The 144,179-nt window shown below is 45.0% G+C and overlaps 4 protein-coding genes across 5 annotated transcripts; 3 read left to right on the plus strand and 1 right to left on the minus strand.

Moving 5' to 3' along the window:
- Positions 1–47,738: 47,738 nt before the first annotated feature.
- On the plus strand, positions 47,739–74,007 carry Top1 (DNA topoisomerase 1). The gene is made up of 12 exons (XM_084605305.1): positions 47,739–47,792; positions 50,870–50,991; positions 52,686–52,810; positions 55,100–55,344; positions 56,914–57,101; positions 59,944–60,226; positions 61,729–61,983; positions 63,420–63,534; positions 65,506–65,633; positions 66,500–66,594; positions 66,671–66,820; positions 73,905–74,007. The coding sequence occupies exons 1-12, from the start codon at positions 47,739–47,741 to the stop codon at positions 74,005–74,007; spliced, it is 1,863 nt and encodes a 620-aa protein (XP_084461431.1).
- An 8,095-nt stretch (positions 74,008–82,102) lies between these two features.
- Positions 82,103–83,374, minus strand: LOC146189609 (uncharacterized). The gene has a single exon (XM_084605306.1). The coding sequence runs from the start codon at positions 83,372–83,374 to the stop codon at positions 82,103–82,105; it is 1,272 nt and encodes a 423-aa protein (XP_084461432.1).
- A 9,618-nt stretch (positions 83,375–92,992) lies between these two features.
- LOC146189610 (BTB/POZ domain-containing protein KCTD9-like) lies at positions 92,993–111,245 on the plus strand. Of its 2 annotated transcripts, XM_084604370.1 has the most exons (11): positions 92,993–93,121; positions 93,281–93,402; positions 93,468–93,511; positions 93,628–93,715; positions 95,138–95,331; positions 97,758–97,825; positions 99,704–99,801; positions 101,935–102,085; positions 105,542–105,647; positions 107,542–107,675; positions 110,719–111,245. In XM_084604370.1, the coding sequence occupies exons 1-11, from the start codon at positions 93,029–93,031 to the stop codon at positions 110,791–110,793; spliced, it is 1,173 nt and encodes a 390-aa protein (XP_084460496.1). In that variant the 5' UTR covers positions 92,993–93,028; the 3' UTR covers positions 110,794–111,245. The 2 variants fall into 2 exon arrangements, with proteins under 2 accessions (XP_084460496.1, XP_084460495.1); XM_084604369.1 differs by lacking the exon at positions 110,719–111,245 and having other exon boundaries at positions 107,542–110,389.
- Positions 111,246–114,177: 2,932 nt separating this feature from the next.
- Positions 114,178–132,502, plus strand: LOC146189611 (RING finger protein 151-like). Its single transcript, XM_084604371.1, has 4 exons — positions 114,178–114,596; positions 117,380–117,630; positions 119,370–119,628; positions 131,146–132,502. Exons 1-4 carry the CDS (start codon positions 114,563–114,565, stop codon positions 131,553–131,555), a joined length of 954 nt encoding a protein of 317 aa, XP_084460497.1. The 5' UTR covers positions 114,178–114,562; the 3' UTR covers positions 131,556–132,502.
- Positions 132,503–144,179: the final 11,677 nt, after the last annotated feature.

Raw genomic sequence — 144,179 nt, forward strand, 5'->3', positions numbered from 1 at the left:
AGCAAGAGCTTACTACAGAAGAGATGTGTCTGCTTATTCCGGAATCTGTTAAGGGTGAGGGATCAAAACATGCAAGCAGAGTTCTAATCACGCTGTCAAGTCAGTGATCGACCTAATATGCAATAGCAGGTCAATCCTGATATAACACCTCCTCAAAGTCATCTCAGCTTGGTCATTTTCATAGCAGTAAATTTGTGATGAGCATGTACATCGTCATTCGCAGAAACAAGTCACGGAAATTCCAAATGGCACGAAGAAAGCAAGATAAAGTAAACAATTAGGGTAACTCTGATGCCCGCCAGCAAAGATACTTATTTTATCAGCACAAAGAATACAACTTATCTGCCTTCTGGTCAGCCATATGATAGTCACGAGGGGGGCGAGCCCTTAAACTTCCAATGAAAGTTCAAGAATTTTGGAAGTGAATGTGCGGTTTATTAAGCTTACGACAGCTCCCTTTAATAATGTTTTCTTGTATGCAAACACGTATACATTATAGTTTAATACATTTCCAAGGATTACATTTATGTCCAGGGCCGTTTCGTGTTCTGAGCCGTCGTACCACCTCGTGCATCATAGATATCGACTGTTCGGCCGATGGTGTCGATTTGCAGCGGCTGAACCCTGCGTATTATTTCCAAGAAGAGGCCTCTCCTTGCACCCCCGGTTAGTCTCTCAACATGTATCTCGGCAATTTTTCGTGTTCACTGGAACCTCGACACTCTTGTCACTCGTCGACCTGCTCCTCGCTTGGAGGGAGGCAGGCGTGCCGTGTAGCAGCGCCCTTTCTGGATAATGAAATGGGGCGAAAGAAGAAGAGAAGAGCCACGGAACGGGAATAACCAGTCTCCGAGTTTGCACTTGGTGTTCGAAAGTAAACACATTTGATTCAGTCCACATTCGACTGGCGCGGGTCCTGCCTATCAACAGCATTCCACACTGTTCCATGACAACGAAAACCGACTGGGCAGGAAATACGTATCGCAAGCCAGCGATCACATCGTAAACGACAAGCACATTGGATAAAGCGTGCCAATTTGTTACATACTCTGTGTACCGAACGATCTGAGTCGATGTTGTCATTTGACGGATGTGAGCCATATATGTTTTAGATGCTTATGACATGGTAACGGAAGAAATGGTGTACTGTCGGCAACAAACGTTTACGGCATGCGAATTAAAATTTCTGTCTCCAAGACTTACCGTGCACTGTAAAGCCTGCAAAGTTATGAAACACGCGTACTTCATTCTTAAGAATATCCACCGCAGACTTCACCACGCCGCCATTTAACTTTAACCTCTGCGAAGATAATCTTGTTGCTCGCGTCATTTACTCCTGTTCTCATGTCATGCTCGCAATCACGTCACCACAGAAAGTATAGGCTCTACAGACTTTACGTCTACTGTGAGAGCCTTGTGTACAGCGTGACTGCTGTGAAACCACAGGAGTGCTGTAAAACAATATTTTAAGAATTGTTTTACAAATTTCGATCGTGTCATTACGCTTTGTACGCCCTTTCAGAATATTATGGTAATTGTGTGAATTTGAACTGCGATGCAAATGTGTTTTTTTTTCTTCGCTTCTGAACATGCTCCAGAATAATTTTAAAGGCAACCTTGGGAAGACAGCTGCACTTTTAAGAAACTATGGTAAAACTATGGTATGCCATTATCCTTATTTGTATCTCTCCCAGTTAGTGCGGTCAACTCATTTCCCGACCTCAGGGACTGTATGTACTTATGCAATTTATCTAGCAATAATTTCACCCACAAACAACTCCCAGAAACACGCAAGACAAGCGGGATGCCCAAGCGGCTCCAGCAGTCAATGTTTTGGATCTCTTCTGCTGCGAGTTTGAAAAGCCTTCAATATCTTTGATGAAGTCTTTCAGTAAATGAGTGTAAAAATTCTTAACACTCGGGACAAGTTTTCTGGCAAGAAACTGTTCACTAAGCATTCATTTTGAACGTGCAGTTTTCATTTTTGGGTGAATCATTTAACTGTTTATATCACGTCTCATCGCCCAGAACAGAGCAAGATTCTTCATTACTGAAACAAATGCACAGATCCAAAATCTTGTTTTGAACTATCTGGACATAATACCGGGGTTTTTTTTAGAACATCTGAGATGTTTGGAAAATCGTAGAAAAAGCTATCGTAAACTAGCCTAGAACGAAGTTTCACGATCATGAGCCATCGGTCGCAGGTATACAGTCGCTGCTGCCTCTTCGTTCTTGGCTTCCGTGCTTTGTAAGCTTCTCGCCCCAGTCAAAAAATCTACAGAACCATGTCAAAAATACGACAAAATATTCTGTAGTTCCGTCGTACACGTCTGATTTTTCTGTAGTTCTAATGTACTTTCCTTTAGTTCTGTAGTTTTTCTGTAGTATATTTCTGGTCTGTAGTTCTGTAGCACTTTTCTGTTGTAACTACAGAAATTTTTATGTTACTACAGAACGTTCTGTTGTCACAACAGTTTTCCCGTCAAAAACCGCACAGAAATATTGTCGTAACAACAGAAAATTTCCTGTAGTTTTTTCCGACTGGGCGGCAATGGTCAGGACTGCCTAATGGTTGTTCGATAGTCTCGGCAGCCTCTGGCGGGGTTTTTGTTTTTAGCTGGAGTGGCTTCCTGTAGCCACGCAGCCGGCACTACCCTCGCAGACCTCACCACACCCGCTCAAATGGCGTATGTGTATGGAGTAATCTCTTTTTAAATGAAAGAACAGAGCTGATACAACTCATGAAGAAGACAATATTCACTGCACGGAGCGAGAGTGTATTGCAGTTGCAACTTGATGAAGACGAGGATGTTTAGTACATAGCCCGAGAGTATGTTGCTGTTTTACACGAGGCATATGTTCAGCTTGCTGCGGCCATAGCATAGTGCTCTCCTGCCTGAGCCCGATGGTCAAGACTATGCTGTTTGATGCAAAGCCCAAGAGTTCAAGGTCATGTGTTCTAAACCAGGTGACCTTGAGATTTTGGCATAGTTCAATAGTATAACGTAATTGGCTTTAGATTTATATCTGAACAGGAGCAATAAGGGGGAATACGGCCGACGCTAGGAAAGGCATAACACCCCAGTTGGTTCGCTAATCAAGCAAATATGCTAATTACAATTTTAAATTTATTTTCTGGAATATGTTGTATTTTCTAAATTGGAGCTTGTCCTCCAAATATTAGAGCCAATAAAAACATTTTCTTAAAGCGAATATTGTTGCGCGCGTTAAAATGCCCGGATTTGTCAGCCTGATAGGCGGTTAGACGTCGTAACAGTCCTCCTAAAAAAAATATTCATAAAATTTATTAATGTATTTGTGGAATTGGCAAACAAGTTGAAGCGTTTTTTCTTTTACCTGGTGTCCGCCGCAGCCCTAAATATAGCCCCGGGAATAAAATGGTGAAAATTTCTTTCCTCGTGAAAATTTTGACATTTAAAAAAAAAAAAACGGTTTAATGAACGCGCTAAAGAAAGAGCGCACCGAGCAGGCCGTACGGCGCCCCTTCTTTGCACTGGCCACGCTGAAGGGTACGTTCCTGTGCGTGCCACCGCCGCAGTCAAGTAAACAGCCCCAAACCAGCAAGACTAGCCGTCAGGGGATAAGAGCGGCGCTGTCGTCGTGCGACCAAATTCCAGCTTGCGACAGAAATAACGGCGTCAGCTGCGCAATAAAGACAAGTTCTATGAGCAATTTCGTTAAACTTGGATACAAGGAGATGGTCCATTCGAGTAGAAGGTTTTTTTTTTTTTTTTTTTTTTGTGTCCGCTCTATCTCGCATGCTCTAGGTGACGGTTTTATGACCTGTAATATTTACTCCGGACAAGCGAGCATATAACGGGAAACTGCGCATTAAAAGGAGTCTTCCAAGAGCGCGCGATACAACTGGCCCGAGTGCTTGCGAAACGGGCGTGTTTTGACTACTTGGCGGCAGTCTCGGGTTGCATTGCGCAAGCGGTTCTTTGGGCGAGACGTTCCCTTGACTTGTGGCCCCTCGGTTTGGAGCCAGTGAAAATGAGCTGTAATCAATCCTTGCGAGATAAATACCCACCGTCAGACCGATGCCAGCAGTGAGAGTAACACCACAAAGTGTAGACACGATAATTCCTCGAACGTCCCTTATACAGCCAAGGTCTTAGCTCTAAAGTACAAATCTCGACACCGGTGTTAAATATAAGCAGAGAAACAGAAAATAGCAGAGAGCAGTGGGTAATAATTCAACGCTTATTATTTAACACTTCCATGTATGATGCGTTTGCAAACAAGGGAAATGGCTAGGATAGAAAGATTATGAACGCAGTAAGAAGAAACTTCCTGCAAGTGAAAGAAGACTGAGCCTTCCCGACTATTTAAATAATCTTTCACAATAAACGAAATGGGAACGCGTGGCAGGTCTGACCGCTTCACTCCTTGGTAAATGTCACTATTATAGGACGGATTTCCTCCAGTGTGTGTTTTTTTTTTTTACCTTGTTGGCGAACTTAGCATACTCTTTTGCCTTAAAAAGAAACTCGCACACGATCAATGAGATTGATATACCACCTAATACAGAAATGAGGAAGTGGCACGCAATGTCGCACCAATGCCGCCGAGCAGGTGCTGCATCGTTCTATCGAAGCGGCCGCCAAATGCTGCTTTCCCTTCCTCTCTCTTTTTCATGCTCGCGGTTCATCAACTAGAGCACTTGTCTCACTGTCTTAAGATGAACGCCATCCTGTGAGCGATCTGTCTTCTGGGCGTAGCCAGGTAATGCCTACAGAGCCTTCACTTCAGAATCACCTTCCAACTTTGCTGCAAGAGAAACTGCTACTCGTTATCAGTGCTCCCAACCGCGCTACCAGGCCCCTCCAGTTCTCAAAACCATTCTTGGGGAATACACCGCACCGAAGTTCTATTAAACCAACAAGGACTGTCAAGGCAAGCGCTCCTACCTAATGATAAGCCACCCAGTTGTGTCTACACGTCCAGAGTACGGTATATTTTAAAACGATAATTAAGTCGGCAGAAACAAAACGAACTCACGAATGTACCAAACAAGATTCTTGGATACTGTTTTTTTTTTTCAGAATTAAAAGTTTTTGCAGCTTCACCGCCACGAAGAAGTCAAAGACCACTGCTGCAAGCGTGCCGCCCTTGGTTGCTTGGTAGAGAGAAGCAAGGTCCAACAGAGGTGGTCCGGGAGTTTTTGGTTGAAGAACCACGCTGACAACTATGTGCTGTCTACAACGTGGAGGACTAGGCTGCCCTTCCGTGTGAGCTTCACTTTCCCAATCACCAGGAGGTCCATGTGCATTGTTCCGCTTGGAAGATCCTTAAAACAACCAGCCTACCTCTACTACTTTACTGTTGCATGTTACGGACCCGCTCATACAATACTACACAAAAGACAAGGCTCGATTAACACCGACTATTACCGATTACCACAATCTACGACTTAGCCACATGGGCTGGTCTTGCTTTTTAGATCTTAAAAGGCAGGTTTCTCTGAGAGCACAGGACCTTATCGATATGGGTCCTGCAAAATTAATCACCACGAGGTCACATATCTTCCCCGGCCGAATATTATAGAAGGCAACTCAAAACGATTCGTCTAGAGTGCTTTATATAAGCGATGGCCTAAACATTTTAATACGCCAACTCTAAAGACCTGCAGTCACTATGCAATTCTTCAGCGAGATAAAGACAACATGCCGGAGCTCCCCGATTGACACTTGCATAAATCTTCTGCCCAACTGAGTCGTACTCTTAAATTTCACAAAGACCGCCATTAGCAACAGGCTACAAATTAGCCTAACATGCCGGAACCTACATATGGTGGGGTGGCAACTGCTGAATAAATTGAGCGCCTTTTATCCGATATCTCTAAGCTCCGACAGCACCGGGAAATATTTGCTAGCCAGAGATACACACGGTACTCTCACAAAGTTGGAGTACCGTTCTGCAGAACAAAAACCTACTTTCATTCCTTTTTACCCCACACATCCGACAAGTGGAATCACCTTCCCGCATCACTGGCACTAACCAATGACCACCGTTTATTTCAAGAATGCCTCAGCTAAAAATGTATAACCAGCAACATTTTGTAAACCTATGCTCATATTGTTATGTTTTGCTTTTTATTACACTCTATAACCACTCCCCTCTGTAATGCCGTAAGGCCCTGAGGGTATTTTAAATAAATAAATAAATACGGAGGAGAATCTCAGACCGCAACCACAATTTTTGTTTTATTTCAGCAGGATTCATTTGACGCTCTTTCTCACGATCGAGTGTATAGCTACCACGGCAGTGAAAAACGTGTCAAGTTGGGCACAAAAGCATTCAATATAATGACGTCACAAGTCAGTAACGTGACGCACGGTGACGCCGCCTCGACACGCGGCATCGGTCAGATGCTGCGACGGTGGTCGGCGTGCACATTCGATGGCGCCATCGCGCTTGAGCGAAACGTTCAAGCCGATTAGGATCTAACTAGATTCCTTTTTCTATACCTTTTGCGAACTACACATGCGCTTGCATCGGCCAATGGCCAACTGCGATAAATTTAGCTTACGCATCGCTGTTCAATACAATGGATGTGCGATATATGCCAGTTCAAGCCCAAAATTCAGGCCAATTATGTCGTCAACCAGCGCGTAAAAATAGAATGTGGACATCTGCTCGGGAGAAAAGGGTGGGGTAATAGGAGGTAACTGTGTATGGCGCACATATCTAGGTAAGATGAAGGAGCAGCGCAGACGGAGCTTCATGAAGACAGCAATGTTCAATGAACAGCACAAAACGTGATTCCGCTCTCTCAACGGTAGAGTCAAAGCCTATATAATAACTCTAGTAGGGTACTTGGAGCAGCGTCATCTGGCGACAAATAGCAGAAATGTTGTCAAAACGACTAAAAGCGCGTTTAAAGCCAGCCATTCTTGTCGCTTCTGTGGCGCAATGATGGACAGAAATTGTGAACATGTTGTTCCAACAAAAGACCACGTCTGTAGGATAACTGTCCATATAAGGGAATTGTATGCACAGGCTGTCTCTGAACCGGAGTGGCACTCACTCTTGGTGTTTTGCTCTACACTGCCTCTTGTTTAGAGTTTTGTTGACTTGGTGTATCCCATTGCGCATCGTGTTGATTTGATGCTCTTTTATTAATAATTTGTACATAGTCCATATACATAACATTGTTTCAGTATAATAAATACCACGCTGAAAAAAAAAACACTGCGTATTTCAGCACTGAAACAACTGTTCGAATCCTCTGAGTGCATTTTTTTTCTGAACTTTTGAATTCCCGACATTCAAATAAATTACTAACATATTTCCTGCGGTGTGTTCCCCTTTAGGTTGCATTATATGATGCTTTTTTTTTTAATCTTAATAGTTGATAAACCAGCAGTGAACCGAGCCAGGAGGTGAACGTATGGCAATTGTTATACTATGCAATTTCCTTCCTTCAGTGAGTGTATATTGTCTTAAGGTTACGTTTAGAAACACCTCTAAGCAACAATCGCCGTTTAAATCACTGCGCAATCAGTGAGGAGAAAATGGTTGCGGGACCCTACCGAGAAAACTCAATTACGCCTGCATATAAGTGATTTGCAGTTAAAATTTGATGAAGACGACGTCGTTTACTGCACAGCGCGAGAGTTTGTCGCAGTTTTACACGAGGCATGATCAGGTGGGCAACAGCATAGTGCCCTCACGCCTGGACACAATGATGAAGACGGTGATGTTTGCTGCGCAGCGCTGGTTGAAACAACATGCGGCGCACTAACGGCGCATGAGTACATGGCGCCATCTGTGGAACGCATGAGGTAATAGGTGCAAGAATAACACGAAATTCGCAAATAAAAAGTCAATTCTCTAAAATCAGTACCCCTCGTGAGAATTGTTATTTGACTCCTCTGAGAGATGACGGTAATATGTAGCATGGTAGTCGGCAAGCATATTGAAGGGGCCCCTTTTAACTGTTGGAACAAAATGTCGAGGCCTATTCTTCTTTTTTCGCCTATCTGCCTCTTTTAAAGTGATGTCATATTACTTCTACAAGTACATATATAACATGCTTGATATTCAGTTAGAATCCCAGAACTGGAGTGGGAGTTGTGAGAGTAATTTCTATTATTAATAGTCGCATAAATCAATGCCAGCTAAGAGCAATGCGTTGGAAGTAGAACTTATACAACAGAGAAAACGGAAGGTATAAAATCGACGCACAATAATCGGACTTTAATAGCTAGCCTTGTTTCCTCTCATAAAAAGTGAAAAACGCTTACCCCGCCAGGAAATTTGTATGTTGTTAAATGTGTCAAAGTCAAATGTACGTAATCACTGGTTATGAGATAACTCTCCGTGAAGACTAGAAAGTTGAGATAAACGACTGTTTTGTTGTTTTCGTCGTACCTAAACTTACCGATAGAGTATTTTAAGAGCGTGTTGTAGCATCTGTGCCCCATGCTTTAACTGCGCAATTGTCCTACTGCATCTTACTGCGCTACTGCGTCCGGGTCGGGAATGTTTCGCACTAGATCCAGTAGAAAAGTTCTAAAAGGCATCTGAAAAGAGCGAGGAGACATGGGAAACCTCCTGAGGCATGCCGATTTACCAATACCATTTAGCTGTTAAAACTATACCATCCCACGCAGCAAAGTTCTTCGTATATAGACCAGCGCTTTCGAATATAAGCACTTATCGATAAAGGAAGGCAGAGAAACCGTAGGCTCAGCAAGCTTAGCGAAACCCGCCCGATCAGTTTTACGAAACAGCTGCTTACTAAACAAGTCGTTTCATATGGACACCATTTCGGAAAATTGCCCCACCCTCTCCGACCTTTTATGCGCCTCTCACACAATTCTGTACTGAGCTTACAGCTGCGCTGGCTCCTAGAGTTCTCAACGTCTCAACGTCTGAGAAGTTTGCGGCTCAACACTTCTTTTTGTCCCCCTTGTCGCAAACCTCGAAGTTGTTTGCAACGTCACGAATGTGAACTTGTCAGACATTCCCTTTGCAGCTGGAGCCCCGAACGAGAGTTGCTTTTGGGCATAATACACGATCACCGCGTATGCCAGGTTAGGCTGTGCCTATTGTCTCTCATGGGGAAGAGGCACGTTCTGCGATTGCAGCAACATATCTCCGAGAACTGCGTTATCTTCATAATACACCTCTTAGAATATGGTCTATGAACTGCTTAGACAGTTTTCGGAACAAATTAGTATGCTAATAATATGCAATATTATAGTATGCAAATTAGCCCTGCTTTCGGAAAGTGTGTGTCTGTGTCCTATCACTGGGCATATTTTGAGTCTTCGACCTGTTTCTGTTGTTCAATCAGACATCTATTCCTCGACTATTAATTATGAAGCTACTTATATATATATATATATATATATATATATATATATATATATATATATATATATATATATATATATATATATATATAGGGGAAATGAGGGTGCTCGATATAATACATGAAGGAAAGAAGCAGTTGGAAGAGCACCGGACGCGATATTCGGAGGTCGTGGGTTCGGTTCCCACCATCCGCACGTTGTTTTTTCTTCTACTTTGCGTTTAATTATCTTTCCCTTAAAGAGATTCGTTACTAATTTCTGTGATTATCTAAGCAAACATTAAAAAAAAAAAGAAAAGACATAAAAGAACCATCCCCAACGCTTTCCTTGGCCTCGCCGACTGTTGGCTTCTTTCCTTCATGTATTATATCGAGCACCCTCATTTCCCCTTAATTGATCTGCTTGTAGCTTGCGGGGGTCTCGGTTCTGGCAGTCTTGAAGCCATAGGTAGCGTAAGAGGGTTCAAGCACAGCGTTCGCCCTCGCTCTTGATCACGTTCTACGCGACGCTGGCGGTAACAAAGGCGTTCTACGTCCGCCGCTATGGCTGAGGGTGGCGCTGGTGAACACTCTCAAGGTTCGTATACAGACAACACAAATACCCAAGCAAGTAGCAGGGGGGACAGCGGCCGATGTAGCTCAGTTGGAAGAGCACCGGACGCGATATTCGGAGGTCGTGGGTTCGGTTCCCACCATCGGCACGTTGTTTTTTCTTCTACTTTGCGTTTAATTATCTTTCCCTTAAAGAGATTCGTTACTAATTTCTGTGATTATCTAAGCAAACATTAAAAAAAAAAGAAAAGACATAAAAGAACCATCCCCAACGCTTTCCTTGGCCTCGCCGACTGTTGGCTTCTTTCCTTCATATATATATATATATATATATACTTCTCTTTTATAAGAGAAGCATAGTGTTTTTCCTCTCTTCTATTTTCTTTCAAGCATATTCAATCTATCCCTATATATATATATATATATATATATATATATATATATATATATATATATATATATATATATATATATATATATATATATATATATATATATATATATATATCCTCGCTGATTGGCTTATTTGATTGTCAAGCATGTTTCGACTATACTATACTTATGGCTTCATAATTCCAAGGAACATTTTACTGTCCTTCATCTCATTCGATTGACCAATCTAACGACTAATAAATCAGTGTGTGACTCAGTCAATAAATGAATTTTCGATTGCTCGGGAGATTGTACTTTGTCATCGATAAAGACAGCGCTCTTGTAGTGCGAACAACAATTAACGCTGGCAGAAGTTCATTTAGATAAACCACAGTTAAGCGGAGATGTTAAAGTGTGTGACCCCTTTTCGTTGATAATTATTAGAGTTCTAGTATATTTGAATGTTTCAAGTTCAGTTCAACAAAAGTGTTTCAGAACATCAGCGTCTTCGTATGAAAAAGGTCCTAAATATGTCATTTCGAAAACAATAAAAACAGCAAAGACATTTAGGGTTTTCATCACCGGTTTTCATGTTTTATCGCTGTTCTGCGGAATCTGACTGTTCGTTTGTTGTTGTTTCTTTTTTCATATTCAAGTGGCTTGCAATGTGTTATAAGACCTGTATTTCTATCATGCGGACAAAGCCTCAGGTTCTGAGAACAGCTAGCCCTTCTCTTTTGCCAAAATGGCGGGAACATGAAGGAGATTACATTTTTGTGTGTGTAATAAGTACAGCTTGTGGCATGTCTGGTACTCTTTCCCAGGAAATGCTCCCTATCGCGTACACTACGAGAAAATAAAAGCGGGAATATAAGCCGCTCTTGCGCAAGACATGTAATCCACAACATGAAGGGAAAGGCATTAGGGACAGCCCTGCAGCTTCCTGTGCAACTTCCTCGCGGAGCCGGAGAGCCTTGAGCGAATATCTCTTTCAAGCATAAAGCCGCACGTGAATGACGAGGAAGGCAAAAGCTACATCGGAAAAAGACAGAATAAAATAGGGCTGATCTGCATCGGAAGGAACGCCGGTGCACACAAGAAGGGGCGATGACAGAGCGAACAGACAACCTTCCCTCTGTTGTCCTCAAGTCCGCTCACTTTGTAAGGCAGTCCTACGAAGCCTTTAATGAACACGAAATTAGGCTTCTGCGGTCCGCTGAATCGATCGGTGGGAAGAAATAAACAAAGGATATAAATATAGTCAGCCCGATGAGCAAAGCACAAAACTTTACAGGGGTAGTGCTCCATCCCCACTCTCACCTCACTCGAAGAAAGTACAGAATTACTGGCGGATCAACCCCAAAGTGCGCCCGCGTGCTTGTCGCTAACAACAGCTTGCGTCGACAAACAGACGCTGACTCCCGTTCCTTCCCACTCCGTGCATCCCAACACTCGGTACGGGGACGTGGTCAATAAGCGAAGCTTTCTGGTCGAGTAGTGTCCTGTGCGGGTGGCTGGCGACAAAAGAAAAAGGAAGAAGGGATCGCTACGCGGTTGTCATGGGCGAAAATGAGGGTGAAGGTTATTTCTTATTCCCGTCGCGTCAAGTTTCCACGGACGTTCTCCTAAGGTTGGCGGAGAGAAGAGTGCCCCACAGCAACATGGGCTTGCGAGCTCATCAGAAGGCAAATGATTAACTACAGACGACTGTGTTTCTTGAGACATACGGCACTAGCAAACATGGGAATCGCCGGTCAGGGCTGAGGCAGAGAGCCGTTTACCTTCTTCTCCTTTTTCTCTTCTACCCTGAAGGAAACCACTTTGCTGTAACCTGTATATGACATCGACGCCCGGCGGGGCTCATGAAGGCGACTCCGAAACCCGATTACGACGGCGAAGAGGCTCCAGGTTAGGCAGGGAAAACATACGTGTACAATTAATAATTAAGGCTTATGAAGCCTACTCGTCTTGTTAGAGAAAAACATCTTGGGAGAACAAGGCTTAGCGCACTGTCGCCAATCGCGTCATCGTCGGCTTATAGACGATGCTCGGCTTCCGCCGAGTGGTATTCGATTCGTACTGCGGGTACTCTTGTGAATCGACCGCTGGGAATACATGACTTGCTGCGCTATTAGAGTGGGCACGAAGGGTCTCACGCTTGACATGCAGTTTGGAAGTATGTTGCGTATTCATTGCGCACCGCTAATAACGATGACAAACCTTTAAGGTGCCTAAGTGCAACCGTTTAACGACCAAACTGCGTCTCCTACGTGAAGGGCACGATGGTGGCGCACGATAGCCTGAGGGATGTCTAAATTTATGCGGAGCCGCTCACTGCGGCGCATCCTTTTGTCTTTCTTATTTCACTTCCTTCATTATCTCTCCGCTCACTAACGTCCATCTGAAAGTGAGATTGCTACTACACCTTTACTTTCTTTCAAACCAATTTTTATACCACCCCACAGGCGCCGAGAACGGTCACGGCGAACAATCTTTTCATGTAATTAAGCAAGGGTTTTTGTTTTGTAAAGGATCCCGCTGTCCTCAATAAAATAATTCGGAGACAATTGAAAGCATTATTGCGCTTTTTCGTTTTTACAACCCATGCGCTACTACGGACGTAATAACCTTGGGAACGTTCAATGTAAACACAAAGATGGACCACTTTCGGACAGCAGTGATGCAGCTGCAAATAATGTAACTCGAGAAAATCAACACATATATTTTTTTTTCTTTTGAAAGAGAAACAACAGTTGGCAGAAAGCCATGCGTTTAGTTACACGCCTGAAAGTTCAGGGCTTTTTAAGTTTAGCATAGTGTGAATATTCTTGTAATTGCCGCAAGATCAGTTGCTATAAAATAGTGGAAACGAAACCAGTCAGTGATTAAATGTCTGCAAAAAAAAAAAAAAAGCGCCACCAGCCGTATAGCGCAGTTGTTACGTGACATAACTAATGTGAATGAGAAGGGATGGCTAATAAAGTAGGGGTTATTTGGCAGGAAGAAAGAGCCTAACCATCTATCAGAGGCACTGGGTCAACTCGTGTTGGCTTGGCGTACTAGTTTAGCCAGGCTATATATTAAAGCCAGGTACCCATTACGAGACCAAGCTGGGGACAGATGCAGCCAAGCGGGCGCATTAAATATCGTGGCGTAGTCGATGACGCTAGCACGCGCACTCACAAATATTCATTTGCGCGGAGTTTCGCTTAAATAAGGGTTTTAGGTAAGGGCTATTAACGTCGTCTTGGAAGCAAACCGTCGTTGCTTAGCGCTGACGTTTAACATTCCGTGACTCTGTACAACGGCTGGCTGTGTACCATGCAGTGGTGTAGAAGCTAGACCTTCCTTGCGTCAATACACAATCCAACCCCCAGAGATCAACCCTCGTAGCTCTGCGTGTGCTAGTATCCAGCATCTTGACTAGCGCGTTAACGGTGTCTTGATTTTTCTACGCCAAGAGCAATAGCTAATTGTTCCAGACCGCTTGAATGTGGAAACTCAAGTGGTTTATTTTAAAACAGAAGCTTGGGCATGTTGGTAATCCATTGTGTCGAACAGCGCTCGTCTTGTTGTCTTCGTTCGTCCCTGTCGTTTTTTTCGCGCTGTTCTACACAATGGTTTATTTTCCCACTCTCAAGTGGTTTATATTTTTTCTCGCCCCGCCGGGGTAGCGCAGTGGTTACGGCGCTCGACTACTGTTCCCAAGGGCGCGGGATCAAATCCCGGCCCTGGCGGTCGCTTTTCGATGGAGGAGAAAGGCAAGGCACCTGTGTGCTGTGCGATGTCAGTGCACGTTAAAGAACCCCAGGTGGTCGAAATTTCCGGAGTCCTCCACTACGGCGTCTCTCATAGCCTGAGCCGCTTTGGGACGTTAAACCCCACAAACCAAACCAAACCATTTTCTCCCTCCTTTCTCTCGTTCCTTCAACCTTTCTTTCTCTTTCCTTGTTTTTTTTTTTTATTTAAAACGCCCTTACTGTGTTCGACGTATTTTTTTCCCGATGTTTCATTGATCCCTGTTATTATTTCTTTCATATTTTTTTTATATTCTTCCCGTTTCGTTCAAAAATAAAATGAACGACATTTATTGGTTGCATAGACAATGGCAAGTCATGGGTAAGTGCAAAAAGAAAGTAAGATTCAAATTCTCGTCGTGCATGAGACAATAGAATCTGTTCACTGTGCGCCTGCTCCTTGCAGTTTAAGAACACTGCACGTTTTATCCAGGACGGGCTATGCGGCCTCGGCTCGACATTCTTAGAGTCGAGGTGACGTGGCGAGCAATACACACAAACACGCTCTGTCTCCACATAATGCGTACGGATGGGGCAGCCAAGTGAAGAGCGTACCCTGCTCCCTGCCGGCCAGCACTGTCATGAAAACCTATCGTTAATTTTCATGAACTCGCCGTCGGATCCCAAGAGTTCTACTCATCTCTGTCGTGCGCCCACGCGCGACCGACATCTCGGCGGGATAGGACAATTCGAGGGAGGTTACAGCAGCAATTGCGCAAGCTTCCACTGCGGACGCAATAGCATGATTAGACAGTCGTTCAAGCTTTTATGATCAATATTTTATTCTGCTAAGGTAGTTAAGCTCGCCTATAGTTTCCTGAAACTATCGTAGCCTTATATTGACTGTGATATCAAAGTGAATCTTGTAAACAAGAGTATTTCCCGAGCAGTAAGGAAGTTGAAAAGAAGTGCTTGCCATTTCCTGTCTCGTATACGTTGCTAATCAGTAGATGGGCCGTGTGTTTAACATCAAACTAAACTAACTGCTGCAAGAAGCGAACAAGAGAACGTCCAACGTCAGTAGGTGGCAGCTTTAATTGTGAACAGGATGCTAGAACTTGAAGAGATGTAAATCCCAACCTCTGGTGCGACGTGATAGCATCGCAGACTGCCGTCGTCGTTACAGATGAACCACCCTGCCATTTTACGCATCCTTATATCGCAATCTTTAACGACGCAGTTCACCATGTTTGTTTGTAAGGAGAAATACCTCACTTTATTCCCAGTCGATTGGGTAAACACTCAGTCTCCGGCGACGATCACATTGAATATTAACTAGGTGACAACAGGAGTGTTCTTGAATTGCAATACCATCCTCTTAGAATTAATGTCTGTTCGCGCTGTTCTCGAGAAATTTTTTTAATTAATTTGTTTCCTTGCTGCCTGATTACAACCTGTTGCTTTCGATTGTCCTTTTTCTATGTGGGGACGAAACGTGCCGAAGCAGTTTTACCAGATCGTCTTACATATGCAATAAAATATGACGCGATGACGTCTTTCTAAATAACAAAGATCAATTTGGCAGGACTTCAATTGTCACTGGAAATTACTGTGATTGGGACGCTCGGGCACTGAACCCGAGGAAGCGGAATTTATACCGGCCATGGCTGCCGTGTTTCGCTTTGGGCAGAACGCAAGTTATTCCACGTCGCTGAAAGAACTACAGGTGGATGGATGGATGGATGGATGGATGGATGGATGGATGGATGGATGGATGGATGGATGGATGGATGGATGGATGGATGGATGGATGGATGGATGGATGGATGGATGGATGGATGGATGGATGGATGGATGGATGGATGGATGGATGGATGGATGGATGGATGGATGGATGGATGGATGGATGGATGGATGGATGGATGGATGGATGGATGGATGGATGGATGGATGGATGGATGGATGGATGGATGGATGGATGGATGGATGGATGGATGGATGGATGGATGGATGGATGGATGGATGGATGGATGGATGGATGGATGGATGGATGGATGGATGGATGGATGGATGGATGGATGGATGGATGGATGGATGGATGGATGGATGGATGGATGGATGGATGGATGGATGGATGGATGGATGGATGGATGGATGGATGGATGGATGGATGGATGGATGGATGGATGGATGGATGGATGGATGGATGGATGGATGGATGGATGGATGGATGGATGGATGGATGGATGGATGGATGGATGGATGGATGGATGGATGGATGGATGGATGGATGGATGGATGGATGGATGGATGGATGGATGGATGGATGGATGGATGGATGGATGGATGGATGGATGGATGGATGGATGGATGGATGGATGGATGGATGGATGGATGGATGGATGGATGGATGGATGGATGGATGGATGGATGGATGGATGGATGGATGGATGGATGGATGGATGGATGGATGGATGGATGGATGGATGGATGGATGGATGGATGGATGGATGGATGGATGGATGGATGGATGGATGGATGGATGGATGGATGGATGGATGGATGGATGGATGGATGGATGGATGGATGGATGGATGGATGGATGGATGGATGGATGGATGGATGGATGGATGGATGGATGGATGGATGGATGGATGGATGGATGGATGGATGGATGGATGGATGGATGGATGGATGGATGGATGGATGGATGGATGGATGGATGGATGGATGGATGGATGGATGGATGGATGGATGGATGGATGGATGGATGGATGGATGGATGGATGGATGGATGGATGGATGGATGGATGGATGGATGGATGGATGGATGGATGGATGGATGGATGGATGGATGGATGGATGGATGGATGGATGGATGGATGGATGGATGGATGGATGGATGGATGGATGGATGGATGGATGGATGGATGGATGGATGGATGGATGGATGGATGGATGGATGGATGGATGGATGGATGGATGGATGGATGGATGGATGGATGGATGGATGGATGGATGGATGGATGGATGGATGGATGGATGGATGGATGGATGGATGGATGGATGGATGGATGGATGGATGGAATATAGGAGCGTCCCCTTTGAAACAGGGTGGTAGCAGTAGCTATCATGCTCATTTTTCTCCCTATATCTTAATTATTGATTTAGATTGGTTAACTAAACCATCATTCTATTTATTCAATTTTTGTTTCTCCATTACTAACATTATGTCACCTCTCTGCTTTTAAGCCACCAATCTTCCAGTCGTTTTTTGCTAGTTTCCACCGCCGGTTTATTCACCCGGCCACTGGTATCTCTAAACCTCAGAGCTTCAGGAACAGTGATTGCGCCTGCATCAACTTCCGGATGGATACCATTACATTCGAGTATAATATGGTCAATTAGTCAAGGGTTCGACGAAAGTTCGTCTGGTCAGGCATGGTAGTTGAGTAAAAAGAGTTTCAGTCACTGACCAAGTCAATATGAAAAAAGAAGACGTTTCGGAACCCCTACGGGTTCCTTGATCACAATCTTAACTAAACCATCATTCTATTTATTCAATTTTTGTTTCTCCATTACTAACATTATGTCACCTCTCTGCTTTTAAGCCACCAATCTTCCAGTCGTTTTTTTGCTAGTTTCCACCGCCGGTTTATTCACCCGGTTCCTTGTGATCAAGGAACCCGTAGGGGTTCCGAAACGTCTTCTTTTTTCATATTGACTTGGTCAGTGACTGAAACTCTTTTTACTCAATATGGTCAATTGTTTCACTGGAGTTACCACTTACAGCACATGCGTCATCTACATTGTTAAATTTCTTTTTGTAGCTGCGTGTTCTAAGACACCCTGATCTAGCTTCAAAAAGTAGGGCACTGCCTCTTGAGTTATCAAAGAAAGCTTCCTTCCCGATCTGCCTCTTCCACTTTCGATATTATTCCACACTATGTTTCTTTTCCATCGAATTTATCCAATTTTTACCTTCTTTGTTTTTCACCTGTTGCTTAATGCAAAAATATGCAGCGCTCCCCTGCGGCATCTAGCATAGCCGATATCAGTTTGAGATGTTGAATGCATTAAACTGAAAAATTGAAGTGAAAAAATTAAAAGAAAAACCATTGTCAACAATACCGGCAACTATACAGCAAGTGGTTAGCCACTCTTCGCAGCGTTTCTTTGCGGATAATTGGTTTAAAAGGGCGACATGAGCCAAACCAGGGCACATGAGAATGCTGAACGGCAAGCCGTTTCCTATGCCATTATTTTTGTATGGCTTCTATTTATCGTGTGTCATCTTTTTAAGGCTAGAAGCCGATCCTCCTGAAAGGAAACGGATGGCGTTCCTCACCTCGCACCGCTTGCATCGTGGACCCTAGGTCACCGTCTGGACCAAATGTTTTGAATGGCGGACTCGTAGAGACCGCCATTCTAGCTGATACTGTAAAGACCGTCCTGTTGCCTTTGGAGGAGACAAAGATTGAGATGTTTTAAGTAGGGGAGGAAATTTGATGCATAAGAAGAAAGCTGCTTCATTGCAGATATACACTTCAGTAAACGTTTACGACATCGACGTTTGCGACAACTGTAACTTCACATATTCGAACATTATAAATCTCACTTATTTGTTAATCCACCACTTATGCAATACCCCGAAAGGGGTCTTTAAGGGAATAAAATGAAATGAAATGAAATTAGCGTGAAATTTGCGCTCATACGCTGACCACCACCGACCAACCGTCTTGTCCGGTTTTGTTCGTGCCACCGCTATGATTGGCTAAGATTTTTTGTGACGTCACAACCACGAGGCCTCGCGCCGGTAATTCAAACTGAGTCCGGTATACCGGCTCTAACGCGTGAGTCTCCCCGACGGGTCTTTCAGTCAAGTTCACCAGCCCACAAACAGGGTGAAGTAGCCCATGACTGACCAATCAGAGACTGTCACCTTTTGTAGTCGAACTAGTTCCGTCCGAACCCAGGCACTCTGGTTCAAAAGCGAGAACATTGTTCGCTACTTAAGTAAGCAATCATAATAAGCAAATCATTAGAAGTATCTAGTCTCAAAGCGAAAATTCCATGTTTTGTGCAGAAGATGCAAGAAATGTCTGAGAAATGTTTGGACCAAGTTTAATAGGAATGGTGCGTTCCGTAATCACTTTAAAAAACGGAAAGTCGGAGCATGATAGATAGTAAGGAAACGGGTGTACAGTCTTGCTGGAGAAATTAAGTGGATATTACCAGTGGGAAGCGCGTGACCTACGATATCGATCAGTGCTGCGCAGTCCATAATTTCACAAGCAGAGGGAGCACTTTGTTTCATTACCGCCAATAGTGATAAATTACAGACCATGATTACTAACGTAGTCTGGAGAAGAACAAAATGAAGAAGTGAAGAAGACCAGTAAGCCTGAGCCTACTGGTCAACATTTCGACCAGGTTTCTCATCAGAAAAGAGACGTTATTTTGTAGATCACCTTCACGACCCCTGTTCATTTGGATGTATGTAGTGAAGAAGCCTAATATTGTACCGTCTCCCTACTTGGCATATGAGCTTCATTTGATAACTTTTTAGGGTTTGTAGCGGCGCACGCATGAAGAGGCGCAAGCTTGATTGAAGCTGGACATCCACTTTCTCTGTCACTCGCGTACTAAGAACCCGCCGTTCTAAACCAGTCTTACATAAAATCATTTTTATTCGTCAGAATAAAATGTTCAGTGTGTTTCGTTATTTATCTTATTCGAGGTGAATACAATGTCCAGAATAAATGCTTATGAAACGAGGAATGAATAAACAAATGAATTAAATGGTTAACTGCGTGCTCCATTCTCGCTCTTCTCTTTCTTCCAAGAGTGTTGTTTCCACACCGAGGTGTCCTCATAAAAAGCCCCGTTGCCACCAAAGAACAGCCGGTGTCTGGCCCTTTGACCGGGGGACAGAGCAGGTTGCCTAAACACGCCCGCGTTGCGGCACAACCCGTTTGCGTAATTTGCGGCCGGTACTTGGCGAGGTACTGCAGCCGAATAGCAACCTCCAGACGAGGAGGTTAGCGGGGGGAGGGGGGGGGGACATAGAGGTGCCTCTGACACAAGCCTGCTTGGAACGAGCGTCAGCTGTAGCTACGGCGATGCAAGATACATAAAAGCTTTCACGCTCTGGTCAAGGGTTGCAAAAGCAGAGAGAGCTGTAATGAAGGTGAGAAAACAGCTGTGCGCTTCAGGGAAATGGGAGAAACGCTCTTCTGGGAAGAAAAGCGAGATGGGAGACGGCGACACCGCCAGCCTCCGCTCGTTTTACATCGCTGTGGAGTCTGAAGGAATACTCATACATGCGTATGTCTTACGGTAACGAAACAGGCCTGTTCTTACCGACATCTTATATTGTCAGCCATGACCAGAACCAGGGTGTAACAGATATGTCAAAAGTATCTATTGTCTTATGAGTCTTTATTGGTGCGTTGCTGTAGCACTGCTCCGACGAACCGTAACGCAGCTCAGTGGAAAATGAAAATGGTTTTGATTAAAATTAAAATGTGTATGTTTGCAAGGGATGGAAGGGGCACTTCCAGATTTGTGTTTAAACTATAGCAATATCGCTAATGGTCATGTAAACATGCTTGTCGCCCTGATGAAATTGTGTGTTATCTAAAGGGGTTATCTCTTTCAATTTCAACACTGTACTTCTAGATTAATTGTCTAAAATAGCATGTAGGTGGTGCTCAGAGAAATGCAGTGCAAAAATGAGAGGCCTATCTCAATACATCCAGGGTTAGACTCGCACTATATCCATCATCAGCCCAGTCGGTGAATTGTAATGCGAAAAAACTGAAGAAGTAATGCATATTCACTATAATGGAGTGGACAAATGTCTATTTCAAAATGTTGTTTTTTGTGCTGGGTCGGTTTAAGACCAATGGCTGTCTGGGTATGGTTGTCATAACGAACTGGCTCGAGAAATAGTGTTCTATGGAGAGACGCTTTTCAGCCCTTTTTAGTGTGCGTGCGTGCGTGTGTGTGTGTGTGTGTGTGTGTGTGTGTGTGTGTGTGTGTGTGTGTGTGTGTGTGTGTGTGTGTGTGTGTGTGTGTGTGTGTGTGTGTGTGTGTGTGTGTGTGTGTGTGTGTGTGTGTGTGTGTGTGTGTGTGTGTGTGTGTGTGTGTGTGTGTGTGTGTGTGTGTGTGTGTGTGTGTGTGTGTGTGTGTGTGTGTGTGTGTGTGTGTGTGTGTGTGTGTGTGTGTGTGTGTGTGTGTGTGTGTGTGTGTGTGTGTGTGTGTGTGTGTGTGTGTGTGTGTGTGTGTGTGTGTGTGTGTGTGTGTGAGAGAGAGAGAGAAAGGCAGCTTCACATCCAAAGACAGAGGCTAACGCCCAAATAAAATGCTGAGAAATGAGCCAGTGGAGCAAATCGAAATTTTGTGAAGGTAATTATTTTCTCTCATGCATATACAGGATGTGAATAAAGATTATGCTTGCATAAGCGAAAGTATTTGATCGCTAAATGTGACATCTTGGTAAAAAACGAATAAAAAAGCGAACTAGCAGCGATAACGTCAGCAACTTCGTACAGACGCGCGATGGGGCTCTCATCCGCATCCGCCCGCATCCAGGCTCTTTCGTTACGTGTTTCGTTCGAGAATTCAAATTTCATTTTTGCACCTGTCTTCCTACGCGCTTGACGGACGTTTCCATTAGCGTTATTCTCTATTGCATTTTCACTGCTCCAGACTGAAAGGAATATTTCGTAACGCGGAATTTATGGTACAAGTCAAGCAGATGCGTAAGATTGTTCCAATACTCAATATACAGCAGGATATTGGATCGAGTGCCGTGTTTGTCCGGATCCCATTTTCTCCATGAAAATTACGCACACTTTCTATTTTTCGCACTGCGTAGGCACAAGGTTCGTGTTATGAGCTGCCTCTCTCATCAGGTCATACGTTCAACAAGAGATCTTTTATTGCGGGGTATTGGAAATAACATAGCCTCCTCTGAAGCCAGGAATGCGAAGGAACCTGCTTTTAGCGCAGCCTTTAAGGCACGGCCTGCTTGAGTTTGGATGCAAGACAGCAACCAGCTTCAGAAAACGCGTACATCGTTTGTCCCGTTGAGTCGCGAGTACCTTCACTGCAAGTTGCATTTTGTTATCTGAGCAAAAACGCCTAGTCTTCATCGTGCTAGATACGTTACTCTGAAACAAGCGATATACCCTAAGCAAGCTTTTTAAAACAAATAGGTTATTGACCCTGTAAGTATTTGCAAATAACTTATAAAAATAAACATTTTTAATCAAGGAATATTTAGGGCTCTTTAAATCAGCGAAAGCATTAGAATTCAGTTTTAGCTCATGAAGCTACGTCTCTTGGAAAGCGCCAGTAACAGTGGATTGAGCTTCATACCAGTAGTAGGCCATTAGTTCACTCAGCCTTTACGCCTGGTTGATGATTATATAGACAACACGGCGTCTATTGCAGACAACATGATGTCGAGAGGGTAACTTGCAGTAGGAATGGGCTCGGGGGTATTTTGGATCAACCGGGAATAGTAAAGCACGATAACATCGCACAGTCCAGGGGCGCCTTCCGCATTTTGGTTCGAACCCGAGCACATCCGGTTCTATCACCGAGCTTTCCAACCAATGCGCTCGTATGCTCGTCAAAGCATGTTTCACTCCACAGTTACTCTCTATGCGGAAAAGCATATTTGTGTGAACGGCTTCAGTGTGTTCGAGTTTATGGCATCGTCGTATGCTCGTCAAAGCATGTTTCACTGCACAGTTACTCTCTATGCGGAAAAGCATAATTGTGTGAACGGCTTCAGTGTGTTCAAGTTTATGGCATCGTCGTATGCTCGTCAAAGCATGTTTCACTGCACAGTTACGCTCTATGCGGAAAAGCATATTTGTGTGAACGGCTTCAGTGTGTTCAAGTTTATGGCATCGTCCCATGCTCGTCAAAGCATGTTTCACTGCATAGTTACTCTTTATGCGGAAAAGCATATTTAAGTGACCGGCTTCACTGTGTTCAAGTTTATGGCATCGTCGCATGCTCGTCAAAGCATGTTTCACTGCATAGTTACTCTTTATGCGGAAAAGCATATTTAAGTGAACGGCTTCAGTGTGTTCAAGTTTATGGCATGTACAGCGACAACGCCTTACCTATTACAGCATTTAATTTCACATAATGACCCTGTACTATGTCTCATATTTGCACCTCAGATAATTGCTATGAGGCTGCCCGGGTCGGTACTGATCATATTTCGCATGCCGCGCTATGCCATTGCAGCTCGCTGTTTACTTTGTGGGAGCCACATTGGTTAATGCAACGCGCCGCTGTCACAAAAGCAGTCCATCTCGCACTCTTCATGATATCCGAGAACTTTTATTACATTTCACTGCTCATAACAGTGAACAAATTTAGCGTAGCCAATATTAAAAATTTTATTTTCAATTGCTCAGAGCCAAAATAAACTGAAAAATAAACATTTTCATTCCTCAGAAGTTTTTACACAGCAAATTCCGTTCGCTATTTTCTAAGAGTGGATTTCAATTACCAGACTGTACAACAAATTCTGAGTCTTATCTCTAACTCACTCCTAAACTTTATTATGGAAAAATATTTATAATTCAATGCGCCAAACTTTGTCGCTGCCACGCCGTGACGATAGCATTGTCGCCTTGCGCATCTGTTTAACTTAGGCGTAATGCTGTTTTCTTGTTAAGGGAAACGGAATGCACGTGTCACTGTTCTTACGATCAGGTCACGTGCGATCACGTGCGACAAACCAATGGACACATTGAGCTACTGCGAACATCGAGCTGGAAGCTCTCCGTTAACTGCACCAGCGGGAGTACTGTGACGGCCTAGAGGCGCAAGACCACAATGGTGTGGCGTAAGAGGGTACAACATTCACGGGAGGCAGATGTAAAGTGGCACCTAAAGAAATATCCCCCTCCCGCCCAAAATCAAACGTGGTCAAGAGACGACGTCACGTGTACGGTACTGACCAAGAGTGCAGGCAGTAATACACACCACAGCCATCCTCTCTTAATTTCGAGATACAGTGGTAATTAGCCTTCCTGTTCGGAACGCACATAACATATAGGCAGGCTCCGAAATAGAACAGGAGGAAGAAGATGGATACAGAGTCACTGAACAAGGGCTGAGGAGGAGGTTGAGTTCCCAAGCTCAGCCGATATTTCAACCAGGGGTTCTATTCATCTGACACAGGCGAAGATAAGTTCTTTGTGGAAACCTTGGCTCGACTTGCGAACAAAGGCTTCCCCTCAACCATCGTTCAGTGCTCTTTCATATAGGCAAGCTGACATGTATCAGATGCAGTAAAGATATTACATAATGAAAATGGCATTTTCTTTAGTTCAGACTATCTTGCATTGTAAGTATCTTTAGAGCAAGTGCATCCTTCCATCCCCTCTATGCATCATGCGTGTTTTCGAAGGAACAAAACAGACATTTGTTAGCGCTCACTTTCTGTAGCCACGGTCGCTGTCACGTGCGCTGGTAACGGTCGGCTTCATCTATATATTCGGCCAGTTTTCTGTGAATAAAAAGTTTATTTAATTTGCTCTTAGTCGAAACATGATCCACTCGTGCAAAACGTACACTCACAAACACCAAGCAAAGCAAACTCTCAAATAAACGCACGCACGCACGCCCACTGAAGCACGCGCACACCAACACGTGACTAAAAACACGAGTGTCTAGGATGCGGTCGACGGCTTATACGAATAGCCGATACGTGGCTTAGAGTACCAGCATCCAACGAATCCACGGGGTGCTTATGAAAGCGAGTTACGCAAATGGGTAGTTGGGGGCAGGGGCGGAAATCAGCCAGAAAAAAAGGATTATGAGCCAGTATCATAGTTGGAACGAGAATGAGCGAGAAATTCAAGGCGCCTGTCGAGCAAGCAATGCGACCATCAGTCAATAGCGGACGATTATCAAATGCAGAAAAAAAAACGTACATTAGAGAACTTCGCGGGGAACCACAGCAACACGAGACATTCGTTAGTGAGCATTGCAGCAGACTTTGCACTGCCTTATTTATCTTTCCCATCCTTGGAGTTACGCTTTGCAGGCTAAAGTTGGATATTTCGACTGTAAGGCTGATATCTCGATACCTCGCGATAGCATGGAAGAAAGAAATTTGATTGGATAATGCAAAAGCACAGGCAGTGCCGACAGTGATACTGTCGCATACAATATTACGTTTTTGTTTTTTTTTTTTATATTGACTGAGCGTGTTTCGCGCTCCCAGAAGTTCGCATGTAGAAGTGCAGATATGTTTATATGAAGAACGCAATGGATGTTTCAACCCCATTAACGTGCAACAAGACCTGAGCCTCGCTTACACACAGTGCGTGTAGATTTCTGCTACGATAAATGAGATCGCACTTAGAATGAATCTGTGTGTTTTGTTTCCTCGCGTTCGCTCGTATACTTAACCAAACGAGGCCCAGTCTGATAACTGTCCTCGTAAGGATCGAAGATCCCTCAATGACGCTCACCTATTTCGCATTAGTGCAGCCACTTTGTCTACTTCTTCCATGTTAGCTCTGCATCAGTGGCAAGTCTATTTCACACCATTAAGGAATGGCATATGGACGCCCTGTTTACTTTGAAATGCAGGCGGAGGGTGAAGGGAGACGGTCAGGAGGGGGTCGTCCTTATCTAAATCTGCATTTCACTACACTTATTTCTCAACAGTAGCGGCGTCCTTTATAACGGCCCAGGTTTGAAGCCTCGTTCACCGGAAATACTGGCGTCGATGTTGTGTGCTACAAATCGCTTCCTCTAGCAGGTACTAATTGGTGGGTGAAATGGCGGCACAGTGATTGGTCGGCGGCTTCTGTGACGTCAGAGACCACTAGGCATGACTGAGTTGAGAGGGTGAGACGGGGTCGAACACAGGAACTTTGGATGCCGGGTCAAACACGCTACCCTCCGACCACGCAAGTACGCTCGTACGGTTTGGTTAAAGTGGGGCGTAATAACTATGTCGAGTGGTATTTCTCATATGACTGTACACTAATGAGTATGCGCAAGATAACAGTGGCACAGATCAAGAGAGAAGCGATTAAGCGAACTGCGAAGTTCGTGTACGTGAACGAGCAAGCTTAAGTTCCCGCATTTTTTTTTCCTCTTCAACTAAACTTTCTCCCAATTAGCACCAAAAAAAAAAAAAAACTGCTGCGCCTGACTCAGGGTGCGCGACATGACGGCTCAGCACGTAAAAAGCACTAGACGACAACAATCAGGTAAAGTACCATCCTCGAACCTCTAAACCAGTTTTCACTGGCAGAAAAAAAATACATGAACGAACTTGTTGCCATAGAAACCTTATGCTATTGAGGGGTTCTTCTTTTCTTATTTTGTTTTTCGGCATTTGGGCTGCCGGTCACCATTCAACGAAAACACGTCATACACAAGTGGTAAGCGTTATTTTTCTATATTTTAACACGTTAACGGAAACCTGTGCAGTGATCAACCCAAGAGGCGGTTGGAAATGGGCGAGTTAACGATCGGGTGAGCAAAGAACAAATAGACGAGCCAGAGAACGCCAGGCTTGGGTTACAGTTTTGTCAACAAGGCGCCGCTTGCTGGCAGTGAAACAGGCGGTAATAACACGTGAAAACAGGCCGCTTAGCGACGAGTACTCTCGTGGCGCTTAGGGAATATAAGGAGCTGTATTTTCCTACGACGAGGACCACTGTGTCCACTCGTAATAACGATGTCAGCCATGCTTTTAAATAAAGGCAAGGTAGCCCAGCCCCAGTGGAACTTACCGAAGGCTGCTGAAAGTAGCGTGGGCTAGTCTGCAGCATTTTAGGGTGAACGTCTTATATACGTACGTCATTAGGAATGGAACACAGCGGCAACGCAAGCAGCAGTGACAGGAATTGCATTTTCGAAATCGATCGGTGATGGCATGACTTGTCACTCTGGCATTTTCAACCTTAGCTTCAATTTCCCTGAAAGTAGCCTCCTCATCCCTAGAATTTCAGTCTAGCGAAACAGGCCAACTTCCCGTTGCGCTGTGTTCCTTCAAGAACGAAGAGTCTGGAATGATGCGCCTCGCCAGTAACACTCGCAGACCACTCCTTATCAAAGCGCTGAGCCGTGAAGTGATTCCATGCTCTAAGGCAAAGTCAAAGTTTATTTCCCATCTAACACTACAGATGGAGGAATTGTAGAAGAAAGCTGCCCTTGGGCAGCTTGACGAGTCTACAATCCTAATTGTTGGCACGGAGGCAACACAAGAGTTTATACAATTTTAAAAACAAGCACATCAAGGAAACACCAGAGAATACACGATACAGCAATATGTATACACAATAAAACTTAAGCCATGTTAATCAAAATCAATTTTGTAGTTCAGGACGTGAAAAACAAAACAACTCGAAGTTAATGTGGATATACCTATATAGAAGAGATAGAAGAATGTATTGAAGGCATTCCCTACCAATATTTAGTCGAGGTGTTGGCACTGTTCATTCTTCGCCACGTCTTGTTGGATAAACTGATTCTTTTTTCCTTAGTTTTGCTAAATTCTTAAGATTTGATACATTATTCCTGATTTCTATTTTAGATGTAACACTGAAGCGATATTTATAAAGATTATGTGCTTTAATAACTCTGGAATGACCAAAGAAAGCTGCACTTGGATGTCGGAACGGCAAATTATATGTAACTATATGTAATTATATGTATATAAACCCGGTAAAGTAAGTCATTAACTTCAAAACAAACGGCCCAGCCGTGGTGACGCAGTGGTTAGGACGATTGTCTGTTGATTCTAAGGATGCCAGTGTGACCCGACCACGGAGGCCCCTTTGTAATATAAGATACAAATGCCCTTTAAAGAGCCCCACATTGGCGGAATTCCCGGAGTCCTCTACTAAATCCCCCTTCATCTTCTGGCTCACTTTGACTCGTTAAATCTCATAAACCAAGCAAAATCACTCACTCCAAAAAGTCTAGTTCTCCGCGCTCATGGACAATTATATGAGGTGCTTATACACATCGGGATCACTTTATTTTAGACTCGAAGACATGGATCATGTGTGTTGGATGGAAATTATTCACCAAACTTCATTACGGGACAAATGAGCACAAGCAATTGTGGTCCTCCATACACACCATGATGTGAATACTTCTAGAAACTACGTTCGCGAGCGTGCGGGTGCGGTACGCAGGTGAGTAACTGAAGGAATGCGCAGAGAAATATGGTCGGATGGCACGGAGTAACGTGAAACTCTCAAATGAACGCAGTAGAGCCAGCGATTTAGAAATATTGCTGCGACTGGCTTGAGACCCACAACATAATGAATAGAGCAGCTTCCCTAGACCAGACACGAGAGCACTAATACTATCGCCGCGGATAATCATGCCACGTGTATAACTGCAACACACTCCCGCACAGTGCAGTGAACAATCGCCGTATTCATTAAGTTTCATCTGCCCCACTCCTTCATTTAGCCATAAGTAGATACACCATACGCATACGCCCTCTGGCCGAGTGCGTGCGAGGTCCACCGGCATTGTGTCGGGTAAGTCCACCAGATGGCATGACATAATTTGCAATGATTTCGCATTTCACCACTAAAGAAGACTTAAATTCTCAAAAGTAATTTTTTTCTCGTCTGCTTTCTTGTTTTGTCTTCTTTCAGGTTGTAGCTGTTCATGTTGGCCAAAGAATACATTTACAGAGAACCTATCTTAACGTAGCTTCAGCGCAGATTTTCTGCGAATATATGACCCGGATGTATCATGGGATTTCACGCGACTAGCTCCGAGCACGTAACCGTGCGCCTGGTGCTATCGTTGTGGGAACTCATAGTGCAAAGCAGTGTACAGAATATGCTGATTAGCCACTGACAAGCAGCTGCGCGCCACGGTTTCCTTTAAGGAGTGGGGCGCTTTTTTTTTTTTTCAACGCAGCAGTGTGCGTTCTATGGCTTACACACCTTATATTAGCAGCAATAGTTTCGCACCCACGCTTGCAATGTTTACGCCACTTGGATGGGAAATTGCATCCTCGTCTTTATTGCCAATGGCCGAGTACAACGCACAGTTTTTGTTGAAAATTTATGGCTCAAAATGTTTACTTCCGGCTCATAAGGTGGGGCTCATGTGGGTTTCGGAAGTCCTAAGTTTGGGAGGGATGAAGACGAGTGTTGCTCCGGCCTTGAAGAGATGCTGCATGTTGACCGTCCAACAAGACTCAGAAACAAACTTCTGGCGCTCTTTACTCTCGACCGCGCAGGTTAGCTTGGACATCCGCGACAGACTGCACAAAGCCAATACCCGGACTCCCGTTGCCGCTTATGGGCCAGTACTAAAACCGCATCATCATCATCATCGTCATGAGCCTGACTATACCCACTGCAGGGCGAAGGCCTCTCTCATATTTCTCCACTTAACCCGGTCCTGTGCTAGCTGCATCCACTTGACCCCCGCGAATTTCTTAACCTCATCCGCCCACCTAACTTTCTGCCGCCCCCTGTTACGCTTTCCTTCTCTTGGAATCCAGTTTGTTACCCTAAGCGACCATCGGTTATCCTCTCTTCGCACTACATGTCCTACCCATGTCCATTTCTTGTTCTTAATTTCCACTAGAATGTCGGTAACTTGAGTTATTTCTCTGACCCACTCTGCACGCTTCCTATTTCTTAATGTTACCCCTACCATTTTTCGTTCCATAGCCCTCTGGGTTGTCCTCAACTTAAGTAGAACTCTCTTGGTTAGCCTCCACGTTTCAGTCCCATAGGTGAGCACAGGTAAGATGCACCTGTTGTATACTTTCCTCTTGAGCGATACCGGTAAGCTGCTAGTCATAATCTGCGAGTGCTTGCCAAATGCGCTCCATCCCAATCTTATTCTTCTTGTTATTTCCTTTTCATGGTCCGGATCTGCGGTTACTACCTGTCCTAAGTAGACATAATCGCCTACTACTTCCAGTAGTTCGCTACCTAATGTAAACTCCTGTTCCTTCCCGTGGCTGTTGAACATTACCTTAGTCTTCTGCATATTGATCTTCAAGCCTACCTTTCTACTTTTCCTATCTAGGTCATCAATCATTATTTGCCTCGGCAATCACTCCCAGACTGCGTTTGAAAGAGGCGATCTGTTTCCGTATCTGCGTTTGGAATACAGTTGCGCCGAGAAGAGCAGAAAACGTTGCTCTGGAAGTGCTCCAGCTCTGCGATTGGAATTCGCCATTTCAGATACATCCCAAATCCACTCGGCCCGCTGTCTGGTTCACATTGTTAATTTTTGTGTAAAGTATAGCTCTAATTTTAGACATGTTTATTTGTGCAGATAAACTGAGGGTTTGTAATATATTTCCTTTGTGATTGCATAAAAAAATATTATATTCATGCATGATTATTGATGACGATAATTATGACAAGCACTGCTTTATTCTTTTTTTTGTAGCTTGTTTATTTTACGTCAATTCAAGCAGAGGATCAGTTGCACTGCTTGGAAAATGGGTGATGTGGCCTCGTCAACCAGTGTCAGCCTTTTGATGCATAAGCTGGGAAAATGTTTCTTACTTATACTTGCCTAAAGTAAACCTTAAAGTATTCACGAACTAAAAAGAAGTAGTTTTACATGGGGGGTACGAACAACATATTTCAGCATTACTTGTAATTTTAATTGTTCCCGCTACTCTAACTGAGCGAAATGAGGGCGCTTCATGTAGGAGGCTGCAGAATGTGTTTCAGTACGTCCCGCAAACTCTTTTTCGCAGCCCCACGTGCTCTACGCGTTTACGCTAAGCTACAACGGTTGTGCGTCGGTGTGAAGACGCGGCGCGTTCCATCAAAACGTGCCTTGCGGCAAACAAAATACAAAATTAAAATTACTTCGATGTGGGTATACCACCCAAAATGGCTTCGAGGGGAGCTCAAAATGATGAGAAATGGCGGCAGCTGAGAGTTTCCGGCGCACTTCGTTTTTGAGGAAGAGAAATGAGTTTAACGAAGACGCTATGAGCAGTGATGAGGAGGTTGCTGAGCTCTTGAGGGAAGAAAATACACCCTGCAGGAGTTCATGGAAGAAGATTGCGGTCGCATCGGTTGCAATTTTTTTTCGAGGAAACGTTCTGCATCTGTTGCGGCTCAAAATGTGCTGTTTTCTGTTTCGTTAGCGTCTGGCGGTTCTCCGTATTTTCGCTGCTATATCTTGAGGCGGCTTTGAAGAACCAGCCGTGCGGATGGCGTCTATGACGAAGTATGACTTCATTTCACGCCTGGTAGCGGGAGTTAACTGGATTCGTCAGCTGATAAATGAATGAGTTTCAATACTTTCGAGTTAGGTCATGTTAAATAGAGACCCATTTATCGGAGAAACGTTAAACTGACTGTTGTAGTGGTAGTGTTTTGAATATTTTTGGCGTCTCACGAACTTTGATGCCTTCCACAAGGACGCTACCTGTCCGCACCTTGCTAACTCAAAAAAAAAAATCTTTCTTTCCCTAATATTTGTTTAAGAGAACTCCAGGTGACTTCCTATTGGGTGAGTATGCCTCCGTAAAACGTCTCTTCGATGAGTGTTTATTTTTGGGTGTATGTTAGGTTCGAGAAGCAGGGTGACGGCTTGAAAGAAATGCACGCAGATTGCCATCGCGCCATGACTTGTTGTAAAGGTCCAAAAGAGCCCGCGGAACCTCCTGGCCAAGGTTGGTAAGCGCGGCGTACGTCACACCGTCGGGCCCCGGCGATGACGACCGTCTGCAGCAAGCTAGCGCGGCGTCAAGTTCTTCTAAAAAAAATGACAGATCTATACGGGAATCCCTCGATGGTGGAACATCACAGCAATACTCCGGTGCTGGTGAGTTTGGGAGGCCAGTCATCTTTGCACAGAATTGTTCAGCTACATCAACCTCACTGCGTCGCTGGTGCAGCGCGAGGGACATGAACGGGTAGCGCTGTTGAGGGGATGTTCGAAGGCCACGAATCACATTCCAAACTTGACTGGAAGACCAGCCGATTCATTCACTGCTGAAACCCGGGAAATCACCCCTCGAGCTTTCATCATATCTTCCTTTGCCAGCTGTGTAGCTGTGTATGTACGCATGCATGCATGCATGCATGCATACATACATGCATACATACATACATACATACATACATACATACATACATACATACATACATACATACATACATACATACATACATACATACATACATACATACATACATACATACATACATACATACATACATACATACATACATACATACATACATACATACATACATACATACATACATACATACATACATACATACATACATACATACATACATACATACATACATACATACATACATGCATGCATGCATGCATGCATGCATGCATGCATGCATGCATGCATGCATGCATACATACATACATACATACATACATACATACATACATACATACATACATACATACATACATACATACATACATACATACATACATACATACATACATACATACATACATACATACATACATACATACATACATACATACATACATACATACATACATACATACATACATACATACATACATACATACATACATACATACGTAGTTTTATTAGCATTCATCATTGCATCGTACGATCATGTTTCTGTAGAAGCGCGGTAGCGCTTGTGGGCGGGCCACGGAAATCGACATGAGCTAGCTCCTCGCCAAAAATAAACAATAATAAACTAAAGACCCACAAGGATAATATAATAAAAGAAAACATGAACCAGAAAACAAACTAAAAGTATATTTCATCGAAGTATGGCGCCACAAATATTCTCACAAAGCCTCTCTCGTAATCTTTCATTGCCTAAACTGGCGAGTGTCAGTGACAGTTTGATTCATTATTCACCTGAGGAGGCCAACAAGTTCATTTTTTTCCGCGCATCACTCAAGAGCTGTCCTGGGCGTGAAAGCGACACAGATTGCGGCATGGCTGATGTGCCGTACTTGCACTTCGTTCGGGTCTTCGTGTGCCTCGTCTCCCTCATAAAAAATGATCGCAAACCAGCGAACAAACCATCGCTTTTGCTCTGTGCCAACAAAAATGGCTGAGGGACAGACCGCACCAGGGATGCCTGCATTTCCCTCGGCTGATACTTCAGCTTGTCTTTGACATCAACATCGGCACAGTCGTCACTGACTGCTGAAGTGTAAAGGAACTGCGCTATTTGATATCCTTCACAGAAAGCACTGCGAAGACTGTTTCGAAATTTTGTAGTAGTTTTTATTCACTGCAGTATATCAGTTCAGTTCAGTCGTTCAGTCGTGTCCGACTCTTCGTGACCCTATAAACCATGTCACGCCACGCTTTCCGGTCTCTCACTGTTTTCCTAACATCACATAACTTCATCTGCAGCGCCTCGAGGATGCCATCTAACCATCGCGTTCGCTGCCTACCCCTTCTCCGGCGACCCCTCAACCTTTCCCAACATCAAATCTCTCTCCAGCGACTCCTCTGTTGTCATCAGATGACCAAAGAAGCTGAGGTTCAACTTTAGAATTTGACCCTCCAATGAGCAGTCAGGGTTAATGGTCGACAATATATCGACTGATTTGATCTTCTGACAGTCCAAGGGAACTCTCAAGAGTCTCCGCCAGCACCACAATTCAAACGCGTCAATTGTTCGGCGGTCAGCCTTCTTCACAGTTCAACTCTCACATCCAGACATCACAACTGGAAAGACCATAGCACGAGTTATACGGATCTTGGTTGGCAGTCTAATGCCTCTGCTCTACTGCAGCGAGCAAAACATTGACATCCTCGTGCGAAAAGATGATCATGGTTATTAGAGGTTAATAAAATGACAATAAACTTCATAAAAAGTTGGTGCAAAAGTAAAAGAAAGTTAACGCCCATTTTTTTTTAGGTCACATTGTAGCTTTTTAGCTGTATTCTCTGTCCTTTGTATGGACAAGGCAAGGAGCAAGGTGTTTCTTTTAAGGCAGATAAATAGAACAAATATATACGATCCGTTCTCTGCCAGCATCTCTCGTCTGTACACACAGTAGGATATTTTATTTTATAAATTTCGTATAAAAGGAAATTGCAGTGCTATGAAGTCCAGCGATAGGCATCCACCATCAGTCTGAATCGTCGGAGTGCTAGCTCCATGCCGTCTTGAAGTTACTTGCAACTCACTAACAACAACACTCATACTTAACGGTGATGAATACTATTAATCCTCGGAAGCTGCTCGCAGCCGCCTTCGAAATACGAGAAGAGATGTTCATAACAACAACACTTATAATTAACGGTGATGAATACTATTATACCTCGGAAGCTGCTCGCTACCACCGTCGAATTACGAGAAGAAACGTCCATACCAACAACACTCATAATTAGCGGTGATGAATACTATTAATCCTCGGAAGCTGCTCGCAGCCGCCGTCGAAATACGAGGAGAGACTTTCATAACAACAACACACATAATTAACGCCGATTAATACTATTAATCCTCGGAAGCTGCTCGCAGCAACCGTCGAAATACGAGGAGAAACTTCCATATTTACTAAAGCCCGACTTCTCAGTCAATGCTTTGTCCTTTTCTTCAGCAAACCGCTCGGGCTTGCGCGGGGATTCTTTGACGAAAAACATCCTCTTCTGCTGAGTCCCTGCTTATGAGTGGAAAAAGTCCCCCATGGGAGCAAAGCTAACCAAGAAGCAGCGCCACGGAAGAACGTAATCTCGAGGGTTCTGTGCGGGCCTGTTAGGCGGAATTAACTAGCTGCATTAGCTGCAGCCGAGCGTAATGAGAAAGGCTGAAAGAAACTATGCTTCTACGAGGAGGAGTCCACTGCGACCTTTATAACAACTCTTGTGCAGTCCGTTTAAGCTTATCTGTGTAGCATTGAGAAAGGGAAAAGAAGTTTATGAAGACTCTGGACAGGAAGCAGAGAGTACACTTCCAGGGAAATAGAGACGGTAAAGTAAGGAATAATCGTGAACTCAGAGTTCTGCTAAAGGGCGATACGTTTCCGATGTCCTTACTCAAAGACGAAGAAAATCAGCTTATTTCTGGATCAATAATCCATAAGATCTCTAAGACGAAACTTTGAAACTTTTTTTTCTTAATGTGACCGGCTTAACGTCATTAAGAGGGAATATATGAAGCAGATTAGAACAACGAGTCCAAATGAGAGTAAGCTTTTGTTTCTTTAGCTCAGCTTCTAATATGTGAACATTTTTTTTAATATTCCATGGACTGAAACATCTGTTAACGCTCGCTATGAAGTTAGGAGACTCTCCGGATATAGTTTTGAACTACGCCTCCTCATACTAAACAGAAAATGAAGGATTTCAAATATTTTAATGAAGGGGCGAGAATCTGCACAAACGAGAGAATTGAATGGTTGATTGCGGAAAGGAGGAGGAAGCGTATGAGATTCGCCGCTATTCTGTAGATAACTTTTATAAAAGAGTACTCCGCTCCAATGTAGCCGAATCGCTGACATTGAACAGTGTTTTTCCTGCCAAAACGTTCAGACGTTCCTAAATACAATACTACTTTGATAAAAAATTAAAACAACAAGAATAATTCATCTAGCTGGGCCCGTATTTCGACATGATACGCAAAGCTGATTCAAGCAACTGAAAGCAATACACTGCTCAAGGTAGAATTGAAGCACGTTATTTTATTTCTATTTCCCGTCCATATGTTTTGATCTTCCTGGCACTCATTTATTGTATTTTAGTTCAGAGTAGTGCAAGAAAGGAAGACATCCAGCGCCTAAGCGTTGCCAGGGTTGAGACGTATGCCAAGCCGAGAAGCCGCCAAGATGGCTGCTGTTGTTTCTCATCGCCAGATGTTCTGCTGCTGTGCTGGTGCATGAGTGCCTTTGACTGTCACGCACGAATGGAAGCATTGACGCTATAACTTATTACGACAACTCCTGTAATATTTGGATATTAACAGCGTGGAGATCAAAGTGTGCTGCTGGGCGAGTTGGTGACCGAGAATATTTCAAGAAAATAGCACAGGAGACCACAGAACAGGTGTGACAGACATTCCGCCTTTTCTTTTCTGTGAGCTAACTATTATTGTTATTGGCTCTAATTAATTACCTGGTTATACCACACAAACCATTTTGTCACTTGCACATCTTTCCTTGACGCTCTATCCTATGGTATTGTTCTTTTTCCGCTATACCAAATAAGTCCTCTTTTACAACGCCGACAAAGTCATGCCCCCGCTAAACCCGCCTGGGCTGCGAAGCTCATTACGAAGAGCAACGGTGATGCAGCAAAACGCAGGAACGGGCGCCAAACAGCTGCGCTCTAAAATTCCGCGAGCACTGTGTAATGTGCACTGCAGAAATGCGAAAGCCAGAGCGTTGCTACTGTACACGGTGCCTCACGTTTGCTCTCATTAGAGATTTAGCTTACCGTGATCCACCACCGCGCGTTCCACTGCGCATGCCCAGATCTCCTTGACGCCGATAGATAGCGCCACATACTTGATGTCGGCACATAGACCTGCCGCGTGGGGACCAATCAGCTTGTGCGCCCCGCCCACGCGCGGTAGAGAGTCACGGTGGCGGATCGCGGATCACGGTAAGCTAAATCTCTCTATAATCATTATCACCGTTGTTGTCATTGTCATTATTACTAAATGCAGCGTCATTGTCATCGTTACTATCATCCTCATGGTAGACAAGGAAAATTATGATGTGCGTTTACGATCCCGGGCGAGTCACAGTTAATTAAAGCACTCAGCTGATGATCCAAGGGATGGAGGTTCGACTGCCGTGAGACAGGATTTATTTATAAATACCTTGAGTGGAAGTTTGGTTTGCTTTCCTGCTTGCACACTTTGATGCGACGCATTTCAATACCTAAACAGGGTGTGCTTCAGTACTTTTCTCGCCCACTTGCTCCCAGGTTCATGCTACACGGTTATGACCCGACTGGCAAAGCGCATTTACCGCTTTTGTGGTAGTTGACGGAACTGGGCAAGGAGAATTTTTCTGGGTGCTGGACCGTACTGGCCGTCTTGCCTGAGAGGAGAGAGGAAAATAGCATCCGCCTACAGCCCGTAACGTGAAAAGTTGTTCGTGATCTCTTCGAAAAAAACTCGCCCGGCTAAACACACCTTCGTTGCCTCTTGAGACGAACTATAGTGGCGGTGTTTCGAAGCCTGAGTTGAGCCAGGGAAATCAGTGCCTTCAGTGTTTGCGAGGAAATATATATTTCTGAAATACTTCGCTTTTTAAACGATCATGATGTGGCGGAGAAAGCGAAGAAACCTCTATAGAGTACATTTTTTTTTTCGTGACCTGAGCGTAATTTAAGCAGGTTATCGTGTGTCTACCAAGCACGTCGTGTATTGCGCTCCTCACGACAGAACCGCCACTCTGCAAAGGCGAGCGGAGTACAGCAGTCTTATTTATCGTTGCACTCTGCACCCTCAGAAGATCTTTGATGCCATGGAAGCAGATAATATCATCCTTCTTTTTCAAAGGAGATGGTCTTAAGAAATTCTGCTATAGTCGAATACCGCTTTAAGTCTGCAGTACCCGACACGCAATATTCCTCCGCGACATAAAGTAGTCCATTTTTTCTAGCTTCACGGGTTGCTTAAATAAAAATCCAACTATCAGAGGTTATTAAAAGCACAAGAATTTTAACACCCTTCGTTTGTTTGGTATTGTCAAATATAAGATACGAATTCTGTTTATTGTGAGGAGGAAGGTAGTGAAGGGTGGTAGTTCGTGGTCCTACGGGACTGGGACGATAGGTCAGCGCTGTTCGCGGCGGGGGCTAGCCAGCCACCAAATTTTATCTGTTGTAGGCCGTCATTGCACCCGCCACTGCTTCGGTTGTGGACGACGGCTGTTGTTGCGGCGCGCGTCTTTCTCTCGCTCTTCTTTTTCCTTTCTTCTCTATTTTCTCTTCTGTCTGCACGAGGCAGCGGTGGTGGCTCAGCTACAGAGCCAGTGGCAGGCCCGTGCATTTTCTTTTCCTTCTTCCTACAGCTACAACAACAACAACAGAGCAATGTACACTCCGCATACCACACCCATATTTAGCAACTGCTGCTTTATTTTAGTGCGTAGCACTTCTTGCCTCAATAACGGATTTCGCTGATGGTGGTCCGACACCTGCTCTCTCTCTCTCCCCCTTTCTCTCCCTCTATCTATCTCTCTCTTTCTCTCACTCTGTGAGCTGGAGGCGCGAAGGAGGCGATGGCGACGCCGCGAGCCTAGGTCGTGTGGCGCCGCGTCAATGTCTTACACACTGAGAAGGCGTAGTGGCCTCACAGCTGCCGCCACTGAGAGAGTGGCGCGTATCACCGTTGCGGTCGTCACCTATGTTATGCTGTACAAACGCGTATTACTCCAGACTAAGTAGCCGCGTGTGGCTAGCACACCCTCGAATTTGGACTCTCTTCCCTGGTGTCAGTAGCTCTTCGGCCTTCATGTACGCGCGGTGCTCCCTCGAACTCGACTCCGAGCCGCTCACCAGGCTGTTCGGTGATAAGAACCACAGCAGATGGTGTGAAGAAAGCATAGGGCGCGATTGCACCGCGCAATTTGATTGGCATCGTGTGGATGAACTGTATATCCCACTACTACACAGATCACAAAACTGTGTTCATTAATTCATATGCATGAAAATGTAAGAAATTAAAATAAACAATGATGAACCATGTACAGAGATTCGAATCATTTACATGAGAACCTTTATTACCAAAGCAACCCGAAGCATAATAAAGTGTAAAAATGCTTAGGAAAGTAAATTAAGGGTAAGCAATGCTACGCACCTACTTCGAATTTGATTAACTATGCAAATCGGCTGTAATGTTTTTAACTGCTGTCCTGCTATAGTCTTGGATAAGATGCGGCATATCAACGACTATCTCTGTGACATTAGGGGGGGGGGGGGGTGACAGACTCTTATCTAACGCAGTGAATTTATTTATCACTGTACAAGATAATTAAACACGTTCCTCGATAGTATTTCAACCTTCTCTCCCCCCCCCCCCCCTTTGATATCGATATCTTACTGACTACGCTGTTCAGCTGTCGATCCCGAGGGCCCAAGAGGGTTTAGGCGGTGGAGGGGGCGGGGGTAGCGGTCAAAATTTAGCCAGGGCCCTTCCCGGCCTCTTGGCATGGTGGTGTTAAACCTCCATACGCCTATAGCATCATTCAGCTGTGTGCGGACAGCCAAAACAAATTTGTCACTGAGACAGGTGAATGCGCCGAGAGCTCCACCCTCACGCGGTAGCACAACTACATAAACAATTACACGCTTGTATCCGTGTCCTTTATGAGCGAGATATTAAGACCAGCTCTCTCCTGAATGCCTGTACCGCCTACTGGACAAGTCTGCCGAGCACAGTGTGACGACAAGAATACGACACCACAGCGGGACAAAAAACAAGTGCGTTAGTCAAGTCAGGGTATACTGCACTGGCGACAGCTTGCGCTGACAGCAGAGCAAGGGAGAATGCGGTCATCAGCGTGAGGCGAACTGCTACTGGGTCTGGTCGATTCATACTGCGCGCAGCCGCTGGGCGACGCTCACACAGAGGCGTTTCGTACATTATTCCGTTGTCTCCCGCTTTCCCACCCGACCGTAGGGAAGCACACATGCTCCCAAGGACCCAATCAGCCGCGAAAGCAGCAGCTGAGCAGTGTGTTCCAAAAGCAGAACAGCACAAACCGGGCTTTGTGGCATCGACACAAGGGATACTGGCTGAAGGAATGGGGACCCGTTTTACCCCTATGGGCGCACTGTTGTCCGTCTTCTGCCATCTGCCATCGGTGCTGTCTGCTAACAAAGCAACATTCTCATTTATCGCTTCTATCTTCTTTCTTCTTCGTTTAGCACGATAACGTTAAAGTCCCTGTTTTCCAGATAATCAGGCGTTGGTGTTGTCGACATTGTCGGTGCCAGCGTTGGCGTTGTCAGTGAAAAATCACGAACGTGCCCCAGGAAGCTGGTGGTTTAAAAGTGCCATGGCCGGCCACTGATTGGTTGGCGGGCTGTATGATGTCACGAGAACAGATCATATGGCTGAGACGGCTCGAGCTGCCAACCCAGGTAGCTCCTCTGAAATAGGAGGGTGATATGGGGTTCGTACCCAGGCCCTTGTCTCACAAGTCAGACTGGTCGTATAGACTTTTTCTAGGTCACGCAGGAAAGTTCATACGGCTTAGTTAAAGCGGGCTCTTTATATATGATACGCAGCCTTACATAATATGTGACAGCGTACGAGTGTAAGCAAAGAAGCGTGTGTGAGATGAGGCACAAATAAGAAATTAAGGACAGTAGGGAAGTGCATGTACACGGACGAGGATCCGCATAGGGAAGCGTAGACGGGACCCATTCCGGAATCCAGTCGTTCTCTTATAAACGGAGCTTATTTGTCCTCCGGATGTTTTGTTGGGTCGTTCTCAGTCAGTTTTAGTAATTATCAATTTTACGAAATCTCATATTGAAGAAGGGAGGGGGGTATGCGCCTGCGCCAGTACCAGCTTTCCCCTGCAGGGTTTACAATAGCGCTAATGCATTAAACCATACGTTTGATCGGATGCGCCAACTTCGTTTGAGCACCACTTCAAGGACCTTTCCGCTGCTCCCCCTAGTGTAGTTTAGCAGGCCTTCGCAGTCTCGTTTTCAAAATCAGGTGTCTCGTTTGTAGGATATGCTCAGAACGAGAATAGCTGAATGTCGATGTTAAATTGTTGCAGACACATTTTTTTCTCGTTCTACTCTCAGACTCATTCGTATGACGATGTGCTGAAACCATCATCTGACAACAGAAGAAGAGAAAAACAATTGCAGACAGCCCCGACGGCATAAAATTTGTTCCTCGATGTCCTGATTATAATTCGCAGCGCCGAGAACCGGCTGCCGTACAAGGGCCACGGAAAGCTGGGCAAGAAATACCACTTGCGTTCGTCATTCTGGTACGTACATTCAATGCGAGAAGCACGTAGCTGCTAGGTGCATGTATGCTGTTCTTTTAGCAGTGTGGCAAATGCCTTCTTTAGAACCCAAACTCTTTCTTCGCACATGCTTTAATTCTTCTTGTTTTTCAACATTAAGGACTAAGCAATAGTCCTGTGTCGGGCTGGATGGTTTATGCCCAAAAAAGACCGGTGAAACAGCAGTAGGAATGTGTACTAGTCGCCAGCGCTGACATACAATTGATATTTATAGATTCCTCTTGAACGGGAGCGTGCAGAAAAAGCAAAGTAAAATAATTCAAAAGAGCAATAATAATAAAGTGGGGAAACGAGAGCTAGTTGGCAACGGTATGGCAATGGTAATATATAAAGGGCGGCTGTCTCTCTTAAAATGGAACCATAAGTTCTTGTGTATGGCGAATGGTTCTGTGCATTGAAAAGTTAGCTTTGTTGTTGTTTTTTTTTGTTTTTTGTTTTTTGCAGGCTACTTATATGTGTGACCTGCAACATATTTTCTCTTTATGTACTGCCTAATGCAGCAACTGATTAACAAAGCGATTAATGTACAGAGAGCTCACAACCTAGAAAAAAATTTTCATTGAAACTTCACCACTGCGGAATATGAAAGGAATACGGACAGTGTACCAGGACTCGCGGCAACTAGATAAGAAATGTTCTTCTTGGTTGCGGAGAAATTCAACAAAAATAGCGCACACGCTGACACGTGTACCACCGTATACTTGTGTTGTAGGCCTCCACGCACCCTACCTCCGCAACTTGGCGATAGTGCTAGCGTTGCTGAAAATCAGCTCGGATGCAGCTAAAAATTGGTCGTTTCAAAATCGTTCAAGCCATAACCACTCCGCTGTTCTCTTTAATAAGTGTGGAAGTTGAGAAATTTTCAATAACACAAGCCCAATGAACAAATAAAGAGGATGGTTCCCGAGGCCCACAAGTAGAAGATAATTGAATGCACTCTCAGTTATCTACCAACAGACTACGTTTCTTGACCAATTTCTAAAGGACAAAAAAAAATACTGCTGCACCGATATTTCGACACTGCGTTTTAATTATACTTAGATTTTTTCTTATATACTACCTTTCGGCCTTAGGCAGTAAGTGATAGTTGCAAGTAATTATGGTGCCACTTGTTGTCCTTTACTGCGTGTAGTGTTCAAGGGCTAGTTTCCGGGTTCTTTTCCTCTAATAACATGATGTGATTTCGAAAATATAAAGTATTCAACTCCTGGCAACCGACCCTGCTGCCTCTCACTCCACTCTTTATTCTTAGAGTGTATTCAGTGCGTTAAAATTTAAGAAAATGCCTGCAGGTGCACTGCACAGTCCTAATTTCTTTCCGAGTCAGCATCGGATTTTGACATGTGAAAGCCCCGCGGCCGGACTTTTGCGTTCGTTGATCAGCACTGTGGCTCTGGATACTCCTTCTTTCCCTTTGTTAATTTCGGCAAGAATAATTAGAAATCTGAAACTTTACCTCTGGGGTTTCAACAGCGTTCCTGCGTTAGGGCGGGTATCACTTTCGCAAGTTCATTAGAGAAGTGCAGGAAATAATTTGTTGGCATTCGATTTAATAGAAATGTTTCAAAAACTAAACTGCAATGGATCGAATAAAGATAAAAACACGAGAGAGCAACATACAGTTTCATCAACAAAAGTGGTAACTAATATGAGCTTGCTCACCCATGAGGGATTTAGAGGTGCAACAACTGATTTTTGCTACTATATTTTTGCTATCAGAGAAAAAGTGAAGGCGCACAGCCGGACACTCCTATCGCGATAAATTAGGTAGCGATGATAAGAGCAAAAATTCCTCTTATCTATGTTCCGAGAGGAAATTCAATCCTTTTAGAGGATGTCTGATGTTATTTTGACCTGGGATAGATATTAATAAGTTTTGATAAATTGGTTTAGTTGGTTTGGTTTGTGAGGTTTGTGAGGTTTAACGTCCCAAAGCGACTCAGGCTATGAGAGACGCCGTAGTGGAGGACTCCGGAAATTTCGACCACCTGGGGTTCTTTAACGTGCACTGACATCGCACAGCACACGGGCGCCATGTTTTTCGCCTTTATCGAAAAGCGGCCGCCGAGGCCGGGATTTGATCCCGCATCCTTGGGAACAGTAGTCGAGCGCCGTAACCACTGCGCGCGCCAACCCGGCGGGGCAAGCTTTGATAAAATTTCACTATGCATGGTTATTTGACCGCGGAGTGGCATTCGCATATACCGCACATCAAATTCTATATTCGTACATATAGTAATCAGTGCTCTATTCACATTCGAAACTTGATATATAATCACCCATATCTCATGCCCGCTAATAGATCAAGCAGCCTTCCACTTAGGCATAAGTTGAAAACGTCACATCGTTCACGTACAATTTTTGTTCCTGTTCGAATCAAAGCCTCCTGAATCCATGCCTTTCCTTCTGGCAGCATATGGGCAACTCGATGGAGCAATGGTGCATTCCTGTGTTAGGTGCAAACATGCTGAACGCGTTCCTATCTGCTTTAATTCGTTCGAATATCGACATCGTTAGCATGACATTTCGCAGTGTTCTGGGTACTACACAGACTTTTGTCGGTTGTTTGGATTCAGCTCTAAACAGCTACTGCATTTCGCAATGCTGTTGGGTCAAGAACATCTCCTTCGCAGGTCATGGTCATCGCTGTAGCACAGACTCGGCTTTCTTCGACTGAACCCATTCTGAGCCGATACACTGGCTGACGACGGGTGCGTACTGCGGTCACTTGCTTTTGAGGCGCTATCTTAATCAGGAGAACGGCTGCGAGGGGCAGAAATTCCAAATAATGAACTTTCGTTGCTCGCACGTTCGATTCTCACGTCTTGCTTTGTTTTTATTTCCTGTTTAATGTTTACAATGCTCCGCTGATCTTCATCCGCTACTTTATGTAATTATCTCAATAAGTGTTGAGGGTATAAATACATAAATTAATGTTTAGAGCACATAACGCCGATCATATTTTGCTGCCTTCTTTTTGCTGTGGTGGGCATGGCTATATATTTATAAATTTACGCACAGAGTCACCAAGGAAAATTATCTGCAGTTTTGTTTTATTTTACGCCCTCAGATCACAGAGAGCACCAGAGCAGATAATTCGAAAAACAAAATTGGCCAAGAAGCGAAAAGCACTGGGGAATCATCATGACGACGACATAAAGGTAGGATTCTCTAACCTTGGAAGCTATTCATGTACACATTTATGTATTTATGTATAGGACACTTCTATCCAGCTCACTAGTTCTGGTTTTCGGTTTGGTTTGGTTTGGTTTGGTTTGTGCGGTTTAACGTCCCAAAGCAACTTCAGGCGATGAGAGACGCCGTAGTGGAGGACTCCGGATATTTCGACCACCTGGGGTTCTTTAACGTGCACAGACATCGCACAGCACACGGGCGCCTTGCTTTTCGCCTCCATCGAAAAGTGGCCGGCGAGGCCGGGATTCGATCCCGCGTCCTTGGGAACAGTAGTCGAGCGCCGTAACCACTGCGCCACCCCGGCGGGGTCGTCCTGGTTTTCAGAGACGGGGACGTTTTGACTGCGCTACACAATTTGAAGCTATTCAAAAGCGACTCGCAAAAAGAAATGAATTTCGCATGTTGTGTTTAACCACGTCATCTGTTGCTTGTGCGATGTCAAGCGCAGTAAAACAAGCAATGAGGGAAGGTCAGACACAAAGAAGCGCCAATCTATCCACACTCACGGTCGCATATATTCAGCTGTGGTGGCACGTTTAAAAAAATAACCTCTTCCTAAGAGTAAATACATCATAAAAACAAGACAATGTGTCTAAATGAGAAGTATCATGACTAACGTTGACCTCAGCATTTTAACTCAAGTATGCACCGCCAGTCGGCTTGTGAACATTTTATTCAGCGCACTATTTACACTTTTTTGGCATCTAGGTGCCCAGTCGTATATGATGCAAGCCCGTCTTCGTACTTATTTTGATTATCTCGGCAAGAAAAGCCTCCGCAATGAGATACATGGTCCTGATAATTATCATTATCATCATCAGCCGGACCATACTCACTGCAGGGTGACAGCCTCTCCCATATTGTTCCAACTAACCCGGTCCTGTGTTAGCTGCATCTACTTCACCCCTGAAAACTTCTTAACCTCCCCCGCCCTCTCTACCCCCAAACTTTTTGCCACACCCTGCTACGCTTTCCTTCCCTTGAAATCCACTTTTTTACTTTTAGTGAACATCGGTTATCCTCTCTTCACCCTACACGCCCTTTTCATGACCACGTCTTCTTGATTTCCACTAGAATGTCGTTAACTCGACTTATTCCTCTGACCCACTCTGCACATTTTCTATCTCTTAAAGTCATGCCTGCCATCTGCCGTTCCACAGCTCTCTGCGTTGTCCTCAATATAAGTAGAACTCTCTTGGTTAGCCTCCACGTCTCAGCCCCATAGGTGATAACAGTTAGGATGCAACTGTTGTATACTTTCCTCTTGAGCTATACCGATACGCTACTACTCATAATCGGCGAGTGCTTGCCAAATGCGCTCCATCCCATTATTATTCTCTTAGTTATTTCCCTTTCATGGTCCGGATCTGCGGTTACAACCAGTGTTGCCAATTTAGCTACTTTGTAGCTAGATTTAGCTACTTTTGGACTCAGCTAGCTACCAAGAAAGTTAGTTTAGCTACGAGTAGCTATTTTAGCTCCTTTGTTCAAAATCTAGCTACAAATCTGGCTATTTTGGTGAAATCTAGCCTAAATTTTGCTACATTTTGGAAAATTACTATTCTGGCGCGAAAAACTTTTCCACAAACGCTACACATGATGAAACTGACGTCAGGCACATAGCGCCATCTGGTAGTTTTTAAACAAGACGCAAACCAGACCACGGCCGGTCTCGAGGGAGAGAGCGCGCGCTCTTTCTTACGGCCTTCTCAATCGCCGCGTGAACAATGGGAACTTTTCTCCTTGAGTTACGCTCTCCGCCGCCGCAAGGGGCGCGACCTGCTCACTGTTCGCTCCGCATCTGCTTCAGTGGCGGCGGGTGGCTTTTGCCTTGTTTCGCGCTGTCGCCCGCGGTTTTCGTGGTGAGTGCAGCCCCTAAATGAAAGATTACAGAAGGTAGATGCTGTAGCGGCATCCTGTTAGCGTGCTACACACGTGAATGGAGTCTTTATATTAAAAAACACTGTCGCTCAGCAAACGTTCGACAAGTATATGACATGTATTGCGGCATGGTATCTACTTTTGTTCATTTTAATCTATTTTTTTTTTCCAAGCCTGTACAAGAAGATGAATAAAAAAAAAGAAAGAGCAGTGATCACATCGAAGCTTCTTCAAGGCAAACATAACAGCAACAATGGCAAAACCGCCTTTCAGCGCTAGATGAGAAACCATCGAGGTAACACCGAAGATGAAAATAATTTTATAAAAATGTAATGTAAGTTGCACAATGCTTACATGACATAAAGTATTAGTATAAAGTCAGAGTAAACACTTTTAACTTTTCTTATCAATTTTGCTATAATTTATAGACCAGCAAATGTTTTATGTTGTATTATAAACATTATTTTAATTTTGCAAATAAACGTTGGTTTAATGAAACGTTTGCATGATATCATGATTATTTCATGAAAAAAACAGGAAATCTATTTCAAGCACTAATTCCTAGCAATATTTTCTTTCTTTTTCTAGTATGTTTTTGAACTAATAGTTCCTTGTAATTATCTGTGCAGTAATGCCTGCCTTAGAGAGCAATCGCTGTCCTATTATTTTGGTAGAATGCTTTGCTTATTACACATTCGCCACTGTTACTCAAGGGACACTCCTCAATAATGGATATAAAAGCTTTTCTCTGTGCTATTTATTCAGAGGTGACTATAGGAGTTGTATGTCGCGCTGTATTGCGTAGTTGTGTACCATCACCAATGGTAGGCAGGGTTGTTTTATCATTTTCAAGAACGCTAGAATAATGCTGCATATATATTAGATATATGTTGTTAAAATGTTTATAGAAAGGTTATGCTAACGTTTATTTATAGCTTTATTAGGCGTTAACAAAAAAAAAACGTTAGGAACACCGAAATAACATTTGAACAAAACTGAAATTGAACACTACCGTAATATTTTGAGCGATAGCTCGGCCGAAATGGAGGAGAACAAAAAAAAATTAATTACAGTCGTGCCTCATTAATATGGACAGTTTTGTTCCCGAGCAAATTTGTCCTTAAAACGAGTTGTCCGTAATAACGAATCGCGAACAAAAAATTTTCAAATATGCCATGATAGAATCTGCTTCTGCGCATAGTGGTGATCATTGAAGTTGGAATTAGACAATATATTTGCCGCTCCAATCTCATTATCCTCGTTGTAATTATGCCTGAAATAACATAGTTCCGCTTCACTCGCCTGGATATTTATACGCTTGATGGCATATCTTATGTCTAGATAACTTACTCTTACCACGGCTGTTCACATCACACGACTCGACGACCCGGTCGACTACCTAATTATATTTTCTGCGAAGCCAAATTAAACTAAAGAGAAATAGTGTCTTCAGAGGCATTTATGCAATGCTGTAAATGATAAGAGCTGTGGTCTAGGCAATTTAACCTGTGCTGTGAAATATTAAACCACCAAATGAAAGGGCCCATTATGCACTTTTTCACTGCATACTACTGGCATCCTGCATGCAAAATGCAGGAAATAAAACGTCTGGTTAAGAAAGTAGAGATTTTGTTCTCGGCACTGTCCATAACGCGGCCAACATGTATGATCTTCGAGGGGCTCTTTGCAATTCCACGCTGTCCACTGTCCGGACAGTGAGTTTCCATATTAACGAGCGCAAATACATTGGAAAAGTTTGGTCTCCAGAAAAATACGGTCCCTAATTCGAGTCGTCCAGAGTTTGTAGCCCTCCTGGACAAGGTTGTGTCTTTTTTTGAAAAAGCTGTCGTGCACCTACCACACACAAATGTCCTTGAAGTCCTTCAAATCTTAATCCAGCCAGCACTTGAGAACTCACCTTTGCTGAGTTGCCCGGAAGGCATTGACAATAGCCATGCTATAAGGCCCGCTTCTTTAATATATATTCAAGAAGCAGGCCTTATAGCATGGCTATTTCTCACATATGTGAGAAATTTCTCAGAATCCTTCTTGTCAATTATGCTAAGAAAGTGACAGACAGGAACGAAAGGCCAGCTCCTTATGTGCACAAACCGCCCAGAAAGATTTTTAGACTTTTGTAGCCGCATGTACCGTTTTGATGAATGAGTGCAATGTGTTAACTTTGAAGGACATTTTTTTTTTATTGCTTGCCGCTCTTTTCAATTATGCATATCTGTTTATGCCCATTTCCTTGATTAAATGTTTTTTATCACTGTATTAAACTGACTACGACTGTCTACGTGTGCGTCAGTCGCGAGACTACGTATACATCTGCTGTCTTTCAACCTACTGATTTGTTTTAAACGAAGCTAGAACAGCCCACTTCACTAGACAACTGAAATTTTAACGGTATGCGTAAATCTTTGTTCCTTACTCTGAATCTGAGACGTGCTATGAATTTTCGTCAGTGCCTCTTTTGCTCTAAACGAAAACGGAAGCGCTTGACAGAATATCCACCGAACAGTTTGCCATGCACTAGCGTCAGCTAGGTCGCGCTATACCTGCTTACAGCTTTCAAAGGCACACTGCATAAAATGGTACATATAGTTTTGTCAAAAATTTAGGGGCAAAAAGTGTTGATGTAAGTGCACCCGAAACTTCATTCGACCGCGCTCGGCCGCACTGACGAAGGCGCGCGCGCGCGTGAGCGGATTGTTGACTGTATTTTATTCCTCGTACACGACAAACGTTCGATGCTGATTACGGCCTTTGTATAAACTATAAGGGGCGAAATTTCAGGACCTGCCGGTTGCAAGTGAGGCGGCCGAAGCTAAAAGTGAGCGCGCGTTTCCCTTGCGCGTGAACGGCTGTAGCGGAGGAGCAGCAGTGGGGCGGTGGCGACCCCACCGAGGCGCGGCGGGCGGTGGAAACAGACCCCATTGGAGAGGCCGTAAGAGAAGAGAAAAACGCGCTCTCCCTCGAGACCGGCCGTGACCAGACAAACTTGCGAGTACTTGCGAGAAAGAAGGAAACGCTTGAAAAGAGAGAGGAGGATGCCGTATGCCTCGCCGCCTCTGCCTCCATGGAGCTTCCTCCATGTCTGCCTCAGCGGGAAAAAGAAAAAAATAGCTCACAAAGTAAAGAGAGGCGAGGCCATGGGCGAGGCGATGCGGCCATGCGACTGATGCGGTGCCGCAGCTTCTGACGGGTGTTGCATACAAGGAGGATATAAAAAAAATTTTATATTTTTATATAACCTCCTTGGTTGCCTATCGCGCAGCGCGGGGGCTCCGATGAGCATCGAAGTCGGGCTCGCGGTACACTATTGTGCATGCGTGTACGCATTCTTATTACTTAATAAGCCTGGAATCGACTGTCTGATTCGACTTTCTTTGCGGATCATGCGTGGTCAGTGCCGAGTGGATGAAAGAGGCCAAGAGGCCCACCGGTCTGAGTTACGCCGAGTCGCGGACTGAAGATATCGCCTGGACAGTCATTGAACCTTTCATAACTCTCCGTTCATAGGCCTCTGTGTACGCACAAAAAAGTAGACAAAAGTACATTCTTTACATGTTTACAGAGCAGTGATGCATTCGCAGCTCGTCTTTTCTTAGCGCGCAAGCCTTACGCTTTGCGAAAACTACGTCTGCCTAAATTATCGGAATCGAAACGTGACCATATTTATCATTCGTAATTCTTTAGTTAGCACTTGTCAAAACGTTGACTTGTCATGCGTAGTCGCCTGCACGAAACCATGTCTTGATAGCTGTGTTTAATTTTTATAATAATAAAGCTGCCAATAAATGCGTTATATATCCAGATTATAAAGTAAAAATTCTTGGGAAAAATTTAGCTACTTTTAGCTCCTTGGTAGATTTTTTTAGCTACATTTAGCTACTTTCACGCTGCCATCTAGCTACTTTTGCTCACCGACATTTGGCAACACTGGTTACAACCTGTCCTAAGTAGACATATTCGCCTACTACTTCCAGTACTTCGCTACCTAATGTAAACTGCTGTTCCTTCCTTAGGCGATTGAACATTACCTTAGTCTTCTGCATATTAATTTTTAGCCTATATTTCTGCTTTTCCTGTCTAGATCATCAATCAATTAGAAAGCTACTTAGAAAGAGAATTTCATCAGCGAATCGCAGATTACCGAGGTGTACTTCACAACCCTTATCCCAAACTACTCCCATTCAAAATCTCTTAATGCTTCCTCTAAGCTGGCTGTAAATATTGCTGGGGAGATCATGTCCCCTCGCATAAAATAAAAATTTATAAAATTTTATTACTTTATTTGTACAGAACTATATACGGGTGCTATGCAGCTGCTATAGATATTCTTCTCAAATTTTATTTACAACTTGCTAAAAGGTGAAGTTTAGGGATACCATTATATGGGCATCAAATTTGTTTATAAAACTCCGGTGTTACTTTGTCCGCTTGATCACACTACCCAGTCGAAAACTACAGAACTGTGTCAAAAATACGACAAAATATCCTGTAGTTCTGTTGTAACCATCAGATTTTTCTGTAGCTCTGTAGTACTTTTCTGTAGTTGTGTAGTTTTTCTGTAATATATTTCTGTTGTCTGTAGTTCTGTAGCACTTTTCTGTTGTAACTACAGAAATTTCTGATGTTACTACAACAAGTTCTGTACTCACCACAGGTTTCCCGTCAAAAACCGCACAGAAATTCTGTCGTAACGTTAGAACATTTTCTGTAGTTTTTTCCGACTGGGATATTGTGTGACGAACATAATAATTAGCATTTTCTACCCGTCACGCAGACAGCAGCTCCTCAAACCAAAAAGCCAAAATCTGACCTGCAAGTCAGGCCGCCGTCTTACGATGCAGACAGGTCCAGACGGCGACGGAAAATTAATAAAGAAGACGAAGCTCTTTGGAGATGGTACGTGCTAACAGAAGCTGCCTTCGCAGTCGGAGAATGGAGCTGGGTTTCAGAAGAAGCAAAACCATTTAGCGATGGAGACGTCATTAACTGCTGTAAAAGCTGCAGCTGCTTAAGAATATTAAGCCATGGGAGGTGCGTAATCTCCCTGGCTAAGAAGGCCATCTCCGAGCAGCTAAGGCTCATTTCAGAAAGTTGATGCACGTCAGACGGAATAGACAAGCTCAGTGATGGACGAGTTTATTCTGTTTATTGAAAGCTGCTATTAAATAGATATTAAATTGATAAAAAAAAACAAAAGCAAACAGACTCAAACAATGATGCTGCCGCAGCAACAAGTATTTGTCTAGCTATGTCTAATTTCCTTTTAGTCATGCTATGATACATACACACAGGAAGTCCCAGCTAAATGTAACCAAGCTTACCCTAGCCCAGTGGCACCAACTACTGGCTATTGGGAGTCGTGCGGCCTCGTCTGGTGTATTACTGTATGCCTGTTAAGGGCGTCGATCCTAAACAACATTATCTGAGGGAAAATGTAGAGCATGCAGCAGCATTTCGAACTACATGAGGGCCTTTAAATGTATAACCATTTAAGTGTATTTCAAGCTCTCGACGAACTTTATTGTAGCGTTTTAAAAAAACAGCTTCAAATTCGCAGAGCATATTTTGGCACACTGTTCTTCTAATTACTCGCCTGCTATCAACGGACGCCCGCATCCGGGGCTACTCTGCGAAACGAGAAAAACATTTCGGCGAACTTCGCTTGTATATGTTTATTTTTGCTGAGCTGCCGCCCTGTACCTATAGCGGCACCCACGCTCATTAATCATGTTTAAATAATGTATCACCATTGAAATGACATTTAATGCTTTCACAGTATTTCTAGTGTGTAAAATCAGCGGTTCGCCACAGCGGAACGACATCATGCGCACACCGTTAAATGTGAAAACTGCTTCGAAAAATTTTCGTTAAATATATTTTTATGCGCACTAACCATGTTTTGTACCCTCAGACCCGGCAATGACGCCACCACACATTGCTTGCGTCACAGATTGTGGTCGATCTTTACGTAGCTATTAGTAAACAATCATAAGTCGTGCTGAACTGCTTGTACAGCGGGACTATAACTTGAAGGAAGTGACTTAGCAAGCAAGGGCTGAAATAAGGCAAAGGTTTCAGAAATAATTTCCGTTCACTCCTGCTCTCGCTGAGTTCCTTGACCAAGCCAGCACTGAGTAAGCACAGTTGATTTTCTTTCCCCATTGAGTGGCAGCGGGCACGGTCTAAATTTTGAAATGTTAGTGCGACAAGTTCTGCTTTTACGAACCATTGATTTGCTATTATTACATTCAGCACTTTCGGTACCCTCTACATTGCGTCACTACCCAGATTTTCGGTCAGTTTTGTTAAGCGAATGATTCACCCTTTTTCGAAAGGACAGAAAAACGCGTATTGCGAAGGCAGCGCCGCCCTTGCGGACTAAATAGTAAGATCACAGTAGTCGTTGCCATTGCAGACGACACCAAGGAAGAGCTTTTCATTACTCAAACCAGCGAAGCTTTCCTCATGAGCTTTTGAGCAAAGCAAACGCGTGAGCGCAGCATCCGTTCAGTCGAACGCCGATTAACTTTTTATTTCATTGCTCAGAAAGGCATTGGATTTACCGGGCTGCCAACTTGCTTGTGCTTCAGGTGGGAAGAGAAGGAGCGCAGTGGCACCGACAAGCACAGAAAGTGGCACACGCTGGAGCACAGGGGACCAGTGTTCCCACCACCTTACGAACGTCTGCCGCGCAGCGTCCACTTCTACTATGACGGTGAGTGCAACTCGCGTCCAAACAGCACCGGACCCAGTCAATTCACCAATGATGATGTAATTCAAGTTTAGGGAGCGACATTCTTTGAAAATCAATGAAAAAAATTTGCCGTGGCTTAGCTCAGCTAGGCCAGGATATACGTAGCGAAAGCATGTGTGCCTGGCGCTGGGCTGCCTACTCCTATCCAATCTAATCTAATCCCATCCAATCCAATGTAATCCAATCAAATCCAGTCTAATCTAATCCAATCCAAACCAGTCCAGGCTAATCAATGCCAGTTCAATCAAGTACAGTTCATTCTAGCGAAATACAATCCAAACAATCCTGTCCAATTCAATCCAAACCTTTCCCATCCAATCCAGTCTAATTTAATCTAGTCAAATCCAATCCTGTCCAATGCTGAGTACACGCTCGTCCGAAATGCGCCGCTGACTAGCCTATCATCATTACTACTTTCATCCTCACGCTAGAGAAGGCGAATAAGGATGTGCTACTCAATATGTCTAGCTATTTTGTTGCATTAAAGATGAAACATCTTCTTCTGGTTGCTTCTTGATTGCTAGATGGCGCGGCGAGCGCGCGGCGTCCGCAAGCTGCGGCGGTTGCTAGGCAACGGCTCTGTGCCTCCCGTCACGCGAAACTTCTTGTTCGTGACCAATGTAGCTTTCGCTACAAAATATTGATGCTTACGACCGCCTACGTGTATGAAAAAGTAATTTAGAACTCATGGTATTAAGCCGCGACGAACGCTCATCACGCTTCTTGTAGCTTCCTCACTCTAGCTTCCTCCTCTGGCACGCACCACCACATGAGGTGTCGTGCAACATTCTCTGTACTCCTTCTGCTTCTTTATTGCGACATCTTGGCTCCATCTCTTCTTCTCAAGTTGCCCGTTGCGTTAGGTCACGTGGTGTGTTGAGATAATCAAGGGATAGGCGCGGATGTTGTCGGTTCGAATCCCTATCGCAAACTACCCTCCAATTTGAATACCAGATGCATGTGATAAGAGAAACGAAATGGTATGATACCGCCTTGTGCGCTGCTGAAAGGACTGTCGCGTCCCAATTTTTGTACGAAAGAGAGGAAAGCAGGTACCACATGTAGGTTCATTACGGATGCTGTACGCCGATGCCAAATTTAAACTACATATAGACAGATTTTCCGCCTAATTGTTTTTGCTTTTATACTACATGTCAAGCACTGCAATACCTCTACGTATTCTCTATTTCTAATTAGGGGCAGGTGCTGCTGTAAAAAATAAAAGATAAAATCGCATGAGGTGAATAAGGAAGATAATAAACTAAGTGAACCAGCTTAGCCAGCTGGCAACTCGAAACCAGCTCTAATCACTACTAACCAGCGGAAACTGACCACAAAGCGCTTAGATTGGGCCACAAGACAAGCAAATACAAGGACACAAGTGAACATGGTGGATCGCATTACCGTGTTCGTTTAACTTTCATAATTCCTAGTCAAGTGCTCAGTTTTTCGGCGCTTTCTATGTTCTCACTACATGCAGTAACCAGCGCCCCTACCCAAGTTTCGTTACGTATAATCTAGCAGCCAAATTCAAAGGCAATTCCTCATTAAGCACCATGTCATCCGACTTAACCGTGACGAAAAAGAACAACCAACCTTTCGTCCCTGCCTGTCATTTACCATTAAAATGCACAGCCACCAACCCCACCAAACAGCCTCGCAGCGCAAACTACTGCAGTGTATTGGAAAGTTTTCGCTCTGAATATTTTACGACTGCTGGTAAGGCCGCCTTTCACTATTATGGGTCGTTGATGTATTTGTCGTTGTAAGCACCCGGTGCAACATGTCGCGGTGACAGCTCGCATTGAAGTTACTTCCCACATGGTGTCATGACAACCTATCAAGCTGACTGACATGTTTGCCGATCACTGATAGATCGAAACAGAATGGTGCCCCTCGTGAGGCATTCTCCGGAGCGTCCCCTGTTGCTATAACCTGAGTGTAGTGGCATGGACGCAGTGGACATCTTGCATTTGTACCAAAATATTCAACAGTCAATAAGTTTATTTCCAGGTTCAACTGGAGGGTTTCCAGGCTAAAACCTGCCTAAGCAGCTCGACAGTGTTCAGGAAACACATAAGGTTGAAAGACCACGGGGGCAAGACTGGGTAGTGCACTCTTGGGACCATAAGGTCCAAGAGTGCACTCCCCTGTTTTGCCACTGAAATTCTCTTTAATACCAATGTGAAAATCAATTATTCTTATTTCAATAAATGGAATATTTTTTTTATTTTTTTTTTCAATTCACAGGTGTGCCTATCAGGCTCAGCGCCCTGGCCGAGGAAGTGGCCGGTTTCTACGCCCGCATGCTGGACCGCGACTACTCGTCGAAGCGAGCATTCAACGAGAACTTCTTCCACGACTGGCGAAGATGCATGACAATGAGGGAAGCGAAGCGGATCAGAGGCTTGGCGGAGTGCGACTTTGGGGAGATCAACGCCTACTACAAACGGAAGGCAGAAGAACGCAGGGCCATGAGCAGAGAACAAAAACAGGTATATCGACGCGATAACCTCAGTCACCGCGTCCTCGCCATGCATGATGTAGGTTTGGAATGTGCAGGGCACAAATGTTACGCGACCAGATCAAAAACGTAGTAGATCCCCACTCTGGCAGGTCAAACTAACGCAACAAACGGCAAACTAATATAACTTCGAGCTAACCACCTGCTGTCGTAAGTGTTGGATACAACCAACAAGCAAACAATTGGCTGAAAATGTAAATGCAGTGTTAAGCAGCATATCAAGTTAATAAGTTACTGAAGTAATATCTTAGTACAACACTAAAACAACCGAACATATTAGCCGAGAAATGTTAGCTGACGCTAGTAATTAACCGCAAGCATGCTGTACTGTACTGATTTTGTGTTATGTTTTTCTTTATTGCTTTTTGTGGTGTGGGGTAAGGCTCCACACGTTCTGTAGTTCTTGATTGGATTAACTTGGCACAGAAGCAGCTATTGCTACCTTGTGCCAAATGCGAAGTCGAACAGAAAATAACAAAATGCACACAGCAGCACGCTCAAGCAGAAAACAATACAAATTAAAGAGGAGTGGGAAAAATTTCAGATCATCGCGGTAACCCGCGAGCTTCCTTATGACTAGTTTCGTTATCACTGATTTTCTATCATTAATTTCCTTACCACTATTTCCTTATCGCTGATTTCCCGATCAGTAATTTCCTTACCAAATTTCTTTACCGTCTATTTTATATTTAACTTCATTATCACCATAAATTTCTTTCTCGCTAATCGTCTCATCAGTAGGCATGATTTAAGTTTCATTTGCGGGCACATTTTGACCTAAGTTTTTGGCTGGTTGTGGCGACATAACATAGCGTAGTAAGGCTCTCGCCTTGAAAAACGTTATCCGGGGTTTAACAATGGTTAGACACAAGATAACGAGGATAGCGCTATATTTAGCACAGTTTAACTTTGCTTGTCTAAACTTGTTTTCTACTGATTCACTCGCAGCAGAGGCTTCGCCGACGCGTTTGGCACGCGTTTTGTCGTGGTGCGTTCACGTCTTGCCGCTCGCTCTTCTGACGACTCTCGATCTCGCTTCCTTGACACAGACAAGAAGCGAGCTCGAGAGTCCTCAGAAGAGCGAGCGGCCAGACGGGAACGGCACCGTGACAGAAAGCGTGCGAATAGCATTGACGAAGCTGCAACAAGCTGCTTCTAACCTAATCTTTTCCAATCCAACCTAACCTAACCTAATTCTGAAGTGCACACAAATGGCTCTTGAGCTCATATCTTTCCTAGTCGGAAAAAACTACAGAACCGTGTCAAAAATAAAACAAAATCTTGTGTAGTTTTGTCGTAAACGTCAAATTTTTCTGTAGTTCTGTATTGCTTTTCTGTAGTTCTGTAGATTTTCTGTAGTATATTTCTGTTGTCTGTAGTTTTGTACCACTTTTCTGTTGTCACTATAAAAACTTCTGATGTTACTATAGAGCGTTCTGTTGTCACAACAGGTTTCCCGTCAAAAACCGCACAGAAATTCTGTCGTAACAACAGAAAATTTTCTGTAGCTTTTTTCCGGCAGAGTTGTCTCTGTGCGCAGCAAATCAAGCGCCAGCAAGAAAAAGTGGCGAAGAAGTACGGATTCTGCGTCGTCGACGGGCACAGGCAGAAGATCGCCAATTACAAGATCGAGCCGCCCGGCCTGTTCTGTGGCCGCGGCCAGCACCCCAAGATGGGCATGCTCAAGCGCCGCGTCATGCCCGAAGACGTGACAATCAACATCGGCAAGTGAGCCCCTTATGATTGACACTGAAGGAAGAGTTCTCGCTCTACGATGTTCACAGTACTTGTACAACTGCAGGCGTGGAACAAAATAATCAAACCGCTTTGCCGAACGTACGTGACGCGCACTTCTAACCATGAGGATAGCACAATGGGCATGTTTTTTATATGTTTAATGCGGGAAAGCAGAGGCGCAGTAGCTTTCGCGCCCTCGCTTAACTGCGCTTAACTGCTTCGCTTAAAAGGGAATAAGAAAGGAGTGGGAGCAGATAGAGACTAAGAGTTGCTCCAGTATGTCACTCCAGATTGGTTTTGGCCACCTTAGGCTTCAGTATGCGTGCTGACAACGCATCGCACGCGGCTGTATTTTTCATAAGCTGCATCCTGGCAATCCCTCCACTTCGTGCTCAGAAACAGCGACATAAGCACTGAGCCACAGCGCCACCGTTGTCTCAGGTGGCTAAGGCCTACCATCGCTACAGAGTGCGCACTCCGCGACGTACGGACTTCAGTAATACCCACATGCTCTGTAACACAACGTTTTGAATGCAAACAATGCCTTCTCGTCAGAATCTTTCGAAAGCGGTGGTCACTCGCATTACGATAAAAAGTAGCCGCATCTCTGTGGATGCAGGAAAACCAACCCGTGTGCTGAATAGATTCAGTGCCCTTGAAATAACGACGGATGGTCGACATTTAAACGAAGCCCTTCTTAACGGGAGCCCTCATAACACTCCGTGCAACATCAGGAAGCAAACTTCTACATGCCAGAGAACACGCAGCTAAGGGACGCTTGCGCTGCATACCAGGTGGAGAAGCCCTGCAAAAATTTTCTAGAGTAACTTCGATACATAAGTATTATACAGTTTCCAAAAATAGGAGCAAATTTATGAGATCGTTCAAGTTTCACGTTGTATACGTTCAATACGAGCTGCCAATACGTGCCGAATGCTGTGAGTAATAATAACAGAAAAAATCGGTAACATGCCAATGAGAAAGCATTACTTTCTTGCGGGGTCGAGATTCCTTCGTTAATGACATTTCTGCGAGATGCTTCATCTGCGTGGTTTGTAGTACACAAAAACCGGCACATGTTCGCCAAGCACCAACCGTAGCTCTCTTCGCACGCCGTTTCATTCTTCCATCTGCGTGGCTCGCCCACGTCTGAGCATTTGTGAGGACGGCCGCATGCAGCCAGTGCACACGCAGGACGCTTCGTCTTCCACCTGAACGGAAGACGCGCCAAAATCAGTGCACTATACCCGCTTTGGTCCCGTCCTCATTTCTTTCGCGGCAGCCTCTTATCAATGCACCACGCTTTGCCTTCAAGGGTCATCTCCACGGCTTATCCCAGAGATGATCCCATCTGATCCTCCTGCAGCGTGCTTGCCCTTGAAGTAACACGTACACCCCGCTCAGCAGCATGTCTCATGTTAGCTAGCTGCGGCCGACGACGGCGAATGAGTCACCCTTATTAGCCATCTCGAGAAATTACAATGGTCGTCGACGAAATTTCACCTAATGGGTGTAACGATAGCGCGCCCAGATGGTAATCCAAAAGGCAGCGGGTCAATTCCGTTTGACCACATTTCCTTTCAGTGAAAATGTTTTTTCTTCAGATGCATTTGGCAGTGCTGCTAGGCTCAGTTCCCCACCACGCAGTGGAGGAAGCGTAAACCAGGCAAAAACACATGCTAGTGCACCTGCAAATTAGGCCATGCCACATGCTCTTGTGATGTCACATAGCTGACGATCAATCAACGTTAGGCCATATCAGTTTATCAAGTGCCACCTGCCAAAGAGCTACCAACTCGTCTACGAAATTATCTGATTGGACGTGACTTTGGTGACGCAAAAAGGTGATGACAATTAGTCGAGCTCTTATTGGCTGATGGGATATATTGCGTCACTTGACCGCGCGACCTTCCTCACCCAATAAAGTTTTGCAGCAGGCGCCGGATACAACTGGGTTTTGCTCGAAATGTACTCTTCAATTCTAATGCCATCGTATTACAAAAAGATAAGTTGTAGTTTAGCTCTGGTTAACCCTAATTGAATTGTGAAAGCAACGCCGGAAGCTTCTTTTGCCTGCTACATTATTCCCCTATCACTCCCTATGAGTGTAAGGTACTACATTGTTGGGGCCACTTAAGCTCATCCGTTGAGGGTATGACGCGAGAGCGTACGCTACCAGCCCACATATAAAGTCACGCTTCAACCTAGCCGTATGGACGTGCCTGCATGTCGCAGGGGTAACAAGAATGCCAACAGTTCTGACAGGCTGATTCTAATATCAACCCTCCCATATGAAAGGACGACCCGAGTTGTCAGCTCCTGCCCGTGGCATAGGGGTAACGTGAATCCAAATGTCATGGCAGGCTGATCGAGGAGGTTGAGGTGTAGGGGGGCTGCCATGGGCCACGGACCACGCGACGAGCGCTTAGACCTGGAGTAGTATTGCTTTCGCAATAACAATTATGGGGCACACTTAAGTTTCGTCTTTAAGGATATGACACGATATCGTAGGCTACGAGACGACATATAAAGTCCGGCCCATTTTAACCAAGCCATATAAACGCGCCTGCGTAACCTAGGGGTAACGTGATTGCAGTGGTCGATCCTTGAAAGCTGATTCTGATAACACCTTCCCATATGAAACGAGAGACCCCAGTTGACAGCTCCTGCCAGGAGCAATGCCGCGCACCCTATGTCCAGTCAACGCTTGGTCATGTCAGCTGCCAGCCAGCGCCATGTTCGTGATTTTTCGTTCACAACTCCGGCGCCGACGCCTGATTTTTATTTTGGTGAACGAGCCATTTAACGATAAAACGTTAAATCTCTCACGCAGAGAGGCACGCTTGCCCAGACCTCCACGGGGTCACCGGTGGAAGGAGGTGCGGCACGATGACAGCGTCTCTTGGCTGGCCTCTTGGAACGTCTTGGGACAGACCAAGTACATCTTGCTAAACCCCAGCACCAAACTGAGGGGCCAAAGAGACATGCACAAATACGATCTCGCCCGCCAACTCAAGCACCGCGTGCAAGACATTCGACGGAGCTACACCAACGGCTGGAAGTCCCGGGACATGCGTATCCGGCAGCTCTCCGTGGCCCTTTACTTTATCGACCGGGTACTGGCGTGCGCTTTCTTCAAACCATTGCTAGTGGCACGCCCGCGCACATAAGCTGCACTTGCGACACCGTAGTGGTCGTCATATTTGAGACCAGAAAGGCAAAGGTGCATGGTGGTGATGAACTCTTTTATTACACCCAAAAACAGGGGACCAGTCAAAGGACCGGTTGCGCTGGCTTAGAGGAAGTAGAGTCGCGCAAGTTTTTAGTGCTGCAGCACTACTACCCGAATTCTCCCAAAAATCCGATATCTGAAGCAGATTTTAGGTTTCCACAGAAAATGTGACCTTGAGCTTTTGCTTTCCAGACAACCAGTTATCAATTCAGAAACACATCCACCTCCGGTTTGCCTGCTCCACAGACCACGAAATTGTGTTTGCTAAACTGTGTTACATAGCATGATTCGTATCCAACGTCATCGCTAATAAAAGCATTACTTGAGAAGATCGTATCTGTGAAGCACATGCAATGTGTGATCTGGAAGCATGGTCGCCTGATTGCCACAGCAAAATAATGTTTAATAATTGAGATGCAGCAAACACAACCCCGTCAAATCGTCCTGCTACTGCACTATATTCCGTGATTAACTGAGTTAAACAGTCTAAATTTTTTTAATCCACTTCACTTAAGTCCACCTGCTCCTGCCTGCCGGCTGGAAAGCTATGCTCCGCGCTAAATCATGGCGCCCGCGGCGTAACGTGCAGCCATGCATAAGCGATATCTACAGGGTCAAGACGTGCCTTCAGGAGACGAAAAGTCTGTCTGCTTAAGACGTATTGACACTGACAACTTATAGGTGAAACAGGGAGACAAGGTGCATGTATGTACAGTTCCAGACTACCCATTGTGGAACATCGCTGAAAGCGCCAGCCAGCCAACGTATCTCTTGATTCCGCGATAGTAAAGCGAACTTCAAAAAAAAAAGTGTTATTGCCGCGTAAAGTATCGCTTCGTTAGGGTTCAAACAAAGCCATGGCTGAGTAGTGCGTGGAAAAGGATTAGCATTGTGGCGTTCTGGCACTCATGAAACAGGATCGACCCAGAGAATAAAGGCAGAGCAGAAGAACCAGACTCCACGAAGACAAACTTATAACGCAGGTCCTTGTGTTGAGTATGGCTCCTTGCAATCGCCGTTATGCCAACGCCACCCTTCTTCATAGACTGCTCCTGTCAGAGAGGGAGCGTATTTTTAGTCTAATGACCATAATTTTCAAGAGGAACAAGTCCCTTTAGTGTAGGAAACTATGGTTTTTTCTTTTCATCCTCTCCAAAGCTTTTCAGAAAGCTTGTTTTCCTCTTTCTCCGGACATATGTTGCTCCTTTCCCTTAGCCCCTCCTCTGTTCCTCCTCCTCCAGAGAATGAAAAGCCTATGTAATCGCATCCAAAGATGCGTTCAGTTGCCCAGACGAAACTTTGGTCAGAGGGGCGGACTTCCTTGCCCTCCCTGCTTCGAAACTTGTCAGTAAGTGTTCGTCCTCTTCTTTCTTTTGCTTCTCTTAGCTTGCGCTGAGAGCGGGAAACGAGAAGGAGGAAGGCCAGGCCGCCGACACTGTGGGCTGCTGTTCGCTTCGGGTGGAACACATCACGCTTCACGACGAGACGCAGGACGACGAGTTCGTCGTGCAGTTCGACTTCCTCGGAAAGGACGCCGTTCGATACGTCAACGCCGTCACGGTAGACAAGCGGGTGTTCAAAAATATTGAGTTGTTTATGCAGGACAAAGAACCAGAGGACCAGCTCTTCGACTTGCTCACCGTAAGCGAATCGACGCATTCGCCAGTTCTATGATAGACGCTGCCAAAATTCAAAGAGAAATGAGGAGCTCGTTATTATTCATGAATGAAAAAATGCCAACAAGGCTCGATTACAGACACTATTAATACCCAAACAAGTGGAAGGTTGGACAGCCGTCGGTGCAGCTATGTTAGTAGGAGTACCGAACGCAATATTCGGAGAACCTGGGTTCGGTTCCTAACAGCAGCAAGTTGTTTTATTGCGAAAGCAATACTGTTCGCAGTTTGAGCCGTCAGCGTGGCCCGGCGGTGACCACCATAGACCTTTGACCTTTAGACGATCCCCGTAGACGACCCCAAGCTGGCAGGAGCTGCTGACTTGGGTCTCTCGTTTTACATGGGACGGTTATGTCAGAATCAGCCTGCCAGGACCTTGGCATTTCGTTACCCCTCTAGGCCACAAAGGCACATTCATACGGCGTGGTTAAAGCGGGTCTTCATGTGTGGGCTGGGGAAGAAGAAGAAGAATTAGAAGAATGCTCGGTCACCCGCAGCTATTGCTTTCGCTCAATATTCGTTTCAGCAGCGTTGAACTCCTGTCATTTTTTTCTTTCTAGTTTGTATTTGATTATACTTCTGTCTAAAATGGCTTAAATACTAATTCAGGTCAGTGATAAGAGATAGTTAAAACATTAGCTGGGGTTTAGCTTGTAGTTAAACCTGGAGTTACGCGAGAGCAATCTGCATGGCTACGCTTAGGTTCCGATTGAAAGTAAAGACATGGCTTTTGCCCATAATAGTTTACTCTATGGTTTCAGCTTTAATTATGCCATAGGGTAATCACTTCACGTATCAGCACCTCTTGCCTCTCGCCGTTGACCATTCTCACTCGGACGTAGAAGACTTCTAGTGGTATGACATCGTCTCTACGTCAAACTCCGGGGCACACCGCCGTCACAACGTTCGAACGAACCTTCTGTCCTAGCAACTCGCTGTTGTCGCTCGCCTCTACCAACTACCGAGTTATCTGTCTTCTTCTTCTCCTTCTTCTTCTTCTTCTTCTTCTTCTTCTTCTTCTTCTTCGTCTTCTTCTTCTTCTTCTTCTTCTTCTTCTTCTTCTTCTTCTTCTTCTTCTTCTTCTTCTTCTTCTTCTTCTTCTTCTTCTTCTTCCTATTCATCTTCTTCTTCTCTTTCTTCTTTTTCTACATCTTTCTCTTCTTCTTCCTCCTCTTGTTCTTCTTCTTTTTCTTCTTTTCCTCTTCTTTTCCTTCTTCTTTTTCTTCTTCGCTCTTTGGACAGGCACGACGAAATGTCGAGACTGTGGCCAATGTAGCTCGCGCTAAAAAGACAATCTGCTCCGCTTTCCTTTGCCTCGCCGACTGCTGGCGTCTTTCATTTCCGCGCTGTCATAAGCTGTACAACCTTCCAGAGTTGACTGCGACACCCTGCTCTCTGCAGACGGGTACCCTGAACAAGCATCTGAATGAGCTGATGGAAGGCTTGACAGCAAAGGTATTTCGCACTTACAACGCATCGAAAACATTCGAAGAGAAGCTGGATTTCCTAACTGAAGGTACAGCGGCATACACATATATATTCACATGGTTTCCGTGTGCTCTGCACCGTCATCGTTACTGCAATACGGTGGTAGCGCTGAGTGACCCAATGAATCATGCCAGTGTGTTCTGGTCAGCACATCACTCATGCACTTTTTTTGCTGATTTAAACGCACTCATCTAACGCCCGACCAACACTATAGGCGATAGGCAGCCGTATACACCGCCTATTCATCACTTCGTAACCACATGAATGGCAATTGCAACACATCTTGCCACAGCTTGCGCGGTTCATGACATCAAATAAACCTCTCTCGCTCTCTCTGCCCAAACATTTCGCAACATGCCATCCAAAACTTACTTTCCACATTCCTAGCAGAATAAATTGGAATTGCAGATGAGCCCATTTTCATTGACAATGTTTTTGATATGGAGAGCGTATAAAACGACGCACTATAATTTATAGACACTAAATGATAGCAGCGCAACTATTAACTGAAAGCTTTTAGAAGATAACTCGGCTTCAAATTCAGTAGTTTTTCTAGCTTGTTTATGAAGTCTTGTCAACTTGCGTTATCAATTTAAAAGGTGTATTATATTAGCACTCCTTTTGTGTTACTCAACATTCTTTTTTTTTTTTTTACATTATACTCCAGTGTGCCGCACTGCATCTTATCACCGACTAGCGAACTCGCCCATACTCTTTTGAGGCAGTCATCGTTAATTCATGCGTGCGGAACTAGCTCTCTGGACTCACGAATGGAATCATGAATTCCACACCGCACATCTGGAGGGAATTCTATACAACTGTCGAATTTTTGGGGAGTATGACCGATGGACATTCCTCGCGATGATGCGTGGCCTACAAGTGTGACGCGCTGCATACAACTATCAGTACGACACTTTGACTCAGACTCGAGTGTTGTCAAATTACCAAAGCTTCCAAAAACAACGCTTTAGCATTATCTTGCAAAATTCAACACCGCAAGAAAATAGAGAATTTACAAGACGTTCCGGCAAGGTTGCTACTGTCTTAAGCCTCTCGTCACCTGCCTCGAATATTTTCTTCTGTGCTAAGAGTATACGATCATGGTGGAAAGATCTAGTGTCATATCGTTAATCCTGTTAGGCAGGGAATATTACCGGGCCCTTACGACAATTCAGCGGCAGGAGCTAAAAAAATGGTTAACTCTACCCGCTGTATATATGTCGGTGTCAGAGGTAACAAAGTACGCAGGAGGCGCCCGTTCCGACATCCTCAGGTGTTCGAGAATACTCTTAGCAGAATTGTGTGATCTGGAATAACGGGACGCCAGAAAGGGCATCAATCCTTTAGGACACGGTATCACTGCCGTTACTCCTCTAGAAAATGAAGGTTCCTCTGCATACCTATCTCGGATGGCTCTCTTTATCAATTGTTTAAATCTTTCAGACAGGAGTTAGAGGACAATGTGCATCACAACGAGCGAAATGCAACGTAAGAGAACCAATGGCAGAGCCTTTCGTCCACAAACAATGCGTTGATAGGCTAAAGTTTAAAGATGTGTGTGCTCCTGCACGGGAGCCTTTTATTTATTAGCAAGCATTGTTCGTTATTGTCGCGTATTTTTTTTTCTTAGTGATATAATTATTTCTGCGTAGTTTCATGTGCTATTTCTGTACAATTTTGTTTGTTCATATATTAATTACCACGCTCTGTATTTTGCCTGTTTCCTTGCATTTTATGTATATATAGCACTGTATAGATTTTGTCGTCCCCCTTATGCAATGCCTAATAGGCCTGTAAGGTATTTCAAATAAATAAATAAATAATGTAGGCCTGTAAAGCGAGCTACCACCATATCCCCCATTCTCCTCCGTCACAATCTCCAGTTAGTGTACTATGCTTCCTGTTACGTTTTCGAATCAGGGGTCAGCACAAATAAGCTACTTTGTGCGGAGCGGGAAAGCTCATTTATTTTATCTTTATTTTATCCGACCACTGACAGCTGGAATGTCACTCTCCGAAAAAGTACTGGCTTACAACAGAGCGAACAGGGCAATCGCCATTCTATGCAACCATCAGCGAACTGTGCCCAAGAATTTTACCAATCAAATGGAGAGCCTCCAAACGAAGGTAGACGTGCCATTTTATTTTACTATGCTAGTTACGCTATTTACTGGTGTATGATATACAGGGTGTTTCCCCTGAAAGTGTAGGCAATTTTAAAGATAGCCTTTTCCGAGCACGAAAAAAAGCTCCCTTGGGTATAGCACTGTCATTTGTGGTATGCATTGGAATACAGCTAGGACTTGTTAATTTTCAAGCTGAGTAACTATTAAAGTTAGGCTCACTGTCGAGAAATTCATAGCGCAATAACGTTAGTGCTATGCACATCAATATTGATTGATTGATTGATTAATTAATTAATTAATTAATTAATTAATTAATTAATTAATTGATTGATTGATTGATTGATTGATTGATTGATTGATTGATTGATTGATTGATTGATTGATTGATTGATTGATTGATTGATATAAATTGAAGTGTGGAGGATGGTGAATCAGAGGGCCTGGAGCCCTTGAGCCCCGGCGGACCCCGCGGCTCAAGGGTCACCTACTGTCTCTTGAACAAGGGGGGGTTAGAGTTGCGCATCCATACCCGATACTGTTCCGTAACGCTTATAATACAGCGTGGTGTTGCTTTTATACTCCCTGAAATACCATTGCCGTCGCCGCTGCAGCACAATAAAATATATAGTACCTCTTACAGGCGAAAGCGAAATCGCGCGGCTAGAAAGATAACTGGCCACGCCTAGGACCGCGCGTGACAGCGTAGTGCAGTCACTTCGGTGTGTGCGTGAGCCCTTGCACGTAGATCTAAACCTTGCTTTAAGTACAATTTCCTGGAATTTCGGCAAGCATAAACCTCGATGACGATCTGCGGGTCGCGGCAGCTGTGTTATTCGGAACTCCGACAGTGTCGCCCAACTATCGCAGATGGAGATGAAAAAGGAAAAGATTCAGAAGTGCCAGTCGGAAATAAAGCAGCTCAAGCTGAACCGCAGCAACTCCCGGACAGAGAGGGACAAACTGTGAGACTCGGATCTGCAACTTAACTCTCCGTATTACGAGAATTTCGATGTAGGCGACATGTCACATTACACGCAGGCGTCTCGATCGCAAGATGTGCCACCTGCGGAAACTCGAAGAGCAGATAGCCAAGCTTCAGCTGCAAGCAGCGGACAAACAGGAGAGCAAGGGCATCGCCGTGACAACTTCGAAGCTCAACTATCTAGACCCAAGGATCAGCGTTGCCTGGTAAAATATATTTGTCATTAGAGATTTCGAACTGTTCACATAGTGCGTGTACGCTAAAGGCCGATTCACATGACGACCGAAATCGCTTTGAGTTCATGAGCGGACGAGCACCACGTGACGCGACGTCACTGGCTCCTCAACCTAGTCCGCAGATGGCGCAGCCTTTGCCAGCCAAAAAAAGGTGCTCGTGCTTCCCCTATCAAAATGTGGGGGTGGTCTGCGAAACTAAATCTTCTAAGTGGGACAAAAGTGTTCTTTTTTTTATTGAGCAGAGTGGGAGTGCATTAGTAGCCTAAACAATAGGTGCCTAAATGCGTGCCCTCGATGCGTATTGTGGCAAGTGTGTGTACCCGATAGTAGCCATCGGCGCTTATACCCTTTGAGAACGTATCACGCTACGCATTCTCGTTGTATATAGGTAGTGGCCGCTCGCAGTAGCGTTAGTCCTGAGATTAGGGTGCTCATTTTGGTGCAAAATCCGCTAGATTGATTGATAAGAGCTTCCCCAGTTGTTGCAATAAAGAAGACGTTGTAGTCCCAGAGTGAATGAACACTGGACAACTGCTCTCGAGCTAACTGGCGAAGAGTGGAGGTCAGTGCTTCTTGGGCTCTCTTCTTCTTTGCAAAGGGATCACTGGACCACTTGATGTTAGTTCGTGCACAAAGCGTATTCATGCAGGATATCTGTGATTGTCATACCACGTAAAGCCGCACCCGTGAGCGAGAGAATAACGTTCATCAGCTTGTCGTTCGTATCCCTCTTATTATAGCGGGTGATCCGTACGTATAATGGGCAAGCCACTCGTTCAAGCCATCACTAGCTGCGCCCACGATCGAGCGAAGCTTTCGGCAATGCGGCCAGTAACTGCAGAGTGCAGTCCTCGGTGTGTATGCTGGCTTCTCCATTCAAGAACATCTCAGACACATGAGGTGATAAGTCGACTCCGGTGAGGCTCAATATGATGATACATTGTTGATTAGGGTAGACCCATCGCCTCCACCAAGTTGTTGCAGGCAGAAAACCTTTACTCGAGACGGAGTCGCGCCAGACATGCAAAGTCAGCTCCCGGTAACGAAGCTGCTGCCTCATCATCATAACCCAGACTACACCCATTGCTCGGCGAAGGCCTCTCCTCTTACTCAATATACTTTTAATATATACTTTATGTTTCCCCTTATTCAATTTCCCTCAGTAGCCCTACTTCCTCGTCTTCGCATCCCAGCAACCATTACAACTTCCCCCTACCCGAAGACATGGCAGAAATTGAATTACTGTGAAGAAATCACTGCAATTTAATTACTTTTTGCGTAATTTGTAATGAAATTTATTATTCTATGGCGGTAATTATGCAGCAAAAGTAAATAATTTCTTTCAAGATTACTTTTATTACAGTGCAGCACTGTTTATTTTAAAGACAAAGCTCCCTGAGCCTGATAGGGTGCCTAGAAAACCGTAACGATGCACAGAAAACCTGATCTGGAGTACAATATAGCCAAAACGAAACAGATTAAAGTAGGATTGCGTGTTGCGACCGCCGGTTTCCTGCGTATCACTTTTTACTGCGGGTATCTGAAGAGGTAATCGCTGCTGCGAGAATATTACTGAACGCAAGTTACCTTGATCGATTCCTTGGACCACGGAAGCAATGATTAAGTTTCATGAAAAAAAACTTGATGCAGCTTTGGGCCACCAAGGTACTGCTCTGTTTTTAATGCCGTAAAAGTGAAAAGTGTTCAACCATGCTTCTGCTTTTGACATTTTGCTTGAAGCTGTTTTCTTTAGGACAATTAGGAAGGAAATATAGCTTCCTGGGACGAAATATTGGCGGGAACACGAAATAATGTGTGTGTCGCGTCCGCAGAGAGTTTTTTTTTTTTTTTTTACGATGTCTTTGTAATTTCTGTGGATGAAAACAAAGTATTTTGAAAGTAATTCGAATACTCTGAAATGGTAATTGTAATGTAATGTCATTACTCTTCAGGACGAGTATTTGGTAATGTAAGAGAAGAGGGCGAGTACGGGCTGGTTGGTACATGATCACGAATGGAAATAAACAGCGGTGTTTGTGTCCTCTCCTGTCCCGTCGATTTTTAAGAAAGTAATTAGCGATGTAATTTAATTCCTTTGCAAAAGTAGTTTTGTCATGTGAGCCCGTAACAATATATTTAGATTGATAATGTAGCAATTTTGCCTAGTTTGTGCCAAACTTATTAAGTTTCAGTTTTGTACACCAACCGACATCCAGATGTTTCTTGTTGCTGTTCTTTTTCCTGAAGTTCGAGCAAGTGTATAAAAACATAAGCGTGATAGGTTGCCGGGCTACAAACCAATTATTAGCATGTCTGTCCTTAAAATATTATTGACAAAAATGAGCACATTTGGGAGATGTCAATTTCCTTTGTAGTCACGGAATAATATAGATAAATAGTTTTGATCCATGTACAGTACTGTCCGTTTTCATAGTAAAAGCCTTTCAAATATTTTTTCCGTCTCAACAATAGGCTCGTTTACGTTGAAACTGCACACAGAGTTTGCATATTGCAGTAACGTTTTATCGTGGCATCCTTCACAATGGTACTTGCTTAGTTGAGCCGTGCATGACGCAAAAGCGTAATCGTGTAGTCGAGATCGACGGACCGAAACCCGCGAACGCCGATCCTCGCTGAGCAGCTGCGGTGGCGCCATCTCTTTTTACAAGTGGAAAGCGCCACGACAAGGCGAAGTGGCAAGCGTCGCAAGGAGCGCGGGCCCCTTCCTCCATGGCGGGACCTTTTAAGAACCGTTACAGCCCTTTCTTGCGCTTCAAATGGCGCTTATCGAACATTTGCGCCCAACTTAGTAGAAAAAATACCAGAAACAACTGATTTAATTACACTTTACTAATAAAATGATATTGTTTGATCTAATTTTATCAAATTCAGCTTATATAATCTTCTTTTATGGGCCTCGAAGCATCGGAAGGACGATATTTCGAAGTCTTGAGCTATGTTTTCTCGTTTATTTCGTTGTATGGCACATAGCTTTTTTATTCTTCTCTGCTGTTCTTACGTCTTTGTTTTTCTGTGATGTGATGTGTGGAGCGGCGATATCCCAACTTGCAGTACGGAATAGAAAGTGGCGGCAGTGGTGTCGATAACTGAGAGATGGCGCCACTACCACCATTCAGTGACATAGAGTGAATATAACTAAGTTCGATAGTACAAAGGGATATACTCTGGGCACCTAACGGAGCACAAGAAGCTCAGAGTGAAATATTATATGATAAACGCCTGAGGAAAATGGACAGCAACAAATGGGGATCTAGAGTATTAAAATACCATTCCATAAAAGGTGCTGGCTCAGAATAAAGTAAAGGAACTAGAAAAGTAGCCGGTAACATGCAGTAAACAAGGACGGAGAAATAAAGAGCTTGAAACGACAGGTAAAAACTATGAGAAGGTAAAAATCGGATAAATTAAATGTAAAAGAACAAGCATGTAGAATTATATCGAAACTGGTAACGGCAGATCAGGAAGGAATCCACCTTCGATAACTCAGAGGAACGTGATGTATACACTATTTGCAGGTGGGTCAGGATATCTTATTACACAAAGTATACAAAAAGGAATTTAGCCAGGACGACGACACATATGCAGAGAGTGGTAAATCCGTAGAGACAATTGAACATCTTACGCTCGAATGTGATGGTATCCATCCGGACGTCGATGCAGGCGCTGCCGCTCTTCCTGAGGCCCCAGGTTTTAGAGGTAACAGTAGTCAGCTGAATTAATTAGTGGTGGAAGTTGGCAAGAAGCGATCGCAACATTGGTGGCTGAAAAGTAAAAAAAAAAAAAGGCACAAAGTTAGAAATGTAGGCATAGGAATTTAGTAAAGGAAATGATGAAATAGTTGATGGATTTATAACAACATTAAACAAATGTGAGAAAAAAAGCCGAGTATGGTAACAACAGCCGCCACGCCGTTTGCAGTTCTATAACGCAACAATAGTGTTAAAGGCCCCGTTCTCCAGAAAATCGAGCGTCGGCGTTGTCGGTGTTGGTATCGTGTACGAGAAATCACGGACGAGGCCCTGGCAAATGATAGTCGACATGTGGCATGGGAGTGTGCTGATCGATTGTCGGATGGTATGAGGTCACGAGACGTGTTATGGCCGTATTGGTATACGCGCTGCCAGCTAACGCTTCGCGATCTCGAATTAGACACGCAGCCCTCAGGCCACGCAGGCGCGTTCGTACGGTTTGGTTAAAGCGGGACTTATTTACATATATGTCAGGTGGTCCTTCACATACTAGAGTACCTTATAATTTTATGCTAATGAGTATGCGTGGAATAATAGAAGCGAAAATAAAAAAATACTGACAAACAGAGTGAGAAAGTGAATAGACGTCAACAGGATATCCGCAAGGGGAGAAGAAAGCCATTAACGATGTCGCTTCAAACCCCTAGACGGAGCTTAAGCGTGCCCCCATGTTTTTCGCAGTCAGAGCTTGTAAGCTATACGCCTATAAGATGACGGATACGGGTAAGCTTAGATGTTTGGATTCAATCGGGACATCACTGAGAAATGTATGGCTTGGTGGGAAAGAGCAACCGCGCAGCTCAAAAGGCCCTGGAAAGGCACTTGCGGTAATATTATTATGTAGGAATCATAGAGGTGGTCTTTATGAGTATTCGAGTCAAATTTAAAAACACTGCATGAAGCTTATAATTTATCAATTGTTTTTTTTTTAAACTGCTGTTGGCTACCAATCGCAGCCGACTAGAGCTACACATCACCACGCGCAAGCCTCCCTGATGACGTCAACGGTGCTTGGTGGCTACACCCTGCGTGGTGGATCACCGTCATTACTTGTAGCCTTCATTTTTGAAGCAGTAGCTACGCTATGCGAGGTAAAGCCAATGTTACAGTGTGCTTCCGATGAACTTCAAGCAGTTTCAAAGTCAAGTTGGAACTTAAGCCCCCACCACTTCAGATAGCTATGTTCTCACCAAAGGTCAAGGTCAACGGTCAACTAACGTGGGAAGTAGCTTAACGCGTGAGCAGCTGCGTGGTGGGATACATTATCGCTGACTTCAGTCTCAAGTATAAATAGAGGTGCGCCTTGGCCGTAGCTATCTCTTCACAGCAGGTTTAACCGCAGGTTAACCGCAGCCAATTTTTTCTTGCATGCCGGAGTGCGCTCAGTAAGGGGGAAAGGAGGAGCATCATTTTCGATTGCTGATACCATCGGTTCTAATGAAGGTTAAAACTTTTTTTTTTTTGTGCAGAGGACTAGCGGAGTTCTTACTGCTCGTGCACGTTTTCTAGTTTTAGTGAATAGCTTCTCATCGGCCATTTAAGGTCACTTATGAGGGTCACCAGGTAATCCTGATGGAGAAAGATTGTTAGGAGATTACTCGTAAGGGTCAGAGTCCTCAGGAAGCATCTCTGAAGAACGACCATACGCCTCCAAGAAATCAACAGTAGGGAAACTGTCCATCTACTTGCATTTACTATAATAAAGAACTGAGGCTTGCAGCAGAAAGTTAGTATTTAAGAAGGCTAACATCCGTGAACCTTCTAGTCACTTCTTCCTGACAGTGTAAAAAAATCATATATGGGAACTAGAGATGACGCAACCCCACTGCCACCGCACCACCGTTGTCAGAGATGTGGTATGGGATGAGATGCTGCTAAAGTGGAAGTTGCAGAGGCATAGTAATGGGACGTTACGAGGCTTCAGCCCGCGATAGCTTTACCGGACCGCGCTCGTTTCCCCTGCTCTTAAGCCGCACACCGGCCTACTACTCATGATACAGCACTGTTATTTTCCAATAACACAAGTTTGTTTTGACGCGTATAATTCGGCCCTTTTCTGGGGCATGGCGTCCGCCTCCCTCTCTCGGTACTCGGCCTCTTCAGCTTGCGTTTGCCGCGTGGAATCCGCCTCCCTCACTCGGTACTGAGCCCCTTCAACCCGCTTTTGCGGCTTTGCAACCGCCTCCTTGACTCGGTACTGAGCTTCTTCATCCCGCTTTAAAACGCTTGGCTTCCGCATCCCTCACTCGGTACTCAGCCTCTTCAGCCCGCTTTTGCCGCTGGGTATCCGCCTCCCTCACTCGGTACTGAACCTCTTCAGCCCACTTTTGCCGCTTGGCATACGCCTCCCTCACTCGGTATTCAGCCTCAAACCGCTTTTGCCGCTGGGTATCCGCCTCCCTCATTCGGTACTGAACGTCCTCAGCCCGCTTTTGCCGCTTGGAATCCGCCTCCCTCACTCAATATTGAGCCTCTTCAACCCGCTTTGGTTTGCTTGGCATACGCCTCCGTCACTCGGTACTGAGCCTCTTGAGCCCGCTTTTGCAGCATGGCGACCGCCTCTCTCGCTCGGTATACTTAGCCTCTTCAGTCCCATTTTACCGCCTGGTGTCCCCCTCCCTCGCTTGGTACTCAACGTCTTCAGCCCGCTTCTGGCGCATTGCGTACGCCTCCCTAGCAAGGTAGTCACCATCTTCGGCCCGCTTGCGCCGCTTTGTCTCCACCTGGGTCTCACGATAATCCCCGTCGGGCACGCTTCTGAAGCATTGCCTCCTCCTCTCGTGCCAGTATATCGCCACTTTAGCGCCGCCTAACCCTCATCGCCTCTGCTCGCCTAGCCTTCGTCTCCGCCTTCTCTGCTTCGAACTTACTTGGCCAACCAAGACGTACTAAATGCACCGTCCGCACTCGCAGAAGGCTCCCGAGCAGGAGAAGGCATAGGTACACCATCCACAATTTTAGAAGATGAAGACGACTCATGAGATCATCCCGCATTGTTAGTCGGCAGCGTATCCATCGCACATGTACTTACAGAAAAGCGTCCGCTCCAAGTCTATTAACATTTGCAGAGCAAACATACAGCTTGGTCGTTTTGTCGGCCGGCTGGGGGCGCCACTATGCAAGAACTTACCTTCATTTGTGACCTCTCCTAAATGAAGTGCATTCCGCAATACATCAAGTGACGTCGCTACGTGCTAGATGGACTGAAATTTAATTTGCTTGTTCCTTTCCTCCCTAGCTCAGACAGCTAACTCATAGAAGTGTCTGTTTCAATGCCGTTGCAGGTGCAAGACATGGGATGTCCCAATCGAGAAGGTCTTCAACAAGACGCAGCGGGAAAAATTTCGATGGGCCATAGAGATGGCGAGTGCCGACTTTGAGTTCTGAAACACGGGCTTGCCTGCCGAACACTGCAGCATAAACAACGTCTGAAGTCCATGTAACGGGGCTTCGTGTGCAAACCGTTCGGCCATATATGATCAAGCCACGAGACTTGGTTTTAGGACCCGTACATTTCTGAACTCGACAGAATAACGCTATCTGCAGAAGTCGATGCATCACCTTTCCAACCGGCGGGACTTGTGTCCAAACTGCCGTTTGCTGTGACTCCTGCTAAAACTGTATTCAGGCTATTTTTAGCCGATTTTTTAACATTGCTATTAGCTGGCCCAAAAATAGGGGGACGCTTAATCGCTGATTACATGCGATAGCATATCCGCTTCCTATATAAACGCCATATAATCTGATCCGCCACTACAGACACTTTTGCTTGGCTGACGGTTCAACTCTCAATCGATGTCTGTCGCAAGGTGCAACTATGAAAACTGTGATCGATCTCAAGCAGATTCGAACGCTTGCGCGACAAGTTTTAGGCAAAAATATTTGCCCCAGAAACAGCTGCATCACCGAATGTTTAAATGAATCAGTTGAATCAGTTTCCGGAGAGAATTGCATTTGCCCCGCCAGTGTGGTGCAGTGGTAAGACGCCCGACTACTGTGCCGGAGTACCCGGCTACCGACCGCGGCGGCTGCGTTTCAATGAAGGCGAAACGGAGAGGCGTCCGCGTGCTGTGCGATGTCAGCGTTGTTGTTGCTGTGGCTGTAGGAAGAAAGAAAAGAAAATGCCCGGGCATGCTACTAGCTCTGTAGCTGAGCCACCTCCGCTGCCTCGTGCGGACAGAAGAGAAAATAGAGAAGAAAGAAAAAAGAAGAGGGAGAGAAAGACGCGCGCCGCAACAACAGCCGTCGTCCACCACCGAAACAGTGACGGGTGCAATGACGACCTACAACAGATGAAATTCGGTGGCTGGCTAGCCCCTGCCACAAACGGCGTTGACCTACCGTCACAGCTAGGGTGCCTCGATACGGCGGCGCGCTACATCGAGGCGCCCTAGTCACAGCCCCGTAGGGCTGGGGCAGGTTGGTTACCGCCGCTTGCGGCGGGGGCTAGCCTGCCACCGAATTTTTATCTGTTGTAGGCCGTCATTGCACCCGCCACCCCTTTTGTGGTGGACGACGGCTTTTGTTGCGGCGCGCGTCTTTCTCTCCCTCTTCTTTTTCTTTCATGTCTATTTTCTCTTCTGTCCGCACGAGGCAGCGAAAGGAAGAGTGGCTCTGTTTCGATGGAGGCGAAACGAAGAGGTGTCCATGTGCTGTGCGATGTCAGCGCACGTTAAAGATCCCCAGGTGGTCCAAATTACTCCGTAGCCCTCCACTACGGCTCCTCTCTCTCTCTCTCTCTTTCCACTTTCACTCCCACCTTCCTCCCTTCCCTTACGGCGCGGTTGCGGTGTCCACAGCAAACAAGTGAGACAGTTACCGCGCCTTTCTCTTCCTATAAATCAATCAATCAGGGAAGAGAAAATAGTCCGCACGAGGCAGCGGAGGTGGCCCCGCCGGGGTGGTGCAGTGGTAAGACGCCCGACTACTGTGCCGGAGTACCCGGGTTCGAACCCGACCGCGTACTTGGGTTTGCTCGGTACGGTGGCTCCGCAAAAGAACAAAACGACAGAAGAGACAAAGAAAGCGGGCTGTTCCGACTAGCATCTACCGCCCCCAAGAGCCGAGCAGTCTAGCGATTAGCGGCGCATGCTTTTTCAATGGGCGTCATGTCGGACGCGGCACTACCTTGAGAGAGCCTATAATAATACTACTGCTACTACTACTACTACTACTACTACTAAATAATATTAATAATAATATAAACAGTAATATTTCTCTGCTAATTATTATTATAATATTATTATTATCATTATTAGTAGTATAGAGGAAGACTCGTTTCACGAAGCTGGCACTGAATTGTCTAGTTAACGGCCGAATTAAGTGGCTAAATATTATCTTCACAGTTTTAATTAATAATGATAATAATAATTGGTTCACAGGAAGGGAAAGGCGCAGTATCTGTCACACTTGTGTCTGTGGACACCTGAACTTTCCGTAGCCCTCCGCTACGGCTCCTCTTTCTCTCTTCCTCCCTCGTGTCTGTAATTGGTGTCCACAGACACAAGTGTGACAGATACTGCGCCTTTCCCCTCCTGTGAACCAATTAATATTATTATCATTAAAATTAAAACTGTGAAGATAACATTTATACCGCATTTACACGGGCACTTTTAACCATGGTTAAGTAAACTGCGGTTACACATAACTATAGTTAGCCACGCTCACACGGCAAGCCAAACCGTAGTTACGCCACTAACCATGGTTACCTAAACCGAGCTGGCTAACCTCCGTTTAGAGCAAACTGACAAAATGGCGGCTCCCACGGAAGGCATGGCGGAGGCAGCGTCCCAGGAATCGTCCTCCCAGAGGCGTGTGAACTGGCCTGACGCAACCACAGCGGCTTTGATCACCATCTGGGAGGACCAGCTACCAGCTTTGCGGGGAAATACGCGCAATGCGCGTATATATGCTGCTATTGCAGCAGAGCTAAACGCCGGGCTACCTGCGGGTGAAGGCCCATACTCGGCCAAGCAGGTTAAGCAGAAGATGGACAACTTGAATAAGAAATACCGGTAAGTGCGACCTTTACCTTTATTGCACTGCTTTTTCAGCGCTGTTTTCATAGTGTGTCGCCACCCCACATGTGCGGCAGCATTACATTCAGCAACTTGCAATTCCCTTTCGCCGTCGGCGCGTATTTACCTCGCGAGCGTCCGAGGCCTCGCCGCAGGAGCAGCGTATGTTGCAGGCAAAACGCAGTGCGAGCTCGTTCTTTTTTTTTTTTTTTGCCTTCGTTTGCTTCTGCGTCATATTGTTTACCTCATGAGCGTCCGATGCCTCGCGGAAGAAGGAGCGTACGTTGCACGAAAATGCAGCGCGAGCTCGTTCGCTTTCTTTTTTTTTTTTTTTTTATACGTTTCGTTCGTGTCCGCGTGCATGCGCCGCTCTACATGCAGGCTTCGTCTTTCTCAATTTATCGCTATGGAGTGCTTCTGGCTTTAAGCAAATTTCTCGATTGATTTTTCATATAAGACTGTTCGCGGCCTCGTTGGCCTACTGCGCAGATATTGCTAGAACGCTATCAGCTGAATCAACCACTAGCAAAGCTCCAACTGGTAGAGTAAAGTCATATTTTTACCAGTACCTGCCAAGTTATGTAGTATTAGTCAAAGTCCCAGTGTTCACAGAGAAGCTTGATGGCTTCAAGAGAATTGCTCAGATCAAGTGTAGATATATTTTCTATAAGAGCACATTTAATGTTCAAATCATTTCCATCTTTCCAGGCAGCTGAGACGAACCGGGACATCAACTGGTTCACCTGGTGTCTCGTGGCTGTTTTACTGGCAGCTGCACAGTTTCCTCGGTAGCCTCCCCATCAATGATGATGGGCGGGTCGAGGAAAATTTGGAGGTGACTTGTAACTTCTAACATTACCATTATTAGACAATTCAATCACGGCATTATTCCTTCACTACTGATTTTTTAAATGTTCAGAATACTGTGTACAGAACACCGTACAAGGGATGCCAGCTGCAAATATTAGAGAACACTTGTAGAGTCATGGGTTGTAAAAGTACAACCACAGTGCCATACTATAGTTCTCATTTCTCTATCTACTTTTTGTAATTGGTATGGCCCGCTGTTAAGGTTGTATATTACAAACAGCACACTCAGTGTCTCACTCATTTTAAACATACTATTCATTACTGTTTTTGAATTATCAGCTTACGAGACTGTATTGTTGAGTTTTTCACTAATATAGCTGTGCAGTTATGTGCAGATAAGTTTTCGAACTGTACCTTTTTTGTTTTGGTCGGCATAGTCCAGGGCAGCTGATGATTGCTTGCCATTAAGTCAACTAACCCCCTGTGAAGATAACGAATGCTATATGCTATACTTGGTCATATGCAGCTGCCAGTCACCACTGAGGCACCAGAAAATGCCGAGGTGCTCGCGACAGGGGAAGATTGGCCCCTCGGAGACACTCCGGACCCCCAAGTCTTCGCTGGAACACCACACACTAGCAGCACTACTGTTGCAGTGCTTGGTGTACTACCCGGAGGAAGTGGTACCGCAAGCAGCAGCCAAACCAATATTGGCAGCTACAGAAGAGGTGGTGAGAGAAGCAGAAGGAAGCGGGAGACTTCATCAGCAGTGCAGCAGCTGCTTGCTCTGCACAAAGATGATTCTGCGAAAGCAGAAAAAGCCGAAAAAAGAGCCCATAAACTGAGAAAAAAAATGGTACGCCTCACCCAAGAGGGTAACGATATTAATGCCAGTATGGTTCGGCTGCTGGATAAGTACCTAACGTCTAAAGAAAATAAAGAAAACTGACCAAATGAATGAAGATGAATCATGAACTCCCATTTTTTGTTGGTTTGCGGTGCATGATATAATGTGATGAGGTCAATGACATTTTCCAGATGCAAATTCTAACCACTAAGCATACATATGCACTACAAGAGTAGCGAGTGAATAAGGAGTGGGTGCATGTAACCAATAACATCACTGTAGCTTTCAAAGAACTCTGGTGATCAATTCATCAGTACACCTTCGGTAGTATTGAAAAAGGAAATGGATTTTCTGGGTTTACCGGCAGAAAGATAAAAAAAGTTAGCTGCAGGGATGAAGTGAAGAAGGTGCATGGGTCTTGAATGATATAGTTGTCGGTTCAGCATAGTCCTCTGTGTTTCTTGTGTGTCATTTGCTCTGCTGATTTTTCTATCATGTATGACCAACAAACTCAACCTTCCACCATATGATTGTTCTTAGACCATTTAAAGTAGAGAAAACAGCAAAATACAAGCAAGAGAACACTTGTACAGTCATGGGTTGTAATATCATAAACCTTTTGAGAAATTACTTTTGTAACTATGCTCAAGTAGTTCAAATAGGCTACTACTCCAGCTCAGAAGTGCTTACCAAATCATCCTTAAGTCTGTGACACAATATACACGGCAAGAAAAGATTTTGGTTGGCAGTGCTTGAAGAAAACTATTACAGTCCAAGAACAAAGAGAGCATATTTGCTGCATACATTAAGCAGAAGTTGTACAGTCTCGTAATTTTGTATTTCTTTCTCAAGCAGGCTGGCCTAGCTGGTGAATGTCCAGCAATTCAAAGATTCCTCCTTTTATTTGACTTTCACATCTTTTCGTGACGCATGTCCTATCACGGAAAGGTGCACGTCTTAAAAGGCATAACGGTACCTGCACCCATTTCTACAGATTTAGAGTACTGCTTAGTAATATATAACACGGCAACCCATTTATCTGTCACAAACTTTCCTACCCAGTAGTGTTTCCCTTCTGAAACTGTGTTTTTCTACAGGTGGAATAAAAGACGAGTTCACAGTTCAGCATTTTGTTTCATCCAGGAGGAGCGATCTGGAGAGATGAAAGTTCCAGAGCGTTCTCCGTAACACGTGCTGGGGCCACCTTGTCTTTTTCGATATGCAGCTGACACTGACAACGCGCGTCGCTACAGATTAAAACTTTTAATCTTAGAGTATTCTTCCACATGCCTCACCACAGAAAAGCAGTAGCCTGTGCACTGATTAATATCTGCTACATGGCTTTCATTTGTTTTCCAGCCCAATGGGCTTCCTTTACGGCAAGTGTGTGTTGAAGCTGAGATTAGGGAGTTTAAAAATGGCAAATTAGTTTTGTCACAAAATCATGCAGGTGTAATGTATGTTGCTTGCTGGTGGTTCATTGCAAACATATTTATTACATCACGCTTCCTTCAAAGTACTGTTTACAGCAAAAGCCAATTAAGAAGCCAAGAATGTTGATATAGTGGACGAGATTTACTGCAGTTTAGTTAGGACCCGTGCTCTTGATTTACAGATTGCAGAAGCATACGAGAGGTATTGTTATGGAACAATAATTATGCGCATGTTGTGTAAGTCAACAAAAATTGAACTTGAAGGAAGCTACTGAGCTTCTACTGGAATAAATTTGAGCAAACCATGTCATGATGATGCTAGAACCATTCCCCAAATGCCAGGTAACAGCAAGGAGTATACAGTTGTGTACTGATAATAATGGCTCTTCATTAGGAGAATCATTCACAACAATAAATTGTGGCAAGTAACACAAAAATAAAACAATCTCCTTAAACAGTACACAATGATAGAACTTTCCCACTGCATTTTACTGGAGGCCGGACTAAAAATACAAGACTAAAAACATATGGCTGAAGACATTCAAGTTGTTACAAGGATCAAGTACTGTAGCATGTTTGCAAGGTGTCCCAGATAGTATCTCCGTGCCCTGCTGCACAACACACTCCACTCCATCGTCATAGGCTGCACTGTCAAATTTACTACCACAATTGACGGAGGAAAGAGGGAGCCATCACGGCAACTCCAGGAAAGGGCAAAACAGCTGGCTAAAAATAAGGCTCCAGAGGAGTGCAAACAGTCTCTCACGTGGCGCCTCAGATTTGAAAAAAAAAAGGCAGTACAAGATTGGCAACATAATTCTCCACAGAACGGTAGTTGTGAACAGAATAAATCATAGTCTCGTCCAGTTTTAAGGCGTACAATTGACGGCCTATGCCAACAATGTCACCATCTGAATATGCACATGCATTGTCACCATCTGTGTGCAAGCAGTGCACCACCCATCGAAACATCACGTGGCTATAGGAAGCTTTAGGTCCATTTGAAGAAAAACTGTTTGCCGCAGGCACGCATTGTCTGATGTCTAACATGAAATACAACACGATCACAGAGACACCAACAGAAGGATGTTAATGGCAGCTCAGCACAAGAGACAAGGAGTTGAAATGGCCAAATGAAGGGTGCAGTGGCAGAATGGCTGTAGCAGCCGAAACTCGAGTCGTTAAAGGAACTCTTAAATGGCATCAGCTATGTCTGCAATGCATCAGATCTGCTGTAATGTGAGGAAAGCAATCTCGAGCAGACATCCTTGTGCGCCGACCTGCAGCCACCACCTTCCTCTCATCCTCAATATAAACAGAGCAGACCCCTGCAGATCTGTCTAGCTGCTACGCAGCAGAACTGCCTATGTATTCATCTTGAGCACATCTATGCAGCACGGAACAAAACTAAACCTCAACTAGCCTAAGCTTTTGCAACTGCTAGTTCATCGAGCCATACGGTAGCAAACAAGGCAAACATAGACTCTGGAGTGTACTGTCAAAAAAAAATAAAGCCAGAATCAAACAGCGTTTTTAGACATCCAAAGCATACTTTGAAAGGCTCAATTCCAGCCTGGCATAACTCCTGGTGTGTCAGTGTGTAAGAATGGTTTTGCCCAATGCAGCATATCTGCTCCAACCTATAATAATAAAGGTGACATATGAAAAACGTGGCAGAAGGCGAACAATAATATACCAGAAAAGACATGCCAAGGATTAGGTAACGTTAAAAGAAGGTCATTATGCAACTGTCCAACCAAGTACAAACTGAACATTGATGAAAAGTGTGATAAAAAAAGGGCCGCAGGTTGTACAAAGCCAGTACCTCAGATAATTGCCTTGGAAGGAACAGAATATTCATGAGAAGCCGACCTGTGATAACAAAATATGACGAATTGAACCAGAGTCCAAGAAATGTGGAAATGCTAAAGTTGGAGAAAAGCAAACAATAAAACAAATTCAGTGATGCTACAGCAGATATCTTGCGTTAAAGTGCATTCAGAAGAAGACTGTATTCATGCTAAGCACATTTGTGTGACCCATAATGAAATATATATTAGTTGACCCAGCTAAAATATTTGCAGTTCATTCAGCCATCCAGTTGTAGATAGGCATAAAACAAACTACACAACTTTTTCAGCATATCAGGAGGTGCCATAACGGAGCATGCACACTTGCGCAAACCATTCTGGTTTGGGGGGTTGCATGTGGCATTATGATTCGACCTTAGCCGAATGTAGAAAGCCCAACTAGAAAGAAGCACAGTATCAGGTGACGTTGTTTGTGGTAGTGGTGCTGTGTTGTTAGCCTCGCCCATTCACCACAACTGTAATAATTCGGAGTCGACTGCTCACAGCATACTTATGTCAAATGTTTCAGTTGACTGCAAGGTGCTTTGCCAGGGCATTCCTTACAGCTATTCCTGACGGCTTTGCTTGGGCACTCGTGCATACCGGCTGCGGGCGCCTTTCGTCTGCGCTTTGCACCGCACCCAGCCAAACTGCATCACACTGATCACTCAGCTGCTCACAAATATTTTGCAGCACACAAGCAGCACGGATCACATTGTTCACGTTGTGAATATCGCACTCAAGGCCCTTCAGCAAGATTCTGAAGCGTGCCTTCACACGTCCAAAAGCGTTTTCCACCACACGCCTGGCACTTGACAGATGGTAGTTGAAGGTCTGTTCAGGCGACCCAGCTGAGCCAGGAAAGGGGTACGGCTTCATTATGTGGCCCTGCAGGGGGAACGCTTGGTCAGCGAGGAGCACTGGGCCTACTTGTACTCCCTCAATTACCTTTGTTTCTAACTGAAACAAATCACTGGCTAAAATACGTGGAAGTCGTGATGTCTGAAATACTGCAGAGTCATTATTCCTTCCAGGACTCCCACAGTTGGTGTAAAGAAACTTATAACTGTGATCCACCACAGCGAGTAAGATGGTGCTATACCAACCCTTGTAGTTATAGTAATCAGTGGCCTCATCTTTTGGAGGGCACACCTCAATGTGGCAGCCATCCAGAGCACCAACACATTGAGGGAATCCGCAAATTGCAGCGAACCGGCGCATATGTTCTTGCAATTCGTCTAACTTCGGAAAGGCAACAAATCGCGGCTCCAGGTTCTGCACAATCACAGCACAGAATTCTCTGAAAATGATGTTGACAGAGGCAGGGCTCACGCCAAAAAGGTTTGCGACAGTCCGCTCTTCAGCTGACGTTGAGAGGCGGTAAAGGCCAATCGCCACGCGTTTTTCCAGAGGTATAGCCTTTCGCATGTTCGTGTCTTGCCGCCGCATTCCCTCACAAACGCCCACAATGTACTGAAATGTGGAGCGGTTAAGCCGAAAATTTTCGCGGAAACCGCTATCTGGAAGATGCGGCAGCGTCGTCTCATACCACGAGTTTGGGCGCGGATACATCCATAAAGCTCGCTCCCGCGTGATTTGTAGCATTGCCGCCAACAAAACGCGTTTGGATCGCCTTCGATGACGCCTGCTCTTTGCTTCCAGCATGCCGATGTCGGCGCTAAGAGCAAGCTGCTGCAGGCGGAGGCGTTGAAGAGCTGCCTGATGCGCTGCAAAGACAGCCCAAAATTCAACGTCGGCGTCATCCCCAACGTCCGCCACAGGTCTGCTTAAAGCCATCGCAGCGCTAGACTCACTGAAAAGTACGGGACAAGATACCGCACATCCAGGCCACAGAAAAGCAATCAGGCGCCGCACTTGACCACACTGCAAACTGTAACCGCACTAACGAGGTACACGCGTTGCGACTGCAGTAAAGAGGCACAAAGAATAGCGATACCAGCGTGAGTAGCGTGAGTACGATCACAATAGTCCGGTGGAATCTGCGGCTAGAATCGGCAGCGCTCCCAGGAAAGTAGTGGCTACAGCTACAAGTGGCTATTTCTACGGCTCTAAAGCCAACTGCAACCATTGTTTGAAGACTGCTTTTTTTGCGTTTCGCTAATGTTTGCCTCATGCGCAAGCAAAACTTAGCCCCGCAGGTGGAAGTGCGATAAACAACCTTTTTTTCTTTTATTTATGCTTTTTAAAGTAACCTTGTTTAATGATACATTACTGTAGGTGCAATCACAAATTAATAAGGGCAGTGATCACGTGATGGCCTCCGTCACACTAACCGACAAGCCCAAACCGCGTGTAAGCGCGGGCAACTACAGTTTGCGCTAACCATGGTTAAGCCCTATAAACCGTAGTTACGCTAACCGTGGTTAAGTCTGCCCGTGTAAAGAGGGTATTAGCCAGTTAATTTGGCCGTTACCTACAGACAATTCAGTGCCAACTTAGTGAAAAGAGTCTTCCTCTATACTACTACTACTAATAATAATAATAATAATAGTAGTAGTAGTAGTAGTAGTAGTAGTAGTAGTAGTAGTAGTAGTAGTAGTAGTAGTAGTAGTAGTAGTAGTATAGGCTTTCTCAAGCTAGTGCCGCGTCCAACATGATGCCCATTGAAAAAGCATGCGCCGCTAATCGCTAGGCTGCTCGGCTCCTGGGGGCGGTAGATGCTAATCGGAACAGCCCGCTTTCTTCGTCTCTTCTGTCGTTTTGTCCCTTGCGGAGCCGCGTATTTGGGTTTGCTCGGTACGGTGGCTCCGCAAGGGACAAAACGACAGAAGAGACGAAGAAAGCGGGCTGTTCCGACTAGCATCCACCGCCCCCAGGAGCCGAGCAGCCTAGCGATTAGCGGCGCATGCTTTTTCAATGGGCGTCATGTTAGACGCGGCACTAGCTTGAGAGAGCCTAGAATGCTATTACTACTACTACTACTACTACTGCTACTACTACTACTACTACTACTACTACTACTACTACTACTACTACTACTACTACTACTACTACTAAATAATAATAATAATACACAAAGTAATATTTATCTGCTAATGATTATTATTAATATTATTATTATTATTAGTAGTAGTAGTAGTAGTAGTAGTATAGAGGAAGACTCGTTTCACGAAGTTGGCACTGAATTGTCTGTAGGTAACGGCCGAATTAACTGGCTAAATATTATCTTCACAGTCTTAATTAATAATAATAATAATAATAATAATAATAATAATAATAATTGGTTCACAGGAAGGGAAAGGCGCAGTATCTGTCACACTTGTGTCTGTGGACACCTCAAATACCCCGTAGCCCTCCACTATGGCTCCTCTTTCTCTCTTTGCACGTTAACTCCCACCTTCATCCCTTCCCTTACGGCGCGGTTCAGGTGTCCACAGACACAAGTGTGACAGATACTGCACCTTTCCCTTTCTGTGAATCAATTACTATTATTAATAATTAAAACTGTGAAGATATTTAGCCAGATAATTCGCCCGTTACATACAGACAATTCACTGCCAACTTCGTGAAACGAGTCTTCCTCTATACTACTACTACTACTACTAATAATAATAATAATAGTAGTAGCAATAGTAGTAGTAGTAGAATAGGCTTTCTCAAGCTAGTGCCGCATCCAGCATGACGCCCATTGAAAAAGCATGCGCCGCTAATCGCTAGGCTGCTCGGCTCCTGGGGGCGGCGGAGCCACCGTACCGAGCAAACCCAAATACGCAACCCGACCTCGGCGGCTGCGTTTCGATGGAGGCGAAACGAAGAGGCGTCGCGTGCTGTGCGATGTCAGCGCACGTTAAAGATCCCCAAGTGGTCGAAATTACTCCGTAGCCCTCCACTACGGCTCCTCTTTCTCTCTTTCCACTTTCACTCCCATCTTCCTCCCTTCCCTTACGGCGCGGTTGCGGTGTCCACAGAAATAAAGTGAGACAGTTACCACGCCTTTCCCTTCCTATAAATAAATCAGTTTTTTTTTTAAATCAGTGGTTGCCAGTAAAGCTGCAAAGACGTCACGCGAATAAGCTCTATAGGTAACCAGACGTTCGCGTGCACTGCCGGGGTCTGTAGCTGGCCCTGCTCGGGTGACGTGCGCTCGGGCTGTGCTGTGGGCAGCTTCATTCCCAGGGTTGCCCTCATGAGCAGGTAGCCATAGGAGTTCAACTGATTTTGTCAGGGGTTGAATAAAATTGAGAATTTTTAAAGCAGTCGTGTGATTCCTGCCTCGTGCAAAATTGGGGATTGCTGTTTTTGAATCATTAGTGTGACAGTGGTTGACGAGATTGCCAAAGCAATTGCGGTTTCTTCTGCCTCTAACTAGGATGGAGCTTTAATCGAACCGGAAACTATAGGATGAAGCATGTTGGAAACCATGCTCAAGGCATAGGCTTTATGAGTATAGCATACTCTGCGGTGTCCACATAAACTGCACTGGTATCTGCGTGATAGTGCTTGTGCTGCGCCGCCGCTCTGGCTTCCCGCCGAGCTAGATGGTGGACCAGGTGGACATTTTTCTAGAGTGGATGGGTTCTTAAAACAGATCGAATTGCCCCCGGGGTGTAGTGCATGACCTTCGCTAGATCATGGAAAAAGCAAGAGAGTTCCAGAAACCCATCTGCTTCTGCTTTATTGATTACGCGAAAGCGTTTGACTGCATAGATCACAGCAGATTGTGGCAAGCTTTCCAAGAGATGGGAGTTCCAATTCACCTCATCTGTCTCCTCAGGAACCTGTATGAAGGGCAAGAGGCCACAGTCAGAACTGGGCATGGTCTTACTGATTGGTTTCCGATCGAGAAAGGAGTGAGGCAAGGCTGCATACTGTCGCCCTGCCTATTTAACCTATATGCAGAGTGCATCATGAGGAAGGCCGGTCTGGACGAGTCTTCAGCTGGAGTGAAGATTGCTGGAAAACGTATCAACAACCTTAAATATGCGGATGATACCACTTTAATGGCAGAAAGTGAAATGGAACTCAAGAGACTTCTGATGCGCGTACAAGAAGAGAGTGAGAAGTTTGGGCTTAAACTGAACATTAAAAAGACAAAGATCATGGCTTCTTGCCCTATCAAGTCCTGGAGCCTCAATGGACAAGAAGTGCAAGCTGTGACAGATTTTCTCTTCTTGGGCTTCAAGATTACCTCGGAAGGAGACTGCAGCCATGAAATTAGGAGACGCCTGCTTCTGGGAAAGAGAGGAATGGTTAGCCTTGACTGCCTAGTAAAGAACAGAGACATTAGTCTGCCAACCAAGATCCGTATAACTCGTGCTATGGTCTTTCCAGTTGTGATGTATGGATGCGAGAGTTGGACTGTGAAAAAGGCTGACCGCCGAAGAATTGACGCGTTTGAATTGTGGTGCTGGCGAAGACTCTTGAGAGTTCCTTGGACTTGGAGAGCTCATTGGAGGGTCAAATTCTAAAGTTAAAGCTCAGCTACTTTGGTCATCTGATGAGAATAGAGGAGTCGCTGGAGAAAGATTTGATGTTGGGAAAGGTTGAGGGTCGCCGGAGAAGGGGTAGGTAGCGAACGCGATGGTTAGATGGCATCCTCGAGGCACTGCAAATGAAGTTATGTGATGTTAGGAAGATAGTGAGAGACTGGAAAGCGTGGCGTGGCATGGTCTATAGGGTCACGAAGAGTCGGACACGACTGAACGACTGGACTGAACTGTAGTGCATGAGTCTGAGGGAACTTATAGGGTTGAGGCCTATGGAAGAGAGGATATGCCTCCACATTGAGGTGGGTGATAGGCGTTCAACTTGTGCTATGCGAGTGGCTTCGGTAAGCTCATTTAGGGTATTGTGAACTCACATAAGAAGCAGACGGGCATTCGACGTGTGTCTGGGGAAATTGAGGGCCGTTTGATAGGCTTGTCTGATTAGTGAATTTGCTCTTTCTTCCTCCACCTTGGAAAGATACAAGTACGGAAGGGAGTACACTACTCGACTCACCACGAACGTTTGTATAAGGCGGCAAAGGTCGTGTCCCATCCTCCCACTTCGTCAAAACTGCGAGTTGGGAGCAGCTCCCAACTTGGTGAAATTCTACTGTTAATTCACGCAAACCAATGATGCAGTGTTCGGTTATATCACCTGCCAGAGTCATGCCCGTGAGTTTTCGCTCGATCAGGTACTAACCATGATAACTCTAGGCATTGCTAGAAAGGCTATGGTTTTTGTGTACACTCGACGCATTAGCTTAGGTTGAATTGTTTCTCTCTTAGAGCGGGCACAAAACTACTTGGAGCAACTATGAGGGCTCTTTGACATTATGTCTAGATGTGTGCTAGATTTCCAACTGGCTTAATAGGTATCGTATTTGAAATCACTTTTAGGGCAGGAAACGGGCGTGGTTCAGCTTACGCTGACGATCTGTCCCTTTTCTTACGCGATGGCCGCAGCTTCGGCGCATTTCTTGCTGTTTTTGACACATATTCCAATTTGTCTGGAGCGCAGTTGAACGCCAGTAAAAGCCGCGCGCTGCGATTTGGCTCTTTCGCGGACCCTCTCCCAGTTTGTGTTCCATTTGTCGACGCGGTCCGTGTGTTGGGAGTCTTTTTCGATGCGAGCGGCGTATCACCGCGGACGTGGCAGGATGTGGTAGCAAGTGCCACAAGTGCGATGTCGGAGGCCGCCCACTTTGCACTTTCCGTACAGACAGAAGTCGGGGTCGTTAAGACTAAGGCGTATGCGCGCTCTACGTTTCGCGCGTTGCGGTGATTCCGCGTCGAACGGCAGGTCGCCTCGCCTCCCTTGGGGTGTTTGTCTGGGATGGCGGGACAGCTCTTGTCGCGCACCGTTTCCTTCACCTACCGCAGGAAAGGGGAGGCATCGGACTGCCATGCGTCAACACAGTAGGCCGAGTGCTCGCGTCGAAACTGGTCGCCACGCTGCTCAATGATCCGCTGTACCCGGGGCGCTCCCTGTTACAGTACTGGCTGAGCACAGCTCGCCGGGCCTTTACTGCAGACCGGTACCTGGGCCCACAGGCCGAAAGGCCTCACAGGTTCTACCAAACGGTAGCAGGCTTTAAGACAGCGGTCGACAGCGACCTGTCTGACCTCAATATTTTTTAGGTGCCCGCAATGCAAGTCAGCGAGATGGTTGCCTTCTCGCGTCTAAACCGCGACGACCAGCTCCGCACGGCCGTCAACAAGTGGGCGGTGAGCCGTGTGCCTTCCGAGGTCCGCGATTTCAAGTGGCACCGGCGACGGGGCGTGTTACCCACGCGAGAACGCCTCGCCATGTGGCATGTCGTGCCGAATGACCAATGCCCAAACTGCGGCCGCACGGAAATCATGAGGCACGCATGCCCAGTCGCGCTGGTCATGTGGCGCTTGGTGAGAAGGATGTTCTGCGTGCACGGTGGCCCTGGCGCCAGGCCACCACGCAGATGTTTTGCGCGGCTAGTAGTCGTCTGTGTATATTTTGTGCTGTGGAAAAGGTGTTGCCTTGCTGAAGTCCGTAGACAACCAGCCAGGGCCATGTACCCAGCGCTGCAACTACTGCGTCTTCTGTTGTGGAAGTATATCTCTCTGGTCAACTGGACAAAGATGGAGAGGCGTGGTTTCTGCAGTGCTGGCACACCCGTTTCTTCATCGTTCGGGACGGCAGGCTTGTTATGCCAGCTTTGCCATACTAATACCTCCCCCCCTTTGTTACGTACCTCGAATCATACGGAAGATTTAATCATCTGTCATTAAGTTTCTCATTGTAATTCCTTTTGAGCTTGTGTTCTGTAGGTATTGATGAACACAGAATAACTATTAATATGCGATTGTTGCTAGTATCGCGCCTTTCGTTGTCCTCCCATGTATGTACTACAGTGCGTGTGTGTGTATATACAAGTACCTATGTGTGTGGAAGACAATAAATTCCCTCTACCTTGCCCAGCCCTGCGCAGCTTCCATTTTGGCTGGCGGCGCAGTCGTCGCCGTCTCCCCCGCTTGAGCGTTTGCTGTCATATTCTCGGTAATCTTGACCTGCCGCTCCCGTTTTATTTTCGCTTTTTTCTTCATTAGTCTCAAAACTACGGTCTTTCATTCGCCTTGAAAGGAGCCCTCCGTGGAATTTGTATCGGTGGTCTCGTTGGTCTTGGCAACCGGCATCCTGCCTGTCTCCCCGTCGGATGGAGGCAGGTTAGGGCGTGGTATGTGTGATGTCCATCGATAAATATTGGCCTTGATATGTACTATCATAGCCTCCTCTATTTTTTCTGTGCCTGCCGGATCCCGGAGCGAACAATGGGAGCGCGCCGTCGCTGCAGTTGCGCGACGCAACCACTCATCGTGGTGAGGGCGCCACTCACGTACGGGTGCTGCGCATACAGTTTCAAGGGCGCATTGACGGTCGCGCGCCGCTCGTGAAGCAGGTTCCGCATTTTTTTGTGAATTTCCTGCCCAGTGTAATAGCGTCCACGAATAATTTTTCCAAGCTGGCTGATTCTGAAACGTATGTTGAAGGGTACATGCATGAATATTCACGCGAATAGCAATAGCACCTGTCTCACCCGAGCTGCTCCCAAGGTAATTCAAAAGGGTAGCTCTGCTAGGTAGCTTGAGTAGCATCTCCCTCCTTGCGTGCTCGTAAGCTTTTGTGGAGAGGTGGCGCAGCACGATGCAATGGCGCACTGCGTCTTCAGTCCAAGTTGTTTTTTTGCGGCGAAAGTGAACAATTTGATCCCATAAAAAAAGAGCGGAAATATTCTTCTCTTCTGCCTGCTGAGGAATGTACTGCAGATTACCCAAATTGCAATCATTTTTCAATTTTTCAAGCTCTGTTTTGTAGTGGTCTACAGTGCGTCGAAGCTTTTCAACCTGTTTTTTGATATCCCTTTCTCTGCGTTTCGATCTTGCTCTTTCATTTGCAAGTGAGCTGGGCACTCCAACATTCACTTGAATTGCTTGGTGTGAAAAATTCGCATGTGTACTATTTGGAGCCTCCTGCGCTTCCTTTTCATTTTCAGGTTTGGCCTGTTCATCTCTTTCTGGATAAGACGGGCTGGCCTCTTGAGAATTGTCCTCTGACATTTCTGCTTCTGTACCGTCCTGGAACATCTGCCGCTTTGTAGCCGGCTCAGGTTCCTTTTCATTGGTTTTCGGAAACGCCCTTTTCCATGCTTTCTGTACTCCTTTGATGTAACTGTCTTGGCTTCATGTACGAATGGTATTCTGGAAACAAGAAGGGCACTATCTTGAGGCGGCGCCGTTTGCCCTCCGCAAAGCCGGTTTCCTTGAAGTGCCGGCTACACACTCTTGAATAATTCGAGGTTGTGTTCGGCACCCAGTTGTCCCTCCGTATGGCTTTCAACCACTGCTCCCGTAGCGCCGTGTCCGCCGGAATTTCGTGGAACGAGATTTCTGGAATCTTGCTTTTCCCACCTGAGCGGCAACGTGGCACACAGCAGTATGCCATTAAGTACCTGCAAGGCAACTGTCAGCGGCTTAATAATGCGCTTTAATTGATATTACAATCGTATACTTAAAAGTTCCGTGCAAGCACAAGTTCATCGACCACAAGCACAACAACAAAACTAAGGGCTGGCAGTCTGAGAAAATGCGACCACTAATATTGATCGAATTATAGACAGAGTACGCCACAGGCAGATTTAGGCAGGCTACAAATAACATTATTGCTATCCAGACAAAACAATTCTTGGCTCACCGTTGGAAGGGAGCAGATGGTACCGCATGCGTTGATCGTCACCGATTTTTGGGTCCCTGACGCATGAATTTAGCGTCTAAGCAGTGCTGTCACAATAACGAACGCCAGCAAGGTTACGTTTTTGCACGTGTGAGCCAAAGAGAGTGAATCATGAGTGTATAAGGATCAAAATACGCGCGCGCGCGACGGAGCGACTGCGTGGTGCAGCCGCGGCGAATGCAGACGAACCCCAACGTGACTAGCGCCACCACTCGGCGCTAAGTGGCGTAGCAGCAGAGTCGCGTCGACGGCCGCATCCGGCAGGCACAAAAAAATAGAGGAGGCTATAGTACTATTTGAATTTGTATGGTTTGTTTGCCCCGCCGGTGTGGTACAGTGGTAAGACGCCCGACTACTGTCCGGAGTTCCCGGATTCGAACCCGACCTCGGCGGCTGCGTTTCGATGGAGGCGAAACGAAGTGGAGTTCGTGTGCTGTGCGATGTCAGCGCACGTTAAAGATACCCAGGTGGTCGAAATTACTCCGTAGCTCTCCACTACGGCTCCTCTTTCTCTCTTTCCACTTTCACTCCCACCTTCATCCCTTCCTTACGGTGCGGTTCAGGTGTCCACATAGCAGTGTGACAGATACTGCGCCTTTCACTTCCTGTGAACCAATTATTATGGTTTGTTTCAAATGAACGCCCTCAACTAGAGATGGCCAAAGCGGCTCACTGTAATGAGCGGCTCAGAACGGTTAGATTCGCGTTCGCCGGAACGCACAGGTCAGACGCGTCCACATCGGCTCCCTACAAAAGTGTCCGTTGCGATGCTAACTTCCATTGAACCACCTTCAAATTACCGAGCGAAGATAGGAAGATGACAAGGGTCTGACAATACCAAGTTTTGGGTGAGCGGACCATCGATTTTTCGAACATTGCCATAATTCTGTCGACTACGCCGGCGTTAGGCTTAGCACAGCAGCGGAGGAAGGAGCGTGACCGAGAGTGCCTGCAGGTGGTGGCAGTCACCGCAAGGGCGATGATCTAGACAAAGGAGGTCCATCCAGGCCAACATTTGGATCGAGAATGGACGGTACCAACAGGCTATAGTCCGGAAGAACAGAACTAGAGGGAAGTACGTGTGCAAGGTCAGCCACGCGAGCGTTTGGGATTTGCATTTCCTAAGCCTCATCGCTGTTAGCATTGACGAGCTTATGCGCATCTTACTGGGCGGCTTGTCTCCTGCGGAAACCCTGCATGATAAGTGTTTTTTTTTTTTTTGTTTTTTTTTAAGAGGGACAAGGATGCGACCCTGGCTGGCGCCGTGCCCTTAACGTATTCATAAATACCACCACAAAAAAAAAATTCGTCCGGTGAGGTGAGAGCACCTAGCCTCATGTCTGATTACCCTGAACAACGCTCTGAACATGCTCTGAACTATATCTGAACTTCCTCAACAGCTCACTAACCTTTCTTCACAAAAAAAATGATTACAAAATAATTATTAAAATGAAATCCAAACTTGATTTTTTTTTTTCTTGCACGCAGTGGGTTTACCTTAATTGGGCTTTTGGGCGAGATCTTGCAGCGCAGCTGCGGCTGTGACTGCACGGCTCTCTGACGCGCTGCGTGGCGCGCGTGGCTTCAAACCTGCAAATCGCCTATGGATGCCTCGAGCGCGGCGTTGGGCCTTCGCTGGCAAAGTATAAGTTCATCGTTTTAGACAAGTTAGAGCAAAGTATAAGTTCATCGTTTTTTATTTTAGTAGCTTATTCTTGCCCTGAAGTTCCAGCTGCGACTATGTGGTTCGCAAAGAGGCCACGAACTGAAAGCACGAATGACAACGTTGTTCGAGTGACTGTGTACCGAAACGGAACACACCATGAGGGCAAGGTAAATGGCTGCGTCGGTTGCGTTTTCTAGACTTTTGAGTCGCTGTCAGTAACGCGTATAACTTTGTTAATTAGCATTCCGGTCAAATGCCTACTACGCCTACGGAGCCATATATTCTGATCCTATTAGCTTTCTGCGCCTGTTTTTTCGTGCGCGAAGGTGTTCCACGTACCTCAAGCCTTCGACGAATTGCTTAGGGATATCAGTTCTAAGTTTGCGATACAAGCGAAGAGACTGTTCACCTCAAAAGGCGGAGAAATCGACGATATTACCCTTATCAGGTAAGCTTCGTAGAAAATGCAAGTATATAGTATATATAACGAAGTTATTGTTTTCAATATTGCAGGGATGACGACGTACTGTTTGCCTCTTCTGGCGAAGACTTTGCCGGTGAGCAGAATTCGTTCAAACTTGCATATGCTGTGATAAACTGCGACGTGTTTACATGCTGCTCTGGTCAACTTGTCTTCGTCGTATACACGCCGATTTCTTTCTCCTCGCTCTAGATCCACCGACGCCTGCAATACCGATGGTTCCTGGCAGCACGGATTGGGTCCTGCTTAATGTAGGAGGAAAGCATTTTGCTACGACTAGGTAACTATGTTTATACACGCGCGTTTCGAGTCATTCAGTCAGCCAGTCAGCCCATGTCAGGTCAGGTCTCTTGTCTTTGTGTGTGTGTGTGTGTGTGTGTGTGTGTGTGTGTGTGTGTGTGTGTGTGTGTGTGTGTGTGTGTGTGTGTGTGTGTGTGTGTGTGTGTGTGTGTGTGTGTGTGTGTGTGTGTGTGTGTGTGTGTGTGTGTGTGTGTGTGTGTGTGTGTGTGTGTGTGTGTGTGTGTGTGTGTGTGTGTGTGTGTGTGTGTGCGCGTGCGTGTGTGTGTGTGTGCGTGTGCGCGTGTGTGTGTATAAGCAAGTGGGTGGGTGGGTGGGGAGAAGGGGGGTCATTAATACAATTAGTGCATTAAAAAATATTTAGGAATAAGGGTTCAAGCTTAATTAGTGTGAATGTCAGTCATACCAACATGCTTCTACAACCTATTTAGTTCTTGTTAGTACTTCTCCTCTTGGTGTCATGGAAATATACTTGCTGAAATTGGGCCAAATGTAATTAATAATTCACAGCTACCACATGGAATGCATGCCCCTCTAAGCACAACAGTATGCTTGTCAAGAAACAAAGCTGTTGTTTCGGCAGTTGCGCTCAGTGATGATCTGTTTTGTCTGAGTAAATTGTGTGGAAGTAACACGGTAGTTGATAAAAGGGGGCCTTTCGGAATAGCAACATGCAATCACTCATTTAAAAAGGTAAGCAGCTTTAGGATCATGAAAAATGGACAGAACATTTTTTTTTTTTTTGTAATAATCGCATATGTTTGTATGCCTTGTTTTTTATGCTGTCCTCATGTTTCATTGGCTGGAGTCCATCAGGATGAAGCAGATTTCTTCAAACTGTTTTACCTATTAATACCTACTTGTTTATATGCATTCCTTAAACCATACTGCACGTCAAGACATTCTTTGTTTTTCAAATGTATTAGATTCAAATTTTTTTATGAAGTGTTTGCTCAGTCTAGGTAAATCTATGGCAAATGCATAACAAAAATTCAGCCCTGAAAATTTTTGTGTTGCATGAAGAAATATCAGAATGGTTGCCATCGACCTGTAGCGTGCCAGTAGAAACGCAACAAATTTTTAGCCAGCCTGCTGCCATACCTTATTAACTTTGCAGTTTTACACTATGATCAAATAAATATGTCGTAGGAAGAAATACTCTCGAGATGTCCCTATGAAAGTTTTTAACAGTAGTCATGATATTGTTTTTAATAAGGTCAGAAAGTTGTTCAGTTAAAATCAAAAAAGATTTTTAATAATTTCTTTAAAAACCTAATCCCTCCATAAGGCTATATTATACAGCAATCCATTATGAAGTTCCAGTCTTCAAGTACTTCCTCTAAACCAATGCTGGACCAGGTCATCTGCATTTGTCATGCACCTTTCTTTTTTTTCACCTTTTTAGACAAACATTGGTTTCGAAGGAGCCCAAATCAATGCTGGCGAGTCTCTTCGACCACTCTAGTGAAACACAGTGCTTGAGTGCCACAGACGCCCATGGTGCGTTCCTGATCGACAGATGTCCGACACACTTTGAGCCATTGCTCAACTACCTCCGCCATGGGCAACTGGTTCTGGACAGGGGTACTTCACCACGCGGTATGTGCAAGTACAGTCACGCCGTGTTAATATGGACACCTTTGTCCCCAGCAAAACTGTCCATAAAGCTAGTCGTCCATGATAATGAATTGAAAAGAAAAATATTCAGAAAAAAAAAACAAGCTATGATTAAAGCTGTTCTTAAAGCGAGTCATCCGTAATAATGAATTTAAAACAAAAAAGAATATTCTGAAGAAAACAAGCTGTGATTAAGATCTGCTTTTGTGCATCGTAGTGACAGCAAAGTTGAACTAAAAGGTAATTCTGGGAGCTACAAGCAACTATGCTTGCCATTGCACTCGAAATGGTGTGGTACAGCTTGACGCACCTATACAGATTTAGCTGTGGCTTGATAGTGTCTCATGGATAAATGGCCTAACTCCTACTGCGGCAACTGACATTCAAGAGCTGTTATAGTATATATCAGCACTAAATCACCTGACAGTTTCTGGCTGTAATGTTCTACATTGCAGAGACTGCGGAGATAGTTTTGCACTGTTAGTCATGAGCAACTTTCCAATGTAAAGCACGAAACTAATAAAAAAAAAACGGAGTTCCCGGGATCGAATCCCGGCCTCGGCGGCTGCGTTTCGATGGAGGCGAAACAAAGTGGCGTCCGTGTGCTGTGCGATGTCAGCGCACGTTAAAGATCCCCAGGTGGTCGAAATTACTCCGTAGCCCTCCACTACGGCCCCCTTTTCTCTCTAGCCTCCACCTTCCCCCTCCACTTTCACTCCACCTTCATCCCTTCCCTTATGGCGTGGTTCAGGTGTCCACAGAGCAAGTGTGACAGATACTGCGCCTTTCCCTTCCCATGAACCAACCAACCAACCAAACGGTCAGCGCTCAGTCATTTGTAATTTTTCACTGCATTTTTCTGAAGTCCTGCACTCAAAATGCCGATTATGAATCATCTAGTTCAGGCATTAGAATTTGTGTGCTCGTCACTGTCCACATTAATGCGACAAAAATACATTGGCTCGAATGGGCTCTGCACATTCTCTCTTTGTCCATTGTCTGAAGAGTAAGTTTTCATAATAATGACGTGTAGATATATTGAAAAACTTTGGTCACCAGAAAGGCTGTCCATAATATGAGTTGTTCATATTAACGTAGGCTGTAATAATGAGGCAAAACTGTACTCGCCAAAACAGCAGCTTGGGCTTATCAGTTCTCTGTCATAAATTTTTCAGAAGTCAGCATTTGTTCTGTCCAATATTCCTGAAGTAAAAAGTGAGTAATTACTGATAGACTTAAGCTGCGGCGCTGTTTCAGGATTAAAAAAAACGTCAGGTGCAAATGCAGTATTACGTAGTGAAATTAAGCGCATAGCATTGAAAGGGTGGCATGCATTGAAAGAAAGTAGTGAGTTCAACAGAAACCCTTAGCGGTTGTAAGCCATTTAAAAACAAGGAGTAAGGCATGCACCGTGTAAAATTCCGACTGAATCAAAATTACTTTTTGGCCCTCCAAGCCTGTTGACGCTGCATCCCTTAAGTTCCCCACGTAACAGATGCCTTACTACATGGTGGCATGGACACACACAGCATGTGGAACTGTGAATAGCTATAACTTCTCTTGAAGACCTGGTAAGCAAATATTTACTAGGACTTGGGGTTGCAATGGGAAAATGAAGTAAGATTAAGTTTGAGGATTGTTTTTGTGTGGCACCCAACTTCTTGCAGGCCACCGGTGAGGCTCTTGCTTTTTTCTTGGGAATTTTGGTGTCTCAGCAGAGCCTGTCCTGTGCATAGGTTCTTGCTTCGCGCAAGGTGTGAAGAAATGCTGCCTCGACTAGTCCAACTCCAGCCTTTTTTATGATGAAACTCACATCTGGCAACCTGTGCATAAAGTTTGCACACTAGATGTCATTATGTGCATGGTTCAAGGCTGGAACTTCACCCATACAAGTATTTTTGGAAGCTTCGAAAATGTGAAAAGAGCCTTTATTTATCATCTAGTGCCAAAGTGCAGAAATTTTATGAAGGCATCTGTCATGCCATGCAGAATTGTTTTGCATTATACCGCTTTATGCAGGTGAAATGAGTGCAGTTATATCAAATTTGATGAACGTTGACAGCTGGAACCTACTAGTGAGTTGACGTGGTGCTCCATAATTTCGGCAACGCACTTTCGCTCAAAGCTGACTTCCTGCAGTAGTATAAATGAATGCTAACTGGTTTACCGCTGACCCATTATTGACCCGGCAGGGAAGCTGTCATTTTTAGCACATATATTTGGGAATCTTTACTTGGCAATTCTTAGAAGGCAGGCTGCACAAAAGCTAGAACACAGTGACTTAGTGTCACGCGAAAACTAAGTTCTGCTGGCCAGCTCACTATACTTTGTTAATACTGAGTGCACATCCAACCGCTCTGTTATTCTGATGGATATTTTTTTCATTGTGCTCTGTATTTTATGTGCAGGTGTTTTAGAAGAAGCCAGATTCTTTGGTATTGAGTCTCTCGTTCCAGAACTGGAACGGATTAGTCGGGTAAGGTTTGTATACTGCTTTGCATGCAGTTATGAACATTTTTCTCTGATGTCGTGGTGACTTTTCAAGGGTGCATATTTAAGCTTGTTGGTAGCAGATAAAACCCTTACACAAATCAGAGATGGTAAGGAAGCAAGGGCACATTGCACTGTCAAGCTCCAAACACTCCGTTTAAATCTACAAGTTAGAGCAAAGTATAAGTTCATCGTTTTTTATGCACATTCACATGCATTATTAGTTGCTCACCTCACTTTCCATCACCTCACTTGTGCTACAAAATTATTCCATCCATGGCATCTTTATAGAAGACTTGTTTAGCAGCCTTTGGGTAGCATACATTGTAGTAGTAGTTATCTGCGGTCGGTTAGCTTAATCATGTAAACTGAGCATACTACATGCTCTAGTTGATCTATCCAAGCCATTGTTTTCAATATCACATGCTTGTATTTTATTCATAGAGCATGGAATCCCAATGACATTTCAGGGAGCTTTATTAAAACACTCTGAGGGAAATGGTCAGAAACCCTCTTTTTTTTTCTGATACAGCTTTTTCGACAGTGCACAGCTGTAATCAAAAAATCAAAACTTGCCTCAATTACCATTATAAATAAGCCTCGCTTTATATCACACCATTTGTTGGTGCGTGCCAAAGCTTGTGGACTGTATGGAAGATGCTAGATTGGTGCATGCATTGTATTGAAGGAAGGTAGTATGAAGATAGAGGCCTTTATGAAAGCATCATTTGGCCAAACTGCGGCCGCTTTTCGATGGAGGCGAAAAGCAAGGTGCCCGTGTGCTGTGCGATGTCAGTGCACATTAAAGAGCCCCAGGTGGTCAAAATTTCCGGAGTCTTCCACTACGGCGTCTCTCATAGCCTGAGTCGCTTTGGGACGTTAAACCCCACAAACCAACCATTTGGCCAAACTGTTGTTTATTCATCTGTATCCTCAGGTATCGGGCATAACTTTTGAAAATATCACATCGTAGACACTGGATGTGCAATGCGAGTGCAGAAAAGTTGCTGTAGGTATACCTGTATGCATGCTTTTGTTTTTTCTAGGGGCATCAGCCACACAGAGAAAGGCATAGGACTGAAAAAGAATTACTCTCGAATAGCATTTATTAGGTAGCCATGTAGCGTACTAGTTCTGAAAACCCAAGAATACCATGAAGAAAGAAAAAAGAGAAGATGGGGGCAAACCATTGTACTTCAATGACCTGCACAAGCCATTCTCATACAATAAGAGTGCCTATTTGTAAAAATTACTTGCTGTCTTTGCTGAAGCACCGGCTGTACACCTGATCACTCAGTAAATGCCAGACAAGAGCAAGCGCTCGAGCCAGATGCCTTCTCCCTGTCCCAGCATTGCGGGCAGGGCAATGGTGTTTTTCTTTCTTTTTCAAGCCCAACCTAACATATTTCCTTGTGGTTTTGTTATGCGTGATCAATGCCTTGATGAAATCATTCAAAAAGTTGATCTTTGCTTTTGTCGTGACTTTTTCAGCTTAGCATGAATGGCAGTTCCAGAAGAGAATGCACACACCGTCTGACTAAAATAAATTGTAGGAGACTAAAGATGACAAAGGTAGATTCCGCATATGGCATGTGTCATTGAAGTATTCAGATGCATTCTCTTTGATCAAGCCGGTGTAATAAAAGCTTGATTAAATTTACTTCTTTTCTGCATACTATTAACGCACGAGTCTTGGCTCTGTACTAGACTGCCAAGCCATAGGGCAGTAAAGCTCAATTTTGAAACCATGCCATTTGAATTGATTAGCTGACTTTTTTAAAATACCAGCTTCAGCATCAGTGAGAAAGCTCGCGCAGTTCTTTGCTACCAACGAAAGACAGCTCCGTTGTTGCTTCCTCTGCAGCAATATGAGGCTGATGCGGGAGACACCTTTCCACTCAACCGGAACGACGTGGTCAGCATCCTTGGCAGGACACCCAACCGGTCAGAGCTGAGTTTCCAGGCAAGTGCAACGTTACCATGTTGGCTGCTCTTGTGCCTCCCTCAAGGCACTGTTTCTTAACCAGGAAAAATGCATGTGAAGTGGAACGGCGACACTATGTCATGGTGTGATTTCAGAATTGCATTGCCTTTGGCGTTTGTAATTCTGGAAAGCCACCAATAGCCACCAATGATTCTCCCCTCACCCTGTCCCCTGTTTGATATCCATGCTTTTGGTCGCGATATGGCGACCATTTTTTTCTTTCGCTGCCTTTTAATATCAGTAGCTGTAGAAGCAATGCTGGGCTCCATGATTGTCTGAAGTGTGAAATGGAATGTGCTGCCCTTAGCATTATTCTTATAAGTTATCATTTACTTCTTACTACTTTTCAGTTTCGTTTTCGACATCAAAATTTTGCATTCACGGGCAGCATATTTTGGATCCACTTCAAAAGTATAGTGAGTGAGTGAGTGAAAAACTTTATTTAGCTCTAGATTGGCTTGTCTTCTGCAGTTTTCAGATGGCTTCGTCCATCTTCTAAGACAAAGGTCGGTTGCCCTTAGTCCAAGGCTTCACTGGATGCTGCTGCTAGTTGTGCTCGCCGAATCAGACCTTCTTGGTCGACTCGGCGATTGCTGGAGAGCACTCCCTCCCATTGCTCCGCACTCAGGTTTGTTATAAAAGCAGTTCGAACCAATTGTTAAGCAAAATCTTAAAGGCAGCACCCATTATGGCTGCCACATTTCACTATTCTTCAGCACCATCAGCCCGAAGTGAACATTTCTTGAGGAGATTAAAGTATTATATACTAGTGCAGTTTCGATGATCTTCTTGGGTGTTCAGGCATCTGTCCCATACTGTTCATGCAAAGAAAAATTGCATGCTTGATTTGTGTCACAGGGTCCCTCTAAGCATGTAAGTTACCAGCTGACAAACTACAATTCTCCGAAAAAAGCCGCATGGCACACAAAACACAAAATCACAGGAACATTACAGACCAGAAGGGGCACAGCACCAGCATTGTCAGGACATGACTACATGATGTGCTTTCTCTTCAAACTTGCATCCCCCGTTTATCAGACTCTCCTCCTGAGGCTGGTGGGATTAGCCTTTCGAGCAGTTTTTATTGATGCGCTGGCAGATTAGAACTCACGCATTAGAAAAATGCGTGAGTGAAAATGCGTGAAAATGCGTGACATGGGCAGGACATGTAGTGCGAAGAGAGGATAACCGATGGTCGCTGAGGGTAACAAACTGGATTCCAAGGGAAGGAAAGCGTAGCAGGGGGCGGCAGAAAGTTAGGTGGGCGGATGAGATTAAGAAGTTCGCAGGGGTCAAGTGGATGCAGCTAGCACAGAACCGGGTTAAGTGGAGAAATATGGGAGAGGCCTTCGCCCTGCAGTGGGTATAATCAGGCTGGTGGTGATGATGATGATGATGATTAGAAAAATATGCACATCTATTCGTGCAAGGGAAAACCTCTCCCACACCACTTTTATTTAGTCATGTATGCAGTGATGATATGGCAGTTCTCACAGTGTAGACCCAGTCATAATGAACAAGGGGATTGCAGAAAAGTTTTATATATCAATAATTCGATATATAAAACATGGCAATAGATAAGGTTTTCTGTGAGCCACGAGAAAAAACTGATTGCACCTGAGCTACTGATGCACATAGCAACATCCTACCCACTGGCATCTTGGACGTCTCTGCAACACACTACAGGTTTGGTAGGCTTAGCCTGCTTTGCATCGAAGCCACAATGGACTGTTCTTTGTAAATAATCAATGTGTTTGCTAGTATGGAATAAGTAAAATAACTACTTATTAAAATTAAGATACAGTATAATTGGATTTTGCAGCGCCTCTGGAATAAAAAGTGCACAAGGCAAGAGCTTGCATTAGGCTAAAGTTTGGTTAGTAAAATTGGCATCACTGCATGACCTCTCTTCAAGGCCAGAGGGGTCGAAAGCTTCATCAGGGGAAGCACTATTTGTAGGGGTGCACGCGCCATTCGATGTATGTTGTATGACCGGCTGCACTGGAGTTCGATATATTGCAGAACTCTCCTATACTTCTGCCCAAAGTTTTCAAGGGGGCAATTTCTGACCTCTGTATATCTGGGCTCTACTGTATGTTGTCCTTGGCACTGGGTGAGGACCTGTCAGGGGCTGACCTTTCCGGCCTCGACCTTCGCTACATTGACTTCCGATGGGCCAAGCTGCGCCAGTGCCGGCTCAAAGGGGCTGACCTCAGCCACTGCTGTCTCGAGAGCGCCGACCTGATGCATGCCAACCTGGAGGTATACCATGTTGTGTGTCTTACGGATGATAGGCATGGGCAAAACCTTTGTTGCTGTTACCAACTAATCCTGTGTCCACTGCACCCTGACCATATAATGAGATGCACACAGCCACTTTGTCTAAGCAATCCATCTTACTCCATATCCTGAATCGCTTTGGGAAATTAAGCGCCTTAGGCCAAGCCATCATTGTCCCACATGTGCCTCTCCTGCCCTCATACTACCAACACATTTCCCATTCTTCCCCTCTGCCATTTGAGGTTGTCTTTCTTTGCATTACGTGCCCTCCTCAAATCCATCTTCTTCACTGCTATAGCAGCCTTGGAATATAGCTAGTGAGTCCAGTGATCCAGGGTGGAATTTCATCTGCGGAGCTACAACACACCAGGGACTGAATTTTGCAATGATCACGTCACAAACTGCCAGAATCAGTCATTTGGAGTGGGGCTAATTGATCGGCTTGTGACAGGCTTGTAATGTGATCATTGCATAATATGGCCCTAGATAACTGAAAATAATAGACCATGTGCTGCTTTGGGACAATGAACCTCATGCCAATTTTCTTAAAATCACCTACCGATTCAAAAAAGAGCAGTGAGTGTGCCTAAAAACATAGTCCATAAATCTGTTCAGAATCACTTGAATTCAATTTGGATTGCTGCTGAAATAGAGAGAGCACCAGATTTTGCAGAGCCTGACTGTGTGTACCTTAAGGAAGACGAAGACCACTCAGCACAGTGGCATCTCGATCTGGCATTTTGATCGCCATCGCTGGTCTCCAGCGCCCTTCTTTCTCGCGCTGAAGCTGTAACCTGCAGCTAGTGGTTCTACTCTGCTTCATCTGAAGTACTGCCAACGTTAGCGCCACATCAAGTCAATAAATCTTCTTTTCAGTACAAATTTTAGTCCCCTTAATATGAACTAGTAGCAGTTTCAGGCACCTCTCATTAGTTGAATTCGATTAACAAACATTTGTGTGAAACGTGCAAGTGTTCGCATCAAATTGGTTAACTTGCAGGGTTTTCATGTATGTTAACAGTGCCTTTAAGCAACTTACTGTTTTGTTGCCTGAAATTTAGAAGATTTAAGAATGCAAAATTAATATGTTTTGACAGCTTCTATAATGTGGTGTGTTGAGAAATGGGAGCTAATGTCTAATTCAGAAGATGCGCTTATTAGTATTACTCTCACTGCAGCTTTCTGCCATTTTTGACATTCATTTTTATAAGTAGCGGTAGTACTTCCCCACACCAAACAACAGCAGTTGATGATAAAAGTGCATGATATATTAACATCTTTGTCCTAGTTAGTAATTTGTGCTGAAATGCCCGTAATATTTCTAGTGGTTATCTGTTCCTATTTAATTTAGTGGTTATCTGATCAGCATGATTGTTCCACAACATAGTTTTATGTAGCACATGTTGATTTAATTTCCAAGGGCAACATGTTCCAAAGTGGTATACTAGCAATTTGGGGCAAATTTCATTAAAATTTTCAGCGCTCAGATAATCCCGTGTTATGATGAATGTTCGATTGGGAATATTGCAGTTTATTACTTGGTTCATAACGAACAGTCGCTTGAAAGGAAAAAGTTGCAAATATCAAATGTATGGGTGCATAATTGAAAATATGAATAATAAAAATTGGGTGTAAATTGAACCTTTTCTAATTTTTTTCGATTATCAGTGTGGCTATAATAGAATTGGACAGCACACTTGACAGAAATAGGCAGAGGATGAGATTAAGGAAAGGGGCGTGATGCAAAAGTTGATCATCAGCGCACTTTTTGGCGCCATATTGAATGCAGGTACTAAGACACAAAAGTCGCCACTTGTTCTTTCCTCTGGACCAGTCCTTCTCTTTCTCCTTGCTGCATGAAGGTTTAGGCTAGGAAAATAACCGAGCCTGTCGGCTTCTTGAGCATGGTTCCAGAAAAGCCACTTTCTCAATCACTCTTTTTAAGTTTCCTAACCTCAGCTTTGTTTTAGCAGAAGGGAGTAATTCAGAGGGAATCAAATTTGGGGGACGCTGCTTCGCGTGTATAATGCGATCGTGTTGATGGCCCCTGTCTGCAGCTCATATTGTGGGTTCTTGTGCTCATACATATACTCAACTACACACTTAATCAGTAATCCTTTAATTTGCACAGCTGTGACACCTGCCAAATACTATCAGTCAGAGCCATGCTTGTGACTTTTCACTCACAGTACGGGGCCTTTCATGTTATCGCATTTTCTGATGAGTAACGACTTTTGTGTGCTAATATGTACTTACATTCGGTGTGATGTCAAAAATTATAAGATGACAGGCAACGCTTGTGCTGCCCTCTTCATTCATCCCATCCTCTACTTCTTACTGTCTGATATACTCTACGATCACTAACTGGACCTAATTTGGACACTGTCATGCACAGTGCATGACGCCTCATTTCTTATGGGTCAAAATGGTTGATATATGTTGCTGGCCCAGCAGTTCTCCAAAGAGGGCCTGCGGGACTCTGTGAAGTCCCCAGAATCCATTCTTGAGTGCAGTAACTGAGTCTTCTTTCTGATTCCTTTGTGTACAAACTATGCATAAGCTGCAGTTTTTGCTGCGTATGGCTTAAGATGGGGGGGGGGGGGGGGGGGACGCAGCAAATAAAATAGCCATTTCGAGCAAACATTTTTTCTTACTTCAAATTTCTTGTGTGATTCTCTGGACCTCATTCATGCCGTGAAAAAACTTTATAGCATATTATCAAAAAAAATGAGAATTTTCTTTATTTTTGGATGTTGAAAATTCTGAGCGAATTGTGCTTCTGGTGGACCAGCCTATCACAGATTGTACAGCTCTGAGATGATGGAGCATGGCCTTGCCAACTTAACCTTAAAAAGGAGATATTGGAGCTTCCTCTTGTTGCAGCGTTGCATTTTTCTGACCTAAAGCGAAAGCTAATGAAGTGAGGCAGACCGGGAAATATTTTTTCTGCTCTTTAATTTTTCTTGTGATTGCTATGGCTCATCTCTTCTGCATCTTGTAACAACAGTAGAATTATTGTGATTTTTGCAAATTAATCTTGAGATGTTGAAGAGTAGAATAAAAGTCTTTCATTTTTCTACGCATATGTGCAGTAGTTTTTGAAAATTGTTTTTGTAAAAAGGTTTTCATGTAAAAATGCATTCTTAGGTTTTAACTTTTATTTTCATGAGTACTAAGCATCTAGAGAAGAACCAGCAAGTTTATTGCACCAAAGAAAGCTTTTCGAACATAGTAACTTAAGAAACTTGTGCTCTTTCCTCTTAATTATGTAGTGCCCAGCAGATTAAGCATGTTGATTGTAATGCTTTGTATCTGCTAAAGCTAGCCTATGATACATTGCATTTCTTTGCTCTGCATAAGCGTTTAACACTTTAATGCCAGATTTGTTTGAAGTTCATGCATAAACAATGAAAAGTGCTGTTGGCTGCGTTGCCACAGGATGCCCATCTAGTGGGGGCGAAGATGATGCACGCCAACCTGGAGAATGCCTACCTGCGCTCAACCACAATGGGAGACCTCAATGGGGAGAGCGCCAATCTTTATGGTACCCAATATTGCATTCACCTCATTCTTGTTTCTTTCGGGATTATTTCTCACCAGATGGTACAGCCGGTTGCCTCCCAATCAATGAAACCCATTTTTTTTTTTTTTTTCAAATAGTGTGGAATCTGAGCTGCCTTCTATGGTGGCTCAGTGTTCAGGGCACTGTACGAGTTCTGGATGAGTTCGATCCCAGCTACAGCTGTCGCATCTCGATGAAGGCAAAATGCAAAGTGCCTGTGTATTGTGCAATGTCGGTGAGCATTAAAGAATCCAGGCTGGTGAAATTATTCAAAACCTTCCACTATTGCATCTCGCACAGCCTGACTAGTATCTTTTGGACGTTAAACCTCATTAACCGAGCCAATCAAATTTGAGCTATGATGAGCGTTTTTAATGTACTCAATCTATGAGATTATTTAGAATGGAGTGTGTTCAAATGATGGTTTCGGTTTACGGGGTTTCACGTCCCAAAGGGACTCAGGCTGTGAGAGATGGCATAGTGGAAGGCCCCGGAAATTTCGACCATCTAGGGTTCTTTACCGTGCACTCACATTGCACTGCATATGGGCGCCTGGCTTTTTGCTTCCACTTAAAAGTGGCCACTGTGGCCAGGGCTCGATCTCGCATTCATGGGCACAGAAGACGAGTGCCTTAACCACCGCTCACTGCCGCAGGGCTCAATTCGAATGAACTAGTAAAAGTTCCTATTCCACTGTACATGAGAAAACTGTCTTACTGTGTCTACCATGCTGTCACTTTTATTTCTGACATTTCGAGGTCACTTGATTGAATTGGCTTGCTAGGCCAGCTTGTGCTTTGCTGACAATTGTGTCTGGCTATTGGTTTTGTTTTACTAGCCTCAGCTTGAAAGTTCAAATACAGTTTAGTCAGCAAGTCTCTGCTAGTGCTTCTTTCTGACAAGTTTGTCATATGCACTTACAAATAAGTGGCAGAGACAAGACAACGTTTTTTGTTTGTTGTTTTTCCATGCTCAAATGCATGCAAACTGCATACATATTCCTCCAAAGAACAATAATTTTGAAATGGACGCCTATCGCCATTTTTTTTGTCCTTGACAAAATGCTAATCATGATAGACCAACAGATTGAAAATATATGCACCTAAAAAAGCAATGTTTCCTAGAGAGTATACATAAGGGTAGGCACTGCAAGCTGCATTTGTTTTCTTCCTAAATGGAACTAATTTGAAGCAGGTACCAGTGTTGCCTTTTCTCCTTTTCTTGCCTATTCGTGATGCGGCTGTACCCAAAAACTGAAACTAACTAGGCAAAAACGGTTAATTATTAGCTAACCCATGCCATAGTCAGAATGGAGGACGCTCGCTACTGCTCTAGTCCTGCATTTTGACATGATCCAGTCCTGGCTTTAAAGGGACTGCAAAGACAAGTCGAAGCTGGCCTGTGTCGACAGATTTCTCCATCATTCGAATGACAGGGATGACACTCGCACTGAATCAAGATGGAGCTTTCATGCGCTTATATGAAATAAATGTAAAATGCAGGCATCGGCTACTTTTACAAGCGGTGTCAAGATTGGGTATTTTTGTTGCCAGTCTCTGAAGGTAAGGTCAAAACCACAACGCCACTCACTTTCAGGTGCCGGTCTCAGAGTCCTTTCAGTTGTGGCACCGAGAATTTGTTATCAATAGCAGGACAATCTTTTTATTCAGTTTTCTCAAGTGTCTTTTGCTGCTGCGAGACAAATGCCAATGTGGCCACAAAGAGCCGTGCAATCTGCTTTTGCCAAGAATTTAGTGATTCGGAGAGTTGTCTTCGGTGCTCGAGCATTTAGAAGCAGCTTCTGCAGAATACCAGTATCATATGCAGAGCTCTTTGGGGACTTTACCTGCTATTATTGGCTTCACTCTTGACACAGGAGCAAATCTGAAGGGTGCCGACCTCACCGGAAGCCACATGGTTAAGGTGAACCTCAAGGAGGCAGTGCTGAAAAATGCCACCCTGCAGAATTGTGCACTTCGTCTTGCCATCTTCACGCATGCCAATCTTGAGGTGTGTACCACCGGTTCAACTTGGAAGCCCTCAGCATTTAGAGTGAGCTCCAGTAACTCTCACACATCTCATCAGCATAGCTTCTTTTATGTTGTTTATTTTTGGCATAGTTCAGGTGTCCACAGAAACAATTAAGTGTGACAGATACTGCGCCTTTTCTTTCCTGTGAACCAATTATATTACTATTATTATTATCCAAGTGAAAATTTCTCTTTTTATTGGCTGTATTTTTTTTTTTCCTTTTTGCGTAGTTTTGAGCTGTGCTGAGATTTTGTCATAATTAATGGGCACAAGATTTTGCAAGTGTGCTGTTTAATAAGATGGCCTCAGTAACCATCCTGACAGGCATTGCACGAATATGTTGATAATAGCCACTAATAGAGCCACGAAACTACTTTTTTTCTCAATTTAACTAAGCAAACACAGCAGCGAAAGCTTTGTCTGTATCATTGAAAGTTTTCTTTTATACTTGCAACGAGCGATCTATAGCCACTTGCAACCATCTAAACTCCTTTCCTTGATAGTGTGCAATACTCACACTACAAAGACTGTATATGCCATTCGCAAAATGCAATATTCACTCTACAAAATGTTGACTGTACTATATGCCACTCATAAAAACCATGAAAACTTCCACCCTCATTAAAATTTGGCCTCTTACAGTAATTACAAATAATGGGATTTCTTTCTCTGATGTGCTGATCTAAATTTTAGCTGTAGCTGCTAAGATATTGTGTGCCTGTCTCTCAAAATCTTCGCACTGAAAGAAACCTTGCTTGTGAAAGCCTCCAAAATAGGTAGTTTCACTATTGAGCACATTGGGGCAGGTGTATAGAGTATTTTCAGCACACTTCCTTCAGTCATTATCATCCCACATTGTTTGTAATGATAGTCATTTAGTAATGAAAGTAATACCAATTACCAAATCTACAATCGCAATATTCTATTTAACTATCATCTTATCTCATTGGCTGGCAATGTGTGCAAAGTCCTTGAGCATGTTATGCATGCTCAAGTCATTAATTACATTGAGGAGCATGATATTGTTTTCAAATACCAGCACGGTTTCCGCAGGGGGTATTCACACAACACCCCACTTGCTGGATTCACTAGACACATTTTCTGCAGTAGGCTCAGGATTATAGACACCATATTTCTTGGTTTTTCCTGAACTTTTTGTTTCTTTTCTTTCTCACTGCAAGCTTCTGAACAAATTCAAACATCTAAATATTTATCTAAATGTGCTTGCCTGGATAAAACAGTCCATCTCCAGTAGAGAACAAGCCACGTGTATCAATAACTGTAGCTCTTGTGTTGCCATAACATTAGAAGTCCTTTAGGGCAGCATAGTTGGTCCCCTACGTTTTTCTTATTAATAGTAATCTGCCAAGGTGAGTCTTGTCTGAGATGAGGCCTATTTTCGGATGTCTGTTATATATTGTAACATTAATGACACTTATTGATATATTCTCTACAAACTAATCTTGATGTGTTCGCTGCTTGATGCTCCTCCTGCATAATGTCTCTAAATGGACCTAAAACAAAGATAATGTCATTTACCAACTGCTTCACCTGAACTCCTACAGCCTACTTCCATAATAACACTAGCGTAGAACTGATGACAACATACAAGTACTTTGGCATTCGCCTTCAGTCTGACTTGACTTGGCATTATCATATTGCCATCATCTTAGCATCAACTAACTGTGCACTCTGTATTAGGCGTAACCTGAAGCATACACCCTCGCACTGAAAATAATTTGCTTATGCCACGCTGATCCGCCCTAAAATTGAATGCCGTTCGCTTCTACCATATGGACTCCTGAACGAGCATACCATATAAGTACATAACTCTAAATACTTGCAAAACCATGCTGTTGGCTTCATCTTTTCCTATTATTCATGCTTCATCAGTGTCACAGCATTAAAACAATGTGCGGAGTTGAAACCGCTATCAAGTCGACGCCACATTGCTCATCTAACATTCCACATCTCCATGATGACTTTTTCTTGCCGCTCCCTGCACTCTTCCCGCACAGTGATCGTGATAACAAAGTAAAGCGCATCAATTTGTCGCTCATATCTTTATGAATAATCATTCATTCTGCGCACATAATAGACTGGAATGAACTGCCATCATCTGAAGTAAACTAACAATCTTTTCAGTATCTGTTGCAACAAAATGCTGTGAACTAGACAATTTGGTATTAGTACTTGTTATGTTCTGTATGTTTTACTGTTTTGGATATCAAGTGTGTATTGCGAAATTGTCAATTGGAAGTGTTAGTGCTATATTTTTCATGTATGTATGTTTGTGTGCCCCCCTCCCATTTGATACCGTCGCACAATGGCCCTTAGTGTTATTGTAAATAAAGTTACCGTGTAAAATCACACCATCTCACAACACTAAAAAAGATATATAATTTAGTGTTTTGTGGCAATGTAAGCTTATGGTAAATAATGCAGACAGAGGTAAACAAAAACAAAAAAGACTTCGTATGGTTCTTCAAAAAAAAAACTCAGACTTGTAGTCAGGAATTTTTTTGGGTTCAGTTCGGGTCCACGCCTCTCATGCTCGGTTTCGGCTCTGGAGACGCACAGTCCGTTCCGGTTAAAACCAGTTCAACCCGGCCCGAACTGGTTCAAATGGCTCAGCAAAAACACTTTTCGTGTATTTTTTTTTTTTCCACTCCACATTTTTAATATTGATTTCTTTCCCCCGATTCATATATAATAAAAGCTGAAAATTCATATAATAGTCTATCTGTTGTTTTTGTCGTCAGATGTGACAGGCTCCACTTGGTTGTACAGACCTCAGCAAGAATGTTTATAATGCAGGATGAAGGAAAAATAATTATTATTTTCATCGGCACATAACCAACTAAAGCTGCATGCGCCGAAAGAAAGTTAAATGTTTGACACCCTGCTTGCAATAAGATGGTTGTAGCAGACATTGCCATGAACTTCGTGATTATCACCTAGGAGGGAGGGCTTCCTTCACCGTATTGCTGAAGCCTTACATCGAGTGTGACTGAACTTCCAGAAGTGCAACCTGTCTGGGAGCGATCTGGACGAAGCGGAACTTCATGATGCCAACTTGAAGGACATTATCACGTGACCAGCTCGATGGCCGCACCTGCCACCTCCACTGTGGTGCACGACTGACGACATTCGTTACTGCTAAATTGCATTAGTTTATTCAAGTGACGCCCTTTAGTCACACATAGTATATTGAATTTCGACAGCACATACTACAGGGTTATTACTATCCCATGTGACAAATAAATTAATGATAAATTTGTCTGATTCATGCAGTTTTGGAATCAGAAGAATCACGGTTGCGTCACTGTGCTTGTCGCACTCCTGTTTCTTATTTGAGAACGCTCGACTTTACCTGCAACCTATTTGATTGCTGGTTCGTCTTGAGAAAAAATATCAGTGGTGTACAAAAGAGGATCCTATTGTCTATAACAACACTGCAACCTCCTGTTGTATGTAAATAAAGAATGAATAACTCTGCAGCAGTAATGAAATGCTTGCACAAAGTTGAAAGCAAGGGCACGGAATAGAGAAGTTCGCTCACAGATCATTTGTATGTCGATTATATGCAAACAGTGTTACGTAAATGCTAAGAGGCAGAAGGGTAGGGGTGGGGGACCAGCTGAGGGCATCACTAGGGGTTTCTCATTGTGTCACTCCACCCTGCACCACTTCCTCGGTCTTCATTCTTTAGTACTCCCGAGTCTCCACCCCTCCCGCACTTCACCTTGTGTGGCCTGCAACACCCTCCCACACATCAGTGATGCGTCTGGGATAAAGCATTACTCTACAAGTCAAACTGCCACCTGTAAAGATTTAAAATTATATCCTTTTCATAGCTATACAATATCCGCACTCCTCCTGAAAAAATTTAGGGGGCACTTAGGATTAAAATAAAATAGAGGTATTACACGATAGCATTAAAAGGTCCACTTTGCATATTTTGCAGACATGCACACCCTTTTCATTACTTTTATTATATTTTATTTTTTTATCGCGAAAAACACAATGAAATTGAATGAACGTATGTCGATGGTCTAGGGGTAGCATGTCTAACTCACAACCCAAGGGCCACAGGTTTGATTCCCATAAATACCTTCTTCTCAGCTCAATTAATTTACTTTACATTTTTGCATGTCATAGTCATCGATATTTCAGACATGTTACAACTTTAATGTCACAATTTTCTGATGTTTTAATCATTTTCATTTCCGGTATGACGTCTCGACACTCAACCATTTCAGAGTTTCTCGACACAGCAGCACCAGCAATTATGCCATATTTTCTGCTGTATGAGACCCTTAACACTATCGCATCAGTACATTGCACCAATCATTAAAGAGCATGCTTAAATGTGCTGCTCAGAATGGTAAAACTGAGCCACACCATGCTTGCAACCCACAGTTGCCCACAATCATCTTTTAAGACTGACACAATTGCTGGCATTGATGGTGACTAGCTGTTTAAATATTAGCTCATATGTAAACCACGTCATGTAAAAAGTGACACACAAGGCGTAGAAGGGACCCATCAACGAATCAGATGCTCTGGCTTTTAGTTGCTGCTCGCAAGGCCATTGGACTGAATCTCGCTGCTAGTGGCCGCATTTTGATGGAAATGTAGATGCCCATGCAACATCAGGGCACATTAAAGACTACATTTAACCGAAGTCCTCCACAATTGCTCATGTGTCATTTTGAGCAATCAGGCTTCGAAATTTACAGTTCACAATATACCGGCAAAAAGCCATGCAAGGTTCTGGCAAACTGACAAGCTTGCAAGAAATGCCATTAAAAAATAAGTGCCACCCTGTGCAACAGCATGCAGTATATGAAAAATTTCGCACTGAACAAGACAACACAAATTGCCACCAGTGCAATGATCGTGATAGACACTTGGCTATTAATTCTTATGCTTACTAACTTTGCATGGCACCGTCAAAACAGCCCATTCAGTGTTGTCATTAAAAGCTTTCTAAGGTCGAACTAAGTATCCTTTTTTTTTCTCATTCATGTGCTCTTGTGATGTTTACATCTTGTTTAAGGTTTGTGAACTTATTAGTACTATTATCAATATCAAAAACTAAGCAACGTTTCAAGGACAGCCAGCATGATTATTTTCGTACTGCTATTTTCCTTTGGAGGAGCAAAAAGTAATGCGCAATGTTGATAGTTGAATCTCGTTATGATTGGAGTATACGTAGTGGAGAAGGGATGAGGAGAGGGAGAGCAGAAGTGCCTAGCACAGCATAGCATATAAACTCACTAAATCACTTGATTGTGTTGTCTTGGACGTCCGAGGCAAATAATGCACCTTTAAATGCAGCAAATGACTTGCAGTCACGCTCAAAAGTTAGAGCTCATTCTCCCGATTTTTGCGATTTCGCACCTTGCTCGTGTCGCGTGTCTACATATGTCTGGTAAGAAATAGCGCTATTGGTTAGACTTTTTCATTGTTGCACATACAACTGCTACAGCCACGGCCAGTCAGCTATGTTGCGCCGGCGTGTCTGTAAGCTTTGCCGGCATCCTGGCAGTGAGGCCAAATGAGTGAAGCAGCTTCTACAAGGCGCATTCCAAAAAATTGCTGCCGGAGGATGTTTGTGAAAAAACTCATACTGCAGCTTTATTGAATGTAAAGCTGTGTAAGAATAGTAAATAACACAAGGCATGGGAGAAAAAACAATATGCAATAGTTGCTTCAGCTTTGTGATGTGCAAAAAAAAATTAAAAAATGTAGAATACAGGGGCAGTATAGGTGCGCTGACAACTGACCGTAATTATTTCATGTAGCACAGAATTAATACATGCGGCTAAGTAATAAATATTGAGAAAATCATGCACACCAGAAGAACAGTTCACGATACAGAGAATTAAGTTTTTCGTTTATGCGCCGAATCCAAGGTGTATGTCCTTTGTGGCATGTGAATCCCCACGCGTTGTACAGCGATAGCTGTAGTCGGCTCACATTTCGCATTACCATTTTTACAAAGAGCAAACTAACGTCTGTCATCTCGCTTTGACGTAGCACGGAGCATCGGTGGAGCGCGTTAAGAGGAGGAAGGCTACAGCAGGCATAACGATAGTTCCCGCCAGAATTTGGTGCTAGGTCTCGCAATTGCAGCTAGGTAAGGAGCACTGTATTAGAGAGAATTGTGCACCTCACCGAAACCAAGGTGTGCTGCGGCGTTTTCTTTCGGCACTGCAGCTTCATCGGAAAAGTAACAAGAATGCAAACCTTGCCGGCGCCGAGCACTGAACCAGTACCTGAACGCATTTTTTCGCCCTCCATGACTGAAGTCTGAACGCATTCATAAATGGCGCCAGAAAAAATATATATCGTCGTCCGGTGGCAGCACCTGTCTCTCCTTACGTTTTTCTTTTTTCGTGCTTTCTCTCAATTTCATATATCGTCGTCCGGTGGCAGCACCTGTCCCTCCTTACGTTTTTCTTTTTTCGTGCTTTCTCTCAATTTTCCTTTTTGTGCGATTGCTCGACCGCTCGGAGTCGGCGCTCGGCGGGCAGGTAGACCAGTCAGGGTACAGGCAGCAGAGGTGTAGAGTTGCTTGAACGCTGTACTCATCGCGTCAGTTGCGAGTTGGTTGCGCTCACTTGCCCGTCGTCATCACGGCACGCTTGCAATCATCGGTAGGGCTTCTTAAACCAGCGTTTTCCCACATCCGTGGCAGTGGTGTAAACTGCAGCGGTCCGCACGCGCGAAATCGGCCACGCTGGTTGTTTACCTTTGACGCCTGGCCCATCGCGACCTGTGTTCGACGAACTTCGCCGCTTCCCGCTTAGCTGAGCTCATCGTTTCGGCGGACTTTCCCAGTTGCCTGCCTTCGAAGAATGGCCCGTCGGAGGTCGTCGTCCTCTGCGTCATGTAAGCATTGCGACTCTTTGTCTGTCGTATACGTCTACGATACGAACAATGCCTGCATGTCGAATTATCATTTAAGCAGGCCGAGCCGTCTTTTGCAATACAGAAAAAGCATGTTTTATTTTACCTTTGTTAACTTGCAGAGAAGCGCGGCTTGGGCTTTCGGAGAGATTTGTCAGCGAACAGCCGTCATTAATTTCAGTAGTTCCTTGCTTCACTGTTTCCATGCACCTGTAGTGTCACCGAATAGTCTGGTTGCGTAAAGTGCGAGAATGAGGACAAATGCGCTTAGAAATTGTGCGGCGTGATCCATGACCGAGTGGCCACATTCTTCACGTTGTTCGTGCCCCTGGGCTTTTCAAGCGTTTCTCTGAGCACGTGCGCCTGCGCGATCGCTGTGCTTGATAGGCGATCATTTATGAATGGCGCAAAATTTAAATCGAAGCTACAAGACCCCGGTAGAGCACTATAACAAGGGCAGTTAATATTTCCTTAAAGCGACAGATCATTGGAAAGAAGCTCATTTGTTGAAATTTCAGGCTGGACAGCGGTGAAAAGATTCGCTGTAATATTCAGTCACCGAGCGGATTACTCTGTGCAAAAAGTTAAGGTGCCTTGCAACGTACACTTTTCCAGAATTTGTTCTCGTTCAGCAATATGTTCTTGCAAACTGTCTCCCGCCAAGTTTTTCTACTCATTTCTAGACATGTTCAGGTGCGGACATAAATAGACAGATCACAGTAATTGTAATTGCGCCTACCCCGCAGACATAAAGAAAATTAGATATTTATCCACGAGATAGTGCACAAGCGTCTACTGCAAGGCTGTACCCCTGCAGCCAGTTTCAATCAGACAATGTGTGAGAAACGTTAAGAGAGGCAGTAGCATGCTCAGTTTACTTTGGTCCGTGTCTGTATATGTGCCCTGGAGTTCTTCAATGAATCGTGCGCGCGAAAAAAAAAAAATGAAAACAAAGCTGGTTCGCCCTCTGGTCTCGCAGCCTTTTTTTTTTTTCCCAGTATCAGCAGGTGCCATTGTGGAGCCCAATTTACTGCTCTTTGTGCTGCAAAGCTATCTTCACAATGGCCTCATTGTTCAGGAAGAGTGTGAATGTTCTTGAGAACTCATGCTTGACAAAGAGCTTCTGTATTTGCTGCAGGCATTGACTTCATGCAGGCCAGCCAGGCAACACGTGATGAGAGTGCTTAGCATTAACCCACTTGTGCTTCTTCAATTGTACTTCCTGTAAATACAGTGTTGCATGTGAAAAGAACGATGTGCTCATGGTCTCCGAATAATTAATTTATCTGGTTGCCAGAATTTTCTATTACTGATATAGTATTTGCTTTCATGTAGCTTTCCTGGCTTAACCTTGCTCTGTTTTCAGCAAGAATGAATGTTCCATCCGAGCTTCCTATTAGAGGGCCACTGAGGACCTACAGATAGAAGGTGGCCTATATTGATACAGTGCAGTGTTCACTTTTCACTGAAAGTGGAACTTTTACAAAAAAAAAAAAAAAAAAAAAAGGTTAGGTGCTGCTATCAGCAAACAATTTAGCTGGTGAGCTGCATCCGTCTTCACAAATTTTTTCGTCATAGTTTCAATAGGTAACCCATTGTTTTTTGGTAAGGATGATGGGAAGATTTTGAAATGCAATTGACAAATTCATCTTTTCTGTCATAAAAAAAAAAAAGTCAGCATAACCAGAGTGAGTAACTCAGAGCAATAACTGGATAAAGTTGCCCTTAGTGCCCCTTTAGCATAAATAATTTACAGAAATTCAAGAGCAGTGCTGACGATCTGCTCTGTGTTTTGAAGTTGTGGGCAAATGCGGGGCCCCACTGTCCGGCATCCAACTTGTCTGGCTGAAACCGGAATCAGATTGCACTTTCTTGACAACAACCAATCCCCATAGATGCCCTATACCATTCCCAAACCGTAATCTTGCTGGTGAACAGCTTAACTGTAGGCAGTGAACTGTGACTTTCTGCTTATTAATGTAATTAAATGCCTTGTGAAAGGAAACATGTGAATATGCATCACTCCACACAGCCAGCATGATGAAGGGTTATGCTGCATAGTTCGCAGCTCCTGCCATTTGCAGGGAAGAAGCACCCCCGTCTAACGTTAGCTGTTTCCTGTGGCAACAAGCAAGAATGGTATGTTATAGAATGAAGCCCAGGTGAAGTAAACAGCATGCGCACGTATGCAGTACATCCTAGCTATAATGGTAATCGGCTACTGCATTTCATCGGGATTCAATTTTCTTATTGGCCCTTACGTACGGCTGCTTTTGGTAGCATTGCTTGTGCAGGGCAGTAAAAAGAAATGCAAGCAGTGCAACTTATTTGCTGTGCTGTTCAAACCTCTTGTTGGCGCGCTTGTACAGCCGCCCAAATCTTTGACTGGAATTCGTGATGGCCGCCTTTTCTGTGTTCCTGCGCCTTAGGACGTACAAAACTATTCGGAAGGTCAAGATTAAGCAAGGCCTTGCTGAACTCTTGCCTATACTTGGACTTTTCGCAGGTTAGCCCCTCTGGAACGCTCAGAGTCACAGGAAATGTGGCCTACCCGCACACCAGTTAAATGTTTGGGCGGCTGTACATTGGTTTTTAAAAACAACCTGCTAGTGCCTTTCTTGGTACAGTTGTAGACGACTCTAGCTTGTCTACCATACACTTGGCATTGTGTAATGCTGGTCTAGTTTATTCTACACTGGTTCCTGCTGGGGCCTTTGTGGCTTTTGGTATTTTATGAATAAAGCATAACTTCTGCCGCCCACCAGCCTCGCAGAATGCGGTGCCCGAGCTGACCTTGGAGGACTATGACCCCATGCCGGACGAAGAGCTTATTTGTGTCATCTGCCACTCGGTGTTGCGTGAGCCGGTGGAGTGCCATTGCCGGCATGTGTTCTGCCGGCGCTGCATCACCGAATGGGTGCGCAAGAACAACAGCTGCCCTGTGTGCCGCAAGCGGGCCGTGGCAGCCTTCATGCCCGCCCTGCCTCTCATCCAGAACATGGTCAGCCATCTGAAGGTAACTGTTAGGCAGGCTTTCTTCTTTTGGAATGAGATAAAGTAGGTCTGAGGTAAATGGCAAAGATGAGCCAGAAAAGGCATAAAATTCATATAAGTTGGCTTTATTCACAAATCTTGTTGCTGCATATTTCTTTAGTTCTTTAGTGTAGTAAACTTTAGTTACTGTTAAATTGACATAAGAAGGGATCATTATTAGACTTCATTGTCGAGCTTCCTGCAACAAGAGTGTCATAAGCTAAGTTGTACTGCATCAGTAAGGTTCACGTGCATTCATTAGGCTTTGATGCTGTTGCCCAGCACGATGGTTTAGATGTTGTGAATTAAGAATCTGGTTTTGGGGTACAAAGATGAGCATGCAAAAGGTGAGCTTTGTCGTTTCCAATATAATGCAGATTGAGCTGATTATCTGCATGTTTTTAAAAGAATATGCATAGCTGGGGCATAGCTGGGAAATAAATTGAAGATGTGGAGGGTGGAGAGGGAGGTATATAATGCAGGGAACAAACAGGTAGCTGATGGCCTATGAAGGAAGACTGAGTCGATTGCCGGGGAAGAAAAATATAGCAAGAGGGGACATCAGCAACCTGCAGTGCAAAAAGTCGCCACTGCAGCGGGTTCGGGCCAGAGGGGACAAACACCGAGTTACGTACTTGAACAGGCTTTATTATCCCCGACTACACGGCAAGGCACAACACTCAAATGCATGAAGAGGACAAGCTGTCGGGCTGTTTGGTTGTTGTTTTTTTTGCAGTGCGTAGCCAGACAAGGACAAAGCACGGAGGAACAAGTAGGACACACTGGTTCTGACACGCACAGTGCCTGTGTGTCCTACTTGTTCCTCCGTGCTTTGTCCTTGTTCAGCTACGCGCTGTAAAAAAACTAAAAGCGAGTGAACGTCCCACTCGCATACGAGGGTGAAATAAAACCACTGAATGGAGAAGCACACGCAAGGAGGTGAGAAGAGTGTTCAGCTGACCTGGTGTGGCTTCGCGCTCACGGCCCGTAGCGGTAAGTGCGTAAGGTGTTCAAACAACAAAAGTGCAACGGCAGTCTCCCAGGCGGAAAACAGAACTGTGCGCTTGCACGACCAACCGCGGAAAGACGGCGAGCCAGTTGCGAGAGGCGCTCTCCTCGGCTCGGATCGGGGAGAGATGTCCTGGGTAAGCCGGGAGGAGAGAAGTAAACCTGCGGGTTGTCGCTGCGGGAGACTAGGAGGGCCGTGGGGGGTGACCAGTGTGCCCTCTCCTCCACCAACCTCCCTATCAGCGCGCATAATCTCGCATGATAGTTATGTGCGACCGTTATAATGGGACGGGAATTCATGTGTATCCCCACAAGGTTTATGTCTTTCCCTGTTAATGGTTTGGTGTATGCCTTTTCTCACCAGTGCGGCTGTGTCTCAAATCTTTCAATCACATCTGCTGGGGTTAATGATTGAAGACAATAAAACTTCTTCTTTCCTCCTCCTCCTTGAGCGCACACACACATTCTTGTCGTAAACTTGTGTCATGAGCAGGACTGAAGGCTTTTCAGTTGTTTAGTTGGTTTGGAAACGTGCCAACGTACACTGCGATCAGAGACACATCACGAAGAATGAGGAACAGTAGACGGTACATAGCACTGTATGTTGTCTTGCTTTTGTTCATTCTTCACTATGTCTCTCCAGTTGGACTGTATGTTTTCGGGCTGGAAAGCCTATGTTGAAGCTGACACATTTCTCTGTGCTGGCCACCGCAGGTGAGGTGTCGCAATGCTGGCTGTACTGCCCGGGTGGCCGCGGAAAGCTATGCCAACCACGTGGGTGTGTGCGAGTTCCAGGAGGTGGGCTGCCCCAATGAGGCGTGCGAGCACCGGTGCCCGCGCCAGGCGCTCGAAGCCCACACCAAGCACTGCTCCATGCGCCAGGTGACGTGCGAGAAGGGCTGTGGGCTGGTGCTGACGCGAGACCGCCTCGATGGCCACAGCTGCCTGGACGAGCTCAAGCGCAAGTTGGACGGCAAGTGTTGCTTGTCTTTGCCGTGATGTTTTTCTCACTCATGCGGTTATGTGTGGCCTCAAGCGCAAGTTGGACGGCAAGTGTTGCTTGTCTTTGCCGTGATGTTTTTCTCACTCATGCGGTTATGTGTGGCTAAACTTGTTACAAATGCAGTCAGTGACCAATGTAAAGAGGCAAAATAGGTATACTGCAAGATTCTTCATTTGTGAAGATGAAGTTGAGATTTTTGGAACCATAACGATTTTGTTGTGAGCAGGAAACCAGTTTGAGGTCTGAAGTGTCGATTTCATCATCCTTTAATTAGTCAGTGAGTGCATTCCACTGTATGCAGTATGATAGCTCAACGGATGAAATTTTATCCATCATAGTTACGTCTGTGAAAGTTCTCAGTGAATGACTATTGATGGTGAGTCATTCTTCGACTTAGATGAAAGGTGAGCAACAATTTAGGGCCATGTTGTTCCCATAGATATGTCAGGCCATGTTGACCAGGTTTCATTTGATGTACTTCACCCCAGTGCAGTTAAGAGCCGACCAAATTTTCTTCATCGCATATACTTCAGCCGGTAAATAATATGTTGAGAACATCTGTGTAGTGAACTAAGGGACACTGATTACAAACCTATATTTGTTTCAGTCAGTCACAAAAGCTTTTTTTCGAACGCAACACTACGCCAACTGGCTCGGCTTGTCGCATATGCTCGTATGCCATAGCCGCAAATGGCAGGAACTGCCAACTTGGGTCTCTCATTTCACATGGAACGGTTATGTCAGAATCAGCTTGCCAGGACCCTGGTATTCACGTTATCCCTATAGACCACAAAGGCACGTTCATGCGGCTTGGTTAAAGGCTTGGATCCAACAGCAGCCGCTGGGCGGCTGCTCATCGCGATTCTCGTGCACCAATGTGAAGAAGCTGAAGTTGGATGCCGACCGTCTCTCAGTGCTCTCAGCGTGCTGTCTGGTGCTTCTGGATCAAGCCCCCATTAAAACCAACCAGCTGGTTATGAGTCCAAACGGCTGCGTGACACTGATGGAGGTGCGCAATATATGCGCGCTTTGCCTCGCTGGAATTTGCCCATTATGGAGAGCGCAAAGGAAATGCAGCTACGACAGAACGAAGCGAGGAAGAGGCGTGTTCAAGAGACAGCAGAAGAACGCGCTGCATGACTCGAGAAGCATCGTAACAAAGATGCGGCTAGAAGAACTGCGGAAGAGATTCGAGAGCGTCGGAATGAGACGCTGCATTCGCGTATTCATAGCCATGCAGCCGTTTCCTTCGCAGTTCAACCAGGGTTAACCAGGGCTAAACCACAGCCAACATTTTTTTTTTTTTTTTTTTTTTTTTTTTTTTTTTTTCGAAATCTGGGTAAAACTCTCAGAAGGTGGTTTGCCTGTCTGGTTCTTTCAACTCTGTTCTTAGGATTTTTTGCGTGCATATATTTTATCTTTGGAGTATTGGTGAGTTTCTTTTGTACTAACAACCAGAATCTGTTGGCTTGTTTAGGGTTTGCATCCAGCACCTATTTGGTTGGCTTTGCAAACAAAGATGGCTCATTGGCTCACTGTTTGACTGCCAGTGAAATCTTTCTTTTCTCTAGCAGTCACATATCGGCTTTGTGTAGCCCTTATTGTTCTTTGGTGGTATCATGAGCATGTGTCTAGTTCACGTACAGTCAAAGCCCACTAAAGCGAATACCACTACAGTAAAATTTCCACTAAAACAAAGGATGTTGTTACAGGCAAAGCGAGTTCAAATGAAAGCCCTGTGCACCAAGTTTATGACGACTGAACATATTAAAAAAGCCCAGTAAGAGCAATAAGTTCACTCAGAAATCAGACGTCCTGCGTCTAAGTTTTGCCATGTCGGAAGCGCAATTTTATCTTGCACAAGAGTTGCAAGCCTATGTCGAGGCTCAATTTGGTATGGCGTTTCACTAATGCTTACTTTAAAACATGTTATCCCATATGTTCATTTGACTATTCTATACTAGCACTGCTTTCCGCAGCATCAGAACATCGCCTGAGCACCCATCGCAGCTTCTGTAGTGCTGCACGTAACAACTGGCATGTGTTATGTTGGTTATCCAAGAACATGGAGGAGTAGGGCCTTGCGAGTAGCGGGAGGTTTGCTGGCGTACTCACATGCGAGTTCGTAGATGTTGTAGGCGTCTTTCCAGTCCTCCCATGCTTGGTGCGGGTTGTCGCCGGGCTCGAAGTGAGGAGGTGGTTGCAGAAACACACTGGCCATATTTACGGGGTTCTAGGTTATTCTGACACCATGTTATGTTGGTTATTGTCGGAGAGACTGGCGACACGGACCAACCCAGTTGTGAACAGAAAAGAAACTAAGGTTTATTCAGGATTTGAACTTGGGTCGCGGTTACGTAGGTGGCGCTGTCTGGAGCCTTGTTAGGATTGAGGCGGCCACGTAAAGATGGCGCTACAGGATGAGAAGCAGAGTTGCAGTTGTGCGTATACAGTCAACGACTGATTTTTCGGACGCCCAAATTTTCGGACATGCCCGATATTTCGGACATCTTCGCGGCACTGCCACGAGCCCCATAGAATCAATGTATAAAAACATCTGTAATTTCGGACGCTCGAACATCCCACCGTCCAATTTTTCTGACTTTTTGACGCCTCGGAAGGTCCTCGAAGGTCCTTTGGCTCCTCGCGCAGCGCTCTTGCGAAGGAAATCGACTTGCAGCCGAAGCATATCACAACTTTAAGCCACAACTAGCCGAATCTAGCCGTCACACATCGATTTGGTCTGGCCACACTGGCTATGTTCACCAGCGCCAATTTTCGGAGGCGCCGCGGCTATGGTGCTCTATACCGCGGCGGCGGCGGCGTTTCGTTGTGCATTTTGACTAGCGTGGCGTGTTGTTCCGCTGTTGTGTGAAGTGTGCTCTGCGACGCTAGGCCTAGGTGCTTCGACGTTCGTCAAGGAACTCCACTGTTCTGAACTTGAGGATTTCGCTTGCCTGCGATGGCCCCCACTCCGTCTTCGTCGTCCTCGCCAATGGCATCGAAGCGCGGAAAGCAGTACCATCGGTTTGCTGTTGGAATGCTTGCGGACGCATGGAAAGCGGTGAGGCAAGACACGATTCGCAACTGTTTTCACCACGCAGGCTTCGTACTCGCCACAGAGGCAGTGGACTGTCTCGAAAGCACCGACGCGATTGAAGTGTGCCCGCCCATGGACGACGTGATCAACGACCTCCGCTCTGCTGGGGTTTCCATACCCACGGAAATAACTTTTGAGCAGTTTGTTGACGCGGACAACGAGCTCGACTTCTGCGCAGAACTAACTGACGAAGAAATAGTCCGTCAGGTTGTGGAGGATTCAGAGGACTTCGATGTTGAAAATGAGGAGCCAACGCCCGCGCTGCCTACGAGCGCCGAGTTGACGCGAGCATTGTTGACGCTTTCATCCGTCTACAGTGCTGATATGACCCTTGCTCAGATCGAGGAGAATACGATCGCATGCAAGCGGAACGCCGTCCAAACGACCATCAGCCAGTTCTTCAAGCCACTGCAGCAATAACACCGGCTGCCCTGACGACACATTCATAATAAACCGGCAGTCTGCTGCATACAGAGCTTTTGAGTGCCTCTTTTCTTAGCCACTTCTCTGATGCTGTGGCAGTGTTTCGGAAGCGTGGTGCTTCGCCCTTGACCCTCTAGATACGAGAAAAAAAAGAAAAAAGGTGCATTTTTTGCATACATTCATTTTTTCGGACTGCCTGAATTTTCGGACGTTTTTGAGTTCCCTAGAGGGTCCGAAAAATCGGTCGTTGACTGTACATAACAGCATGGAGCATAGAAACTGTGTTGTTGGTGCAGCTGATGCGTCTACTACCACGATTACCGTATTTACTCACATAGTGATCGCAAAAGTGACGCAAATTCAGGGGTGCATTCATAATGTGGAGTAAGTTTTCTGCGAAACTTTCTGAGCATCGAAAACGCAAACAAGTTGCACGTCAAACTTCTTAAAATAGCTATCACGATCATAATTGAGTGTAGCTTACCTTTGTAATAAATGCACACATTGCATAAGCATCACATGAATTGCGCACTGCCCTTTTATTTTTTTCTCATTCATACTCTAAATCAGAGTTCAAATCCTTACAGTCGTTTCTGCATGATTCATTGTCAGAAACGGGAGTGTCGTCGCAGGGAGCATTTTCACAGTCCCGAAGTGCGTTTAGCGTCCAGGTCTTCTTAAATCTTTTGGCCACTACCTCGTCGGGGATACCACTCCACACTTCGGCGATCCACGAGCAAAGCACCTCCTCGCATAGCCTTCTGATCTTTCCGCTCTGTGTCAAATCATGTTGGCCCGCCGCCATCCGCTCTGCGCAGGCTTCGAACATTGTCCTTGAATAGTTTGTTCAGTGACACGTCGAGACCCCAGAAGCGAGGGAAGCAGTGCTCCTTGTCTTAGTCCCCAAACAGTCGTTATCCAATTGACCGTTAGTTCTGCAGTCATCCAACCTTTCAATTGAGCACAGATATGGATGTCATGGGAAAAGTTTCCCTTTGGAAGAGTCTTGCGTTTAAGTATAGCGTATGGTGGCAGCTTCCGCCCATCGGCCGTCACAGCAATCATGACAGGACATCGCTGTTTTTCTGCACCAGATTTGTTCGCAAGGACACTCCGAGCGCCCTTCTCGTTGACCATTGCGTTTTGGGGCATGTCAAAGGTCAACGGAGTTTGATCGGCATTCCCCATTTGCGACAAGAGGTAACCACTCTTTTCACGGAGCCTGGGGACGAAACAATGACAGACTGTTGCCTTGTTTTCATACGCTGATAAGAGCTGCTGGCATGACGACATCCGCCACCTCAGCGAAAGTCCATTTTGTCGCATAAAGCTAGCCATCCAAACGGAGCCAGCACGGAACTCCTTTGCAGAAATTTTCAACTTTCTGCTAGTTGTGCGCGCCTGTATTTATAACATTTCTAATGATACTACACAATCATCTTTGCACAGGTCCCTTACGTATTCAAGGACCACCTCCTCAATAAAAGGGAATTTGCCCGTTTTGGGTCAGCAGAAAGCCCGGCGAGTCTTGTTAGTAGCTATCAGCTTCTCGTGCTGCTTTTTTCAGTTGTGTATCCAGATTTCGTAGATGCCAAAATGCCTGCCGGCAGCGCGGTTGCCATACCTCTAGTGCATAATCAACAGCCTTGAGCTTGAACACGGCAGTATAACGCTTATACCGCCCCATGGTGAAATGGCACCGAAGCTCTCACAAAGTGACAAAACACCCCACCGACCTGCAAAACGGCAAACCCCGCAGCACGCGTTTTACGTCTGATTTCATTTGCCGCCAGGTGGTTGACATAGCAGTGTAGAATTCAGCCTTGATTCCGAGTATATTCTACACACTATAATTCAACAGATGGTAAACAGATTCTCACTTGGATGAAATGGGAGAGGGAGTGGAAGGTTTAGAAGGCGCAGCCCGGTAATTCTACAGATGCAAGCACGATCATCATCAACTAGACTTGGTGTATGACAAATCGCAGTGGCAAGTTCGGAGTGGGACCATTGCGCAGGAAATCTAAAAAAAATTGATTTTTGGCCACAAAATTCAGGGTTGCGATCATTATGAGAGTGAATGCGGTGTGTTGTCATTGCAAGATTCGCCTCTCATGAAAGGCTCAGGGTGGTCAGTATGTATCGTTCAAAGTGACTTGTTAATCTTGTCAATGCTGCGACGCTTGCCTTAGCCTCTTTCTGTGCGGCATCTTGTGGAAAAGGCGTTCAGTGCAAGAAGTGATGTAATGCCATAAGTAGCACTGCATACCAGGGAGTCTGTACCTTTCTATTATGTTCTTAAGGTTTTTCTCTACGATGAAAGACCAAATGTCGTTGTGACATGTCTTGACGGTTCCCTAGCATACCAGAATTTAGAATCACCCAAAAAATTATTTGATCAGAGTTATCTCTGTTGTTGAACACTGTGCCATTACACCGCTGATATTCATTTTTTATGAACCTGTCTTCTTGGAAGGGGTGTGGCATTTCCTTTAGCACTTAAGCATTTGGCTCATGCTAGTGATCAAAGGCAAGGATGTCTCCTATTGGTGTATCTGTAGTGAGACCTTGGAGGCCAGGAACTATCTCTCTTCAGAAGAGTCATGTGTGGAATGTGTGCCATCGCTGTTGCATTTCTACATTCCATATCAAAGGTCAATTCTTTTAGTTGCAGCCACCACCTGCTGTTTCAGAGCAGGAGAGTCTTTGCTGATAGTATGAAGCTGTCCATCTGCTACGATTTCTCCCAGGCCATCCTTTGGCGTCCATGTGCACCTCTGTTGCACCAAAATTGCCTCTTTTTTTTTTCGAGTGTGAGTGAATGCGGCATTGTGCTTCGGGTTTCATTTCCAAGCTGCTTCTTTAGGCATTTGTTGCGTTAGAGGCTTAGCGGTACTGGCAAACCCTTTTGCAAATCTGCAAAGTAGCTTGTGAGACCCAAGAATTGATGCACCTGGTGTGTCTTTGTAGGCTGCGGAAAGTCAGTGACACATTAGATCTTTAGACTCTCTGATTGCACTTCTCTGGCAGCGACGTGATGGCCAAGGTACTCTGCTCTCTTAAAGAAGAAAAAATACTTACTTAAACGCACTATCAGACCCACTGTCCAGAGGATACCAAAAGCATCCACAGATAGTCAACGGTCATTGTGGGTAGGAAGATGTCATCCATGTAGACGACCCTGGATGGTGTTGATCACTCTTCAGAACACCACCGGTGCATTGGCGAAGCCAAATGCCAACCGAACACACTCGTAGTGGCTACCTGGGGCAACAAACATAGTGTTGTCTAGACTTGTGAAGGAGCCCTTTCTCTTAGAATGGCTAGCTATAGCTGATCGTCTATCAATGGAAACAGATATCTGTCCTTCTTTTTCACACTGCTGAGAGCATGGTAGCCCACATTGAGTCATTGTTCCCTTGTCTTCTTGTGCACCAGCAGGGCAGGGTTGCTATAATTATATTTATAGCTGACATCAACATTGGTCTGCCTTGGCTTCTTGATAGTTATCTTGTGTGTGCCTGTTCTGTGAAGGAGAGTTGGCAGAGACAAAACTTCTCGGGCTTCCGTGCTGTCAGTTAAGTGTGGTCATTCCAGCGGTAATTGTGCAGCCGATTTATGGAACTTTGCTCAGTCTCAGTGCTCATCAATAAACCACTCGAGCTTTTCTCGCACAATGTCTGCTCCCATTTTGACCTCCTCACTAGGCTGTGTTAGTTGCCAAACAGCACTGTTGACACTCTGCTGCTACCTAGACGATGCTTTCATTCAAGTGAATAATCAATCCCAGCACAATCCGTTTGTCCACGTTGATAGACAGCTCTTGATTAGAAGTGTTCATCACGAGAGGTACGCATGTTTTTATTCTCCTCGTAAATGACGAGAACACAGCCTGATACGCGATGCTGTCATCTTTCTTGGCATCCAAGATTAACATCCTCAGAGTTGTGATGTGCGGTTGCCCTGGGAAGGGTTGCCCCACAAGCAGGGGTATGCAATACGAATCGTTGGGTGCGACCAACTTGGAAAAGTCTCGGCCTATATAATCTCCATTTGTGGACAGCTTCGTCAACTTCATGTACTTGAGTCTGCTTTTGTCCGCATCCTCATGCACATGGAGTTATGTATTGGCTACAAAGGTCAGCATAAGCCTTTGTGTCACAGCTATTCGCTCTCTCCATCATCAAGTGCCTTTCACTTACCACTTCCAGGCCTTGGAAATCGGAGCCCATGACATTCTAAGCAACATCCAGTAAGCTTTATGTATATAGCTCGTTCAGATGTAAAGGTTTCGCCATCACCAAAGCCAGAATTGTGAAAAGCATGTTGGAAAAATATATGCACATAACTCCATATCAAAATTTTCACACAAACATTCTTCGTGAAACATTGGGGCTGGTACCCGCCGTGGTGGTGCAGTGGTTATGTCGCTTGACTAATGCGCCCAAGGATGCAGGATCGAATCCCGGCTGCTTTTCAATGGAGGCGAAAAACAAGGCGCCAGTGTGCTGTGCAATGTAAGTGCACATTAAAGAACCCCAGGTAGTCGAAATTTCCGGAGCCCTACACTATGGAGTCTCTCATAGCCTGAGTCGCTTTGGGACATTAAACCCAATGAACCAAACCAGCATTGAGGCTGGTGTCAAACCATTTAGTTTCCCATTTGGCATCCCTCTGCTAGCCAAGTGGAGTCTAGTTTGCGATGATGACATATGTATCTCAGATTTTATGTCATTCATTGTAAGTGTAGGTGTCCACCTTGGAGTGAGACAGATATTGCGCCTTCCTTTCCCTGAAAACCAGTTAAAGACTAACACTGCCATACTCTCTACCAGTTGCTGAGTGTCAAAGTTATGGAATGAAAAGGGGGTTTTTAAAGGCGCTATCATGTCTACTCTTAAGGCGAAGCTTAAGAGTCCTTCAAATTATTTTCCTTTCAGTCTTCTTCCTTCGTGACTCAGCTGTGACTTTGAACAGTTGAGGTCATCATGGCCATAACCACTGCAGTTAAAGCAGAGGGTTCTTCTTTCTCATTCAAAAATTTATTCCTCCTCGCCTTTATAGAAGGGTCCTTGTGGTTGCATTTAGTGCTCAAGGTTGACCATGAGCATAAATTGCTGAGCTAGTTGGTACATAATTCTTACAAAGGTAGAACGAGCGAACATAGGACAAGACGGAGAAGGCACACATGCAACACCGCTGGACTTAAACTGCTCCATTTCGAAGAAAAAGCTGAAAGAATATTCATATATTTCCCTGTGAAACTGTTGAAATTAAAAAGAACCAACTTGGCATAAGTGATCCCTTATTGTCATGAATGCCTTCTTTCTTTTTTGGTCGGAGCACATGCTTGCGCAGGAACAATATATGAGTGTTGTTTCATCTGTTTCATCTTCGGAATAGATCAGTTGTAAGTCCAGCAGAGTTGTGTGTGAGCCTCCTCTGTCTTGTCCTGTGTCTGTTTTCACTCATTCCACCTCCGTAGGTGTCAAGGTTGACCCTGCTGCTTGGGTTTTGTTACTCTCGGTACAAAACTTAACCGCAAAACATCAAAACATGTTCAATTTTGGGAGCCACTTGGCTTGCACTGTGTAGGATTAATATTTCCAATTCATTCTTCTAGGCATTTGAGGCACTGTAGCAAGTCCTCTGGTGACTCGCACATCCATATGCTCACTGCTCTGATGGCATTTTCATCAGTAAGTCTCATTATGAGGTACTCTACTTAGAACTCATCCGTTAGGTCGCAGTAGCAACCTGACGGATTGGAATCCCACTGTCATTGCGAAGGCACGCTTGGGCTGCTCTTTCGATTCTGGCCAAGTCTTGGCAGCAGATGGCAGTACCAAGTCTTTTGTTGACCTGTCCAACCTCAACAGCACGTTGCAGGACATCAGTCGGTTGGTCTTGCAGTGGACTTTAGGTGATCTGCAAGTCTGGGCTGTTGGTCAGTTGGATGATGTCGGGTTAAAGGAGAATAGACACCAAACTTCGATTGCATTTTGAAGCAAAAGCTTCACTGGGCCAGCTGCGGCACGTTTTGCGTACACCATAGTTTGGCCTTCAGCGGCAGGCCTAGTGACGCACGGCCTGCTCGCCGCCTGCTTCTTCTTCTTCTTCGCACGTGTGATGCGGTGGCACTCCATTCTTTTGCTGCTGCCTTGCTTCTTCTTCTTCACGCGCCTGACAAATTTCATTCCTACCGGTACATATCGCCAGTCTCCGCTGAGCACCGCACGTGACGTCGCCACTTAGATATGCACCTCACTGCACATAAGCGGTGCTCTTCGGTTGCTGCGCTGCAAAGGGGGATATAAGCGGTAGAGCAGCCGCTCGCTTGCAAAAGGCGTATATATACCCTGAGAATTGCGGCGAGTCTGTAGTGGTATGCCATGGATGAGGAAGCAACGCTTAGTGTGAGCACTCTCTATGCTCGCCTACAAGCCAGATCTACTCATCCTGCCGTCATCACTTGCCGTGAAGAAGTGGAACATAGAAAAAAATGAAGTTGAGAGCTAATGAGCGATGGAAACTCTCAAAGAGTGAGAAGAGAGACTTGCAAAGCGACGACACAAGGCGCGGAGGGTACTTGTGACAAGAACAACAGAGAAACGGTGGCTGTAGCGCACCTCCACTGTCAACTTGGTTTAGAGAATATCTGGGAATGAACATAGCAGTATTTTTTTATTATTAACGTGATACAAATAATAGTTAACGGTGAATGCACACCTCAGTGTTCTCATAATCAGAATCAGACATGGTCGTAGCCAGGGACACTCCACATTTGTTTAATAAAAAAGAGGAATGCATGAAAAAGCAGTCTACCTCTGTTCGGTTTTCAATTATGCTAAGAAAATGCATTTAAAACAACAAATTAGCTGTATTGTCTAATGCGCACAAAAAGGCACTAGCCAGAGAGCGTCGAAATGAGCAGCGGACTACTCTGCAGTCTCTGCATGTCTGTTTTCTGAGCTTGAAGGGAGCGTCACCTCCACACGTGTCAGCCCCTCCCCCCCACTCACAAATCACGTTCACATGTGTACATATCCTTCCAGGGAAGATGGGCAATTCCGGTCTTCTCTCAGGACAGGCCAAGGTGTTGTTTCCTTGGGGACAGTGGGAAAGCCGTAATGTTGTGCCCTGAAGAGTGATCTGGCAGAACCGGCACGCATAATATTTAATAAGCTCATTGTGCTCGTTCAGGCCCATCTCGTGGTTCGTCGTCACTGCTCGAAACAGGGTCTCCTTCCACTTAAGGGTCACTTCCCTTCTCTCCTTTGCAAGTTATTTTGCCGTCGTAGTCCTCCTTATTCTTATCAGTTCTGCTTCTTTCTCCTCATCTCTGCCGTGGATGTATGCAGTACAGGGCACGCTTTTACACATACTGTTAAAATGACTCAAAACTGTAATATTAGCACAACAGGACTTGTGGAATGAACACTATAGGAAATGTGCAGTTGTCTTGTGTTTTGGAGATGGATGTGAGAAATCTCTCAGCAACCAAATTGCAGGTGACCAGCATTCACTATTTTGTGAAATATCTTTTGCTGTTTTTGTACTACAAAAGAATAAAAAGCACCTTGGTGGCAAGGTGGCTGACGCTGAGTTTGCCTGAAAAGAGGAAAATAGCACTAGCTAGATCACACTCGTAGAAAAACCAACAAGGCGACAATTGTGTACGAAGCGTCTTAATGGATCAAACATATCCCTGGTAACCATGTATTATTGTGAGTAGTCCTAAATGGCCAACTCGGAACTACTTTAGTCATGAATGCACATAGTGTATAGCTTGCCGTGTATGCTCTGTTAGAATGTAGTAAAACCATGTAATAGTGATAACGAACAAACACTGCAAGCTGAGCAGTGTTTGTTCAGACAAAGACAAAGGATTCAAAATGTCATGGTTGTTTTGTGTGAACTTGTGATTGGCTCATCTGGTGGTGTTGGCACTGGTGTGTTTCCAGAGGCCAGCTCCGAGCGGGATGACTGGAAGCGAAAGGCAGAGGGTGCTACGCAGGCCCTGAACAGCCTTCATGACACACTGCGTCGCCTGGGGAGCACAGTTGAGGGCCTGCAGAACAACTTGGGCGACCTGGGGTCACGACTTCGCTGTGCCGAGACTTTGGCTGCTTCGGGCCAGCGGACACAGCGGTCGTCAACGGCTGTGCGGACTCGCTTCCAGAATAACAGCAGCAACAACAGCGCCAGTCTATACCCAGGACTGTTGTTTGGCACACGAACGGCACAGCTCCTAGAAGAGATTGAGACTGACTCGGACCGAAGCTGGAGCCCCCAGTCAGAAGGTTCGCACGAGTCCCTTAGGGATGTGGACGAGCTCTTCCTAGATGTCAACGGCTGGGCAGGGGATGTCTAAATGTTTTTGCCTGTGCAATTGTTCTTTTCACTGTCCTAGTTTTCTCGGGTTTTGCTGAGCAGATGCATTGTAGTAGGGCAAATTTCAGCCTCGAATTCGTATCAGCAAGTGTCAGTCTTGAAGGGGGCATTATGGGCTGAGAGGTGGTTGTGCCTGAAATGGACCACAAATGCAACTCCAGGCCCCTAATCACTGCAGTGCAACGTGATGTTGGTTCAAGTGGCATTTATTTTGTGTGTGTGTGTGTGTGTGTGTGTGTGTGTGTGTGTGTGTGTGTGTGTGTGTGTGTGTGTGTGTGTGTGTGTGTGTGTGTGTGTGTGTGTGTGTGTGTGTGTGTGTGCTAACTTTTCCTCAATCCACACCACTCTGTCCGTAACCATCGGCATGTTGGCATATTGCATTTGTAACATGTTTATCGTTTCAATTTCAATTGCACTGATTTCTGCTAAAGCTTTTACAGTATATAGCCTTAATCAAGCGATGAACACTGGCTTGCATTGCGAGATCCTGTGAAGGGAGCGCAAAATGGCTTAAGTGCAGTGTATATATCCATGCTTTTTGTTGCGTTATTGCATACTGAAGGTCCGGTGTCTCACTGTTGCTTGTAGGAGGGCTTGGAACCAATAGTGTAAAATCCTTTGTCCTGAAAATACTCCCCTTGTAACTTGAAGGATGTGTACGCTTTGAAAAGTTAAAAACCCAGGGAATGCAGCAGCCTGCTTTCCTGGTCAGAAATCTGCTGGAAGAAGACATTGGAGATCTCTGGTGCATTGTCTTGTCTTAATATTTTTTGTCTTTGCGGTGTAGCATAGTGAGAGTTTGCAATAACCATTGGGCTTGGATTAACAGTTTGCAGTAACCAGGTATTCTGATTCTTCTTTTTGCGGTGTGTCAGTGTGTAGCTGTCATAGTAACTCTCGTAATAAATGGACTTATCGCCCCGAAAAGTATATGTGATTAGCTTGGTGCATTCGTCATGCTGGCTAGTACGTGGTTTATATTATTACATTTGGCATCTGGAATGTTGAGTCCTTTCATTATGCTTGTAAATGCAGTAACCAGCTATCTCCAAACTTTTGTAGCTTATTAGCAAATTCATTTCTGGGGAGTGGATCTTAAGTGGAGAGCACTGCAGTGGTTTTTGTGTATTCTATGAATGCTCGTGCACTTCAAACTGTTGTTTACATCTCAACCGTGGCAGCGTTCTCACTTCCCAGGCAAACAAAAAAAATGACCCCATTTCCAACCAGATTACTGAAGTGGAAATCACACCTTTTCTGGGTGTAACATTTACACCTCCAGTCAAGCGCAACCCCACCTCGTAATCTCAGCCCTTTCCATCTGGAAAATGACAATCCTGCAGGAAGTTCAACTAGAAATGTGCATTTCCAGCTGAACTGTGTATTCCTGACAAACGTCTTCAGAGTGTCCGTTTTCATAGCAGAAGCAAACAACGCGAGCACTGATTTGCAACAAATGTCTTACATGTAGTACATTTATGTACCAAAGACACTTATGCTAACACGGTCCACGGTCGACATGTATCTCACGGAAGGGCGACTGTGCACCATCAAGGTGCACATGGGTGCTTGGCCACCACGTTTGGCAGCTTTTGGCATGTTGCATGCATGCCAATCTGGACTTTCGTGAATATGCAAACTACAAAGCCTTGCTAATTTCAGAGCTCTTTTACTGGAAACAACACTTTTTGTAAACTGTAAAAGATGTGATCAAAGTATAGGTATTACCACCAAGCAGCATTTACATGGCAACACGAAAATGGCGGGATTGGGTGGGATGCAGCAAAGTTTTGGCTGTTGTAGTGAGCAAATCCGTATTTCACTGTGACTGCAGTGAAGCAGATAATCAACCCTACATCCCAATTCCATCATTACAGCACTCTTAAAGCCTTCAGGGGGAAAAACAAACATACATGAAAAAAACCTTCACAAGATATGAGTATTGTACTCTTGACACTAAGGCCCCCAGCAAGTATCTCTCTTCTTTAATTATTCTGAAGGAGTACAAAGTGGTGCATTGTTGGCGAAGCGCATTACGAAATGGCAGCTTATGCAAATGTGCTACACCATCCATATACATCCCTTTGCAACACCAGAAGCGCAGTGCTGGGAGGAGAATTCTTTCCCAAAATGCTACCTACTCGGCAAGATAAAACTCGTTATAGGGCTCCCTAATCAGTTACCCAGTACTCAGCCCTGCGATGGATTCATAAATATGGCAGTTTAACGATAAACAGTACAATTTTCAAAGCAATACTTCTCAGCACATCAACACTTGACCGAACTCAGCCTTTAGCATTGGCAGCTGTACACCCGTGAGCAAAAGTGTAGAGACCACGAGAACCGCTACATTGCTTTTTTTTTTTTTTCTGTATAAAAAGATGTGTCAGACAAAACCTCTTAGATAAGATGACAAATGAATTTAGGAGGGTACCGTATACATATCTCAGAAATAACCTCTTCACTGTCAGAAAATGCTGATGGGCAGTTTTCTCAAACCGCGTGGAGTATACCACTTTTGCTCACGACTGTACATAAGAATTTGCGATACGTTAATTTGCTCGCAGCTTTGACGGTCATACCCAACGATATGACCGAACACCGGACAGCCTTAGGTTTCAGAAACCCTCAGAAAATTGTTAAATGATGCCCCACATGGTTACGCGAGACGTGAATTTTATTGCTACTGCTGATGTGACCTTGAGTGACGTGAGCGCACAAAACTGAACTTGCGAAAACCGAACTATACTACGAGTGCGCTACTGCAATACTCTATGGAGGCAATCTGGTTCCAAAGCCTTTATTTCAGACCCACTTTTTATGGTTGAAATTAGCCTGAACGAGCATTCTAAGAGGCAAAAATTGTGACAGGATGTGAAATCAGTTGCTGCAAAAATGTCCCTCTGGAGTAACCTCTTTGGCTGCGAGCTGTCTCCGTGCACACAGTGCATCGTGGCACCCAAAGGACAGGAGCCATGGAAGGGAAGAAATAAGGAGAGGCCATTACATCACATTTTTTGAAGCCAGAAGTGAGGGCTCTACCTCACCCAGTTGGCAACAGGTTTGGGCATTGCAGCACGTTTACTGACACCAAGATTGCAGTGAAACATTACAGTAATTTTGCATTTTGTTTAAATCGAACATTACCGTATTTACTCGCATAATGATCGCACTTTTTTTTTTAAATACTGACGCAAATTTCGGGGTGCGATCATTACGCGGGGTAAATTTTGTACAAAAAATTTTTGAGCGCCGAAAACGCAAACAAGTTGCAGGTCAGATGTCTTAGAACATATATCTCGATTACAACCAAAAATAAAAGCTGAGTAAGGCTTACCTTCGCAATAAACACGCACATTAAGCATCACATGGAGTGCACAATGCCCATTTATTTTTTTTCGTCAGTACTCTAATCAAAGTCTGAATCCTCGCCATCCTCGCTTTCACTGCTGCACGACTCATCGGAAACGGCAGTGTCGTCGCTGGGAGCATCTTCACAATCCCACAGGAAGTCATCTTCCGTTCCATCCAAAGCATTAGATATGCCTGTCTTCTTAAAACTCTTAGTCACTACCTCGTCGGGGATACTGCTCCACGCTTCTGTGATCCACGAGCACAGCATCTCCACGGATGGCCTTCTAATCTTTCCGCTCGGCGTCAAATCATGCTGGCCCATCGCCATCCACTCAGCATAAAGTCGTCAAACGTTGTCCTTGAACGGTTTGTTCAAAGACACGTCTAGAGGCTGCAGCAGCGAAGTCAGGCCGCCAGGAATGACTGCAATGTCCGTGCGCAGCTCTTTCAGCTTGGCACGCACGCTGTCCACAAGGTTGACCCCTAAAACTGTCCAAAACCAGAAGCGAGGGAAGCAGAAATGCTCCTGGTCTTCTTCCCCAAACAGTCTTGATCCAGTCGACCATCAGGTCTGCAGTCATCCACCCTTTCATCTGTGCACGTATATGGATGCCACGGGGAAAGTTTCCCTTCGGAATAGTCTTCCGTTTGAAGATCACGTATGGTGGCAGCTTCCGCCCGTCGGCCGTCACAGCAAGCATGATTGTGCATCGCTGTTTTTCTGCGCCAGACGTCTTCACGAGGACGCTCCGAGCACCCTTCTCGTTCACAGTTGTATTCCGGGGCATGTCGAACGTCAGTGGAGTTTGATCGGTGTTTCCAATTTGCGACATGAGGTAACCGCATTTTTCGCGAAGCCTAGTGACGAAGTGATGGAAGTCTATCACTTTGCTTTCATACGCGGCTGGGAGCCGCTGGCACAACGACGTCCGCCGCCTCAGGGAAAGTCCATTCTGTCGCATAAAGCGAGTCGTCCAACCGGAGCTAGCGCGGAAATCCTTTGCGGCGATTCCCAGCTTCCTGGCAGTTGTGCGCGCCTGCGTCTGTATCATTTCTAATGACACTGCACGACCATCCTTGCACAGGTCCCTCACATATTCTAGGACCGCCTCCTCAACACGAGGGAACTTGCCCGTTTTGGGTCCACGGAAAGCCCGCCGCGTCTTGTTAGTAGCCATCAGCTTCTCGCGCTGCTTCTTCCAATAGCGTATCCTCATTTCGTCCACGCCGAAATGCCTACCAGCAGCGCGGTTGCCATGCACCAGTGCATAGTCGACAGCCTTGAGCTTGAACGCGGCGGTGTAACTGGCATACCGCCCCTTGGTGAAATGGCGTAAACTCGTACAAAAACACAAAGCACGCTACGACGCTGCCGAATTGCAAAATGGCGAAAGCCGCAAAGCATGGAATCATGGGAACTCCAACGTTACTAGACTAGGTTGGGAACTCGTCGGAATGCATTCGCTGCGGGATGACTGCAGATCAACCACCAGGCGGCTCCATGTTCGGGGTGCGATCATTACGCGAGTGCGATCTTTATGCGAGTAAATACGGTATTTCAGTGTTTGTAATTTTCCTTTTTTATAACGTTTTAGCAACATTACATACAAACTAACATGATGTTTCAATAAGCATTCAAAGGGCATAAGTACAACATGTATGTGATATAGATGTAGTATTGATAAAAATACTTATGCAACCTTGCATGAGCATGTACGCACAGCACTCGTGATGGTACGCAGCTTGAACTCTTCACAAAGACCAGCAATTAGGGTGGCACTTTACCTCTACAATACAGCACGACAGATCCTACACTCATCTGAACAAATGCATGAAGTCGAGCTTTTATATTCATCAATGGGGGATGACCCATGAATGATAGTGGTAGATGTATAACATACAAAACTCTTTAACACAATAATAGGGTTAAGTGTGCATTCTATCGGGTAGTTGTCATCTCGGGCAGTTTCAAGTCGTGTTATTTAAAAACGTCAAATAAAAGAAAAAAGGACAAAAGTGGTAGAACTCGGTGCTTGATATATTTGCTGTTTTTATCATTTATTTTATAGAAGGCAAACATTATTTTAATGTGCTATATTAATACAGTTTTTATTTGTGACATTAAAATGATGTTTGCAATACAACATGTGACTTTATATAAAAGCATTCAAAAGTCTAGGTTACTATAATGTTTCTTTTGAATTTTCTGATTTTTTTCTTTTTGTCACACCAACGTTAGAAACTTGCATAACACTATTATAATAATGTTTATAATGTGTTATACTGTTGCGGTGCTACCGGGGCGTTTACGTATGCTTCGCTAGGGCCACAAAGCAAGCGATCTCGCGTTGCGCCGGGCGACTGCCAGCTACCGCTGGCTTCAAATACCGTTTACGATGCCATCCTTTGAACGAAATGTGTAACACTTGAGACTAACCCACTGCAGGGCTTCTAAACCTTGTGCCACTCGTGAAAAGTAAATATTGCATAAAGAGTGCGAATTCTCAACTCTCCCCGGCGAGCTCTTTCAGCAACATACAGGGGCCTCTCCTATGCTTTCCTAACTCCATGGCAGGAGCACTGGTGCCTGCTCACATTCTTCGTTGTCGCACTTTCACCAAGGTCGTGCACTGCGTTCATGGACACAGAGAATTCCCTAAGAGGATATAAAAATTACTGCTGGAATGGCAGTTTCCTGTGCTTACCAAACGGCCAGGGTGAGGTCTGTGACAGCCATCTTGTGACGGGCAAAAAGTAGCTAGCACAGCAACTTGGTACTGAAGTCGATGCAGCCTTCCAGCGTTTTTTCGTGTAATTTTTCGTGTAATTTTAGTTATGAGACCTAATGCCGTAAAGAAATATTAACTGATATCTTATTCAACTCAATTATACTATTAGTAGTTTGGTTTTGTTTATGACGTTTAGCATCGCAAAGCGGCTCAGGCTACGAGTGACACCGTAGTGGAGGGCTCCGCAGAAGTTTCGACCACCTGGGGTTTTTAACGTGCACTGACATCGCACAGCACACGGGTGCCTAGCTTTTCGCCTCCGAGGAAAGTGGCCGCCGTGGCTTTCTGAGCATGTTGGCACCTTCGAATCCCGCTTTTGTTTCATTTCTTCAGTTACAAAGATTTCATTAACTCGTCATCGCCTATCACACACCTATCAATCATCAGTCGCTGGAAGCGAAAATTAACGTAATACGACTTTTTTTTATGCAGCCTTCGATTGTTCCCTACACGTGGTGCCGACTACTATTCTGCTACGGTTTTTCGACCGAACGGGCTTGTTAAACTGTCGCTTAAAAATGGACACCACGCCAACCCAACTTCCAAAAGCAGCTTTCATGCTCACCTCTGAGATACGATCCCCGCCGCAGAATTCATATGGTTTGTGCATCCGTATGCTACGCATGATGCATCGCCGTTTGAAAGCGTTCGAGTTTAAAAAGCCATTGTTTTGCGCGGGAAACTGCGAAATAACCGATGTATGGACACGGCGTGGCAGAGGAAACTGAGCGCAATCTGGCGTGGCTTAATGTCACCGACGTTGGCATCGCATTTCTCACAACCAGTGCAAAGTATGGCTATAGTAGGACCTAGACGGACCGACCGCGCGCGTTTTAGACACTTGCGGAAAGGCTGCTAGATGTCATTGGGCGCGGGCGCCAATCCGTCAGCATGTGCGGCCTGAAAGTGCTGTGAGCGCTTCGCCGCAATGCGTAATGTGACGTGCGCATTTTATGCACTGCTCGAGAAGTGTAACGATGATGTTTCCCTTAACCGCTCTACTTTCACTGGAAGAATACCAGAAACTGGAAGCGGCTTTGTGCCCGGTGCCACGCTGGAATCGAAGGCCGTCGATTTGGCGACACGCAGCGCTAGCGGTTTCATGTCCCATTCGCAAAGTCGATGGAATTCTACGGGAACTGCGGCCGACCGAGTAAGTGATCCTCATGTTTGTGTAATCTAATTATTCTGCAATCGTACAGGCACTTAAATGATGGTTAGTTTTCACTAAAAGACGCACACAGCCGTTATCACCGTCGGTGGGCGCCCGGACCGTCGCTGGGCTGGACGTCTCCACGGCCGCCTGTGAATGCTTTGTGCCATTTGAACAGTCGCAGTAAGCACATAGCGCACCATTGCCTTGATCACAAGTACCTCTGTAGGCGACTTCCCAAGTTCTCCCAAGGACGCGGGATCGAATCCCGGCCTCGGCGGCCGCTTTTCGGTGCAGGCGAAAAGCAAGGCGCAAGTGTGCTGTGCGATGTCAGTGCACGTTAAAGAACCCCAGGTAGTCGAAATTTCCGGAGTCCTCCACTACGGCGTCTCTCATAGCCTGAGTCGCTTTGGGACGTTTAAACCCCACAAAAACCAAACCAAACCAAGTTCTCCTAGGAGCCCTGTCGTCTGCTCGAAAATGCACGGCAAAAACCATGGAGGAAGGAACGTACCTCCGCCCGAGTGCGTATTCTGCGCATGCGCGCTGCCGGTTGTGTACGCCAGGCAATGCGCCATACTGGAGAGGCAACGGTTTCTTGAGCGCCCGTCGTAGCCGCCGTAACGTGGGTGACGTCGCCGGCTCTGACAGGCGCGTCGAAAACGTTGGATTATGTATGTAGGGAACCCAATCACAACGTTCTGCCACGTGGCACCACACGATGACATGCCTTGGGGTACTGCATTTCAGTTTTCCATTGCACGAGACGAGCGCTGAGCGGCCACGGCGGTTTTCGTAATGGCCGTCAACAAAATTCTTTCATGCAAAGCCTCTCGCGTGCGCGCGCTAGCCTTTGCCGTGTACTTACAATTGAGCATGCATGTCAAGCTAGCGAGCACTGTTTAGAGTGAGTGAGTAATAACTTTATTGAGTGTCCGGCGGTGTTTACCGCGACCGGACAGACGTCTCCCACATGGGGATGTCGAGATCTTGTCGCCGCCTCTAGGGACTGCTTGCTGGACGGCCCAGAGATAGTCGTTGATGCTGGAGCTGCGCAGAGCGGCGCGCCACTTCGACGAGAAGGTGCGGGATTAACAATGGTTAGTTGTGCCTTACACTCCCAGAGTATGTGTTTGACTACGTCTTGTCTTGCAGACCTTGCACGTGTGGATGTCATATATTTCGAGGTAGATCCTACTGCAGGGGGTTCAGGTACGTCTTTGTAACGTTGGTATCACGTCTTTGTAACTGCCTCCAGGTGACTGCTTGAGCTCTGCTTGGTTTTTTGCTAGGCGGATATTAGCGGAGGGAAGGTCCGGTGGGCCAAGTAGAAGGGTTTGGTTGTTATTGAAGGTCGTTGGCCTGTCTCTCTCCCTTTCACCATGGCTCTCCGGCACTGTTTGCGAAAACTCGTGCGACAGTGAGCGACCTTGTTGAGGTTGGTGATGTGCTGAGAGAGACCCCCCCCCCCCCCCCCCCCCCGTGTGTGCGGGAAAAAAATTAGCTCGGCCTTGTTGTCCGGTGAGCGTTACAGGCTTCCACGGAGTTTCTTCGTGGTTTGTGTGGTTTTAACGTCCGAAAGCGGTTCAGGCTATGAGAGACGCCGTAGTGGAGGACACCGTAAATTTCGACCACCTGGGGTTCGACCACCTGGTGTCAGTGCACGTTAAAGATTAACGTGCACTGGTGTCTCCATCAAAAAGTTTCTCCCCTTGGCGTAATTCTTTACGGCCGTGCGCGAGTCGCTGACAGCGACCCCGCAATCATGATGAGATATGGCCAGTGTGATGGCTAGTTACTCGGCCACTTCGGATTGTCGGACTTGTGTAATTTATGCTGGTGGAGTAAACAAGCGTTGTTTATAAGCACCACAGTTTTTGACTACGACTTCTGGAGATCAGGAACGTTCGTGATTTTCGGAAATTAGCGTGTGACTTCAAACAGAAACGCGCCGTATACTGCCCATATCGAACAACAGCTTCTGTTCTCAAACTGTTTGAATATTTCCATACGCTTATTTTTTGTGACACAGTCCTGAGAGGCGCGCGCAGCCCAGATTTGAAAGCACCGGCTTCAGTTTCGCTCTCGCCTAAGTTTTTCAAGAAACTCGATTTCGCTGGAAGATGTAGCAGAATTTTCCATATGGTACGCAAATCCAGTTTCATAATGTGCTATGCCAAAAAATCCCACCCATTCTCCATTTGTTCAACCTTCAAAGCGATTCTTTCGGATCTGCTTGGAACACACATTACAACCTCGCAACGCGTTTTGATTGAAAACGTGTTTATTCCACATTTTTACGCCCACAGGTGAAGGGAGTGAGGTTGGTAACGCATGGGGAAACGCGACCTACAGATAATGGCACCGGTGCAGCGAGAGATCCGAGGTCCCAGTAACAGTGAATTGAGCTGGGCTCACTGTATCTGGTGCAATCCCAGAGTAGGTAGTCTGTGTCGGCTCTGGGGTGCCCCACGGTGGTGAAAGCGGCGAAGCAGATGTGGGATTGGCAGCGTCCCCGTCTGGATTTTGCAATTACTCGTGAGCAGGAAAAACTGCTCTCCGAAACCATCCCTCCGGAGACCTTCAACGGTCATTGCGCTCGAACCGTTTGTCGCAAACAGTTCCGAATGGTGTCAAACGATTAGTTGTTTTGCTCTGTACACATATATTGCTATCTAAAATTGGCTCATTATATTCATTTTTGGGTATAACGAAGGAGTATACCAGATATAGCGTAGTTGGATATATACGACATGATTTGGTTTGGTTTGGTTTGGTGGGGTTTAACGTCCCAAAGCAACTCAGGCTATGAGAGACGCCGTAGTGGAGGACGCCGGAAATTTAGACCACTTGGGGTTCTTTAACGTGCACTGATATCGCACAGCACACGGGCGCCTTGCTTTTCGCCTCCATCGAAAAGTGGCACATGATTTGGGTATAAAGAAAGTTAATTACAACACTGCTAAATCAGTTTATGCACCAACGAAAAGAACAAATATTTCTGCAGCTAACGCTCGATAATTGAGCGCTGCCTCAGTACGGCTATTTTTTTTTTTCCTTTTTAACATCAGTTGTTTTCTTTTTTTTTTTTTTTTTTTTTTTTTTGTTCTTCACTGTCGTTGATATCTACGGAAGTAAAATCCATGTTGTATTTTTGTTTTGTTTGAGAGCTTGGTCTGTATCGTGCAGGAAATTTCGATGATACGATGATTTTCACGCTTTGAATCGGATTTTTCTAACCTAACCTAACAATTGCCTAAAATGAAGTCTACTTCACGTTTCTTCCTTCATTTCTGTAGTTCCTCTTTGTTATCGTGCAACAACGAACCGAGCAAGATTATCTCAGCACGGCTGCATTTAAGCAGACACAAATAGAAATTATTATCTCATTAATTGGAGCGTTTTCATGACGCCGAGAAACCGCAGCAAAAAGCCAGCGAGACGAGTTCGATTTCAACAGCGTCGCGCGGTATATAGCTTTGAAAGTGCAGAGGAGAAACGGCTCCGAGGGGAGCGCTCTCGGCTCTGTCAGCGTTAGGTACGTGTGTGAACTTTTTTTCTTTTTTCTACAATTCCATGTAGAAGGATAAACTTCCGCATTCCACCGTTGGCGACCCCGCTATTCGGGTCTCTGGACATCAAGCCTTTAGATGGACGCGTTGATTTCGTGTACGGGCGCCGCGGCTGTGTCGTATAGACGAGGAAAGAGATGGAAGTTTCAGGACGTGGAGATCTCACTGTCAATAAACGAAGACCGGGGGACGCTGGATCTATAGTAGGATACAAATTTAAAAAATATATACAAGTTGCTCTAACTATGGGCAACGGTGCACGGCGTGTATACTACCCTGCTGAACAGTAAATATTTGACTATACCAAGCAAGTCAGAGGCATCAAAATGTTTGCACTTTTCACTCGCTCTTTTATTTGGGCAACTAGAAAAGCCCTGAGAACGGCCTACTTTCTAACGCGGAGGAATTGTGTGTGTGTCGATTACTATGGGCAATGGTGCACGGCGTGTATATTACCCCGCTGAACAGTAAATATTTGACTATACTAAGCAAGTCAGAGGCATCAAAATGTTTGCACCTTTCACTCGCTCGTTTATTTGGGCAACTAGAAAAGCCCTGAGAACGGGCTACTTTCTAACGCGGAGGAATTGTGTGTGTGTCGATTACTATGGGCAATGGTGCACGGCGTGTATATTACCCCGCTGAACAGTAAATATTTGACTATACTAAGCAAGTCAGAGGCATCAAAATGTTTGCACCTTTCACTCGCTCGTTTATTTGGGCAACTAGAAAAGCCCTGAGAACGGGCTACTTTCTAACGCGGAGGAATTGTGTGTGTGTCGATTACTATGGGCAATGGTGCACGGCGTGTATATTACCCCGCTGAACAGTAAATATTTGACTATACTAAGCAAGTCAGAGGCATCAAAATGTTTGCACCTTTCACTCGCTCGTTTATTTGGGCAACTAGAAAAGCCCTGAGAACGGGCTACTTTCTAACGCGGAGGAATTGTGTGTGTGTCGATTACTATGGGCAATGATGCACGGCGTGTATATTACCCCGCTGAACAGTAAATATTTGACTATACTAAGCAAGTCAGAGGCATCAAAATGTTTGCACCTTTCACTCGCTCGTTTATTTGGGCAACTAGAAAAGCCCTGAGAACGGGCTACTTTCTAACGCGGAGGAATTGTGTGTGTGTCGATTACTGCAGACTTCAGTTGTATTCGATTACAGAACGTACCTGCTATGTGCTAAAGCTTTTCATTGTTGGGACTCACACCACAAAACGAGCTCTGAGAAATTATCCCTTGTGTAGCGATCGCTTTTTCACTGCGACAGCTATAGTAGCGGAGGAGGAAAAAAGAATACGACAATGGGATCAAGATTGCAAGAGCTGTCAGATCTGTTCAGTTCAGAGCCCCACGGGATCTTGCTATCTCGCAGACCAGCTGGACGATCAGCTTCCGTACGTTCAAGACCTCCCTGGACAGTTCCGCCTCCCTCTGCCCGTAAGAGTGCTCACCCCCAAGAAATTTGGAAAGCGTGGGACATATTCCGAAAAATCCTAGCGTATCACGCGAATCTCATCGAGTAGCTTTGCACCCTTCGAAGCACCAAATATATAGGGATCAGAACACCGTCCCTCTCCTCCACGCTCACGGCCCACTAGCCAACTTACCCCTAGGGGCTGAATAACGGAGGTTATATGGAAGTTCATATATAACCTCCTTGAGCTGAACACCCTTGAACCACATTCCGAATCCGTCTCCACCCTCTAGAAGCATAGCTCACC

This window comes from Amblyomma maculatum, chromosome 5 (assembly GCF_055883805.1).
Source record: "Amblyomma maculatum isolate TAMU_Amacu chromosome 5, ASM5588380v1, whole genome shotgun sequence".
Taxonomy (NCBI): domain Eukaryota; kingdom Metazoa; phylum Arthropoda; class Arachnida; order Ixodida; family Ixodidae; genus Amblyomma; species Amblyomma maculatum.

Coding starts and splice junctions, on each gene's coding strand:
- LOC146189610 (XM_084604369.1), top strand. CDS start 93,029: ATGTGGTTCGCAAAGAGGCCACGAACTGAAAGCACGAATGACAACGTT. Junction 93,716..95,137: donor AAGCATTTTGCTACGACTAG/GTAACTATGTTT, acceptor TCACCTTTTTAG/ACAAACATTGGTTTCGAAGG. Junction 99,802..101,934: donor CGGTCAGAGCTGAGTTTCCA/GGCAAGTGCAAC, acceptor GTCCTTGGCACT/GGGTGAGGACCTGTCAGGGG.
- LOC146189611 (XM_084604371.1), top strand. CDS start 114,563: ATGGCCCGTCGGAGGTCGTCGTCCTCTGCGTCAT. Junction 114,597..117,379: donor GTCGTCGTCCTCTGCGTCAT/GTAAGCATTGCG, acceptor GCCGCCCACCAG/CCTCGCAGAATGCGGTGCCC. Junction 117,631..119,369: donor ACATGGTCAGCCATCTGAAG/GTAACTGTTAGG, acceptor TGGCCACCGCAG/GTGAGGTGTCGCAATGCTGG.
- LOC146189609 (XM_084605306.1), bottom strand. CDS start 83,374: ATGGCTTTAAGCAGACCTGTGGCGGACGTTGGGGATGACGCCGACGTT.
- Top1 (XM_084605305.1), top strand. CDS start 47,739: ATGTATGATCTTCGAGGGGCTCTTTGCAATTCCACGCTGTCCACTGTC. Junction 52,811..55,099: donor CGTCCACTTCTACTATGACG/GTGAGTGCAACT, acceptor TTCAATTCACAG/GTGTGCCTATCAGGCTCAGC. Junction 65,634..66,499: donor TGGAGAGCCTCCAAACGAAG/GTAGACGTGCCA, acceptor CAACTATCGCAG/ATGGAGATGAAAAAGGAAAA.